This window comes from Cetorhinus maximus, chromosome 4 (genome assembly GCF_964194155.1).
Source record: "Cetorhinus maximus chromosome 4, sCetMax3.hap1.1, whole genome shotgun sequence".
In the NCBI taxonomy this organism is placed as follows: Eukaryota; Metazoa; Chordata; class Chondrichthyes; order Lamniformes; family Cetorhinidae; genus Cetorhinus; species Cetorhinus maximus.
The window spans coordinates 25682325-25826503 of record NC_135882.1 but is presented as its reverse complement, the minus strand read 5'-3'; positions in this window follow the sequence as shown (position 1 = coordinate 25826503).

Genomic DNA, 144179 nt, shown 5'->3' with positions numbered 1-144179 from the left:
AACAACTTTCACCAATACGTATTATTACTTTGAATCATTTTGGAACTGCGGAATTAGGGATTAAAGGGTTAATTGATGCCCTGTGTTCTGAATTCCAACAACGCATATAACAAAAGACATGCCTTCACACAAAATGTGTTCGTGCAGACTATTGGAGTGCTTAAACAATGCATCAGCTTGTAAATATGGACTGAAATAACTGAAATGACAATGTAATTGATCAATTTTTGGCTGCATACCATGACTACAGTTATGCCTGTTATGTTTTGTGAATATACATAAGGCATGATATATTAAGTTGGATTGGCTACTGTTGAGTTTGCTAGCTTCATCTTTGTAGGAACACAAGACTTAAGGGAGTGAAAATTTTGCAAGGAAATCCTGGTCAATTCACCTGCATTCCTAAGACAGGATATAGGTAACAACATGACCAAAAGCCTGTAATTATAATAAGGATTAGGGTCTGTTCTTATTGCAAAAATTCTATTGGTGCAAAAACCTATAATCATCAAAATACTGGCAGGAAGAATCGGATTAAGGGGATCTTGTAACTTTTTTGTAACTCCCGTGGTTATCATTGTGGTCAAGGAAGTGAGGAACCTTGAAGCAGTGTGAAGGATACACATGGGTGATTCCTCAAACATATTGAATGCTAGCTCTCTTTGGGAGTCTTGTAATAGTCAAAAAGGGCATTTTGAAACAGTTCATAGGGGCTCTGTCCATGAGGGGTGACATCACCCTTTGACCACTCACAGAGCTGACCGCGCAGGATGTAACCAATCCCTGACAGTTTCTCAACACATGCACAGAGGGGTACAAGAAAGGTGTACCCTCCTTTGTCCCTTGTTGTTTGACTAAATGTTGGCCAACACCTCAGGAGTTACATATTTTCCCCTGGGCATCTGATCAGTGCTCCTAGTGTGAACAGAGACTAGAAGGGACTAGCTGGGCTGGGTAAGAGAAAAGCTAATGAGTATCGTTCAGGGAATGTGTAATGCTTTAATCTCCTGGTTGAGTTAAAGCAGAGAGCTGGAAGGGAAGCGTCAGTATTTCTGTGGTTAAGTTAAAGACAGAATGCCTAGGTGAAAGATATTGGTTTTTCAGTGGGTTAAAGTAAAGAAATTGAAGGGCAGTTCTGGGGATTATGTGGAAGATTCAGCTTTTTGGATATAATCCAGACAACTGTTTAAACATAGTTTAAAGTAAGACAGCTCAGTTGTCCTATGGATTGGGAAGATTCAGCTTCTTTGGGGTGTTTGTAAAATGAGGACACAACTGAATTGAAAGAGATCAGTTTGTGAGTTTGTTTGCCATTGATAGGTCCTGCATGATGTAATTCATCTGTTCACCATTTATCAGTGCGCTCTTCATAACCTTGTAACTTTGAAACATAGTTCAATAAAATTGGTTTGAGAATTTTTTAACCATGTTCCTTTGCCATCATCATTATTTATTCTATTCAAGTCAGAACCTTCATGACAGTTCACATCTTAAATGCTGTCTGGACCATTCTCAAGGAATCCTGCAGTACAGATTTGTCATGATCTGCTGATGTTGTATAATCTTGCTATCAAGAGGGCATAACCTTTGCTACAGATATATGGCGATCAGCTGAGGAGGAAGAGGAAGAATATGAGGTAAAGGAGGAAGGGGGACATAAGGAGGTGGAGAAAGAGGGTGGAGGCAACTCCTTTCTGGCCAGGCTGTCTGTGATCAACTCATTCAACAGAGGTACCAGTGAGTGCAACCCCAATTCCCCATTGACCAACAGTCCATAGCTTACTGACCCTCACAGCATTCTTTTGGCCACAACATTGAAGCAAACGTCACCACAGAACAAACATTTCAAAGAAATGTTATAAATGAAACTGTTCAATATTCCAATCAAAAATCAATTGATTACCCTAGTTCTTTCCCTTATTGCCTGTCTTCCATATACCTTTGTCTGTACTTGTGCTCCTATGCAGTGCTACCCCAGTGGTTGCAGCATGGCTGGCGGAAGGCTATTGGCTTTCAGTGGGGGAGACTGCAGGTGACTTTGCAGGATGACATGGTGCAGATCTGGCCGTAGAAGGCTGCACCATCCAACATGGCAGCAGGACTCTGGGCAGACAGGCAGCAGCAGGAACCCTGGCAGAGGGTGAGGGAGCAGGAACGCTTTCATCCTAAGAGCGCAGGCTCGTGTTCCACAGTGCCACTGCCACTCCCACAAGGTGATGTATCAATGTGCTGAAGAACAGATTACTTTATTTCTGTGATACCCTGAATACGCCCTTTGAACACTGACATCAACAGCTTTGATGAAAGCAGTCTGTCCTTGCATGGTAGCAGTCTAGGCTTCCGGTGCCACATCCAACATTGGGTGGCTTCTGCTTTTGCTGCAATGGAAGCCGAAACATATCACACACCAATTCATGGATGGGTCCACAAGTTTCCTCCTGGAGCTGGCCACTACTTACGTACTGGAGGGTGGGGGGGGTTCCAAGCTCTGTGCAAAGCCTTGTGCCAATTTGATGATAGAGTTCTCCATGCTCCTTGACATTGACCACAGGCTTTCTAGCATGTCTGACACTGCACCAAGCATTCATGTGTGCCAAATTGCCTCCTTCTGTGCTTAAATTTCCTATGTATCTCTCTCTTGCTCTTCACCACTGCCTAGTCAGGTGGTAGTTCTTGAGTGCCTGAAAGGAAAAAGTTACAAGGGGTAGGGATGTGGTGAAGGAGGGGGAGGGGAAGCACAAGGTGCATGCTTGCACCATGTGCAGCTTGGGAATTAGAAGAGATTGTGGGATGAGGGGGAGGTTGGATGTGAGAAAGAGGATTAGATTTGAGAATACCATCATCCTTAATGTTTCCAGCCTGACTGCTGATCATGGCCTCAGTCAAGGCTGTTCCAAAGATAGAGATCAAGATCCCACAATGGGGCAGGGTAGGGTGGGGGTGTGGAGGAAGGATTTGCAGTTGTACCTATTCCCCGTCAGTGATGTGCTGTTGCCTCCAGCTGTTGACCACCTCACCCTGCTGGAAGTGTGCCAGTAAGTGTGGCGCAATCTGTTTGGATGATATGCCTGTTATAGTTCAATAGCTGACAGTGTGTGCAAGTTGTTAGATGTGGGTGTGCAACTTGTAGAGTGCTAAGTATGTGAGGGTGAGGTGAGCTATGAATTTAAGATATAAGTCATGATTGATAGACTGATGTTCAGTGAAGGAGGGGTGGTGTATTGACCAATATCTGAAGGTAGTGATTCTGTTGGTGGGATATGGTAATCGAATGGGGAATTGACCACTCATGTGAGGTCACTACATCCAGGTCCTTGGGCGTACATTGACTGTGATGATAGCTGCTCCCAATGCCTTCTCAGATCCATGAATGTCCTCCTGAATCCCTGTGGCTGGAGGATATCTCTCCTCCTGTCCACCTCCTGTAGCAAGGCCTTGAGTCCTGCGTCTGAGACCTTGGAGCAGGTGTTTTACCCTGTTGCATCATTAATTAGCCTTCTTGCAGCTCAGACTGCTTTCCACAGCCACTTCCACCGCTTGTTCCAGCCAAATGTACCTGCTCTTTGAGAGGCTTACTTTAAGTAGCGCCGACTAGTTTTAAGGGGTGCTAACTTCGGACAAATTGTGCCTCCACCTGAGGTATGTAGCCTCACATCTTTAACCATGGACTGCATAGCACCATCATTTAAATTACTGGGCAGTACAAAATTGGCATGCTGCCTGCATCAGAAGGAACTTGCACGAGTTATTTGAGCATCATGATCCCCGCACCTTTTCAGGGGTATCAAATTTTTGACCCCCACAACACCCCATTTCCTTTATCCTTAACAGAAAGTGTTGGCCATTAAAAGGCAGTAGAGGAAAAGGAAATCAATACAAGGAAGTGGGAAGAAATGGGAGTGGATAATACCACAATTCAAATCCAACCCAGGTAGATCCCCTTGGCCTGAATTTTAGTCTTGGCAGGCGCACGTGATCGGCAGGCCTGGGAGCGGCCGGGAAACGGACCCCGACCACAATCGGCTCCCGACCGCGATTTCACACTGGCTGGCCAATTAACTGGCAAGCCAGGGTGAAACGCGTGCTGAAAAGCTCAGTGCTGCCAGGGTGGGAGGGATGGGGTGGGGGGGAGGAGGGCGGGTGGTGATGTCACCGAGAGTGAGGGTGGGTGCTGGGAGAGAGCTCTCTGAAGGCAGACAACTGCCTCAGGGAGCTGCAGACCTTCAAATGATTAAATAAAGTTTAAAAAGCTGCAAAAAAATGTCCATGCATCACAATCAAGCACCTGAAAATATACCTCATAAAAATGCTGTCCATAGATATTTATTTTAATTTTATTTCATAACTGAGATTCCATCTAACCCTTGGATGAGGTTTGATGAAAAATGCAAAGGCCGCCTGGCCGATTTGCTCATCCACTAACGGTAAGGTTGGACACGCCACGAAAAATCAGAGTCAATTGTGCCGTTAATGGGCTTAATTGTCCTGTTAATTGTTGTTGGGCGCGCTTCCGACTTTTGCGCACGCTAGCCAAATGAAGTATCGCGTGAAGACATCAGGACGCTCGCCCGATGTCATCTCACGTGATTTTACGTCCAATCGGGTCAGGCGTGCACCCGCCTGTGGGGCGTAAAATTCTGCCCCTTGTCTCTAAGTCAGAAGGTTGTGAGTTTGAGTCCCGCTCTTTGAGCACATAATCTAGGCTGACACTTGAGTGCAGTACTGTTGGGATGCTGCATTGTTGGGTTTGCAGTCTTTCAGGTGTGTCATTAAACCAAGGCCCTGTCAGGCCACTCAAGTGGATGTAAAAGATTCCATGGCACTTGTTGAAGAAGACCCTGGTTGTTTCCCTCCACATCACCCCATGTCACAGCCAATATTCTCCAACCGAGATACAAAAAGAGATTATCTGGTCATTATGACATTGCTGCTACCGGGAGTTTGCTGTGCACAGATTGGCTACCATGCTTTCTAAATTACAGCAGTGACTACACTTCAAAAGTCCTCCATTGTTGTAAAGCTCTTTGGCATGCCCTGAGGTTGTGAAATGTGCTATTTAATACAAGCTCATTCTTCCTTTAAGTAAAATGAACAGCATCCTCCATCCAGTTCCCAGTGGAAATGTCAGGAAGCTGCTTAAATTAGAACTGATACAACAACATCACTCTGAAAAAACTAGGGGGAAAGAGACCAATGAATGAAATATCTATTTTTTCTGAGCAGTGCTATCTGTCATATTTTTAACAGCACTAAAACATACATACATAGTCAAAAACATATTGAGAGAGAAGAACTGAAGATACAGAGAAGCAAGCAGCAAAAAGGCAGATTGATCAAAGACTGAAGAAATATGTAAAGAGATACATAAAGATAGTGTTAAATTGTCAACATGTGCAGTAAATTCCAACTAAATGAAAGCTAAAATTTTGTTTTTTTTTTTCTTTATCTCAACACAAACCATCAAAGTCTGAAGTGGGGAATCCCTATAGATGCTGGTCTTGCAATTCTAATCTTTAGCAGAGCAAATGGTGAGCAGCTTAATCCTGCTCAGCTGTAAATTGTCAAAGTCTGGTTATCGTCGATCATGCTCTTTGAAACTCATAGTTTATGTGATAGCTACTGAGCTCAGTATTACTATGTCATTCAGCACCATTGTGAGGAATGAAAGGTTTCTTTGTATTCCACACTTGTACTTAAAAATTACATTCATACTGACACTTGTTGGGTGGGTTAGTGAACTAATTCAGCACTAGCCCAGCTAGCCCACCAGGCTAAACATCCTCTAAAGCTCCCCCCTTGCCCTAACCCTGAATACTTATCTTTCTCTAGTTTCTCTCCTATCTCGCCTCATGCCCACTTCCAGGTTATCTTGTCTATGAGACCCACCTCCTGCTCTTTTGACCTTATTTCCACTAAACTGATGATGACCCGAATTCCCTTCCTGGCTCCCATATCAACTGAGGCTGTCAACAGTTCTCCCTCTTCAGGTGCTGTTCCCCCACTCCTTCAAACCTGCCATCTTCACCCTCATCAAAAACCAACCCTTAACCCTATTGTTTTATCAAATTACCACCCCATTTTTTAAGTCCTTGGACATGTTATCGCCTCTTAAATCCATGTTCATCTTTCCCTGAACTCCATGTTTGAGTTCCTCCAGATCAGGTTTCCACCCCTGTCACAGCACCAAAATGGCTCTTATCAAAATCACAAATGGCCTCCTGTGTGAATGTGACAAAAGTAAATGATTCTTCCTCGTCCTTCTCAGCCTGTCTGCACCCTTTGATGAAGTTGACTGCACCATCCTTCTCCTATGCTTCTCCACTGTCATCCTGCTGGGTGGGACAACCCAGTTTCATTCTTATCTAATCATAGCCAGGGGATCACTTACAATGGTTTATTTTCCTGTAGCCACTCCGTTATCTCTGGTGTCCCCAATGATTGGTCCTTGATCCTCTCATATTCCTTATCTACATGCTACCCCTCAGTCACATCATCTAAAAACAGAGCATCAGTTTTCCTAAGTACACTGATGGCAACAGATCCTCCTCACAACCAAATCTCTTGACCCCTCCACTTGTGAATTGAATCCAGCCTGCTTGGTAAATTCAAAACCAAAACACAGAGCTTTTCAATATAGGGTTAGTTTATTGACTTTGTTCAGTCTCACAGCTCTCCTCACACATGTACACACACAGTGTCCCAGCTATCCCCTATTTATATTCTTTTAAAACAATAAAATGGGTCCTTAAAGGGACACTGTAACAAAAAGGCAAAACTCAGTGGAAACTTAACAAATTAAATCAAAATATCATTTCCGGTGCTGATGATGCACGCCAGCTTCTGCATTGTCTACTGGTCACAGAAGGTCTCAAGCATACCAGTGAAAACCACATGCTCTGTCTCCAGGGACATCATCTCCTATTTATATACTTTTGAGTATACCTGTAGCTAATTTGGCATATTAACAAGTAAACAGATCAATTTAAGTAAACAGATCAAATTAACTTAAAGTGATACCCTCTTAAAGGGGAAATGTAAGAGAGGAGAGAATTGTTAAAGGAACCTTATTAAGTCAATCTAAAATTTAATTTTGAGGGTTGAGGAAGCACTCCAGCTCCCACGGTGCCCATTGGTCACAAAGGCTTCAAATGTGCCAGTGGACACAGAGTGCTCCCTCTCTAAAGACACCATCATGAATCAATATTAATGTATATAATGTTATTGGAAATTATTTTAAATGGAACTGTAGTGGGGTCTGTGTCTATATGTTTGACTGTGTGCGTCTCAATTGGATTAAAGCCAGCTAGTCTGGGTGCTTTGATGTAAAGTAGTTTTGAGGTGTTAATTTGATAAACAGTAAGGAAGTTAAAAGGTAAAGTGTGCATTTGTTGAATAAAGCATTCAAGAGTAGGAGTAAAATCTTGCACCTAGCTGGGAGATGCCAAGCAATGTGTTTATGTTACTAATAAAATTAGTGGGTTGAAAATGTTATTGTTAGAAGATAGGACTTTAACAGCCGAGTGATACAATAAAAAATTTACATTCAAAGGAAAAGCTAGGTATAAACAGAAAGGAGTTTATGGGCAGGATTTTGCTGTGAGTGAGCGGGGGCAGGGCCCACTCGCCGATGCATAAAATGACATGGGATGACAGTGGACAGAACTCCCGACTTCACCCTGCCCCATTTAAATTTTCGGGAAGGCGGAGGCGCAGCAAAATCAGCTGCATGCCCGCCGACCTGTCAACGGCCAAATGAGGCCATTGACAGATCAATTAAAGTGCTTGGTGGGCCTGCCTGTCCAACCTTAAGGTTGGCAGGTCGGCCAGGAGCCCCAGCGGCAACTAGAAAAAACATGAAACCTCATCCACTGGCGGGTTGAGGTTTCATGTAGGGTTTTTATAATGTTAATAAACTTGTTATGATAATTATGAACATGTCCCAACTCATGTGACATTATCACATGAGGGGACATGTCAGGGCATTTTTTTTTCTATTTTTAATATTGTTGACAGTAGAGGGCGATCTCCCTGAGGCAGCACTTAGCCTCAGGGAGATGAGTGCGCTCTTTCGTGCACATGCGCGAAAGAGTGCACTCTCGATTTTAGTGATTGCCCCCCCAACCGCACAGGGAGTGCATAGCACTTCCTAGCGGACGTCATGCAGGGCGGGCCTCAATTGGCCTGCCCACGTAAAATGGCACCGTGCCTCCGATTGGGGGCGCTGATCGGAAGCGCGCCTGCACGCTTCCGATCTGCAAATTCTACCCTATGTGCGTAAGTCAGAGGCATTTAAGATCTAACCAGCCTGTAAGCCTACATCTGTGTCTCCAAAGGAACCAAATTGCAAGGAACCTCATTTTGAATTTGTAAGGCCAAATGTGCTTTGCCTGGTGCCTCTTTAAAGTCTATGGGTTACTGTTGCATTGGTGGAGATTTACCTGGGAGTGAGTAATTTGGGGATGTGTTTTAAAAGTTATTATGGTAGTAATTTGTAGATATATGTACGGCCAGAATTTTACCTTCGGCATGCAGGTGCACGCACAACATGCCGGAACATAAAATGATGCGCGATGACGTCGGGCGTGCGTCCTGACTTCATTGTGAGCTCACACGATATTTTGTTCAGCGGGCACGTGCCGGAGTCAGCTGTGCACCCACCGATAATTGAAAGGTTTATTAAGGCCATTACCAAGGTAATTAAATTGAATTCTATGCCCCAAATCCAACTACGTTTGTGGGGGGAGGTGGGGGGGGGGGCAGGCAAAAAGGCCAAGTGGCCCTTACATTTTTTAGGAAACCTCATCCACGAGTGGGATGAGGTTTCGAAAAACAAATACAAATTGAATAAAAAACTTCATTTTACCATTAAAAACATGTCCCATCTCATGATGGGACACGTTTCATTAAATGTTTAATGTCATTATTAATTATTTTAAAAAGCTCTTCAATCTCCCTGAGGCAACTCTGTGCCCCAGGGAGATTGAAGCGCGCTTTCATGCGCGAACTGCACACTAGACCCGACTCTCCCTCCTTCCCCCGCCCACACAAGCAGTGCTCAGTGCTGCCGCTCATGATCCACACAGGGCGGGCCTTAACTGGCCCGCCCGTGTGCAATTGCTGTGTGGAGCCAATCAGGCTGCGGTCAGCTTCCCCACCACCCCTGCCCGCTCCCGCCGAGTGTGCCCGACACGGGAAAAATTCAGGCCCATGTGTTTAATTTGTTATTAAATTAATGATGTTTAATTTAGCTTTATGTAAAGAAAACCTCTTGAGGCTCCGTGGTCTTATTCCTGAATTCAGAGCTGCATCTCAAACATACCAATTGAAAATATAAGTTATGACAGTTATTCAAGTTTCACTCTGGGGTTTAAACAACTCAGCCTTTACAAACTGCTGTGTCATAACAACTCATCAACTGTGTATCCTGACAATATAAATAACATACCATTAACACCACTGTCTCAAAATTGTCAAACTGCTTGTCTGACATCCAGTATTCAATGAGCAGAAATTTCCACCAATTAAATATTGGGAAGACTGAAGTCACTGGGCAGAATTTTGCCCTTGGATGGCGTGCGGGCCCCACCGGCTTGGCAGCGGGCAGGCAGCCGACCCCCGCCACTGAAACGGGGCCTGCCGCCATTTTAAGTGGGCGGGCCAATTAAGGCCCACCCAGCGGAAACCCTGACGGGAAGTGCTATGCGCTTCCTGTGTGTGGGGGTAGGGATTCCCCAGCTGTCAAAGTGCGCTCTTTCACACATGCGCGCAAAAGAGCGCACTTCTCCCTGAGGCAAAGTCCTGTCTCAGGGAGATTACCGACAGTGTCAAAAATATTAAAAATAGAAACATTAAAAAATTATTAACATGTCCCCCTCATGTGACAATGTCACACGAGATGGGACATGTTAATAAAGAACACATAAACTTTATTAATTTTTTACAATATGGACATGAAACTTCATCCCTCCAGTGGATGAAGTTTCATCAATAATCTGGAGCCCGCTGGGGCTCCTGGCCTGCCCGCCAGCCTTAAGGTTGGACAGGCAGGTCTTTAATTACTTTAACTAGCCTGTCAATGGCCTCAATTGGCCATTGACAGGTCAGCGGGCAGACAGCTGATCTAGTTGTCCGCCCGCCTTCCTAAAAACTTTAATGGACGGGGATGACGTCGGGGATTCCTCCCGACGTCATCCCGCATCATTTTCCCCTCGACGACCGGACGCTCTAAGTCCCATTCACCCACCACCTCTGTGTTCACTGACCTATACTGGCTCCAGTTAAGCAACGCCTCAATTTTAAAGCTCTCATCCTTATTTTCAGATCCCTTTGTAGTCTCACTCCTCCCTGTTTCTGTAATCTCCTATAGCTGCACAACCCTCTGAGATATTGACACTCCTCTAATTTGGGGACATTGAGCATCCCCAATTTTAATCGTTCCACCATCGGTGGCTGGCATTCAGCTGCCAAGGCCCTAACCTCTGGAATTTCCTCCCTCCAACTCTCTTTCCTCTTTCAGGATGCTCTCTAAAACTACCTCTTTAACCAAGCTTTTGGTCATCTGCCCTAATATCTCCTTCTTGTTTATAATGATCGAGTGAAGCATCCTGGGATGTTTTATTACATTAAAATTGTTGTTGCCGATCTCCAGCATTAAACTGCGACTGTTGTTGAGACTCTCTTAAGTGAGCATTTGTGCAGCTCAAACAATGCAGAAAGCTTAATGTCAGTAAACAAAACAATTATACTTAATCATTTATCAGAGTTTAAAATCATATTTGCAGCTTATAAGAAATAAACCAGCAATATGAATTATTCACTGTTGCAAACAGTTGCAATTGGTCCTTTGTTTAAAGCTTCATGGGGAGATGGTAGCGGAGTGGTAATGCCACTGGATTGATAATCCACAGGCCCAGATTAATGCTCTGGGGATATGGGTTCAAATCCCACCTAGGCAGCTGGTGGAATTGAAATTCAATTAATAAATCTGGAGTATTAAACTAGCCTCAGTAATGGTGACCATGACAACTATCATCAATTGTTGTAAAAACCCATCTGGTTCACTAGTGTCCTTTATGGAAGGAAATCTGCCATCCTTACATGGCCTGGCCTATACGTGTGTCTCCAGGTCCACAGCAATGTTGTTGACTCTTAATTTCCATCAGAAATGGTCGAGCGAGTCACTCAGTTCAAGGGCAATGAGGAAAGAGCAACAAATGCTGACCCTGCCAGTGATGCCCACATCCTATGAAAGAATAAAGAAAAAATAATAGCTGTAAAAGGCTTTATGATATTATCATGGATTAATCATTCTGTAAGTAATTCACCACCAAGGCAAATTTTACTATGTTAGTTGTTTTCACTTATATTTCCCTGATAAATTGTTATTGTAATAATATCTTTCAAAAGAAGTACGAGTTTTTATCTATTATTATTGTGATTTCTATTGGTCGGATTGCCATATCTTCGTTTATGATGGCATATTTTTGATCTCTAGTCAGTAAGCATTCTTACCATTTTCCCACATTATAGCAGTGACTCTAATTTAAAATTACTTCATTGGCTGTAAGTTAAAAGCAAAATACTGCGGATGCTGGAAATCTGAAACAGAAAAGAAAATGAAGAAAATTCATTAGGAATTGAAACGTTAACTCTTGTTTTCTTTTCTTCATTGGCTGTAAAGTGCTTTGGGATGTTTTGAGGTTCTGGAAGCTATGTAAATGCAAGTTCTTCCTTTTCTTTCATATCCAATGATTTTTCTCCTAGGCTTCTTGAGCTCAATATCGTTGGTTAACAAGGAGGACTGGCCTCCCTGGCTCACAATGGAAACTTCCAAAGATTTTGCTTCTGAGAAAAAGCCCCCAGCATCTTTTTTAGCTTTAGGTTTAAGGATAAGCTTAGCCCATGGTTCAGGATGTTGAGAGGTAACTTTATTTCAGTGAAGGAAGAGGGTTTGTTTTGACAAAATGGTGACTGTTAGATGATGGATTAACCACTGGGTGATAGATACATTTTGTGACATTGGTAGCTAGTGAAGCTATGGCAACAACATGTGAAAGAAGGGGGAAGTGGTGCCATGAACGTGGATGATAAGGAGGGAAATGGCAGCACATTAACCAGTGGGTGGGAAATAGCAGCCGCATAGCCAGCAGGGAAGGAAATTGTAATAAGATGGTCAAGGAGAAAGGAAACAACAGCATATTCTAGAGGGAAAGTGAGGGTTTTCTCTTTTTATCAGGGGATTCTCCTGCATAAAAGTAATGTTTATTATAACCAAACATGGCACATTGACAATAAGAACCTTTGAATAAAATTAACAATGGGTTTGTGAAAAATTAAGGAGGGTTTAAGGATGAGTTTAGGAAGTATATGATTAATAAGCTCCAGTAGGTTATGAACCTTGCTTAGCAATAAAATCATGAAAGTCAAGAAACAGTTGAACTGTGTCAGGACTGGTTTTAATACCATCAATACCACACAGAAAGCAGCTCATTGAATTCAGAATATTCAACATGCTGGCGACTAGAAATGGTGCAAACTATGACAGGTCTAAAAAAGACCTTCCTTGTCATTTCACTCCCAAGCAGAACATAACATATGAGCCAATCATTTTTCAATGGGATAAAATGCACAGGAATTAATCTGCAGATCATTTTTTTTTTTTTGCCCAAGCTTAAGTCAACGAGATGTAGCTTCACTGCTACAGGTCATGAAATCAAAGCAAAGGAAGTTTTTTTCTGGAATCTTACACTGCCATGTGGTGAAAAAAAAGTATACCTTAGATGTAGCTATTAGAATTAGCCAGAGCAATTGATGCAGAGAAAGTCATTCAGTCTCTGTGAAAACTGAGCAACAAGTCACTATCAGCTAGCTGAATGTCAAGTGCAAACCACATCACACTAAGGAGAAACTACAGTCAAACCAAATCAACTCCAGTCATCCCTGTTCCTATTGGAGTGGAATTTACTAGCATTGTGATGATTTTGCAAAAAGAAAAGAATATTGAGCAGATGAAAAACAAATTCATATATCCTAGTACTGTCAGTCATCCAACTGTAGGCTTCCACATAAACATCTAATGAAGGTTTTCCTGCTATATAGCCATAGCTATATAGCCTGTCAAAACAGATACAGGTATAGCAAGTTTTTGAAAAAGATCTCAAGGTATTCAGCTCTGGAGATGATGGTGTATGCTTATCAGAATAGCACACCAACAGTTCAGTAATCAGCAACAATGCTGTGTTTTTAAAACATCCAATTCCAGTTATTATTGATTCAGGGTGTCCACTAAATATCATCATTGGACCTAGGTGCCAATCTATTGTTACTGATTCTGAAATTCAAGTGAATCTTCACCACATGCAGACCCAATTACTTCCATTGGGTGCGAAGACACCTTTCAGTCAAGTTAGCAAGCAAACAGTCTCAATGGCCAGAATTTTTCCGTCGGCGAGCTGGGGGTGGGGCCCGCTCACCAACGCGAAAATGACGCGGGATGACATTGGGGGGAACCCCCGACATCATCCCACTCTATTTAAATATTCAGGAAGGTGGGGGAACAGCGAAATCAGCTGCCGCCCGCCAACCTGTCAATGGCCAACTGAGTCCATTGACAGGATAATTAAGCCAATTAAAGGACCTGCCCGTCCTAGCTTAATGCTGGCGGGCAGGCCAGGAGCCCCAGCGGGTTCTAAAAAAACTTTAATAAACTTTATGTGATATTTATTAACATGTCCCATATTGTGTGACATTGTCACATGAGGGGGACATGTTAATAATTTTTAAAAATTTTTCTATTTTTGAAGTTTACAAAACTTTTAGCGCTCTCCCTGAGATAGCACTTAGTCTCAGGGAAATGTGCGCATGCGCGAAAGAGTATGCTTTGACACTTGGAGAATCCCTCCACCCCCCTCCCCCGCACAGGAAGCGCATACTGCTTCCCGTTGGGTGGCCCGCTGGGCCGGCCAACTCAAAATGGCGGCGGGTCCGTTTTGGCAGCGGCAATCGGCTGCCCGCCCGCCACCGAACCAGTGGGGCCCGCCCGCCCATCAAGGGCAAAATTCTGCCCAATGTGTTTGTTGGTTGCTTGGTTATCCACTTGGCCTAAATACAGCTCCAACACTACAAATCATTAAACTACATTTGACAGCATGTAGCATCAATATATCAACATCAGAGGATGCTATTTGCTGTGAATTCTCTCAAGTATTCCATAATCCAGATGAACTGAAGGGCATGTAGGTTAAACTAGATATTGACAAATCAATCATTTCCTCTATGCAACAAAGTTAAAGCAAAGTTAAAAGATTTGGATGTTGATGGTATACTTGAAGAAAGCTATGGTCCTACACTTTGAGTCTTACCTCTGGTAATTTTCATCAAGCACAGAGATCCTAATGAATTACACATTGTGATGTTATTCTGGCACAAATTAAGCAATTAAATGAGGATAATATGATTCTCCAACCTTGGATGAGATTATTGCAGGCAGAATATGTTTTCTCAAAACTATAGGCCTAAAATTTGGATATCACCAAGGCTGCTTTGTCAGAACCTCCCAAACCCACAAGCTCAACCACCTAGAAGGACAAGGGCAACAGATGCATGGGAACACCCACCACCTGCAAGTTCCCCTCCAAGCCTCACACCATCGTGACTTGAAACTATATCGCCGTTCCTTCATTGTCGTTGGGTCAAAATCCTGGAACTCCCCTCAGAACAGCACTGTGCGTGTACCTACAACACATGGACTGCAGCGATTCAAGAAGGCAGCTCGTCATCACCTTCTCAAGGGAAATTATGGATGGGCAATAAATGCTGGCCTAACACCCACATACCATGAAGAATATTTTTTTAAAAATCAGCTAGAATGGAGCAGAGAAAGCTCCTATGACAACTCAGTCCATGCCGGCTGGCATCGGGCATGTTTGGTGGTATGTGCGGACAATACGGCGTGATCGGTTTCACAATGGTGTGAAACCAGTACGTAATCATCCGCACAGCCCCCCAACAGTGGGTCGCATTTCCCGCCATCAGATATCGGGAACCTCAGTGTGATACATCTGTATATCATTGTTAAGCCAGCCTGCTGGAAACGTCCCCGCACCCCAGCTGGACTGTCCGTTTCACAACAGCACATAAAAGGCACGCACTTGGCGGGCTGCACTCTGAGGGGAACACGGGAGGTGAGTACAGAGTGATAACGTGCAGTGCTCGCCAGGGTCGCCTGTTGGTCTTCAAGCTTGAGGAGCATTAGGAGGAGGGGGATTGTGTGAAAGAGCAGCCTTGCTGTTGAATATCACGCACAAGCATTCAGGGTGGGGGGATTAAGGTGGGCGAGGGAAGCGGCCACACATTAGGGAAACCTGTATAAAGTAACTGTTCCTCTTCAGCTGAGACAGTTCAGGCACTGCCACATTGACAAGATTGGAGTTGGTCTTCTAGCTTATCTGCCCACTCAAGCAACACAGAGGCATCAAAGTGCCACCAAGTGCTCCAGAGCTTTTCACCCCTCGGACACAGACTGCAAACTCATGAGCGTCTAAGTGGACTACAGAACAGTTGGGCCACTGCATGCGTTGTATGACCTCCTTGTTAATGCTGGCCATGGAGCAGTCACTGGTGGAGGTGCTCACAGCCCCTTGCCATATCATCATCCCGGTTTGGACTAGTCTCCCTGATGATTCAAGTTAACAGTGCAGCCTTGCAGTGTGGGTTTGGAGAATGCCTGCGCCTGAGCTCAGAGCACAGCATGCAGTCCAATGGGCAAAGCTGCCACCAATTGGTCGGGTGGAGTGGGACGGAGGTGGGTGGGGTTTCGGGCAGCCATGCAGCGCACTAATCTCTGGCCATTTAAGTGGTGGCATTAAGGGGCCTTCACCAGGGGCCTTTAGCCAGAACAGGTTCTTACTACGCCCATGCTAACCACGTGTCTCTCTCTTTCATCCTGCAGGAGGACTACATCAGGATCATGGACCGTAGTGAACTAGCTGGATGCCTCATGACCTATAGAGCTCAAAGACAAGAAAGGAAAGAGTGACTGAGGCTCCTGGCTGTGCAGAGGCTGGAGCAGCAACTTCAGGAAGAAGGGGAAGGGGGGCTTGGGATCCCGCCCAAGCCACCTAAGAGCCACAGCGAAACATCGCTGGTCGGTGCTGAGTGACACCCAGGGTCTATAGACGCCGCCTTTCATTCCTGCAGATGACCCAGAACCAGTGTCACCGAAGACCGTGCATGTCTAGGGAACTGGTCGGTCACATCTGCCAGCTACTGCAGGATTTGGTGCCATGGGAACATGGAGGGCAACCACAGAGACTGGTTGTAAAAGTGACCACGATGCTCAATTTCTATGCCAGTGGCTCCTTTCAGGGCTCCACAGGTGACCTCTGTGGGACCTCACAAACCTGCACCCACAAATGCATCTAGGAGGTCCTGGATGCCATCTTTGCGAGGGCACACAACTTTGTGCATATCATCTGGGACCAGGACAGCCAAGATACAAGAGCGATTGGATCGTTCCAGATCATTGGTTTTCCACAGATGCAGGATGCAATCGACTGCAATCACCTCGTGCTCAGATCTCTGGCGCAACACGTGGTGAACTACAACTGCAAGGGGTTCCACTCGCTGAATGTGCAGCTGGTGTGCGACCACCAGAAATACATCCTGCAGGTGTGCGCACAGTTTCCAGGGAGTGTGCACAACCCCTACATCCTCAGTCGGTATATTCCAAAGCGGGCTCTCGGGGAGTGGATGTTGAAAACCCCCAAGTGAAGGATGGAGTTCAGTGAGACCAATTGTCTGGCGGGAGTCGAGGAGTGATCCATCTGGTTGAGGTGGCATCTATCACTTGGTTTCAGAGTATGGTAGGCATACTGATACACTTTCCCCATCTCTATCCATGCAGGACAAACTGGCTGACAACAGGAGGGAAAGGTCACAGACAGGTGGAGGGATGTCAGAGATCAAAATTCTGACAGAATTCAAAAACAGAGCCATCCTGCTAGCCAGTGATGGTTGGGACCAGCCCTGCACTGACAGTGAGGTTGGCTCTACTCTACCAAGTGAGGATCCAGCAGTGCAACATCCATCAGACAACCAAGCCATGAGTAATTTGTCCTTTTTCACAGGCCATTGCCATGAACTAATTATCTCCCCTTGCTTCCGCAGGCACATCTGGGAAACAGCCGACAGAGTCCATGATCCAGAGCCTCCAATCAAGCCCTGAAGAAACCTTTAAGAGGAATATGAAGGCACCCTCCCTGAAGTCCTGTCACAGCGCTCACCCAAACCCTCCACCAGCGCAGAGACACACACCTCGGTGGGACCTAGCTTCAGAATAGCCCTGGGATCACAATCTGGTGAGTATATTACACTTTCTCATCCACAGCAGGGACTTCCCAGGTCCCCGGCACACAGAGGACTGCTGGAGGCTAGAACGTTGCTGAGTCCGAGTCAGATGATGAGCCTCTGGACACGGTCATGTCACAGTTGCTGGAGCTGCAAAGGCAAGCTCGGGAACATCAGGAAGGAATGTCTGCTGCACTCCTCAGATTGCAAGGCACGATGGAGGAGTCCGTCCGTCTTTAGGCTGACGTGATAGCGCTGGCATTGCAACGCACCGAGGTCAACACTGGCAGGATGGCAGCCGCCATGGAGATCTTGGTCCAAGACCACACTCGTGCACTACTGCACGGACTTAACTCCATCGCCGAAACCATAGTTGGCCTCCAACAGTGTGTATGCGAGAAGGGTGCTGAGCAGCTCGATCTCACTCCAGCTATACCTTCCACTCACGGAGCCAGCCAGGGGCCCTCGGGCACCCATAGGGAGGAGGATCAGCAGGTGAACGTTCTGGGGCCATCCACCCAGGAGACTCTGGGAGTGACCAGCCCATCTAAATCCCCTCTTCCTGTGACCTCCGCAGATCCAGCTTCACAGGTCGAGGAGGGTGCCACTGCCACACAGCAGGACTCCTAAAGCATGCCGGGGCCCTCCAAGTCTCAGCCCTCCAAAGGACGCCTGCCAGTGTCATCACAGACAGGGCGTCACAGTCAGTAGGCTACCTCCACCTCCACGGTGGATGTCTGGGGAGCACCAAGATGTAGCAGCAGGGCTAGGAACATTAAGTAAAAGTAGTTGCATAGCTTGGGAATGGGTGTAAATCACTTGTACACACTGTTCACTATTGTCAATAAACTCCCAAGAATGTCTCCCTGCCTGTGGCTCCTTGTTCTGATGAGCAGTGTTCTTGTCACTCAGATGTGAAACCTTTCTGCACAGGATAAAAGGCAGGTGTCTCAGTCCAGGGCCTCTTCCCTGTGCTCTGTGCGGCCTTCAGGCCACAGTGATGGTCCAGCCTCATGCTCCCTGGAAACATTACTGATGCCTGCACCTCGGCAGTGCTGGTCATTGCTGCCAGAATGTAGTGGGCAGGCGCCACAGAGTCCTCTCATTCTCTCTGTGTGCTCTCAGCACCTTTAAGGTGGGGCTGGCCCCCATCACACCAGCATCTGTGACCAGTGATGCTGTGCACCAGCTCCTGAAGGGCTGAGGTGCTGAAGGCAGACACAGCATCAGATGCGTCTAAAGTTTCATGGCTGTGTCTCTGAGATGGCCCTGCTCATGGAGTGCAAGCGAGCTGCCCTCGGCCAACAGGAGTCAGACATTCCCAGAGGCTATGTGAAGATCTATGGAGTGTCCTGACTGCATGTTGCCATCATTCTTCTGTGCTCAAGCGACTATTAGGGCCTCTACTGCATCTCCATGACAGGAACATTCTCACAGAGCCATAAGCCAGACTGGAGTCAAACGTTCACAGCTGCGATGTGAGGATCTATGGGAACACCTCACCATATGTTGTCACCATCCTCCGCAAATCTAGCAGCTATGAGGGCCTCCTGGGTGTGCCTGCCTCATCTAACCAGTGTGAGAGCCTCATCCCCACTGGTGTCCTCCTCATCGAAGGAGATGTGCAGCTCCTCCATCTCCTCCTCATCCAGCTTGACACCCAGTTGGAGTGCCAGATTGTAAAGGGCGCAGCAAATGGTGATGATGTGTGATACCCACTGCAGACTGTATTTCAGGGCTCAACCAGACCAGCCCAGACACCAGAACCGCACCTTCAACATCCCTACGGTCTGCTCCACCAAGTTGTGAGCTGCTGCATGAGCTTCATTATAGCGTCGCTCTGCTGCAGTCTGAGGCTGCCGCACGGGTGTCATCAGCCAAGGCTTCTGCGGGCAACCCTTCTCCCCAAGGAGCCAACCCTGCAGCCTCTGTGGGCCCTGGAAGACTGCAGGGATCTTTGAGTGACTCAGGATGTAGGCATCACGCACACTCTCTGGAAACTCTGCCCATACCTGCAGGATGCGTTTCTATTGGTCACATACCAGCTGCAAGTTCAGTGAGTGGAAGCCCTTGTGGTTGATGAAATCCGAGTATAGCGACAGAGACCTGAGCACCACATGAGTGCAGTCAATCGCACCCTGCACCTGTGGGAATCCTGAGATCAGGGCAAATCCAATGGCCCTTGCATCCTGGCTGTCCCGGTCCCGGGCGAAATGCACAAAGTTGTGTGCCATGGAGAAGGTGGCATCCGTGACATCATCGATGTATTTGTGGGCGGGGGCTTGTGAAATCCCACAGAGGTCACCTGTGAAGCCCTAAAAGGAGCCACTGGCATAGAAATTGAGCACCACGGTCACTTTCACAGCCACTGGCAGATGCCCTCCATGTCCCCTTAGCGCCAAGTCCTGCAGTAAGTGGCAGATGTAAGCCACCAGTTCTCTAGACATGTGCTGTCATCAGCGACACTGGTCTCAGTCATCTGAAGGAATGATAGGCAGTGTCTATAGACCCTGGCTGTCACTAGGTGCCAACCAGCCACGGCTCGCTGTCGATCCTGGGCAGTGTGTGCAGGAGCCCCTGCTGCCCCTTCTTCATGAGGTTACTGCTCCTGCCTTTGCGCAGCCAGGAGCCTCAGTCGCTCTCTCCTCAGCCTTCTACGGCCTCTGTTGGCCATCAGGCACACAGCTAGGTCACCAGGATCCATGATCCTGGATGTGGTCTTCCTACAGCATGAAAGAGAGACAGACATGGTAAACATGTCTGGACTTTCCTGGCCCTGTGTGACTGCCCTTAACACTTCCCGGAGAGTGCTGGTCACCCCTCGGAAGGCCAGAGAGGAGTATGCTGCATGGCTGTCTTCTCAACCTGCAACAAACAACCAGGATGCTAAGATTACAAGGGGCTGTGAGTGCCTTCAGCAGTGACTGCTACATGGCCAGCATTACGATGAGAATTGTACAACGTTTGCAGTCCAACTGCTCTGCAGTCCAATAATGTGGTGACGGACGTGAAGTCTGTGCTGAATGGGTGGGGGGGGGAGGTAGTGGCGGGGGCTTGAGGAGTGGTGTGGGGGTAAGGTGTGGAGCGCTTGGTGGCCCTTTGATGCCTCCGCATTGCTCGCATGGGCGGGCAGGTCAGGAGCCTGACCCCAATCATATCACTGCAGAGGCACAGTCAGTTTATACAGGTGCTCCTAATATACGGCCACTTCCCTCGCTTACCCTGACCCCCACCTCGATTGCCTGTGCGCAAGATGCAGCACCAGGGCAACACGTGACCCCCAAACGACAATGGCTGCCTCCAAGACTGGCCAGCACTTGCCCCCAGGCATCCCCCTCCCTTAGCAATCACCTCCGAGGATGGTCAGCATGCCCCCGGATACCTCCCCCGCACCAAAGCAGTCATTTCCGCGGCTCGCCAGCACTTGTACCCGCAAACCCACCCGCTCCCCACCCCCCACCCCTCAACAGCAGTCGCCTCCGGGGCCAAGCATCAATTGCCCCTGTCCCCTGGCACCCCTGAGGCCTGTAAACAATGGGTGAGCTGTAGAGAACGCTGCTTACTCGCCTCAGTTCCCACAAAGTGAAGGCTGCCAAGTGCATGTCGCCTGCATGCTGTTGTGAAACACGTCGGCGGGCTTTCTCACCAATGTGGACGGATGATACAGCAGGGTTCCAAGACCCTAGAAGGATGATCTTTTAATTATATGCTAATGTATTACAATTAGTTCCTCACCAACTGATGGCGGGAAACACGGCCCGCCATCGGTGGGCTGAGCGGATGATCGCGACCTTCCTTCACGCTGTCGTGAAGCAGGTCATACTATTTTTTCTGTCCACATCAGCTTTCACACTGGCTGCCAGAGGGCTCAGAAAATTCCGCCCCTTCATTTGTCCCTTTGGATCTTCTTGACTCTTGCAAGCTGTTCTCGCTTTTAAATCTGCTTTCTGCTGCTTTTGTCTGTTTAAATCTGAAGCTTGGAGCCTTCCTCTCTGCCCCTCACTCTTAGCTTCATTAACAGGAACTTTTCCAGTTTCCTGTCCTTTCTTCTTTGACTAGAAGGTCTTCTTGGGACTTTCCCCTGTTCCACTCCCCTGGATTTTGGGGTATTTTCTTTAGCTTGGGACTTGCTATCCATCCCTTTTGCTCCATTCTCTCTTCACAGCTGCTTTCATCCAACTTTAGCTTGGGACTAGCAATCTGTCCCTTCTCGGTGGCTTCCGTTTGACAACTGTCTTCAAACCAACTGAACTCAAAACTGCTGTTTCTTTAGTTTTTCTCTGTGTGTCTGTGGGAGGAAACTGCCTCTCTAGACCCTGTTGCTAGGTAACAGCCCAATTCTTCTACTCTTGTTTGTTTAACCTATCTGCAATAGTCATAAAAACCTCATTAGTAACGCAAGCAGCTTTTTAAGTGAAACTAAAACTCAATTTGACTTTTCTTAACACACAAATACAGATATGCAAATCAAACTTAAACATTAAAGCTAAAACTCATTCCTAACACCTATAAAGACAAATATAGCTTACTTAAAAGATCCCTATTCCCTAACACAATAGTGAACAGTATGTACAAGTGATTCACACCCGTGCCCAGGCTGTGCAACTAATTCTTCTTAACTTTGCTAACCCAGCTGCTACGTCTTGTTGCTCCTTGGACATCCACAGTAGAGGTAGAGGCAGCCTGCTGACCACAATGCCCTGCCTGTGATGATCTTGACAGGCATCCTCGGGAGGGCCGAGACTCGAAGGGCCCCGGCAGGCTTTCGGGGTCCCGCTGTGTGGCAGTGGCACCTTCCTCAGCCTGTGAAGCTGGTGTGGCTGAGGTCAAAGGAGGAGGGGATTCGGATGGGCCGGACACTTCCAGAGTCACCTGGTTGGATGGCCCCGGGTTGTGCACATGCTGATCCTCCTCCTTATGGGTGCCCATGGGCCCCAGGCTGACTCCTTAATGAGAAAGGGTAGCTGGAGTGAGGTTGAGCTGTCTTGCACCCCTTTCGCACACAGACTGTTGGAGCCCAACTATGGCATCAGCAATGGGGTTGAGCTCGCACAGCAGTGCAGTAATGACATCCTGGACCAAAGTCTCCATGACGGCTACCATCCTACTAGTGTGGTCTTCAGTGCGTTGACATACCGGCGCTATCACCTCAGAGTGAAGGTACTTCTCCATCGTGCCTTGCAATCTGAGGAGTGCAGCGGGCATCCCTTCCTGACCTTTGCAGCTCCAGCAACTTTGACATGACCGATTCCAGAGGCTCATCATCTGACTTGGACTCAGCAAATTTCTGGCCTCAAGCAGTCTTCCGAGTGCCAGACATCAGGGCAGTCCCTGCCACCATCTGCTGTGGATCCGACGTGCTCACCAGGTTGTGATCCCAAAGCTACTCGAAAGATAGGTCCCACCGTGGTGTGTGTCTCTGCACTGGTAGAGGGTGTGGGTGAACACTGTGACGGGTCTTCAAGTAGGGTGCCTCCAGATTCCTCTTCAGAGGTTTCTTCGGGGCTTGATTTGAGGCCCTGAGTCATGGACTCTGTCGGCTGTTTCCCAGATGAGCCTGCGGAAGCAACGGGAGATAATTAGTGCATGGCAGTGGCCTGTGAAACAGGACACATCACTCACAGCATGGTTGTCTGATGGATGTTGCACTGCTGGATCCTCACTTGGTAGAGCAGCGCCGACCTCACTGTCAGCACAGGACCAATCCAGATCATCACCAGCCAGCTGGATGGCTCTGTTTTCAATGTCCGTGAGGACCTTGATTTCAAGCATTCCTCCACTAGTCTGCGACCTCTCCCTGTTGTTGTTTGTCAGCTTGTCCTTTATGAATAGAGATGGACAGAGTATAAGCAGGACGCCTGCCTGGCCTGTGTGGGTGGTGAGTGGTCCCATGGATGGGATGAGGACAATGAAGGTCTGTGTGAAAGAGTGATTGGTGATGTCCCTTGAACTGGCAGCGAATGAGATCCCTGTGAATGTGTGATGGGTTTGTGAGTGTGTGAGTTGAGAGTGTGAGAAGAGTGACTTCCCCTGGCAGAACGGAGGAGGTTACTCATCCCCTTGTGACATTGGGTGGCTGTCATCTTTTGAAGGCCATTGGCGCTGACCAACACTGTCACTGCCTCCCAAGCCTGGTTGGTCACACCGCTGCACATCTTGCAGCCAGAGCAGGGGCAGAGGACATCCCAGCAAGACTCCACGGCATCTAAAAGGCATTCCTAACATGTTGCTAAACCTGGGGGCTGCAGTCTTCTTACCTTTCATGGACACCTTCCCTGCCATAGTCATGGTCTGGATGCACTGGGATGTGTAAGCGCAGCTGGACTTTAAATATGGCGACCGGCGTGATGAAACAGCGAGGTGACAGCGGACGAACGAATGAGAACCCGCCCGCCATCGAAATGGCGTGTTTCCTAGGAATGCATAAATAATATCGGGGCAATACGGCACGAAAACCCGTCACCGCAGCCGGTGGGTAAAACTTCGTTTTAGCACCCGCTACCACACTTATTGCAAATCTGGGACGATTCTTCCCTATATCACAAAAATCTGGGACGATTCTGCCTTATATCACAAAGGAGGATACACATGTCAGTTTGAAGCTATACAAACGCTTAATTGTCAGTGAAACAGCAGAAGAAGTATTCAAACATGCAGTTAAATGAGTTATTGAAGGAAAAAGGATAATATATTTGATAATTGTATTCAGTTATGTAGAACACAGAGGGCTGAATGTTCCCCGCTGCCGGGGAGGAAGTTGATGGGTGGGTGCGTATGGGCGCACTTCCGATTGGCGCCCCCGATTGGAGGCACAGCGCCATTTTACGTGGGTGGGCCAATTAAGGCCCGGCCAGCATGACGTCCGCAGGGAAGCACTGTGCGGGTGGAGGGGCGAATCCCAAAATCGAGAGTGCGCTCTTTCGCGCATGCGCATGAAGGAGCGCACTCATCTCCCTGAGGCTAAGTGCTGCCTCAGGGAGATCGGCTCTACATGTGAAAAAGATAAAAATAGAAAAATAAAATTTCCCTTACATGTCCCCTCATGTGACAAAGTCATATGAGTTGGGACATGTCCATAATTTTTACAAAATCTTTATTAAATTTTTTAAAACCTACATGAAACCTCATCCCGCCCGTGGATGAGGTTTCATGTTTTTTCTAGTTCCCGCCGGAGATCTTGCCTGCCCCACCAACCTTAAGGTTGGACAGGCAGGTCCTGTAATTACTTAATTGACCCTGTCAATGGCCCCAATTGCCCATTGACAGGTCGGCGGGTGCACAGCTGATTTTGCTGCGCTTCCGCCTTCCTGAAAATTGAAATCGGGCATGGTGACGTCAGGAGCTCCCCCCGATGTCACCACGCGTCATTTTACGCGCCGGCGAGCATGCCCTGCCCCCGCTCCCCAATGGTAAAATTCTGCCCAGAATGTGCCTCTGCAGAGCTCTTCACTCTTATCTCTCTGAAGGAGGATGAGATGAAGCCTGGTATAGCAGCACCGACGGCTGGAGGACTGAGGGAGAGGAGGGACAGTCAGGTGAGTGGGACTGTCAGCAGGAAGCCCAGCCACCCAGGGACTCCAGATGGCACCGCGCCTACATTCAGATCGTCGAAGACCAGCGCCTAAGGAGGCTGTGCTTTACCATGCACCATGGAGATCTGTGGGCTTGTGAAACAAAGGGCGGAAACCTCAAGTGAGCTGCCCTCGAACAGACAGGTGTCAGACATTCTCAGCAGCTATGTGAAGACCTATGGACCGTACTCACTGCATGTTGCCATCATCCTCCTGCAATTGAGCAACTACTCAGCCCTTCACTGCGTCACAATGACAGGAGCATTTTCACAGAGGATATATGCGCTGCCATAAGTCAGAATGGAGTCAAACGTTCATAGATGCAATGTGAGGATCCATGGTGTCTCCTCACTGCATGTTGTCATCATCCTCCACAAATCTATCAGCTATGAGGGACTCTCAAGCATGCCTAACTTCTCTGGCCAGTGCAAGGGCCTCATCGCCATCATCATCACCTTCGAGGACCTCATCACCCACATCACCATCGACATCCTTCTCATCAGAGGAGACCTCCAGCTCTTGCATCTCCTCCTCAGCCATCTCCTCTCCATGTTGCAGTGGCAGGGTGTAAAGGGCACAGCAGGCAACGACAATGTGTGACACCCTCTGTGGACTGAATTGCAGAGCTCTGGAACCTCCAATCCAGGCACTGGAACCTTATTTTCAGCATCCCAATGGTCTGCTCCATCAAGTTACAAGTTGCAGCACGAGCCTCGTTATGTCTTCACTCTGCTGCAGTCTGAGGGCACCGCATGGGTGTCATCAACCATGTCCTCTGTGGGTAGCTTTATTCCCAAGGAGCCAACCCTGCAGCCTCTGTGGACCCTGGAAGACATCAAGGGTCTGTGACCAACTGAAAATGTTGGAGTCATGGGCACTCCCTGGATACCGTGCGCAGACCTGCAGGATGCATTTGTGGTGGTCGCACACTAGCTGCACATTCAGCGAATGGAAGCACTTGCAGTTCACATAGCTGACCCTTTGTTGCAACAGAGATCTGAGCATCACGTGAGTGCAACCAATCGCACCTTGCACCTGTGGGAAACCCGATATCTGGGTAAATCCAATCGCTCTTGCATCCTGGCTCTCTTGGTCGCGGGTGAAATGCACAAAGTTGTGTGCTTTCACGAAGATGGCATCCGTGATCTCATGGATGCATTTGTGGGTGATATCCCACAGAGGTCACCTTTGGAGCCCTGGTGTAAAAATTGAGCGCTGCAGTCACTTTCATGACCACTGGCAGTGGAAGCCCTCCACGTCCCCATGGCGCCAAATCCTGCAGTAGCTGGCAGATGTGACTGACCAATTCCTGAGACATGCGTAGTCTTCAGTGACACTGGTTCTCAGTCATCTGCAGGAATGAAAGGCAGTGTCTGTAGACCCTGCATTGAGTTAAGCGCAGCAACACTTTGGCTCTTTAGTGGCGTGTGCGGGAGCCCCAATCGCCCCTTCTTCCTGAGGGTGCTGCTCCTCCCTCTGAGTAGCCAGGCACCTCCATTGCTCTTTTCTCCGTTGTCTCAGCTCTCTGTACGCCGCAAGACATACAGCTAGTTCACCAGTCTCCATGATCCAGACGTACTTCTCCAGCAGGATGAAAGAGAGAGACACATGGGTTAGCTTGGGTATACTAAGAACCTCTCTTGGTTAAGTCTGAAGGCCCCTTAACCCATCCCGGAGAGTACTGGCCACCACTTGGATGGCCAGAGTTTAGTGCGTTGCATGGCTGCCCGAAACCCCAACTGCCTTCCTAAAGGTAGAAACCAAAATAAATTATATAAAATATAATTCACTGCTACATTCTTACAGCACCTATGCATTTACTTTTTCAGTATTTGAAATCTTTCCATCAACATTCCCCTCAGGAGGCCTGTTGCTCCTGGTGTCTTAGTTTTAAACTCTCCTGAATGAAGAGACTCAACCAGAGAGCAGACTTCTATTAACATATGTAAGGCTGCCTCCCTTTGGAGTTTACTGAATACCTTTTAAAATAATGAAAGGGAACATAACACAGTAGAACCATTTGTTTTGTATGATTGACAAGCATACAGGACATTCACAGTGCATGCTAGAACTTGCTGTTTGTAAGTTCATTTTCCATCAACTGTGCTCACCCCTTTTTCCCGCCCCTCTCAGAAATGGAAAAGGGCAGTAGAAAATAGTACATTTTCATATAATCTGAAGTCATTTTTTCTATTAAAACAAAAAAAAATGCATTAACTTTTGAATTGCGTCTGAAGTTATTCCATGCCTGGCCCCAATCTAAGGACTATTCTGTTCCGGTCTTACGCCAATGAGCTTTCTTTCCCTGAGATATCTGTGGCCCTTCCCTCCATTCCAGGAATCCCTCCATTTTTGGCCTCAGTTTTAGGAATACCTCTATTAACCTCAGGTCCTATGTTCCCCTGTTCCTAGTTATCTCGATCTTGCTTCATTTTGGACTCCAACCACACCCCATCTTTGCCTGACTGCTTCACTCTCTAATCTATGTTATAAACTATGGTTGATGGATTTGCCCCACCCACCCCCTTCTCTATTGATCCAATCATCATTGAGCTGCTCTTCTTGAAATCCATGTCTCAGGTTACTTACAAGTGATGTCCCAGGAGATGTACTCATAACATAAAAGTACCAAGGACTATGATTGAGCTGAGAAAAGCCAGGGGAGATTATTTAAGTGATAGATTACTTTTGTATATTATTATTTTCATGGAATATTTCCTTTGTTTAAATTTATAATTTATATAGAATTCATAAGGAATGAAATTTGTTCCAAATTTCAGAAAATTGATTTTCTTGTTCAGCAGGGAAATAAAGAAATCTGTGAATATTGGAAATCTGAAACAGAAACAGAAAAGGCTGGAAGTGTAAGACAGGAAGTGTCCAAAATAAGGTGATAATAAAGTTCAAAGCTTTGGGTGTGATTTTACAATGATATCTTCCACAGCCCCTCAAAATATTAACCTTTCTGTCTCTTGGATTGGCTTGACGGGGCTGATATTCCAATCAAGCAACCCCGACCTGTTTTAGGAAATAGTGATTGGAAAATATGGAGGTCAGCGGCCTGCTAGCTGGATGGAAAGCCAGAGGCTGTGATTGCAAGATTACTATAACCAGTGGTCCCTGCCGGCACTACCACTTACTGTGAGCCACCAACTGGGGAGGCATTTTGCGCACTTGCTGTTTTTTGCACACATTAAGCGAATGCCCGCTAGCGACCTTTGCAACCCATTATTATTTGAGCTAGTAAGCTGACTGTAATAGACACCACTCAATGTCTTCTTTATGAAATCTGCTGGTACTTTTTTTCTACAGTGCTGCACTTTTATACCCACGTACTCATCAATCATGCTGAAAGCTGGATGATATTCCAGGCACTTCGCACTAAGTGAATTATCCTGCTCAGAAAACTAACTTCAAGTTCATGGTGTGATAAAAGTAATGCAATTTAGTAACTCATATTCAAATGGGTGATGAATATATAATACTAATTACTACCTCTGATTATGCTACAAATGTCGTTTGCTGCATCTTTATTTATGAAATCCTACCACACATCCCACTGAGGATTTGTAAGCATCCATAATATAGGCATATTTGTGCCTCACTTACTTCTTTTTAATCAGTATTTGTATGCATCATAAGAAGCTCAAGCAGGCTAACTATATTGTCTTTGCTTGTGCACCTCATTACTCTGAGCTTTTATTGCTTCCTATTTTTATTTCAACTCCGGCTTGGTTAAAATCAAATTCTCATAAATGAGACCATTGTCTGTAGTCTATCTGTTCACATGCAATTTAAATATGAGTCATAATGAATCTATTTTCCTTTTTACCTCTCTCTAACTACTTATCATATAAACGAGTGGCTCTTATTGCATACAGGTCTTTCCAGGACAAATTACAGTGCATTTTCTGATGCTAATGTTGCCACGACTAGCACATTAACATGTGATTGAATGCCACTTTACACTGTAACAGTACAAAACTCATTGTCCTCAGATGCAGAGTCCAATCCTACCAGATCCATCATTGGGAATCTAAGCAAAATGTTATGAAACAGCCTACACGATAAAAGAGTGAATGCCATCATCAGTGGATCTTTAAAAATCAGTCACGGGGAGATTCAATATCATTCAGTTTATTTCTCTTTCTGTTATGTTTTTAGAATAACCTTCTCTGAGACAATAAGTGTTGGCATTATCAAAGACAACAGCTATTGAGCTAAGTGAAATCTGAAATGAAATTTTATTTTTAAATAGATTAACAAACACATCCAATTGGTTACTGATGCTTTCCCCACACTTGGATGTATCCACTGATATTAACATATCCCCTTCACAATGTTGAGTTCAGTAACTGACCCAACCAGTTCCCCTTTTGCAGTTGTCAGTACTCAATGTTGAATTGAAATGATTGAGGGAAACCAATACAGGAAGAAAGAAAAAGGTTATTAAAATTCATCACAATTCCTTTCAATAATTAGATTCTTAAAATACGGTAGTGATTCCTTTCCCTGGTCATTGTTTGAGGCCAAACCAGAATGTTCACAGCATTGGTGCCCTGCTTGACTGAGCTGAGTTTCCACCCCTTATCCTTCCCCTCACTAAAACTGTCCACTTCAATCTCTATAATATTGTCCAGCACTGCCCTTTCCTCAATTCATCTGCTGTTGAAACCCACATCCACACCTTTGTACCTCTAGATAAGACCATTCCAATACTCTCCTGGCCAGACGAGGATTTTGGGGATTGTCTATTCTCCTACAGTATGTTGCTCGAGTCTGTAGTTTCTCAAAATCATTACTCTTTATTTACAGCAAGTATTTACACATTTGGACCCCTACACTAGGTTTGAGCTTCTCATCCTTCTAGATCTCTCTTACTTCCCAGTCATGTGACTTGGCATCATTATTACATCAGCATCATGCATGCTTCTGATGTTAACCCTTTATTTCCGAGCACCCATTATAAAGGTGAGTTCATCCAAAACTCTGCTGCCTGTATCCTAACATAGACCATGGTGCTGCTAAATGTTTTTAATTGTGGTAGGGCATGCCAGTCTTTCATTTCACTTTCTACCATCAATGAACCAGATTGAACATGTTCTTGAGGGAAACCTGGCCACTTGACTTGCCAAGACCATCACAGAGGCAGTATGGTCCTATTCACCAAATAACAACTGGGTTGGTCTCCATTTCCTCTGGAACTTTCTGCTCCTTTGAATAACTCACCTTGTTACATCCCTCTCATTCAAAATCCTCACTGTCTACCGCCCACTCAAGTACCATATCAATTTTCTCACCGAGGTATCTTCATCTTCACTTCACATCTTTGGTGATTTCAAATTCATTGCAATTCATCGTGTTCTCTGAGTTCATTGCCCCCCTGTCCACTCTTAATCTCTCCCTCCATATAAGCTCTCCAACCCACATTCATGACCACCTCCTTGGCCATGCCATCTCATGTAGCCTTGCTATTTTCATCATGTTTATCTCAGGTAAAGCCATTTCTGATCACCTCTTTGTATCGTACTCCACCCACAGCCGCCTTCTCTCTCCCAACTTTGCTTCCTTCTGTGTTCGTGATGAGGAATAAAATCTCTCTCCCAGTTCATTTATAACAGTGCTTTTAAATTCCCAACTGCCTAGCCTTCGACAATACTTCAAAATACTTCAACATCTGCCAGTCAGCTCAACTATACCCTCACCTCCACCTCAATGCCCTCGACCCCAATAAAACTATTTCTCTCTCTCACCTTAGTCGTTCTCTATAGTACAGCCCTCATCACTGCCTCCTTAAGTCCCAGGGACACAGACTTTAACAAATACGATGGGCAACTGGTTTAGCCATTCACCACTAGGCCTGGCTAGACTACATAATGCACTATCAGGTCCTGCTGTCATCTGCCAAAGTTGTTTACTATTCCAGGCTCAACCTGAAATGTAAAGATAACCCCAGCTTCTTTTCTCTACTTAAAGTCATCTTATTAAACTCATTTCCCCTGTCTCATCCACTCTCACCTGTAACAACCAAATGCGACAATCTCATGGACTTCTTTGACACTAAGGGCGGGATTTTCCAACTGCTCCCACCGGTGAAGTCAATGGGCATTAGAATGGCTTGCCACGTATGCCATGGGGGAGCCGACCACTCCGGGGCCGGAAAATCCCAGCCTAAGACTCAAATGATCCATCCAGCTGCCTCTGTCATGTTGCTCCATTTTGTAGCCCACGAGGCACACTAACTGTAATGTTCCCCTTGTCCTAGCCCTGAGCTCTCATCATTCTGTAGTTTGTCGCCTATCTTCCCTCATGCCCTCTCTGAGTTTATCTTGTCCATGTGACCCATCTCCTGCTCCCTCCATCATATTCCCACTAAACTGCTCATCACCCAACCTCCTTTTCTGAACTTCAATGCTAGCTGATTTTGTTAATAGTCCTTTCCTCCGGTCGGTCTCTGGTTCAAATCTGCCATTGCCACTCAATTTTTCAAAGAACCAACCCTTGACCCTACCATCTTTGCAAGCTACCATCAAATCTCCAACTTTCCTTTCTTCTCCAAAGCCCTTGCTTCCCAAATCTGTGACGTCTTTCCTGAACTTCATGTCTGAATCCCTCCAATCAGGTTTCTGCCCCTGCCACAGTATCAGACAGGCTCTTATCAAAGTTACAAATGACATCTTATGTGGTTGTGACAAAGATAAACTTTCCCATCTCATTCTTCTCGACCTACCAGCAGCTTTTAACACAATTCGCCGCACCCTGCAACACCTCTCAGCTGGGTGGAACTGCATATGCCTTCAGCTGTCAAGCCTCTGAGCTCCAGAATTCCCTCCCTAAACCTCTCCACCTTTATTCCTCTCTTTCCTTCTTTAACTCACCACTAAAAACCTACAACTTCAACAAAGCTTTAAGCCATCTGCCCTTATCTCCTTATGTAGCTTGGTGTCAAATTTTGTTTTGTAATGCTTCCTTGCAGCATTTTGGGATGATTTACCATGTTATAAGCACTATATAAAGACAAGTTGTGGTTTTTATTAGCAGCGTTTCGCAGGTGACTCTAACTGATTTTCTGTTGGGTTTATTATTAGCACCAGCCCAGCCATTACTTTGCATACTTACTCCACTTAGAATGGGTGCTGGGTTAAGAGCTGCTTATAATCAGTTATGGGTACATTACAAAGGATGTGGGCACATAAAGGTTAATGTCACATAATGTGATGTGGGTGGCTGCACATGTACAATCTGGACCCGGCTCTTTTCCCATCAGTGCACCCACAGCAACTGATGTTCATCCATTGACTCCATCTTGGCCACATATGGCATCAAAATGTTGGCAACTTTTACAAAATCTGCTATCATTTTATATATATTCTGTCTTTGTAAAAGTTGTTTGAAAAGCAAACATGCCTGACAGAACCCTATGGTTGCGTGTAGAGGCGGGAAACTGGAAAGGTGGACTGACAATACTCTTAGCTGCCTATTTGATGTCTCCTAAAGTCAAAGTGGTGCAGGAAGATGAAGCAGTGAGAGGGACCTGGTCACTTCAGGCACCCTGCCATAGGATGCATGATTGATCAAAAAAAGTTGGCTGAGATACATTGCACTAGTTTTTTCTCCGTAGTAGCTCATCCAATTTTCAGTGATAGGAGTATCTGCCAATTTTCAGTAAATTATTTTAAAATTAGGCCTCAGTTGCATTGCTTAGAGGTCCAGGCAATTTCCCAGCGTTTATGCCAGCATATCACTCAGTCTGTTCCCAAATACAATCGGTATGGTTTCATGATGCAACACAGACTAGTAGCAATGCAGTAACCAAACAAATATTGAAACACATTTGTTGTTTGTCCTTACTCATTCATCATTAATTAGCAGGGTAGTTGATGTATGGATACACACTAGGTGCAAAAATGTAACTGAGGAATATGGTTCTTTCAGACTGCTTGTTACGTTAATATTAAATGCGAGAACGAAAAAACAGTAAAAAGTGGGAAATAAGAATACTAGTCCGAAACGGCCTTGTATGCCTTAAAATGGAACACCAGTAAAAAATGGGAAATAAGGGTACTGGTCCGAATCATTTCTTCCTTCTGGGTTATTTTTGCAAGGCTGATTACAACCTGGCTGAATGAAATTTGGCTCAGAATGTCCAATTATAATAGAATGAAATAGACCCTGCAGGGTTGCAGCTTTACATGGGAATACGTGTTATGCTTGTTGGTGCTAAATAAAGATCGTGACACTTAATCCCTGTAACACCACCTGACCTCCCTCTGTATCCAGCCCACTTAACCTATGATGCACATCAACATGACAAAATATCCGGAGTGAAGTTCCAATGTGTCCTGGGTCATGTCTTTCAGCAACTTGAAAGTACTGAGCCACGCATCATAGTGACTAATTAGCATGTAGAATGCGTCCGTTCCCCATATAGCCTTCGGCAGCACTCTCCTGAGCAGGGCTGTCGGACAGCTCTCACTTGCAATGAAGGCTGTGATAAGCTGATTAACTGACTTTATGCAGGCAAGCGATCTTCTGCCCCAGTTCATTTTAGAACGGTTAAAAAAAAGGACAAATTGAAGAACTGTTATTTAATACCTGTCCAATTTAGAGCTTCATCAGCAAATGATTAACAGGAGCTGTGACTCAAGAGGCAAACATGAGCGTGAGCCACGTAGTAAGACACTGATGACATTTTAGAAGTTTCAGTGTATGATTCTGAGTAATTCTCATAAACATTGAAAAGGAGGCTGACACACCTGCAGGCAAATTTTCAGGTTACTGTACTGAATTGTTAAATTTACTTCATTAAAAAGTCTAAAAATTGTTGCCAATCATTAACAAGCAACAACCGATATACTGATAGCAAAGACCGTGGCCAGGATTTTATGCCTCGCAGGCGGGGGCATGGCTGATCCGAACAGACGTGAAATAACGCAAGGTGATGTTGGGCGAGTGCACGCGAGCAATATTCAGGTCGCCGGGCACACGCGGGTGTCCGACCAGCACCCGTCAACAATTAAAGCGCCATTTAAGGCCATTAAAAATGCAATTGATCACGATTTTATGTTGCCAATGCGATTTTGCGTTCGTTGCATAGGAAAAATGGGCAGGCGGGCAGCCCACTTTTAATGAAACCCCATCCAAGGGCAGGATAAAAAGGGTCAGCAGCATTGCCATTGGGAGCAATGAGGAGTTTAGTAGGCAGTTTGCTGCTGGTTGCCTATTTGAACTTGGCAGCTTCATCTCTGTTCTGAGTTTCATTCTTAGCATTTCCAGGCTTCATTTCAGGACCCATTGGTATCTCCAAGGCCCCTGGAGAATTTTGACTGTGTGGACCCTTCCAGGCACCAGACAGCCTTCTGTAACCCTGGTAATGAGGATTCTGGTCTCTGCTGGTGGCACCATCTATGAGGAGGGAGAGAGGGGCAGAAGAGGAAGGGGGCCAGGTGTCCCTTTGCAGCTTCCGGGGGAAATGACCTGTGGAAAGAGAGGTGCAGGTACAAGGGCTGCAGGGCCAGCAGGTGGTCCAAAGTGTAAGGGGCCGTAAAGATGCTACTTTCCTGCTGCCAGTGTTTATAGGCAGCGATGCAGCTACCTCACATGTCCGAGGTGCAATGCTGAAGGAGGCTCCGCCTCTCCAGGGAGACTGTGACCTCCATCTGCCATTTGATTGGGCCTGAGATCAGCTCCAACTGTGTGGGCGGAAGCCAGGTGCCAGGTGCCCTGGTGAGACAATGAAGATCTGCATCATGGTGCTATCAATGATCAATGAGGTCTCCAGGTTTGAAGCTTCCATTAATGATGAGACTACACAAGAATGCCTGCACAGTCTGACACTGTCACCTCTGTGCACTGCACTCTTACCTTTGTCAGAGGCCCCTGGTTCTCCACGGCCGGCTGCCTGAGGTGTATAGAGGCTCTTCAGCTTCAAGGCATCCATCTTGTACCTTGACAGAATGAGGAGGTTTGAGGGCCTCTGCCTGTTTTAGTTCTGTCATTGGTGTTATGGCTTCTCTTCTCCTTAAATGACAGAGGAGCATTGATTAGTCCAATCGCTACCTGCAGCGCCATTGCAGCCTGGCCAACCCCCCCACCCTCTGGGACACCTTGAAGGGCACATCCGAGTCATGGCCCTCAACCCTCAAGGCCCTCAGGCCAAGCAGCCAGGGCTGACCCCCTTGCCTGGCGCCAGTGTCTGTGACAGTTGGCACTCAGACTCTAACACCCCTGAGCTCCACTGGGGGATAGCTAGCCCTTAATGCTTCTCCACAATGAGCCATGCCAGCTTGATACTCACCCTTGCCGAGCCTAGCAGATTGTTGAAATTTTTGCGGCACTGCACCCATGTGCGCCGCACAACATCGTGTCCACTGACCTTCGCTGCCGCCTCCTCCCAGGGTTTTTTGGTCAGGTGCGATGGCCTCCTCCTGCCATCCCTGGGTACTAGAGTGCACCGCCTGACACCGACCTCCTCCACAAGGACCGCGAGGCACACGTCTGAAAAATGGGAAGGGAGGTTGTGGGGGGACTGTACCCACCCGACTTGCTCTCCCGCCTGACGTCTACAGCAGCTGGTGAGGCCATTGTTCGAATGAAATGGTTTCCTGGACAGACTCCAAAGATTCTCCCCTGGCAGCCTTCAGGGAGCTGCCTCTGCCGGTTTTAAAGCACCCGCCGGGTTGCCATTGGACCCGGTGCCCGACAAGCTCCCACCCCCGCCCCCACCCGGCCCTTCACCAGCCATTGGGAAGATGTGTTTCACACTGGGTGAACGTTAACTGGCCATCCAACATGAACTCACGCTTGCAATATGACCACGACCGGGAGCGGATTCCACATCTGCTTCCACTCCCACCGACTTGGCGTGCACGCCAAGCGTTTAATCCAGGCCCATCTTCCTGTAGGTTCCAGTAGATGGACTTGTGTTAGAGTGAGAAATATGTAACAGAAGACTTGTTTCATATAATATCACTATTAGGAAGTTCAAGACATCCTTTATATGTTGTAAGTTGCCAGACGATAACAGAGTTAAAAAGAAGACATAAATTAAATCCTGCTTTCTATATAATTCTTTTTGTTCTGTGTTCTCCCTCCTCAATTCAACCAATTTAAATTCATATGCCATCCATTTTAACTAAAATATGACATTTAGGATCGGAAAGTCTTATTTATCAGTGGACTTTGCAGAATTTTTGAAAATGAAACAGGACACGAAGATCCATTCTATTCAAATGCAGTTTATTTAATATCCTTGTTGATAAGTCTTAGTGTGCAGAGGTAATAACTCAGGTTTTTAATGGTACTTTATGATGAGCAAAGAAAATATCTGAATTCCACCCAAAATTCTACCCCATACCTTGCCTTCATGCTGCTCCCTCCTCCATTCTTAGTGAAAAGTGGCAAGCCAAATTGAGCTGTGCGTTATAATTGGGGCATTTTCACTCTAGGATATCTCTGTGAATATAATTAGTATAACTCCATTGTTGTCCCACTTGTTGGTGTATTTAATCAGTTCAGTCTCCTCACCCAAAAAAACTATCATTATCAACCACCACAATATCCACATCACCATCAATGTCATCACCACCTTCACCATCACCACTGCCATCACCTTCACTAATATCACCACAAAATAAATTGTGACATGAGAACAATTTCAACCCAGAGTCAAATGTCGTTACTGTCAAGCATTGTTACCATCGGGCTGCCTTGAGACTGATCAAAATATCAAGAAAAATTTAATACACTAATAACAGCAAGTATTCTAAGGATAATGATAGCATTGCAGCTAGCACTGTAAACATAGCATCACATAAACAATTGATTACAATAGAGTTAATCCTAATGTTACCTGCTGATGCCCTATCGGAAATGCAGCTTGTTCGATGGCCACTCAGTTTGGTTACCCTCCGTCTCCCACTAAGAAAGGCTAAACCCTCCGCTTCTCCACGAGCAATATTTTGCACCCTCCAGCCCTCCCTTCATCATGAGAAGTCCCACGGGATTGAGGATGACTTGCTCCAACTTTGCTTCGATGGGTTCTAAGATGGTTGATAAGTCCAATGTGTGATCTGCAGACTCAGCGCTGCTGGGCAGGTGATGCTGGAAGGGTTGGGTAAATGAACTGTTTTGAGGTTTTTACGCTCTCTCTGATACCTTGACCTTGCCCCTGCATGTTCCTGACAAAGTCTCTCAATGTTAGTTGCCTTCTTGAATTAACCCTCTCTATTTTGGATGGTCACAGGCCAGGGACTCCCATGAGTCAGTGGGGATGTTTGACTTCTTCAGGGATCCTTTCAGGACATCACTAAAGCATATCTGCTGTCCTCCTGAGAGTCTCCTTCTGTGATTGACTTCCAAGTAAAGCTGTTGCTAAGGGAATATGGTGTCAGCATAAGAACAATATGCCCTGCCTGATGGACAGGGTTTTGAAAAATTATCACCTTGATGTTAGGAATGTTGGCTTATGAGAGGACATTGCTGTTGAGTCATCTTTGTTGCCACCTGATTTAAAGGATCTTGTGAAAGCACCACTGATGGTACTTCTCCAGTGCTTTGAGGTACCTACTGTAGGTGTCCAAGTCTCTGAAGCAGTTGCAACTTGGGGATCACTGCTGCTCGATAAGCCATGACGTTAGTCTTGGTTTTGAGATCCTGGTCCTCAAATACTCTTTCCCTCAGTTGACCAAAGGCTGAGAAGGTACATTGGAGATGATGATGAAATTTATCTCCTATGTCTGCCCTTGTCGAGAGGAGCCTCTCAAGATATGAGAAATGGTTCACGTTTTCCAAGGCCTCACCACTGATCTTAATCAGCTGGAGAAGGTGTTGTGCTGTGTGAGGTGATTTTCCTAGCGTTTAATGAAAGGCCTATTTTCTCTTTGGAGAGTGAGTTGACAATGACCTGGAGCTCAGTTTCTGAGTGAGCGTTCACAGACACATCATCTGGACACTGGAGCTCTACGACTGAGGAGTGATTTTGGTTTTGGATTGAAGGCAGTTGATCAATTTTCCACCTGTTCTGTAGATTGTCTCCATGCCTGTGGGTAATTTTCTTGAGGTACAGCATAGTGAGGAAAATGGAGAAGAGGGTTGGTGCAATGACATCACCTTATTGACCCAAGACATCATTGAGATAGGGTTTGTGATTGTTCTGTTGGTGAGGATCACAGCTTGCATGTCATTGTGGAGTAGGTGGAGGATGGTGACAAACTTCTGAGGGCAGCCAAATTTGAGGAAGATACTCCATAAACCTTCACAGTTGACAAAGTTAGAGGCTTTCTTGAGGTTGGAAAAGGTCACGTACAGCGGTTGGTGCTGTTCTTGCATTTGTCTTGGTGCACAGTTATGATCGTGATTGTAGTGCCTCTCGGTGGCTGAAAAATGCACTACAACTTCGGAAGGAACTCTTCGGCCACTGGGAAAAGGCAATTAAGAAGAATCCTTGCAATGATTCTCCCTGGACAGACAGCAGGGTAAGTCCTTTGCCATTACTGCAATTAGACTTGGCTCCTTTCTTGAGTGTAGTTACGATAAAAATGTTCTTGAGATTCCCCCACCATACACCCCCTTCACCTTTAACATGATTTTGGTTCTCAGCCCATTCTCCAAGTTAGCAAAATTTCAGTTGTTAACCTTAACCTCTCCTTTCTGCTGAGGGAAGATTGTGGCCTCAGCATGCCCATCCAGCTAATGATGGTATTGGCCCTCACGAACCCTTCCTTAAGCAAGTTTTCAGCTTGAAAGCCCCACTTCAAGCCACCAGCATGACATGAGCCCAAAACTATGTTGCACCCACTGAGCAGGTCATTGGTCTCCAGTGCCCCTCTCCCACAGTGAGCAAAACGCTGACTACCGCATCCCTCCCCAACCTGCCCAAGTGAACAAGACTTCAGCACACCTTGAGTAAAATTTCAACCCCTTCCACCCTCTTGCTGGCTGCATTTCTATTCCAACCCATCCACTAGCTGACAATCTTCGTTCCCCACAACATCCTTCTGGCAACAGTTTTCCTTAATTGTTTGGTTTATTTCTATTTTACTTCAATTTCCTTTTTACAGTAAGACCCCTGATTGAATATCTCATCCACAAGACCTTACCACATCCTTATGTTCTCCCCCACACTGTCCTTCTCTTTCCTCAAACACCTGCTCTTCCATTTCTTAGTCCACCTGCCCACACTAAGCTCTACTTTCTCAGCACTCCCTTACTTTCCCCCCCTTAATTCCTCCCTCCCTCCCTCCCCTTGACTCCTCTCCTGCCTCCCATCCTCTTCATTGGTTTGAAACCCACATTGGTTTCACTATCCCTCACCCTCAAAACCAGCTGTGCTAAAAAAAAATCAAAATCGTCCTTGAGTACCCATGTGCACCATAATGGGAGAGTGGCCAGCAAGATATTAATTTGTATGTATCAGTGTTCAAGCTGTACAAACTTGAGTTTGTTTAAAATTCAGCTCACATTATGCTGTTCCAGGCATCTGTTTTTCATTCAGGGATTGACTGATATCTAAACAGAGTTTGACCCTAGGGATGCCATTACAATACAGGTTATTATAGTCTCGATGGAAGATCTAAATACTGTGTGGCAAAGGAAATGTTCATCAAAATATTATCACTCAGTCCCTATGATGTGCAAAAAAAACCTTTGAGACCAATTAAGGTTTTATACAAACTCATGATTTTAGGGCAGAGTTTGCACTGCCAGGCCAGCAGTAGTCTGGCACTTGCACTTGGGATTTGTCCTTTCTTCATTTCAGCGTCCTACTAAATGGATCATTTTCAGCACCTCAAAACTGCTACAGGACAAAATCTATAACTTGTCACCATTTTTCTTATTAGAATGAGAACTGTTGGCTCTGAAGCACATACTTTTTACTCATTCTTTTTGGAGATGCGGGTTGGTCCAAGGAGCTGTAATGGTCCAAATCATGTCTCAGGAACTGTTGAATGAAGGCCACTGTATAGAGTGAAATGCTATTCGACACAAGAATATAACTTTGAAGAATCTTTTCCTCACCTTTTTCCCTTATCCTTCCTCAATGCTGCAACCTTTCTTGTCATTCTCTTTCTTTTATTGGTGCTACCATTGTTATTGATTCTTGGAATTTACCTCCTGAATTTGGCTTATGGAGTTCTGCCCACTTTTTTTTCCACCTCTTTCCTTCCTATATCAATTCAAAATTCATTGCACCACCTGCTGCTCATATTGTTTCCCAGTTCCTTGCATTTGTGAATCTCCTTACCTTCCTCAAGTCTTCCCCCTCCCTCTGAAATCTACAGGGTCTTGGAGACTCTAGTATGCAAACACTTAATGGACTTGGCTGCAAGTTGTCTCTTTAGCAGATGCAGGAACCTACTTAAAATAAATGGGTTAACATCTCCACTAATGTATAGATGTATAAAATATGAGAGAACTTTCAATTGAATGTGTTGAGTATTCACACATTATTATAACATAGTGCCATTGCAAGATGTGGGTTTGTCAAAGCTGTGCTTGAAGTCATCCATCATTACCTTTTGATTGATCCAAGCTTCTCTTTCATTATTTGCAGAATACACTATACGTATACATAAAACACCACATATAACACATAGATAACACTATATATAACACCATCAACATGGCCATGAAGCTGTGACTCTATATGTCCATAGCAGTACCAACTGCAATCTATGCCAGTAAGATGTAGAAGAGAACAGCAAAGGTGTCATATAATAACATGGATGTTAGTCACCAGTGTCACCTATGTAAGATCCTGGGCATCACATGGAGGGACAACATCACCAACAAGGAAATGCTACAGAGAACTGGTCAGAGGAGCCAACAGGACATAGTGACAGAGAGATGATTGAGACTGGCTGGACACATATTTCACCTCTTGGACGTATACCCTGCCAGAATGGCAGTAGAATGGACACCACCAGGTGAAAAAAGATGATGTGGCCAGCCAAAGAAAACCTGATGAAGAACTTTCAAGGAGGACATTGGAGAGCAGGACAACACCTGGTCTGGAACAAAAGAAACTGTGATGGATCAGGGCTGGTGATGGGGTATTGCTGCCCATTGTCCTGCACAGGGCCAGAGGAACAAAGTCCAAGTAAGCCTATAGGCCAAAGCCTTTCCTTTAGCTTTAATTAAAAGCAATTGCACCACACATAATGATACTGTTACACATAATTTATATACTTTCTGGGGAAGAGACATCCACAGACTAATGACCCATTGGGAGGAAAAAATCCTCCTCACCCCTGTCTTAAACAGTAGGCATCTTATCATTAAACTGTGTCCCCTGGTTCTAGTCTCTCCCACAAGTGAAAACATTCTCCTAGAATCTACCCTATCGAATCCCCTCAGGATCTTCAACAAAATCACCTCTTATTCTTCCAAACACCAATGGGTATCGGCCCAACCTGTTCAACATTTCTTCATAATCATCCCAGGACTGAACCAAATGAATCTCCTCTGAACTGATTTGAATGCAATTATATCATTTTTCAAATAAGGAGACCAAAACTGTGCACAGTATTCCAGATGTGCTCTCACCAAAGTCCTGTAAAGAGGCAGTAAAACATCCCCACTTTTATATTCTATTCCCCATGCAATAATTGTCAACATTTTATTTGCCTTCCTAATCACTTGCTGTACCTGCATACTAACATTTTGTGATTCATGTACCAGGACACCCAGATCTCTCTGAGACACCAAGTTCTGAACTCTCTCTGTATTTAAAAAGTATACAGCTTTTCTATTCTGCCTACCAAAATGGACAAGTTCAATTTCCCCACTTTAGACTCCATCTACCAAATCTTTTGCCTACTCACAGAACCTGTCATATCCCTTTACAGGTTCTTTACCTCCTCTTGACAACTTACTTTCCTATCTATCTTGGCGTCATCGGCAAATTTAGCTACCATACATTTGGTCCCTTTATTCAAATCGTTGATGTAGATTTGTAAATTGCTGACCCTCTGGAACTGATCCCTGTGGCACTCCACTAGTTAAAGTTTGCCAACCCAAAAAGACCCATTTATCCCAACATTCTGCCTCCTGTGAGCTAATCAATCCTTTATACATGCTATTATGTTACCCCCTACAGCATGTAATCTTATCTGGTGTAATAACAATTGATGTGTCGCCTTATCAAAAACCTTCTAGAAACCCAAGTACACCATATCTACAGGTTCCCCTTTATCCACCTTGCTTGTTACTTCCTCAAACAATTCTAGTAAATTAGTTGAACACAATTTCCCTTTCACAAACCCACATTGACTCTGCGTGATCAAATTATGCTTTTCTAAATATCATACTATAATACCCTTAATAATGGAGTCCAGCAATTTCCCTATGATAGATGTTAGGCCAAATGAAGTTTTATGCTTTCTGTCTCTCTCCTTTCTTCAATAATGGTCCTGCATTAGCTACTTTCCAAACTACTGGGACCTTTCCAGAATCCAAGGAATTTTGGAAGATTGTAACCAATGCATTTACGATCTCTGCAGCCACTTCTTTTAAGGTCCTAGGTTTAATAGCTTTCTCAATATCTTTTACCTATTGATGGTAATTGTTTTAAGTTCCTCTTTCCTCCTCCTCCTTCCCGTTCACCTCTTGATTTTCAAGTATCTTTGGTAAGTTTTCTAACGGCAGATCTTATCAAAATCACAAATTGCATCCTATGTGACTGTGATAAATGTAAACATTTTCTTCTCATCCTTCTTGACCAGTATGCAGACTTTGACATGATTAACCATGCCATACATCTCCAAAGCCTTTCTGCTATCATCCATCTGGGTGGGCTGCTCTTGCCTGGTTCCATTCTTATCTATTTAACCATAGCCAGAGCATCACATGCAATGGCTTCTCTTGCTGTTCCCACACCATTACGTCTGATGTTCCCCAAGGATCTATCCTTGGCCTCCTCCTATTTCTCATCTACATGCTTACCCTCAGTAACATCACCTGGGGCAGGATTTTCCTGTCGGCGAGCGGAGGTTGGGGCCTGCTCATTGACACGTAAAATGACACGCGGTAATATCGGGCGGAACTCCCAACATCACTGTGCCCCATTTAAATTTTCAGGTAGGCGGGGGCTCAGCAAAATTAGCTGTGCGCCCGCCGACCTGTCAAGAGCCAATTAAGGCCATTGACAGAGTCACTAAAATAATTAATGGACCTGCCTGTCCAACCTTAAGGTTGGCGGGCAGGCCAGGAGCCCTGGTGGGCATTAGAAAAAGCATGAAACCTCATCCACGGGCAGGATGAACTTTCATGTAGGTTTTTAAAAATTTAATTAAAGCTTTTTAAAAAGTTATGGATATGTCCCAACTCATGTGACTGTGTCACATGAGGGGACATGTCAGGGTTTTTTTTTCTATTTTTAATATTTTTGACAGTAGAGCCGATCTCCCTGAGGCAGCACTTAGCCTCAAGGAGATGAGTGCGCTCTTTCGTGTGCATGCGCGAAAGAGCGCACTCTTGATTTAGGGAATTCCCCCCCCGTCGCACAGGGAGCGCACAGTGCTTCCGTGCGGATGTCATGCTGGGCGGGCCTTAATTGGCCCACCCACATAAAATGGTGGCACGCCCCAAATCGGGGGTGCCGTTCAAAGGTGCGCCTCCATGCACCCGCACTTCAACTTCGCCCCCAAAGGGGGAAAATCCTGCCCTGGAAACAAAGTATCAGTTTTCACATTGTTGCGACCGGTCCCCAGGCGAGGACCCTAATTTGTTAACTTCCTGAATGGGACCACAATTTGTTACGCTCCCGGGTGAGGAGGAATGAGCTGGCTCCCCTTCTATATTCAACCCCCTTGGTTCATCACAACAAGGTTAATTTAAAAGGGTTCCCTACCCCTGGATACCTTTTCCCAGTCCAAATGTATTTATATTTTAGAAGGAGCCAATTTAACCCAGGCTTTCTCAAGCCAAAGAAAGAGAGTAAGTTTGAGTTATTAAAAACCTGAGAAAACATAATAAAAATGCAACACACATACACACAAATCAGAAATGAGAAGATAAGTCCAAGTAAAAGTTAAAAGTTTTAAAAAGGTATATGACTCAGTCCTTGGCTTGTCCATGAGGCATAAATGGCTGTTAAGTTGGGTGATTCTGGTAGATTTCAACAGTTGAGCTGTTGGTTTGGAGACACGTCGTTCTGCAGGTTGGCTTAAGAAGCTGTCCTATTTCCTTTTTGATTGTGACTTTGCTGATTTGCCTCCAGAAACAGAGAGAGGGAGAGAAGCTTTGTCTGCAAGTTGCAGAGGTGCCTAGTTGATCTTCTTCTTCCGTCACTCTCACAGCACACTAGTACACCCAGATCAGGTCTGCAGCTAGCTTTCTAATTCATTTCCTTATGTATTCCTGGAAGGGAAAAACAAAACATGTCTTTTGCCCAGAGTGCATTTTCTTTCAGCTCAGACCACTTCCACATTCTGAGATATAACTCAACACTAGATCAGTTTTGGATGTCTGCTGAGATATGGCAATCAGTCTCCATTGTCTCCACAACCACAGGAGATTGAAGTTCAGTCTTTTGCATTTTATCTCTTCCTTTCAAGTGTTTCTGTCTGAAGTAGGCCTTGACACCTATTTAGGTGTGACATTCCTTGTTGTCTCGGGACTAGTCGGTCAAGTATAATCTACATAGGAATTTTCCATAAACCATTTACTTTAACTTTTCAGCCATCTTTTGCTCAGTGTCTTTGCTTGTATATCTTTAAAAGAAAAATATATGTCTTCCTCAAAAAGTTCAATATGCCCGTAGGTAATTCAGGACTGTAATCCACTGTTGTGACAATGTCTTACCTCACCACCACCATTCCTCCACTGTTACTAAATTATCAGATTGCAACAGTAATGGGTGAGCAGAAATTTCCTCCAATTATATATTGGGGAGTCTTAAACCTTTGATTTTGGTCCCTGCTCCAAAATTCATTCCTTAACTATTGATTCCATCCTTCTCATTGCCAACCATCTGAGACTAAATCAAAGTGTTTGCAACCTTGGTGTTATATTTGACCCCATATTTGTGCCATAACTAAGCCCACCTATTTCCACCTTCATAACACCACCAAACCTCACCCTGGTCTAAGCTGATCTGCTTCTGAAAGCCTCATTCATGCCTTTGTTAGCTCTAGGCATTAACAATTCCAATGCACTCCTAGCTGGTTCCCACATTTGACCCTTGAGGCCATTCAAAACTCTGCTGCCTGTGTCCGAACTCACGCAAGGTCCCCATTCCCCTATAATCCTGCTCGCTTACCTAGCTGGTTCTTGGTCAAGCAAAGTTTTGACTTTAAAATTATGGGCGGAATCATCCCAGGTTTGCATTAAGTGCAGTAGCAAGCGGGAAAAAGAACGTTTTAGCGTCAGCTGCAATGGTGGCTTTTCACGCCATATCATCCCAATCCCACTTCATTAATTCCCAGGTAACACGCCATTTCGATGGTGCGTGGGCTCTCATTCACCCACCACGCCACCACCTCGCCGCTTCCACATGCCGGGTGTCATATTTAAAATGCAGCTGCATGCACACCTCTCAGTGCTTCTAGCCCAGGACTGTTGCACAGAAGACATCGGCCCAAAAGGCAACAAGACTGCAGCACCCCGATTCAGTGATGGGTCCTTGGAATGCCTTTGGATGCCGTGGAGGACCTTTGGGATCTCCTATACCCATGCTTTGGGCAAGGGCAGGTAAGCAAGGTCACGAATCTGGCTTGGGAGGCAGTGATAGCGGTGGTCAGTGCCAAAGCCCTGAAAAAGAGGACAGCCACCCAGTGCTGCAAGAGGATGAATGATCTCCTCCATTCTGCCAGGGTAAGTCACTCTTCTCACCACTCTCAACTCAAACACTCACAAACCCATCATGTATTCACAGGGCCCTCACTCATTGCCAGTTCAAGGGATATCACCATTCAGTCTCTCATACACACGTTCAATGTCCTCACCCATCCATGGCACCACTCACCACCAACACATGCCAGGCATCCTTATCATCTGGCCTGGCAGGCACCCTGCTTACACTCTCTATCAGTATTCATGTGAGACAAGCTGGCATACAACAAGAGGGAGAGGCTGCAGACTGGTGGAGGAATACCCAACATCAAGGTTGTAACAGACTTTGAAAATAGAGTCATACAGCTGGCTGGCAAAGGCCAGGACCATTCCTGTGAGGTGAGGTTGGCACTGCTCTACCAAGTGAGGATCTAGCAGTGCAACATCCATCAGACAACCATGCTGTGAGTAATGTGTCCCATTTCACAGGCCACTGCCATGCACTAATTATCTCTTCTTGCTTTTGCAGGCACACCTGGTAAACAGCCAAGGGACTGGACGACCCAGGTCCTCGACTCAAGCCCTGAAGACATATTGGAAGAGAAATCCACTGAAACCCCATTTGAAGATCCATCACAGCGCTCACCCACGCTCTCCACCAGCGCAGAGACACACACCTCGGTGGGACCTAGTTCTAGAGTAGCCTCGGGGTCACAATCTGGTGAGCGCATAGCACTGCCTGATCCACAGCAGGTGACGGCAGGGACTTCCCAGGTTTCTGGTACTCAGAGGACTGCTGGAGGCCAGAAATCTGCTGAGTCCGAGTCAGATAACAAACCATTCGACCCAGTCATACTTTAGTTGCTGGAGCTGCAAAGGCAAGCCGGGCAACATCAGGAGGGGATGCCCTCTGCGATCGTCAGCTTGCAGGCCTTCAGTCTGAGGTGATAGCGTTGGCATGCCAACACACTGAGGTCAACACGGGTAGGATGGCGGCCGCCATGGAGACCTTGGTCCAGGATATTGATCCTGCACTGCTGAGCGGGCAGTGGCTGCATTGCTGACGCCATAGTTGGCCTCTAACAGTGTCAATGTGAGAGGGGTGTGGGGCAGCTGTACCTCACCCCAACTTCCCCTTCTCCTCAAGGAGTCAGCCAGGGGCCCTCAGGCACCCATAGGGAGGAGGATCAGCAGGTGCACACCCCAGGGCCATCCACCCAGATGACTCCAGGAATGTCCAGCTCATCTGAATCTCTCTTCCTTTGAACCCAGCAGCTCCAGCTCCAGGCTGAGGAGACAGCCACTGCCATGCAGCAGAACCCCGAAAGCAGGCTTGGGCCCTCCAAGTCTCGGCTCTCCAGAGGACACCCATCAAGGCCATCACGAACAGAGTGTAGCTATCAGCAGGCTGCCTCCATCTCCGTTGTGGATGTCGGATGAGCACCAAGACGTAGCGGCAGGGTTAGGAAGTTTAAGAAGATGTGGTTGCACAGTATGGGCACGGGTGTTAATCACGTGTACATGATGTTCACTATTGTAAATAAACTCCCAAGAGTGTCTCATTGCCTGTGGCTCCTTGTTACGATGAGCAGTGTTTGTGTCATGCAGATGCGAAACATTGGTCTCTGCACAAGATAAAGGCTGGTGTCTCAGTCCAGGGCCTCTTCCCTGTGCAGTGTGTAACCTTCAGACCACTGGGCACATTACCGATGCTTGCACCTCAATGGTGCTTGCCATTGCTGCCAGAATGTCGTGGGAAGGTGTTACAGAGTTCCATCATTCTCTCTGTGTGCTCTCAGCACCTCTGAGGTTCGGGCTGGCCCCCATCTCTTCAGCATTTGTGACCAATGATGATGTGCTCCTGAAGGGAACAGGTGTTTACGGCTGACAAAGGAATCAGGTGCATTTAAAGTTTCACGGCTGCATATCCATGATAGGAGCATTCTCACAGTGCCCAAGCAAGCTGCCCTCAGCCAAACAGGAGCCAAACGTTCCCAGATGCAATGTGACAATCTATGGTGTCTCTTCACCGCATGTGGTCATCATCCTTCATGTATCCAGTAGCTATGAAGGTCTCCTGACCACGCTGCCTCGTTTGGCCAGTGCAGTGGCCTCATCGCCAGCATCCTTGCCTTGGAGGACTTCATCACTCTCATCCCTGTTGACATTCTCCTCATTGGAGGAGATGTCCAGCTCCTCCGTCTCCTCCTCAGCCAGCTCTTCCCCCCAATGCAGTGCCAGGTTGTAAAGAGCAACGACGATGTGTGACACCCTCTGCGGACTGTATTGCAAGGCTCCACCAGACTGGTCCAGGCATCAGAACCTCATTTTCAGCATCTCGATGGTCTACTCAACTAAGGTGCAAGTTGCAGCATGAGCCTCATCTCTGCTGCAGTCTGAGGCTGCTGCATAGGTGTCATCAGCAAGATCCTCTTCAGGTAGCCCTTGTCTCTGCAGAGCCAACCCTGCAGCCTCTCTGGACTCTGGACGACATCAGGGATCTAAGACCTACTGAGAATGTAAGAGTGATGGACAGTGCATGGGAACCATGCGCAAACCTGCAGAACGTGCTTGTTGTGATCGCACACCAGCTGGACATTCTGCGAGTGGAAGCCCTTGCAGTTGACATAGCTGACTACTTGTTACCACGGAGATCTGAGCGCCATGTGAAGGCAGGCGATGGCACCCTACACCATTGGGAAACATAAGACCCTGGCAAATCCCAGTGCTTCTGCATCCTGGCTTTCCTGATCCCGGGCGAAATGCACAAGTTTGTGTGCCTTCACAAAAATCTCATGGGTGTATTTATTGGTGGATGTTTGCGATATCCCATAGAGGTCACCTGTGGAGCCCTGAAAGTGGCCACTGGTTTAAAAATTGAGTGCTGTGGTCACTTTTAAGGCCACTGTCAGTGGATGCTGTCCATGTCCCCGTGGTGCCAAATCCTGCAGCTGGTGGCAGATGTAACCGACCCGTTACCGTAGAGATGTGCAGGGTGGAATTTTCCCTGCCCACTGGTGTTGTTCGTGTTCGGCGGTGTGAGCGGATAATATGGCAATCGTCCACTCAGCCTGTTGAGGGCAGGCCGCATTTCCCACCATTGGATGTTGGGAACCTCATTGAAATACATCTGCATATCATTATAAGGCCAGCCCACATTGGATCATCCGCCCACCACTCCTATGTGTTTCACGACAGCATGCATTGGCGGGCTGCAATGTGAGGGGAAGTCAGAGGTGAGTGCACATAACGTTGCACAGTGTTCACGGGGGTCGCCTGCTGGACTTCAAGGTTGAGGAGCATTGGGGGGGCAAGAGCTGCCCTGCAGTTGAGGCAACTTGGGGGGGTGGCAAGTGCTACCCTGTAGTTTATGGTAGTGCACAATGACGTACGGTGTGGCAGGGGGAGGGAAGTGGCCACGCATTAGGAAACTTTATGTAAAGTGACCATCCCTCTGCAGCAGAGATAGTTCAGATGTAGACACATTGACATGTGTGGAGTCAGGCCTCTAGCTTATCTGTCCACTCAAGCAACGCAGAGGCACCAAAGTGCCACCAAGTGCTCCAGAGCTTTTCATCCCCCGGACACAGACTGCAAAGTAATGAGCATTTTAGTGGACTGAAGAACAATTGGGCGTGTTGTATGTTGTACAATCTCCTTGCTAAAGTTGGCCATGGAGCAGTCACTGATGGAGCCGCTCACAGCCCCTTACAATGTCATCATCCCAGTTTGGACCAGCCTCCCCCATGGTTCAAGCTAACAATACCACCTTGCAGTGCAGGTTAGGAGAATGCCTGTGCCTGAGCTGAGAGCACAGCATGCCGTCCAGTGGGCAAAGCTGCTGTCAATTGGTCAAGTGGAGTGGGGCAGAGGAAGGTGGGGTTTCGGGCCGCTGTGCTGCGCTCTAAACTCTGGCCATCCAAATGGTGGCCAGCAATCTCCAGGATGCATTCAGGGGCCTTCAGGCTTAACCAAAGCTAACCCATGTGGGGAGGAGTACATCAGGAGCGTCAAGCCTGGTGAACTAGACGTATGCCTCGTGGCGTATAGAGAGGGAAGAAGAAGGATAAGAGATTGACTGAGGCTCCTGGCTGTGCAGAGGGCACAGCAGTACCCTCAGGAAGAATGGGCAGCTGGGGCTGCTGCACACCCCGCTGAAGAACCACAGCAAGCTGTGGCTGGTCGGTGCCCAGCTAGACCTAAGGTCTATAGACGCAATGTTTCATTCCTGCAGATGATCAACAACAAGTGTCGCTGAAGGCTGCGCAGATCTAGGTAACTGGTTGGCCTCATCTGCCAGCAACTGCAGAATTTGGCGCCATTGGAACATGGAGGGCATCCACTGCCAGTGGCTGTGAAAGTGACCGCGGTGCTCATTTTTTATGCCAGTGGCTCCTTTCAGGGCTCCACAGGTGACCTCTGTGGGATATCAAATGCATCCATGAGGTCACAGGTGCCACCTCCCGTGAGGACACACATAGGCATTTTGCTTGGGACCAGGAGAGCCAGGGTGCAGGATCAACTGAATTTGCCCAGGTCTCGGGTGAAGGGTGTCATCGACTGCACTCACATGGCACTCAGATCTCCACCGCAACAAGAGGTCAGCTATGTCAACCGCAAGGGCTTAAATGTGCTGAATGTGAAGCTGGTGTGCGACCACCACAAATGCATCCTGCAGGTGTGCACACGGTATCCAGGGAGCGTGCATGACTCCTACATTCTCAGATCCCTGTCATCTTCCAGGGCCCACAGAGGCTGCAGGGATGGCTCACTGGGGACAAGGGCTACCCGCAGTGTACATTGCTCATGGCACCCATGTGGCGGCCTCAGACTGCAACAGAGCGAAGGCATAATGAGACTCAAGCTGCAACTCGCACCTTGGTGGAGCAAACCATTGGGATGCAGAAAATGAGCTTCCAGTGCCTGGATCGGTCTGGTGGAGTCCTGCAATACAGTCCAAAGAGGGTGTCACGCATGGTCGACGCCTGCCACGCCCTTTGCAACCTGGTGCTGCAATAGGGTGAGGAGTTGGCTGAGAAGCAGATGGAGGAGCTGGAGTTCTCCTCTGATGAGGAGGAAGTTGACAGGGATGAGGGTGACGAGGTCTTCGAAGGTAAAAATGACGGTGCTGAGGCCCTCGCACTGGCCAAGCGAGGCAGGCGCACTTGGGAGGCCCTAAAACCTGCTAGCTATGTAGAGGATGGTGACGACAAGAAGTGAGGAGACACCATAGATCCTCACATTGCACCTATGAACATTTGATTCCAGACTGGCTTATGAAAGCACATACCCTCTGCGATAATGCTCCTGTCATGGAGACACAGTGGAGGCACTAATCGCCATTCAATTGCAGGAGGATGATGACTACATGCAGTGAGGACACCCCATAGATCTTCACATAGCCTCTGAGAATATCTGACTCCTGTCTGGCTGAGGGCAGCTCGCTTGCGCTCTGTGATCAGGGTCATATCACTTCAAGCAAACATGGAATGGGATAAACAGGGATCCAGTTTTGTCAAAAGTCCGAGACCAGGTATTGCAAAGATAGTCAAATACCCCAGTCTCTGAAGAGATACGACCATTCCATGCCCATAAAACTGAGTTAAATTGTCAAGATGCAATCTTGTTTTGGGGATCAAGGGTCGTCATCCCTTCGCAAGGAAGGGAGCCACTCTTGACAGAGTTTCAAAGTGCACATCCAGACATTTCAAAAATGAAGATGCTTTCGCGTAGCTATCATGGTGGCCGGTTATAGACAGTGATAGAGAAACATTGGTGAAACACTGTCTCCAGTGTCAACAACTGCAGAAGTTGCCTGTTTCAGCTCCACTGCATCCGTGGGAGTGGCCTGGTTGACTCTGGGTTAGACTACATATAGGGGATAATTTTTTTCCCCATCAGGGGAGTTGTGCGAGGGCGGGCACAGACGGACGCGCAGCCGATCAGTGCCCCCGATCGGATGGGTGCCGCCATTTTACATGGGCTCTTCGCCTGCCCACCAACCTTAGGGTTGGACAGGCAGCTCAGCTAATTGCTTTATTGGCTTTTTCAATGGCCTTAATAGGCCTTTGACAGTTCAGTGGACATGCAGTCGATTCGGCCACGCGCCCACCGAACTGAAAATCTAAATAACGTGCAGTGATGTTGGGACGCACACGCATCATTTTACGCCTTGGCGAGCATGCCCCACCCCCGCCCCCGCTCACCCAGCTGAAGATTCTACCCATAGACTAGGTCCATTTGTAGGTAGGATGTTTTTATTGATCATTGATGCATATTCTAAGTGGATGGATGTGTATGAAGTGTTATGATCCCCAGCTGAGGTTACCACTGGACAAGCCTGACCCCAGTATGGAGCCCGGCTTGATAGATCTTAACTTTTATTTTTCGTTTGTTTAGATACATGGAGAGTGGCCACTGAACAGAGTCACTGAAGTCAGCTAGTGAACTTTTAACAAAAGAATAGAAGGTTTATTTAACAAGAAAAGATGAACTATATTACAATACTCCTTTGCCCGCATGTATTCCTTTGTAGATATATACAGGTTTGTAAGGATAACACAAGTTACAAAATCTTTCTTATGCTTTAATGTTCACAGTAAGTTCGGTCCATGTAAACCTATGGCAACCTGTGGTCAGAAACACCACATTCTGAAACCAAGTGGCAGATGCCACCCCATACAGATGCTATGGATCTCTCCTCAACTCCCCCCAGACACTTCTCACACCATGAGCCAATCAGCCGACCTGTACTTCGTCTTTCACACAAGGGTTTCCAATCTCCACTCTCAAAGGGCTCGCTTTGGAATCTTCTCCCAAACCGACACTTTCTCTCAGACACCTTCCACAAGGGATCACCTCCAGGGTTTTGAACTCTCCTTCTGAAGTTCCTCTTTCCTGGGTCACCACATGCATTCAAGCTGTCTTCCTTGCATTCTCTCACACCGACTCAGCTGTCAACAGTACACCACTGCTTCACATAACCATAGCAAAGAATTACAGACCTTCAGTGTCTCATTGGACTTTCTTGCCTCTCACAAGCTGTTCTCACTTTCAATCAGTTTTCTGCACCTTTTGTCTCCTTAAATCTAAAACTTGGAGCCTTTCTTTCTGCCACTCACTCTTACCTTCACTTCATAAGGCCTTTTCCAGGTTCCTGTCCTTCCTTTGACTAGAAGTTTTGCTTGGGGCTTTCTCCTGTTCCACTCCCCTGGATTCCTGGGAACTTTTTACTTTAGCTTGGGACTGGCTATCTGTTCCTTTTGCTCCAGTCTTTCTCTCTGGCAGCTACTGTCAACCAACTTTAGCTTGGAACTGGCTATCTGCCCGTTCTAGACTGCTTCTGCCTGACAGCTGTCTTGAAAACTGAACTCAAAACTGTTGTTTCTTTAGTTTTTCTGTGTGTGTCCATGGGAGGGACCTGCCTCTCTTGACCCCCGTTGTTAGGCAACAGCTCAGTTTCTGTAAGATAAAAGCAAAATACTGCAGATGCTGGAAATCTGAAACAAAAACAGAAAATGCTGGAAAAACTCAGCAGGTCTGACAGCATCTGTGGAGAGAGAAAAACAAGGTTAATGTTTCAAGTCCATATGGCCCTTCTTCAGGCCCTTTTGGCTCAGTTCCTCTACTCTTGTTTGCTTAACTTACCTGCCACAGTCGAAAAACTCTCATTAGAAATTCAGGCACCTTTTAAAGTGAAACTAAAGCTGAACTTGACCTTTCTTAACACAGAAATACAAATCAAACTTAAACATTAAAGCTAAAACTCATTCCTAACACCCACAAATACCAATATACTTTACTTAAACACTATTTCCCAATAGAAGTTAGATCACCAACATCATGTGCAAGTGCGCCAATGTTTTAGTATACATGGCCTACCAGAAGTTATTGTTTCGGATGATGGTACTGCCTTCACTAGTATGAAATTCCAGAGATTCATGAGTTTAAATGGAATTAAACATATTAAAACAGCACCATATCATCTCTCATCCAATGGGTTAGCAGAAAGAGCAGCGCAAACTTTCAAATCAGGAATGAAGAAGTTATCCAAAAGAACATTAGAAACTTGAATTTCATGTTTTCTTCTCAATTATCGTACAACTCCTCATGCAACTACGAGTTCAACATTGTCTGAATTACTGATGGAACTCTGCCTTCATACAAGGTGTTTCTAAACTTAGAGGGGAAGGTGGAGAAGAACCAGAGTAGTCAGAAATTGAATCATGATATTCATAGCAAAGCTTGAGGATTTACTGTGGGAGACACACTTTTTATGTGAAATTTTGGAAAAGGACCTAGTTGGGTTCCTGGTATAATTGAATCTGAAACTGGACCTTTGTCATACCAAGTGGAAGTGGAAGACCAGATTGTTTGAAAACATGTGGGTCATCTAAGGAGTAGAGAGACATTCAAACAACCAGTTCTTCTACCTGTAACTGATGTCAAACCTTTAATCCCTGAGGTGACCGATCGACCTAGAATAGGCATACCTGATGTCTCTTTTGAATTACTTAATTCTGAACTGCCACTGTCTAAGGATATCCCTGATGCTGTAGTTCCTAATCCTGTTGATCCAGTTGGAGAATCTCAAACCATAAAACTACGTGGCTCTAACCAAATTAGAAAACCACCTCAGAGACTTAATCTTTAATCACATGACCTGTGTCTATATGTATATGATGTGGATTAAGATATTCTTGTGAATAAGAAATGTAAAAAAAAAAATAAAGGGAGAGGAATGTAGTGAATGTGGGTAAAACCTTTCCTACTGCTTTTAGGAGTCATGTGATTGTACTGACGAATCAGCCCTAAGCACGGGGCTTTCTAGTCATGGACCTGGTCCAAGCATGTAGCTTCTACAAGAGCTCTGTAAATAAAGTTCTGTTTCAAACAAGAAACCTGTCTGGTATATCAAGTTTATTACATCTGCCTCATCTAATTCTGGCCTTTTGAACATCCCTAATTTTAATCATTCTACCATTGGTTGCCTGGGCCCTAAGCTCTGGAATTCCCTTCCTACACCCCTCTCCCTTGCTTTCCTCATTTACAACCATTCTTAAAACCTAATACCAAAGCAAAATATTGTGGATGCTAGAAATCCGAAATAAAAATAGGAAGTGCTGAAATATTCAACAGGTCCAGCAGTATCTGTGAAAAGACTAACAGTGTCACAGGCTGAAACTTTAACTCTGTTTGTCTCTCCACAGATATTGCCAAAACTGCTGAGTGACTCAGCATTTTCTGTTTTTTTTAAAATTTAGTTCTAAAACCTATCTCTTTGACCATGCCTTGGTCATCTGATATATCTCCTTCTGTGCCTCCTTGTCATATTTTTTATAATTCTCTTGTGAGGTGCCTTGGGATGTTTTATAACATTAAAGGCACCATGTAAACCTATGTTTGTTGTTAGTGATAAAGGCCCATGCATCAGAGTTACTACTTCATTAACCAAGCTATTTCCGTGTGGCTATGACACTGACATCTGCTGACAATGAAGAAAATTGTCCAGGCTTGTCTAATGCATAAATAACAAGACAAATTAAATCTGGTCAATTAGCACCCTATCTGTCTCCTCCCAATTCTAAGCAAAGTGATTGAGGGCAACATCAACATTGTCATCAAATTATGACTACCCACCAATAGACTGCTTGCCATTACTCAGTTCGATTGTGGCAGCATCACTCATCACAGCCTAGAATTCAGTCGTGGACCCAAGTGCCAAATGCCAAAGAGGTGAGAATGTCTGGCCTTAATATGAAGGCAACATTGAACTGGGCAAGGCATCATGGGGCCCTGGCAAAAATAATGCAAAGTGGTTGTGAAGCCCCAGAATATCACTGCAGGAATTCCACAGGGAAGCATTAGGGACCTTATTAAGCATGGATTGTAAATAAAATTAACAAAAAAAGCCCGTATTGCCAAATATCATTTAGACATACCCCATAAAGAGACAGGCATAACTGGGGCTTATGCGGGTACCCATAGCCATAACTTTTATTTGGACGAAGTGAGAGGAGTTTAAGGAGAAATCGTTCAGTGTGAGAACAAGTTCAGCCAGACGGAGGAGAGTAATGGTGGATGGGGATTGTTCGGGCCTCTGTTCGAGGAAGAAACGGAGAGCAATCAGACCATCCCGGTGGGGGATGGAGGTGTAGAGGGATTGGACGTCCATGGTGAAGAGGAGGCGGTTGGGGCCAGGGAATCTGTTGTTCCATTGTCTGTTTTTCCCACTTCGAATCAATACATGTACACATCTACAATAAATAGTGTGTACCGCTAACTGGTGGAAATAAGGTTGATGATGCAAATGGCACAACAAGGGCCAGGACTGTTGCTGATGATCTAAAGAGGAGGCAGGGCCAAAGGAAAAAGGCACACACACAAACAATGCCAACAAAACAGCAAGCTGCAGGAATGTCACTTATAGTGATTTAGAACCATTTCTGGGCACTGCTAAAAAGAATGACTAAATAAAATGAAACGTTAAACTTCATCTACATTGTTTGCAGTTTAAAAGTAGAATAGGATGAAGATATTCAAATCTAATGGAACACCAATTCAGACTGGCAAAGAAAAATTGGCATCCATCGAGAATTATACATCCGCAACTGCTTGATTGGAGGTTATATTCTTCTTTATATTGAAAAAGTAGCCGTGAGTGTTCTGGGATTGGAGTAGACAAGTGTAGTTTTTGGCACTTCTACTGAATAAGCTACATCAGGCTAGCTACCACTTCATTACTACAGCTATTGTTCTCCAAGGGGAATTCATCACACAGTCAGTACGCTGGCAACCCATGCTACCAGGTGATGGTAATTCAGCTGCGCATCCACACAAAATGATTAGTTTCTAGTTTCAGTAAATACAAAAAACACACGCTAGTGATAGACCGTTTAAACTGACTTCTTTTTTGTCATGCTATGAGTCCACGTCCTGGAAATTATTCCGTCAAGCGTGGGGCTTTGTGCATGTCGTCAACATATGCATGCAATAGATTTCCTTTGCAGCTGGCCTTACTGCCGTCTGGGAAAGGGATAGATAGCTAGCAGTATAACAGTGGATTGAGCAATGCATTACACAGACATAGATTCAATTCCTGGCAATAACAAATGGACCAGCCAAGCACTCAAACTGATGTGAAATGGGTATCTCATGGGTGTCTCACACCACTTGCTTCAGAGCACTGAGTTGTGAGATCAGAATATGCGAATTTTGTGTTGATGCATGCCAGAACCAATTTTGCATTGATGCGAAGGTGAAAGTCCATTTAAAAACTAATTGTTCAATTTGTGAAAATGCACTTTCCTCACAATAGTTACAAATGAATTGAGATTTTTACATCCAATAAAAAAGCAGCATTGGAAACATATCTTTCCATTCTGCCAGGTCTGTGAAATTCAACCAGCTGAACTGTATAGAATAATAAACATAAGTCTTGATAAAAATTGTAGGCCAAACAGATAGAGTTCCTGGTTCGGAGCCTCCCTCAGCTAGAGCGATGATTGAGGAATCAAGCAAGAAATTCTGCACACGTGCTTTGTGACATTCCTGATTTTCCTTTAGCAAAATTGGATATGACATCCAATTCCCTAATGCGTGCACTGATTGATCTAGATTCCACCCAAAATTATCACTCCAAAACTTTTTTTTAATTCTTTTGTGGGTGCCGCTGGCATATGGCTGGTGTTTGTTGCCCAAACCCCTAATTGCCCTGGAAAAACTCAGCAGGTCTGGCAGCATCTGCGGAGAGGAGCACAGTTAACGTTTCGAGTCCGAATGACCCTTCAACAGAACCTGACCTGACCTGAATTGCTTGCAAGGCCATTACAGTGGGCCATTAAGAGTCAACCATATTGCTGTGGGTCTGGAGTCACATGTCGGCCAGACAGAATAAGGATTACAGATTTCATTCCTTAATGGACACTAGTGAACAAGATGGGGTTTTATGACAATCAATAATTAGCTTTACAATTCCAGATTTATTATTAACTGCATTTTTTTGTACCAGTTGCAGTAAGTGAACCCATAAACCCAGAGCCTGGGCTGTTCTGAGATGGCCCTTTGTTGGACTCTAGACATGGGACTTAGTTAGTAGACAGACTGTAGACATACTCTGGTATCTGCTTAACCCATGCCTATTAGCACTACATTTAAACAGGTTACAGAGTTGGCATGTTGTTCAGAACAAGAGTTATACAGACTCGAAACGTTAACTCTGTTTCTCTCTCCACTAATGCTGTCAGACCCACAAAGTTTTTCCAGAATTTTATGCTTTTTATTTCAGATTACCAGAATCCACAGTGTTTTGCTTTCAACGTGTAGCTTCTAGGCATAATTCCAAGCTCTCTCTCATGAGAGTCTAACACATGACTGGCTGATATCATTGGTACATCATCATTTACGTCATACATTAGCATATCCCATCTGTTAACCTTTTAAACTACATTGGCCTCTGGATTACTAGTCCCCAGACATTACCTCACCACCCCCCTCATCTTGCTGTCGTATAACATGTGCAAGTAATCTATGAAAATGTCTGTATGGACTTTAAATCTTTGATATCACTGGGCCAAACTTACTCTTGTTTTTACTTGTCTTTGGAGTGAGCCTAAGGTTGCTCAAAGTTCTTGTCCCGGACCAATAACGTGGACCTATACCTCAAGGCATAGAGGGATAGAGGTGGATGGGCCCCAGAAATACTGCCGGCAGCCAGCATGCCTGCTTCGGAATCCTGTTCCCGGCACTGACCATTTTAGCGGAAGTGGGCTTGACATCCAGTTAATGAGGTGGGCAGCCACTTAGGTTCATTAAGAACCTTGATATGCAATGTTAAAGGACACCGGCTGGGATATTCCAGAGGGCAGTTCAATTACCTGGAGGCAGCGCGCAGTGGCAGGTTGGGGTAGGGGGGCGGGAAGGGGGCAGCATTTCAGACAGGCCTACACGCCCTGCCTGCCTGCAAAAGTCTGTCCGACAGAGGTATTCCCTGCACCTCCCACTGCCTCCGAAATTACCCTCCCACCCCCTCAGCCGTCCCCTCCCAGAGTTGTTACCTCACTACTTAATCTGTTTTTTGTTAAAGTTTTTAAAAAGTTGGCGAGAAGACGCCTCCATGTCGAAGCACCCCCTCATTTACTTGCCCTTTACTGCACCCTTCCCAGAAGGGAAAAAACAATAAAAACCGGGTAATAAGAATATTGGTCTGAACTGCTCTTGGGCAGAATTTTCTCGTTGGCGTGTGGGGGTGGGACCCGCATGCTGATGCATAAAATGGCGCGCTATGATATCGGGCAAGCATCTCAACTGCGCACCATCGTTTCATTTCATTGGGCGGGTGCACAATGATATCCGATGCACGCCCACCATTAATTAATGGGCCACTTAAGGCCCTTGAGGCGCCAATTGACAGAGATTTTGCGGCGTCCGTGCAATCTTCGGGTTGTTGCATGGGGACAACAGGCAGGCAGGTAGGAGACATTTGTATAAACCTCATCCACGGGTGGGGTAAGAGGGCTCAGTGGGATCGCGAATGTGCCCTGTCAAATATTTAAGTTACAAAGTTACTGATACTTGCCTGGGTGTTCTGCAATACTTCGAAATGCATACCAGCTGCTTGGTCTGGACTCACAACCTTCAGCTCGGCACTCTACAGTGATGAATTGTTTCTGGGCCTGCAGGTTTCAGGAAGCCTTCACTTAGCCAGGGAGTGGGAGTTGAACTCTCCACTGGAGGCACCTTTTCTGAGGGGGAAGGAAGGGTTAGAAGGGGGAAGAGGCCAGGAGTGCACATTCAGCCTCCAGGGGAGCCACCTTTGGGACGCCAGGCGCAGGCACAATGGGTGTGGGGCAAATAGGTAGTCCAAGGCGGAAGGGGCCGCAGAAGACACCACTATCCTGCTGCTAGGGTATACAGGCCGCGAAGCAGCTACCTCAATATGTCTGAGGTGCAGTGCCGAAGGAGGCTCGGTCTCGCAAGGGGGACAGTCGACTATATCTGTCAGATCATTGGGGCTGAGATCTCTGCTAACTGTGTGGGTGGACACCCCATGCCAGTGGCTCTGAAGGTCACAGTTGCCCTCAACTTCTATGTCTCTGGTTCGTTCCAGGGTGAACTTTGAGGTGTCTCCCAATCAGCTGTCCACACTGTGTCAAGCAGGTTACAGTCGCTCTGTTCAGACGTGCATTGACCTTCATCCACTACCGTTGGGACCAGGTAAGCCAGACAGCGAGCCAGAGGCTTCGCAGCCATTGCTGGTTTCCCCCGCGTCCAGGGTGCAATAGACTGTACACATGTGGCCATCAAGGTGCCAGCAGGTGAGCCCGGTGCCTTCGTCAACAGGAAGGGCTTCCACTCCATGAATGTGCAGATAGTGTGTGACCACAGGATGCAGATTCTGCAAGTCTGTGCAAGGTACCCAGGCAGCTCCCATGACGCCTATATCCTCAAACACCCCCAGATGCTGGGGATCTTCAGTGCTCCAGCCCAGTTTGATGTATGGCTGCTGGGTGACAAGGGCTAACCCACCATCTGAGAACAGAAGCTGAGCAGCGGTACAATAGGAGCCACTCCTCCACAAGAGCTGTGGTGGAGAGAGCCATCGGTCTTCTCAAAATGCGCTTTCGATGCCTGGACCGTTCAGGGGGCCCACTCCAGTACCTCCCAGATTGTGTCTTGGTGATAGTGGTTGCGTGCTGAGCTCTCCACAATCTTGTGCTAGAATGCAGGGGGCAATGTGGATGATGAAGATGCAGACGCAGTGGCTGTGGCTGCACATGAGGAGCCCACCAATGAGTCCGAGGATGAGCACGCACAGGGAAATGCTGTGGGGGCAGTTCCCTGACCCGGGCATACTCCAGTGAGGCAGGGACACCCGGGAGGCTTTAACCCAATAAACCTTCAGCTAGCACACCACATATGGATCTCCAGGACAAGCCTGGGCTGCAGGTTACTTGAGTGCAAAATCTGCCTGGTTAGGAACATTTACTAAGGGCCTTGTTAATAAAGCTGAATGTCCCACGAATAACTCATAACATTATTGGTAACCATCCACCGACAGAAGAAAAAAGGCACCCTCAGCCATGGTGACATGTCTGAATTTAATGGTATAACAAAAGGAACCTAAGAGAACACACTGACAAAGGCTTTCAACATCACACCAACTCATAAAGACTTCATTGCAGGCCAACACAAAAGCACCAGTGATAAACCCGTGGTGTGCCTTATGTTTACGTGATCGGATGTTACATCTTGGCACTGCCCCCTCGCTGGGACCGGCATCAGAGACAGCCTGCTGACTCTGCTGTCCTGTTGGCCTCGATGACCTTGGCGGTCGTCCTCTGGCCCATGGAGCCTGTGCTGGCCGCGCCTGGGAGGGAGCTGCCAGCTCCACAGCTGGCATCGCCCCAGTTGCCGCAACCTCACCGGATGCAACAATCGCTGGCAAAGGGGCAGAGGAGCTGGTGCCCTTATCCGAAGTGCCCTGAGAGGAGCCTGCAGAGACGACAGGCGGCTGCTGCACCAATGTGAGGTTGGTTCGGACCTCCCTGCTCACCATGGATGGATGGGCACCGAGCTGGGAAACTTGATGCCCAGACCATCTCCCACACTGGCACTGACAAGCTGAGGTCAATGCCGATGTGAGGGCTTGCTGGTCCGAGCGCATCCCCAGGAAGCCTTGATGGATCTGCTGGAGGAGCCTCTCCACGAGAGTCGCCACTCTCGCCATGGAGGACGAATGGTGCTCGGCCTTGAGGCTTATCGCATCGGAGATGGTCCACGTAGACTCCTCCACCATGGGCACCAAGCTAAGCATAGCCTCATGTGTCTCCACCAAATGCTCCCGCACACCCGGCCGCGTTTCCTGCCTCTGCTGCATCGCGGATGAATCCAGAGGCACATCATCAGCAATCAACTTAGCATGTACCTGATCCCCTGCAGTCCCCAACTGCTGGCACCAGGGGCACTCTCTGTCTCTGCCAGCTCCTCCAGTGACTGTGAAGTGCCCTCACTGCTGTGCCCTGGGACACTAACCGATGATCTAATTCCACCGAGGTGCTAGTATCTGCGCTGGTGCCTGCCTGACAGAGATGGTGTGACGCTGGTGAGACTTCAGGGCCCTCAGGTGTGAGAGGGGGCCTCTGCTGCTCCTCCTCCCGGCCCTGCTCCACTGATGCCGAAAGGAAGAACAAGGACATTGGATCAGTTAACGTGGAGACAATGTCAATGTGCATCCCTGTCCCCCAGATCATTATGCGCTCATCCTTCCATAAGCAATGGTCAAGCCATGTTGCAAACTTCAATCACTGAACATTCAGCACTGCCATGGCTGTTGGGAGAACAATGGTGACCTCATTGCTGGGCAAACATACCTGCCCGTAGCACCCCAGCCTCACCGACACCTGTGGACCTGGGCATATGGCGCCTCTCCAAATCTAGGGTCTCCTGCTTGAACTGGCTAAGCATCGCCACCTGGGCTGACCCTCCACCAGCCCTCACCCGCTCAGCAGCATTATGTGCATTCTTCTCCTGAAAAGGAGAGAAGAGCATTGATTAGTGCTACTTGTACATGGACTCTCTTTGCGGTCGGCCCACCCCAACCAGAATGGGACATTGCAGGGCTCCAGTGCCTCCTCACCCCGCTGCTGCCAAACACTCACACAAAGATGCTAGGCCTCTCCCCACAACCCCACCTCCCCCGCCTTGGCCAAATGCGGCCTGCATCATATCTGGCACCTCACAGTCTAACCTTACATAACAAGGAGGCGCAAGCATGTGGAGCACAAAGTACAGCAGATTGGGGCAGTGGGGGACAACAACAGGGGGACGGCCTACCTGCTGGGTTAAGTGACCAATGGCAACATGGTGCTCACCCTTTCCGAGCACAACAGGTCATTGAAACGCTTGCGTCACTGGATCTAGATGCATTGCACCACATCACGGAAGCTCACCACTTCCGCCACCTCCTCCGAGGCACGTTTGGTCATGTAGGGGGGGCCTCTTCCTCCCATCCTGGGATACGAGGACCCCCTGCCATGCTGCCACCTCCTTCACAGACGACGATCAGGTCCGCACCCACTCCCACTCTGCCCGCCAGCCAGAAAATTCTGCCCCTTGTACACTTTAAAATGGAACACCAGTAAAAACTGGGAAATAAGAATACTGGTCCAAACTGTTTTTTTCCTTCTGGGTGGGGTTCCTCTCAAATTGGAAGACTTCAGATTGGCCCTCCAGAGAGCTCACCTGCCACCTTGAATTGGACATGGAATCTATCTCCAAGCTAATGGAGGTCCCTGATCAAAATTCCAAAGAGTGACAGCTTTCCCCCAGGGGGCATGTGTGGAACCTGGAAACAATCCCAACTCCAGTTCTCCATTTTCAACGTTAAAAAGAAACAGCCCTAGATTTCTTATAGGGTATATGCCAGCACCCTCGGCTCATTGGCAGCAATTTTGCCTCCAAGTCAGAAGGTTGTGACCCAAATCACTCTTCAAGGGCTGTAGCCCAGGTTGAAACTTGAATGCATAATTGAGGGCTCCACCTTTCCGAACAGACGTTAAACTGATGGCCCACCTTCCTCTTCACTTAACTTGAAACAACATTACTAAAACAGATTATCTGGTAAATATCTGATTGCTGTTAGTGGGCCCCTGCTGTGCCCAAACTTGCTACTGTGCTTCCTACATTTACAGCACTGACTACGCTTCAGGAGTACTTAATTGACTGTAGAGTACTTTGGGGCATCCTGAAGTCATGAAGGCGGCAAAAGAAACCATGTTCTTCTTCTTTACGATCCCTGTGTGATTTCAGAGCCAGTGGCTGTGGAATTTCATAAAGAAACATTAAGCATTCACACATTAATAGCACAAACAGTCATATCAGGGGCCATGTTAAAGCTGAAAACACTCCTGTATGTTTTTCTGCAATGCATCAAGCAATGCTTGCTCCACTTTTTACTGGCTTTGCCAGTTGGAGCTTTGTGATTGGTGTTCCAGTAGCCAGTGCGATTTGCTTTGGTTTCACTTCGAGCAAGAAGAAATTGGAATAAATTAATTGCCTCCTCATTTGATGAAAAGAAAACCGTTTATAGCCAAAGCCCTTGTTTAAATAAAAACAGAAACTGTTGGAAAAACTCAACTGGCCTGGCAGCATCTGTAGAATGAGAAACAGAGTTAATGTGTAGAGTCCAATATGACTCTTCTTTGGAACTACGAAACCACAGAAGAGTCATTTTGGACTTGAAACATTAACTCGCTTTCTTTCTCCACAGAGGTTGCCAGACGGGTGAGTTTTTCCAGCACTTTCTGTTTTCATTTCAGATCTCCAACATCTGCAGTATTTTGATTTCATTTCAGTGCCCTTCTTTAAATAACTTCTCTATGGATTATAAATCTTTAATAAAACTACATTTCCTCAGCCGTGCATGATGCTCATTAGCCACTTAAGCAGTTTGACTGAAACAAAACGCCCGGAGGAGTTGACATTGGTCATGTTACTCCTGGTGTATGACGCAAGAATCACAATTCTCAGGTTTTGTAGGGCAAAAAAATGAAATTAGAACAGGTTTAAAATTTATTATGTGCTGAGCTGTGTTGGAGAATTTTTTTTCTTTGTCTGTAATATCTATCTTTATAATTAGAAAGACTGCATCTGCAGGATATTCACAGAGTGGATTGTTGGGCTGCAGAAGGGTGTATAAAGCAATCGTTTGCAAGATGTTGACTCACAAGGATTTCATGAGTAATAAAAAAGCAACCAATTAAAAAGAAAATGCTTGCGATGGCCATCATTATCTCAATAAAAAATCCCAATTCACTACAAAGCATAACGGCCATAAAACCATAAGAGGTAGGAGCAGAAGTAGGCCAGCCAGCCCATCAAGTCTGCTCCGTCATTCAATGAGATCATGGCTGATCTGATAATCCTAAATTCCACTTTTCTGCCTTTTCCCCATAACCCTTGATCCCCTTACTGATTAAAAATCTGTTTATCTCAGCCTCGAATATACTTAACGACCCAACCTCTACCGCCCTCTGCGGTAAAGAATTCCACAGATTGACTACCCTCTGAGAGAAGAAATTCCTCCTCATCTCTGTTTTAAATGGGCGACCCCTTACTCTAAGATTATGCCCTCTTGTCCTGGACTCCCCCACAAGGGGAAATAACCTCTCAGCATCTACCCTGTCAAGCACCCTAAGAATCTTATATGTTTCAATAAGGTCGCCTCTCATTCTTCTAAATTCCAATGTGTCCAGGCCCAACCTACTCAACCTCTCCTCATAAGAAAATCCCTCCATACCTGTGATCAACCTAGTGAACCTTCTCTGGACTGCCTCCAATGCAGTATACCTTTCCTTAGATAAGGGCTCCAAAATTGTTCACAGTATCCTAGGTGTGGTCTAACTGGTGCCTTGTATAGTTTTATCAAAACTTCCCAATTTTTGTACTCCATTCCCTTTGAAATAAAGGCCGATATTCAGTTTGCCTTCCACATTACCTGTTGAACTTGCATGTTAGCTTTTTGGGATTCATGCACAAGGACTCCCAAATCCCTCTGTGCTGCAGCCTTCTGCAGTCTTTCTCCATTTAAATAATATTCAGCTCCTCTATTCTTCCTGCCAAAGAGCATTGCCAATCAAAAACACCAACATGAACTAATGTCATGAACCGTTGCGGCGTTGCCCATATATTTCTTTCAAGCTTACTTAGGTGACCACCCCCACAAAAAAATGTGATTTATTTATTTTAAAAATGGAATGAGCTTTCCCTATTCAGAATTTTGCTAAAGTGTGATAATGCAATGGGCAAAATCTTGTGACCATCCCCATGGCGAGTTTGGTGGCGGGAGGGGCATTTAATCTGGCGGGATGGTGATCGGCATGGACCCTACACCTTCCCACCTCCATCTCCATTAATTCCATGGTGAAAAAGCTCATGGATGGCCTTCTTGCCCTGGCATCAAATGAGGTCCTTAAATGGGCTATTAAAGCCCACTTAAGGGCCTCATCCTGCCACCATTGGTATTAACCCAATGGTGGGTGAGGGACTCGCCATGTGGGGGATACAATAAGCAAATGCTGGTGTGCTTGCTTGGGGGATCCCACGTTGGCTCTCTTGTTTAAAGACACTCAGTGTCTGACTGAGGGACACAGCATCAGAAAGTGGTGGAGGGGGGAACTTAAAGCCTCCCACCTGCCTCTACAGCTGACCCCTTCCCCACAACCCCACCCCACGAATCCTTTCATGCCATCACTCACCTCTGCCTGCGTTCCTCCTTGATCCAAGGTTTCAATTGGGTGTAGTAATGGCAGCAGACACCACCTCCACATTGGCGCTGCTGAGTACAGGAGAGCTGTTGGCCTCTGATTGGGCAGCAGCTCTGGGAAAGCTGGACTTCTGTCCCTTGTGCCCTTAATCCTGGGGGTAGGCCATTGCTAGCTTGTTACATGCCTGAGTGGCATAACATGTGGCGAGCCTTGCTGAAAAGTGGCAATGGAGAGCTCTACAGCTGGCAGACAAGGCCCTTGTCACCGTCAGAAGGTTCCACCCAATATGTGCTGTCAATGTTGGCTCATGGTGGATGAATTGTAACATCAATTTATTTTTGGGTAACTTAGAAAGCTTTTTTCAGTTCACAATCAAAGGAACAGCATTATTCCCTGGCGGTTGTTGGCAGGCTGTGGGGTGGGGTGGGGGGCAGGGGGAGGTGTAAACTCAGGCACCATCCAGTGGCATTGGGCCCATCACCTACCTACCTTCGCTAGGATTTGGCTTGTGGCAGCAGGTGCTAAGGCCAATTGTACCTGGCAATGTGGTTGCCAGCTTGGGCGTGGGTGCCTCCTGTTCGAACGCCCTGTGCCCAATGTAGCTTATCCCCATAAGGTAGTTCTCCTCAACAGCGTTTCTCCCCACTGCCCTGATAAACACTGCTCCCTGTCCCTCTCACCAGAGCTAGGCTGGCAGGCCATGGAGAAACCCTGGATTGAAGTTGAATTTTGGGCCCAAGGTGTCTCTTTGTTGGAAACTCTCTGTTATCCTAGCAGTGGTCACCGCTCCTAGCGATTGTCTGGCAGCTCTCAGAGGAGGGATTTGATGAGGGCAGAAGTCTCACCCTGAGCCAATCAATAGCGCAATGACTATTAAATCCCTTTGGCCAAGAAGAGCCGGGCTTGCCCACAACTTTTCAGCTGGAGCCGGGGCCACTGCCTCAGTGTAAAAGTCGAGCCATATCTGTGATCCTTTTACTACTGCACAATTACTGGAGAGAGACAGCCCATACCAGCCTTAATAGGGTGGCCAGCATCCAGTGGAAAATACCTGAATTTATTTAATGCCTCTCATGGCCTGACTTTGTCTTAGGATAGTCAATAAAGTACAATGAAGTGGATATATAGTGGGTAGATGGTGGTGCAGTGGTAATGCCACTGGATGAGTAATCTAGAGGCCCATGCTAATTGTCATGATAAAGGTTGATTGTGATAGTGGACCCCAGTATTAGATACTGTACGGTACTTGTACTTGATAGGGGGTCACCTGACCTGGGGGTTGCAGGTCAGATAGCACATGTTGGAGCCTGTCTAGATAGAATTCAGTTACTGCAGAGATCTGTGTTTTAGTTAGGAAAATGCGTTGTCAATAAAGCTACAAAGTCGACGGCCTGTGTACATCATTGAAACAAAAAACAAGACAATAATGCTCTGGGTAAATGGGTGCAAATCCCACCATGGCAGCTGGTACAAAATTAAATTCAATTAATGAAAACTGGAATTGAAATCTAGTCTTAGTAATGGTGACTATGAAGCTATCAGCGATTGTTAATAAAAACCCATTTAGTTCAACTAATGTCCTTTATGGAAGAAAATCTGCCTTCTTTACCTCATTTAGTCTACATGTGGTTCCAGATCCACAGTAATGTGGTTGACTCTTTACTGTCCTCTAAAATGACCTACATACGAATTAGGAGCAGGAGTAGGCCATTCGGCCTCTCGAGCCTGCTCTGCCATTCAATAAGATCATGACTGATCTGACTCTAACCTCAGCTTCACATTCCTGCCTACCCCTGATAACCTTTCACCATCTTGCTTATCAATAATCCATCTACCTCTGCCTTAAAGATATTTAAAAACTCTGCCACGACCACCTTTTGAGGAAGAGAATTCCAAACTCTCACAACCCTCTCAGAGAAAAAAAAAATCCTCATATCTGTCCTAAATGGGTGACCCCTTACTTAGAAACAGTCACCCCCGAGTTCTAGATTCTCCCTCAAGAGAAAACATCCAACCTGTCAAGTCTCCTCTTCTAAATCCCGACGGAAACAAGCCTAGCCTTTCTTCATAAGTCAACCTGCCCATTCAAGGTACTAATCCAGTAAACCTTCTTTGAATTGCTTTTAATGCATTTATACCTTTCCTCAAATAAGGAGACCAATCAATAAACAGTACTCCAGATGCGGTCTCACCAAAGCCCTGTATAACTGAAGCATATCCTCCCTACCCTTGTATTTAATTCCCCTCGCAATAAACAATAACATCCTGTTAGCTTTGCTAGTTACTTGCTGCAGCTGCATATTAACCTTTTGCAATTCATGCATTATGACACCCAAATCCCTCTGTATCTCAGAGCTCTGCAATCACTCACTGTTTAGATAATATGCCTCTTTTTTATTAGTCCTGCCAAAATGGACAAACCCACATTTTCCTACATTAAACTCCATTTGTCAGATCCTTACCCACTCTCCCAGCCTATTTATATCCTTTTGTAGCCTCCTTATGTCCTCTTCACAACTTAGTTCCCACCTATCTTTGTGTCATCAGCAAATTTGGCAACCAATCCATTGGCCCCTTCATCCAAATAATTTATATAAATTGTAAAGAGTTGGTGCCCCAGCATTGATCCCTGAGACACACCACTCGTCACATCCTGCCAACCAGAAAATGACCCATTTATGCCTACTCTCTGTTTCATGTTAGCTAGCCAATCTTCTATCCATGCCAATATTTTTATTTTCCATAATAATATTTTATGAGGCACCTCATCAAATGCTTTCTGAAAATCTATGTGCAGTACATCCATCAGTTTCCCTTTATCCACAGCACCTGTTACTTCTTCAAAGAACTCATATAAATTGGATAAGCATAATTTTCCTTTCACAAAACCACATTGACTCTGCCTGATTACCTTGAATTTATCTAAGTGCCATGCTATAATCTCTTTAATAATAGCTTCTAACATTTTCCCTATGACAAATGTTAAGCTAGCTGGCCTATAGTTTCCTGTTTTCTGTCTCCCTTGCTTTTTGGATAAAGGGGTTACATTAGCTATTTTCCAATCTAATGGAACCTGCCTCTAATCTCCTGAATTTTGGAAAATTAAAACCAACACATCAACTATCTCACTAATGACTTATTTTAAGACCCTAGGATGAAATCCATCAGGACCTGGGGACTTGTCAACCCGCAGTTCCAACAATTTGCTAAGTTCCACTTCCCTGGTGATTGTAATTTTCTTGAGTTCCTCCCTCCCTTCCAATTCCTGATTTAGTGCTATTTCTAGGATATTATTTGTGTCCTCTATAGTGAAGACTGATGCAAAATACATACTCAATTCATCTGCCATTTTAATGCTTTTCATTTTCCATTATCAACTTATTTTGCATCATCAACTCCCCAGACTCACTTTCTATAGGACCAACGCACACTTTGTTAACTCTTCCTTCTTAAAATACCTATAGAAATCCTTACTATCTGTCTTTTTATTTCTAGCTAGCTTTCTGACTCTAATTTTCCCCTCCTTATTAATCTTTTAGTCATTCTTTGCTGTTTTTATATTCTGTCCTATTCTCTGACATGCCACCCATCTATGTGCAATTATATGCTTTTTCTTTAAGTTTTGATACTCTCTTTTAATTTCTTAGTTAACCACGGATGGTGGATTCTCCCTTTGGAATTTTTCTTGCTCGTTGAAATGTATCTATTTTGTGTGTTCTGAAATATCCCCTTAAATGTATGTCAATGCATCTTTATTGACCTATCCTTTAACCTAAATTGCCAGTTCACTTTTGCTAGCTTTAATTTCATGCTCTTGTGATTGCCCTTATTTAAGTTTAAAATACTAGTCTTAGGCTCACTCTTCTCTCCCTCAAGCTGAATGGGGTCATTAATTAAACCTATCTCATTGCACAATACCAGGTCTAGTATAACCTGCTCTCTGGTGGCTCCAAAACATGCTAATTTAATAAATTATCCCAAAAACATTTTAGGAATTTGTCATCTATGCTAGCTTTGCCCATCTGGTTGTTCCAGTATGTATGTACATTGAAATTCCCCATGATAATCAGCATGCTTTTCTGACAAGCTCCTACTATTTCTTCTTTTGTACATGTCCTACTGTGTGGGTACTGTTAGGGGGCCTGTGCACCACTCCCATAAGCGACTTCTTGCCTTTATCATTTTTCATCTCTACCCAAACTGCTTCAATATTCCAGTTTCCTGAACTTAGGCCACCCCTCTCTATTGTTTTAATGTCATATTTAATTAGGCCACCTAGGTCAATTAGGGAAGGGTGACAACTGTTGGCTTTCCCAACAATGCCCACATCCCATGCAAGAATAAAATAATGGATCACTATTCAAAGTTTCCTGACTAATATTTATCATCAGCTACAACACTGAAGCAGATTATCATTGTTATATTGCTTTGAGGCTTTGTTGCAATTTTATTATAGAGTGTACACTTCAAAAACATTTCATTGGCTGTAAAGTGCTTTGGAATGCCGAAGGTGAAAGGTGAAAGATTGAAGTTCCCCATGATAATCAGCATGTCTTTCTGACAAGCTCCTACTATTTCTTCTTTGATACCCTGCCTTACCGTTTGGGTACTGTTCAGGGGGCCTGTACACCACTCCCACAAGTGACTTCTTGCCTTTATTATTTCTCATCTCTACACAAATTATAATTGCAAGTCCTTTTTGATAATCAATAGGAAGATTGAAAATTCTGAAATGGAGGCAGTCAGGTCCACTTGAAAACCTAAAGGGCTCAAAATTCATCTGCACCATAATTGCCTGCTGTTTTGACATTTACTTGACTGTAGCATTGGTTTGAGTGGACCGGCACTGCTTTCCAACAGCACGCAGCAACTCACTGAGGAGACAGAAACAGAGTTAACGGGTAGAATCTTACCTATGGTGGGAGGGCCGGGCAGGATCGGCGCGGGGCCTATTGCCGCCCGCGATCAGCTGCGTGCCACCATTATACGCGGGTGGGCCAATTAAGTCCTGCCCACCATAACGCACGGCCGGTGCTGCTCAGTGCTACCAGTGTGGGCGGGGGCAGGAGGGAGGGTCGGGGCCTGCGCGCAAAAGAGCGCAGCAATCTCCCTGAGGCTCGCAGCTGCCTCAGGGAGATTAAGTGGATAATAAAAGTTTTTGAAAAATAAAGCAAAAAAATTATTTAAACATGTCCCGTCATGTGACAGTGTCACATGAGCTGGGGCATGTTTGTGAAGTTGACAAAATTTATTTATTAATTTTATAAAACCTTCAGGAAACCTCATCCCTCCCGGGGGTGAGGTTTCCTGGAAAATGCGTAGGCCGCTTGGGCTCTTCACCTGCCCACCAGCCTCAACTTTAGACAGGCAGCATTGTTAATAGGGTAAATTGCTTTCTTAATGGCCTTAGTGGGCCGTTGACAATTCAGTGGGCACACAGCCGCCTCCGGCGCGTGCCCACCGAACGCAATATTAAAATGACGCGCGAAGATGTTGGGACGCATGCCCGACGTCATCTCGCGTCATTTTACGTGTCGGCGTGTTGGGCCCACCCCCGCATGCCAACGGCAATATTCTGCCCAACACTTCTGGCCCGTATGACTCTTCATCAAAAAGCTCTGAAGAAGAGTCATACGGACTCGAAACATTAACCCTGTTTCTCTCTCTACAGATGCTGTCAGACCTGCTGAGTTTTTCCAGCATTTTCTGTTTTTATTTCAGATTTCCAGCATCGGCGGTATGTTGCTTTTAGCTCACTGAGCAGCGTGTGCTGATAGCATGTGGTGCAGTCAGCCTGCTCTTCTTTAAGGCAGTCTCCTCAGCTTAAAGGGAAGCTGCACTGAAACAGGAGGCTGCTGCTAAATGCTACTGCTGTAATTCTCAAGAAGGAAAATTACAAATTTATTAGAGTTTTTTGAGGTTTTATATAGTAGGGTAGCTAAAGGGGAACTGTAGGTGTAATATACCTGGATTCCCAAAAGACATTCAATGAAGTGTCACACAAAAGGTTAGTAGGAAAGATAAGGGCTCGTGGAGTCAAGGCATGGATAGAGCATTGGTTAATGAATGGGAAGCAAAAAATAGGCATTAATGAAACATTTTCAAGTTAGTAGGCTGTGATTAGTAAAGTGCCACAAGGGTCAGTTCTGAGGCCTCAGCTATTTACAACTTATTTTAATGATTAAGATGAAGAAACAGAGATTAATATATCTAAGTTTACTGACAATAGAAAGCTAGGTGGGAATGCAAGCTGTTAGAATGACTGTGAGAGGCTGCAAAGAGATATAGGCCAAGAATGTCCGATCTCCAGGGGAGGGGTTGTATCCTGGGGATACCCCAGAAGATGCGCTGGAGGACCCTGCGGGAGGTCTCCACGTAAGGACTGCATGGGAATTGCCTGGGAAGGTCAAAATTCCGATGGGCAATTACCCTGCACCAGGAACCATCCAATACTCTGAGTTAAATTGGAGAATTTGAGTGGTTCCAACTCTCTTAGCAGAATAGTTACTCAGGAAAAGTTAAAAGAATTAAAACAACTTTCAACTCCCGGGTAACCATAGTACGAGCCCCATTCACCGATTCCCCCCTCCCCCCCATCACTGGACCCCCTGACTACCCTTCCGATCCCCTGACTCATGCCCCCACCCCCTCACAACTACCCTCCTGAACACCTGAATGCCCCTCCAACCCCGACTACACCCCCAACCCACGACTACCCTCCCATTCCCCGACGACCGTCCCAACCCCCTGACTACTTCTCTTAGTGCCGTAAAATGGCAGCGGGGGAGGGTCCGTGGCTTTACTTCCCCCCAACGCTGCTGCCCTAGACTGAAGCCCTTGGGAACCTACTGCACTGCATATTTATCGCCTGGCCTGAGTCAGAAGGTCGGGCGAGCAGTGTGTAGCTCCATCCCAGCGCAAGTAAAAAGGAGGAGAGAGGTAATCCCACTGTGAGTGTCACTCCTCGGAAGTCCTGGCCCATAGACGGGTTAAGTAAGTGAGTGCAACAAGGTGGCAGATGAAGCATCATGTGGGGAAGTGTGGGGCTATTCACTTTGTTGTAAGAATAGAAAAGCAACATTTTTTTAAAGGCATGAAACTTGCAAATGTCGATATTCATAGAGACTTAGGTATGTTCATGCAAGGAACTCAGAAAGTCAGCATGCAGGTACAGCAAGCAACCACAAAGGAAAATGACATTTTGACTTTTATCACAAGGAGAATGGAATGCAGGAATAAAGAAGTCTTGCTACAATTGTACCGCACTTTGGTGAGACCACATCTGGAATGTTCACTAGGATGGCCCCTGGGATGAAAGGGTTGTTCTATGAGGAGAGTCTGAGTAAACTGGGTCTAGATTCTCTGGAGTTTAGCAAAATGAAAGGTGAATTCATTGAAACAAACAAGATTTTGAAGGGGCTTGACAGAGTAGATACTGGGAGGTTGTTTCCACTAGCTGGGGAATCTAGAACCTGGGGCACAGTCTCAGGGTAGGGGTTCGATCATGTAGGACTGAAATGAGGAGAAATATCTTCATTCAAAATGGTTGTGAATCTGTGGAATTGTCTACCTCAGAGGGTTGTGGATGCACCATCATTGAGTATATTTAAGGCTGGGCTAGGCAGATTTTTTGGTTTCTCAGGGAATTAACAGAGATGGCGAGCCAGCAAGAAACTAGAGTTGAAACCCAGGATCAGCCAAAATCATATTGAATGGCAGAACAGGCTCGATGGGTGGTATGGTCTATTCCTGTTTCTATCTTTTGTGTACTTGTGGAACACCAGAGCTAGAACTTTCCAAAGTTCAGAGAGGTGGTGCTGGAGACCTTATTGCTTCAGGTGGAAAGCAGGAAGGAGTCTGTGTTTCTGTGAGGGGGGTATGCTGCCCTCAAAGACCACCCTCTAAAGGGAATGTAAGCAGGTGGCCAGGGACTTCAAGCAAGTCACCTAGGATTCCCATCGCTCACCCAATAGCACTCCTTGGCTCTCAGATCTCACGCCTAAAATCCACCTCACTCCCAAATACATATCAATGGTATGGATCTCACACCCACCTCTCATTCCTCCATGTTCCTCCAACTGTTCAGCTATGGCAGGCACATCACCAAAACACAATGTCACATAATCATTGAAATTCTGCACTCTCTCTTGCAAGACAAGATCACTGACAATAGAAAGGAGCAGAGGAGAACCGATGAGGGACATGGGCGCCTTGTGAGAAGTGATAATTTTCAGAATATTATCGAATCCTAATGGGGGAGAATTTTTCCCATGTCGGGCGGGCCGTGCGGGAGCAGATGTGGGCACGGCAGCGATCAGGTCTGTGACACCATTTTACACGGGCAGGCCAATTAAGGCCCACCCAGCATGTTTCACGGCTCCCAGGACAGCGGGAGGGAGCGGCGAGTGGCGGAACGGCAACTATCACCGGGTCCAGTGGCGACCCGGCGGCCTGTTTAAAGGCCAGGCTGCAGCCGCTCCAAGGCTGCTGTACATGGCCAGAGGTTGGGGACAATACAGATCCAGTCTGGCCATGCAGGAGGGTAGGGCGGGTGGTCACTGTGCGCCCAGGTTTCCGGACGAGTGTCTTGCTGCCCTCCTCGAGGAGGTGGCAGCACGGCGGGAGGTGCTCGTCCCCGAGGATGGGAGGAGGAGGCCACCCCACTTGACAAAACATGCGTGGGAGGAGGTAGCGGAGGTCGTGAGCTCCCATGATGTGGTGCGGCGCTCATGGACCCAGTGCCACAAGCGCTTCAATGACCTGCTGCACACGGGAAGGTGAGTAGCATGTTGGCATCATTCACTGCACCCATCATGTAAGCTTCTCCCCCCCCAGTGCCCCACCCATGTCTGAGTGGCCTGAATGCAATGAGTCATTGATGGCATGTGTCCTTAGCTGGGCAGGCCAGCAGATATTCCCTATGCGTTGGTCAACCTGAGAGGGTGGTGATGAGATGGGTTCTGCACCCGCAGCATGTGGTGGACTGAGACCCACATGACTGTAGTGGGGGCAACCTGCAGGATCTGCACCCAGGCGCAGTGCTCGAGTTCCAGGACATGTCGAAGTCAGGGTGATGACGTGGTGGGAGGGGATCTTCAAGGTGGCATGGCACAGATGGATCTGCTGCCCTCTGCGCTCCACGTCATTGTGCCTCCTGGCTATGGCAGGTGAAAGTGTGTGCTCCCAATTGTGATGAAGGCAGCATGTGGTCAAGGGAGGGGTGGAGGGGGGAAGGACACACCTGACATATTTGTGTGAGTGTTCGGCAGCAGCGAGGTAAGGATGCACTGGACCCCTGCAATGGCCAACTGGGCTTAGGGTGGGCCGGCCACGAGGAGATTCACGGTACAAGTGTCACTTACCAACACGGCTTGCCCATTGCGTGTGGAACGATGAGCGCATGATGATCCAGGGGACAGGCATGTACATTGGCATTACCCGCAAGCTAACTGATCGAATTTCCTTCCTCTTCCTTTCAGCATCAGTGGTGCATGGCCAGGACCCAGAGCAACAGGGGTCCCCTCTGACACCCATGGACCATAAATTTCCTACATCACAAGCGTCACACCATCTCTGCCAGGCAGGCACCAGCGCCAATACTGGCATCTCAGTGGGCATCAGATCTTTGGCTAGTGTCCCTGGGCATAGCGGTGAGGGCACCTCACAGTCACTGGAGGAGCAGGCAGAGACAGAGAGTGCCCATTGTGCCAGCAGTGGGAGGGCTGCAGGGGCCCTGGCACATGCTCAGTCTGTGGCTGATGATGAGCCTCTGGAGTTGTCCGGGTTGCAGCCAACTCATGAGATGCGGCTGGGTGTGCGGGACCACCTGGTGGAGATACATGGGGCTTGGTGTCAGTGGCGGAGGAGTCTACGCGGGCCATCGCTGATGGCATTGAGCCTCATGGATGAGTGCCAAGCTTCCTCCATGGAGAAAGTGACGACCCTCATGGAGAAGCAGCTCCTGGGACAGGATCAGGGATTCCTGGGGTTGCGCTTGGACCTGCAATCCCTCACAGCGGCATTGGACTCAGGTGATCAGTGCCCGTGTGGGCGGTGGTTTGGGCACCAGGAATCCCACCTCGGTGTTCATCCCTCTACGGTGAGAAGGGAGGGCCGAATGGAACTCATGTCGATGGAGCAGCTGCCTGTTGTCTCTGCTGGCACCTCTCAGGGCACTCCGGATGAGGCCGGCAGCTCCTCCGCCCCTCTGCCAGCAACCGCTGCTCCCACTGAGGCTGCGATGGCTGGGGAGTTGCCAGCTCCCTCCCAGGCGGGGCCAGCACAGGCTCCACGGGCCAGGAGATGTCCGCCAAGGTCATCGAGGCCAACAGGACAACAGACGTCTCAGATGCCAGTGCCAGTGAGGGGGCACCACAAATACGTAGCACCCACAAGCATAAAATGAAGGCACCTTAGGCACACCCCGGGTTCATCACTGGTGGTTTTTTGTTGACGTCCCTATGAGTTCCTTCTGATTGTGTTTGCAGTGCGACACCATTTTATTTGTGTTATGTTAAGAGACTTTTGTGAAAGCATTAAATTAACATCGTCTAACATGGCTGGGTGTCTCTTTTCTTGGGCGGGTGGGTGGATTTCTGAGATGTTAAGAGTGATTTGTGTGTCATTGACATTTATTGACTGGACCCGTTGTCAATGCTCCTAACCTGACAGATTTTGCACTAAGGTCTCCAGGATGGAGGCTACAGCCCAGGCTCGTGTTGGAGATCCATATGTGCTGTGCTAGTTTAAGGTTCCTTGGATTAGAGCATCCCGGGTGTCCCTGCCTCCCTGGAGTATGCCCTGGTCAGCGTGTGCCCCCTCAGCATTTCCCTGTGCGTGCTCATCCTCGGACTCACTGCTGGACTCATCGTACTCAGCTGCAGCCACAGCCACCCCGTCTACATCTTCTTCGTCCACAGCGCCCCCTCTTTACAGCACAAGATTATGGAGAGCGCAGCATGCAACCACTATCAGTGACACTCGATCTGGGGGAGACTGGAGTGCACCCCCTGAGCGGTCCAGGCATTGGAGGCGCATTTTGAGAAGACCGATGGCTCTCTCCACCACAGCCCTTGTGGAGGCGTGGTTCCTATTGTACCGCTGCTCAGCTTCTGTTCTTGGATGGCGGAGAGATGTCATGAGCCACCTTCTGAGGGGATAGCCCTTGTCACCCAGCAGCCATCCATCCAGCCGGGCTGGAGCACTAAAGAGCCTCGGCACCTGGGAGTGTCTGAGGATGTAGGCATCCTGGGAGCTGCCTGGGTACCTTGTACAGACTTTTAGAATCAGCATCCTGTGATCACAGACTATCTGCACGTTCATGGAGTGGAAGCCCTTCCTGTTGATGAAGGCACCGGGCTCACCTGCTGGCGCCTTGATGGCCACATGTGTACAGTCTATTGCACCCTGGACACGGGGGAAGCCAGCAATGGCTGCGAAGCCTCTGGCTCACTCTGTCTGGCTTGCCTCATCCCAGCAGTAATGAATGAAGGTCAATGCACGTCTGAACAGAGCGGCTGTGACCTGCTTGACACAAGTGTGGACAGTTGATTGGGAAACACCGCAAAGATCACCCATCGAGCCCTGGAAAGAGCCAGAGGCATAGAAGTTGAGGGCAGCTGTGACCTTTAGAGCCATGGGCATGGGGTGTCCACCCACACAGTTAGCTGAGATCTCTGGACCAATCATCTGACAGATATAGTTGACTGTATCCCTAGACGGACAGAGCCTCCTTTGGCATTGCACCTCAGACATATTGAGGTAGCTGCTTCGCCACCTGTATACCCTGGCAGCAGGATAGTGGCGTCTTCTGCAGCCCTTTCTTCCTTGGACAACCTCTTGGCCCTGGACCCCTTTGTGCCTGCGCCTCTCCTCCCAAAGGTGGTTCCCCTGGAGGCTGAATGTGCACTCCTGGCCTCCTCCCCCTTCTAGCCCTCCCTTCCTCCTCAGATGAGGTGCCTCCAGTGGAGAGATCACCTCCCATTCCCAGGCTCAGGGAGGCTTCCTGAAAGCTACAGGCCCCAAAACAAATCCTCACTGCAAAGTGCTGACCTGAAGGTTATGAGTCCAGTTGAAGCAGCTGGTATGCGTTTTGAAGTTTTCCAGCTCACACAGGCAGGTTTCAGTAACCTTTGTACAATAACATTTAAACCTGTAAAATTGCGACCCCACTGAGCCCTCTTCTCCCGCTCGTGGCTAAGGTTTATACAAATTTCTGCTACCTGCCTGCCTGTTGTGCCTGTGCGATGAGCTGAAGATTGCATGGGCGCCGCAAAATGCCCGTCAATTGGAGCCTCAAGAGCCCTAAGTGGCCCGTTAATTAATCGCGGGTGCACAACGGAGATCGCCCCGTGCCTGCCCACAAAAATATCGCAATGGCCCCGCACGCCGACGGGAAAATTCTGCCCATGGAATTAGTAGGCAAAGCAGCAGGCCACCAGGCAAAAAAAAAGCTCTTTTCTCTTTCACTCTGGAAAAACACACAAACAATTCATAGCTGTGAAGGGCCAAGGCAAATCAAAGATAATGGATACAAAGATGTTGCTCTCAGGGAGTGTTATGGTGCCTTAAGTACCCTCCTATTTATACAGGTGCCTGGCAGGACTTAACAAATGGCACCCAACATGGGATAAGCTGAAAGGTGACCTCAGCCAAAGTGATGCATGAGGGGAGGTGACATCTTGGGTACCTGCCCTGCAATCATTAACCAGAACCACTTGAGCACATTATTGACATAGGTAAACAACCAGCCCCTAGAAATAAACTACATTAACGTGTGGTCTGGAGTCGAGGCGACAGTCCTCGTCAGGCAGCTGCCTTCTTCAGATGAAGGAAGACCATGAGAAGGGCTTCCTAGCACCTTGGTTAATTCAAGAAGAAAGAGAACGAAACAGGAGAACAGCACAGACATGAGGCTGCCATCTCCGGCTGCAGAAATCTGCTCCATCTGTCTGTTTGCCCTCTGGGTCCAGTAACCTGTCCTCACCTGTCATGCACCATATGTTTTTCCTGTATATTTAGCTCATGCACCATGTTTAAATTGTTGCTTTTTAATAAACTACTCAATACACTTGTTATGTCCATTACCTATTGTCCTATTCTGAACGTCAAACTAATTTTTATATTTTAAAACTGGACCCAAAAGGCTGGAAAATGGCTGCCCAAGATCACCTGGCTTCATTTGTGGATTGAAACCACTCCCCTGTGTCAAGAGGGAACAGAAGGAATGTTCCAGATAGATGTGAATCAATGCCCTTTCCTGACCTGAAATCAACCCAAAAGGGTATTATCAAAATTGAATGGCTCAGACAAAACAAAAATACTGATGGTCCCAAACCTTCAAGGTGTTGAACCACAATACAGCCTGTTGTAATCAACATGAACATCACCCATATTTGGAAAAGGACTTGGACTTGTAGAAAGTCACATGATGACACAGCCATGTTTTCTGTCAGCTTTTGAAATCTGTTCGAAGCTGTTTGCAGACAGTTCCAATTAAAGCCAAACCAGCTGCAAATAATTCAAGCAGCCTGGTAATTAACAGCGATACCTGCTAAGCCAGGCATCCCAACAGAGAGAAGAACTTCCCAACCTTTTGCAAATTCAAGTTTACCAGAGAACCAATCTCTCAGAAATTAGACTGCAAGAAACCTCATAGCCTGCTGAGAATCCTTCATTTTATAAGACCCACATTTCAATATTAAAGCATCTAAACCATCCAAGAAACTATAGGCCTGCAACTGGGGAGTAAGAGATCATAAATCAGAGACTGAAATAATTTTAAAACGTGCTTTACATTCATCTGTATCCAATCTTTGTATGTGATAGAGTGTGAAAGATTCAGGGTAAGTGTGTGAGAATAAATTCACTTCTTTGTTTTAAAACTCACAAAAGCTTGCTGCTGGAATTATTTAATTAGGATATACACTCTGCAGTTAATAAAATACACATCACCTTTCTTCACAAAACATACTGATCATGGGAAATAAGGAATACAAACATTTTGTCCATGACTCACTTCTCTTAAATAGCTTATGAGCACAACCCCCTTTTTTTTAGATAATCTGTGTTCCTGGACCTAAATCTTACAGCCTGCATCTTCTGGCTCCTACAGAGGAGATCATTTGCTGCATCACAGTCCACACACATTGGCAGCTATTCAAATGAGAGCCACATCATTCAATCACGTTGTAAGACACTCACTAACACATTTCCTGCCACTTAATAATAGGCAGCAGCGTAGGGCTGGAGCAGGACAAGTGTCGCTGTATATTTTTACCTCCATGCAGGACACACTTGACAACATAGGAAGGGATAGCGTTGAGGGCGTGGCCACCAAGGGATCTGAAATGACCACGATGAGGGTATTTGCATACCTAATCCTACTTCTCCCTCATCTCTCAATGTCTTCTGATTTAGAAGCTGTCGCTGGTGTAAGCATTTTCCCCTCTCCCTTCAGCACAAACCAAATCTTGTCCCTTTTTCATTTCAGATACCCAAGAGCTGGAATCTTCACTGTCAGTGGAGGAAGAAGAAGACAGTGAAGATGAAGAGACACTGTTGCATGACCTTACACTCGCAGCCACCAGCTAAAAGGCAAACACTACACGTATTGTAATAGCTCGAATAGAGAAAGGATCTGCATGTGGTTACAAGAGTCCAAGAGCGGGGGCGGGGGCTTTAAGGATAGCACATCATTTTATGATTTAATTTATAAATTTGGATTGGAATGTGAATATTCTGATGATTTTTATTTTTGTGTTGTCAGAAAAAGGATGATGTGATGGTCAGTAATACTGGAAAGGTAAGGAGAGTGGGACTTCCGTGAACAGCGACTATTTGATCATATAGAACCCAGGCAGAAAGGGTTGCAGCACAGCCTCTCATTCTCTTTCTAATCCTCCAGTTCCTTTTGCATTACCTTCTCCTTCTCCTTACTCTCCTGCTTCACAGTTTCTTATCTGATAGGTGATGATAAAGGCTGTTTCTTCATGTTAGGTTATGCAGCGTGTATCAAACTGCCATAATTCTTGATACCTGTTCATTTGAGTGCTGCGGTTCTCCTCCAGAGCGGTCCAGGCAGTGGATGCATTGCTTCAGGACTGGCGCATTCTAGAATATTCCTTGTGACAGCATGGCTTTCACTGTAGGGTTGCTGTGGGTCTTGGACAGAGCCGTGAATCATGACATGAGTGGATAATCCTTGTCACCCAACTTTTCACTTGACAGAAAGGGTCAAATATAGTTGGCATAGAACACTGCCACAGAATGAATGCATTGTGACTGCTCCTCAGATAATGGGCATTCACCTATATGATGCACTGCGTGTGGTCCCATTCCAGTTGCACATTGAAGGTGTAGAGTTCCTATTGGTTGATGAAACCGGCAGTGTGTGCATGAGTCGCACGCAAAGCAATGTGAATGCAGTCAATAGCACCTTACACTTTGGGAAGCCTGTAACCTGTGAAAACCCTTGTGCTCCATCTGCCTGCTTCTTTCTGGTCAAACTGAATGAGATGAAACTGTTTCTGTGTTTCAAGAACCTTAGTGATTTCCTTTACGCAGCAGTGTACTTCACGTTGTGAGATCAAGCTGATATCCTCAGCAGCATCCTACCTTGAAAGCCAAGACAATGCAGCCCTTGCTCTACTTTAGGCTGCAGTTGTGGCTGCAGCAATTAGCAGATTTCAGTCATGACTTCTTTTGTGATGTGAATTGCCTGAGGCATTGGTTCACGCTGAAGCTGAGATAAGTGAATTGTTTCCTAAAGACCCTTTCACAAAATGGCGTCCTGTTGAGATCCCCTCTCCCCCCAACAACCGCCCCGCACCCCCCAATTCCTCCCTCTTCTAGCAGCTTGTTCTCTGTTTGGGCTCTCTTCATTCTCCCAGCCATGCTAAATTCCAAGAGGAAAGGCATACCAGGCCATCCATGTCTGGAAGCTACATGATTCAGGACAAGCCTTCAAGTGAACAAAATAGTACACCATTGAAATTTTATGCGAGTACATAAAAGCTCCAAAGCAGCATACACCTGTACCAACAGGCAGAAGAAATAATCCAAATATTAACTTTTACGTAGTTCATGATCTCTTCAGACAGCACTGGGCTTTGAGGGTAGGGGGTGTGGAAGTTCCTTCATGCCTTTTAATGTTGTGTTCAGCTGAGCAAGGTTAAGACAAGAAGTAGGCTGAAGCGTAGCATTCAAAAATGCCAGCGCTGGCATGAAATCAGCATTGCATGGTGATTTACATGATAATCTGCTTTCTCTGCATGCCGCGGATGGTCATTAGATGTGCACATGCAAACCCTTTACCAATGTGGCATTCAGCACACTTCCCATCGTAAGTGTGCTCACACATCTCAGAAACCAATTCTGAGCGTTAGGACGTGATGTAGCACCTACAATTGGGTGTTTCACAGCCCAGTTTCCACTCCCATATTTTTGTGCACTTCAAATATCTTAATGATTGCAGTGTGATGATTTTGATTTGCAGTTCAAGAAAGGCGGAATTACAATAAGCTTGAACATTCTAAAAATGAAGCAACAGATAAAGGCATTGAACTTATGTCGAGGAGCTCCTGATTTCTTATCTCATGAGGTCTACAGTCAAAGGTTTTGGCATTTCAGCAATTTTAAATATGCCCGCCACCTTCTCATTGCTCCTAAAGTTGTTTTTAGTTTCTGTTGTTTGTCATGACGACAGAAAACTGTGACCGAGTGAGACCTACCTATAACTGCACCAGCTAACCACAGACCTAGTAAACTGTTTAAAGAAGACTTGTTTTTAAAAAAAAATGCAAGTAAAGACACTGACCAAAGATGGATACCAGCAGTCACCAGCTGTCTGGTATTGTAAGTGACCACTTTTCTGGAAAGTTCCTACATGAATTGCACGGCAGACCTGCTCTGAGATATTGCATAGAATTTCATGCCTGGGGGGTGTCAAGGTTCACTTCAAGCAGGTACTCTTGAAAGGAAGGTGTTAAAAATGTAAAGTGCTGGACTCCTAATCCACTGTAATTCTGTGAAGACAGTGGGAGCTATTAGGAAATAGAAGCAGTTTAAGTAAGTTATATTGGTATTTGTAAGTGTTAGGAATGAGTTTTAGATTTAAAGTTTAAGTTTGATTTGTACTTCTGTATCTGTGGTTAAGAAAAGTCAAATGGAGTTTTAGTTTCACTTTAAAAGGGTGCTTGCATTTCTAATGAGCTTTTTATACGACTTTAAGTTAAATTAAACAAACAAAGATGGAAGAATTGGACTGTTGCCTAGAAACAGGGGGCCAGAGAGGCAAGTCCCTCCCACAGTCACACACAGAAGAAGAGAAACAGCAGTTTGTTTTGGAAGCTGTTGGAGTTCAGCTGGTTTTGAAGTTGCTCCCAGGAGAAGCTAGAGCAAATGGGACATGTAGCCAGAGTCAAGCTAAGGAAAAACCCCAGCATCCAGGGGAGTGGAACAAGAGAAAATCCAAAGAAGGCCTTCTAGTCAAAGGAAGGACAGGAACCTGGAAAAGGTCTTATTAAATGAAATTATGAGTGAGGGACAGAGATAAAGATTTCAGATTTAAGGGGACAAAAGCTGCAGGGAGCATATATAAAATAAGAACAACTTGTAAGAGGCAAGAAGGTCCAAAAAGACAACTGGAGGTCAGTAACTCTTTGCTATGGGCATGTGAAGCAGTGGTGTACTGTTGAAGGATGAGTCGGTGAGGAAGAGAGTGCATGGAAGGCAGCTTGAGTGCATGTGGTGACCCAGGGGGAGGAACATCAGAAGGAGAGTTCGAAACCTTGGAGGCAAACCCTTGTGGAAGGTGTCTGAAATAAAGTATCGGTTTGGGAGAAGATTCCAAGGCGAGCTCTTGGAGAGTGGAGATTGGAAACCCTCATGTGAAAGATGGAGTTCAGTGAGACTTGTTGGCTCACGGTGTGACAAATATCTGGGAGTTGGGGGTTGAGGAGGGATTCATAGCATGTGGTTGAGTTGGCATTTGTCATTTGGTTTCAGTGTGGTATGTCTGACCACAGGGTACCAAAGATTTATATGGGTTGGTGTACTTACTGTAGACATTAGAGTATAAGATAGCTTTTGTAACCTGTGTTATCCTTACAAGTCTGTATATATCTGTAAAGGTATAGTTACGGGTGAAATTATATTGTAATATAGTTCATCTTTTCTTGTTGAATAAACATTTTCTTTTGTTAAAGGTTCATCAGCTGACTCCTGTGACTCCGTTCAGTAGCTACTCTCCACGTGTCTAAACAAACAAATAAAAGTTAGGACCTATCAAGCTGGGTTCCACCCTGACCTGTCCAAGGGTAATCTCAGCTGGGATCATAACAGAATTGCTACCCAGCCAGCTACACCCCACCAGACATTCAAAACCCCCTGTGGAGTACAAAATAACTCCATCTCCTGTTGGTTTATATCTCAAAAATGTGTCAAAAGATTTCTGAGATGAAAGATCAAAAGCTGGGATTACTGCAACAACGGATGCAAGGCATGCTACTCGAATTCCCTTCCAGGAATATACAGAAATGAGTTTGAAACTGACTCTACCAAGCAGAGAAGGGACAAGCAGGAAGGAGAGAAACCTGAGGGTCATCTAATTGCTCTGCTGGAAAAGATCAGGAGTGATCTCTCTCTGTCTCTGAAGACAGAATGCCTTCAATAGAGTGCAAACCTGAACAAACTCAACCCCAGACTCCTACTGGAAACCACCTAACTTCATACGGCCACAACGTTCCACAATTTATGCCTCACGGACAAGCAAGAGACTTACTGGATATGTGTGTTTGTCACCACATCCTTTATTATTTTTCTTGGGTTTTAGTGACTAATAAACTTACTCTTTCTTTGGCTCAAGAAAACTTGGTTTGATTGGCTCCTTGTTAAAAAGTAAATACATTTGGAGTGGAACAGGTAACTATGGGATAAGAATTTATCAAATCTTTGGTGCGACCAACTGAGAGGGCTGAGTAAAAGAGGAGCCAGGTCACTCCTCCTCACCCATTGTAACATGTTAAGTAACCTCTTCATTTTACTGAGTAACAACCTAGATTTCCGTATAAATTTGGTTGGACCCCAGAGTGGGTGAACTGTCACATGCGGTATCCTGGACTCAAAATAAAGACACAGAGGCATAGCACTATATTTGTAAGAGCTGCAGGCCATTTCACTGCAAACATCAACCTCTTCATTGAAATCTCCTAGCCCCACAGACAAATTCCACATTTTTCCATTAAAAAAATACTCTTGAAACAGTCGACTCCTGGGTCAGGATTTTGCCCTTGGCGGGGGCGCTCGGCAGGGGTGGGTGGGGGCTGTTGGGAAGCCGACTGCCGCTTGTGATCGGCTCTGCTCTATGATTTCACACGGGCTGGCCAATTAAGGCCTATCCTGTGTGGATGGCGAGCGGCAGTGCTGAACGCTGCCTGTGCGGGTGGAGGAGGAGGGAGAACCGGGCCCAGCGCGCAGTTCACGCATGCACGAGAAAGAGCACTTCAATCTCCCTGAGGCATGGATCCGCCTCAGGGAGATTGAAGTGCTGTAAAAAAAATGAAGAGAATAAAAGTTTAATAAAAAGTTCCCTCATGTGACTTTGTCACATGAACTGGGACATATTTTAATTCAAAAATAAAGTGTTTATTTAATGTTTATTTGCTTTAGGAAACCTCATCCAGCCCGTGGAATTAAATTAAATTAAAATTTACGCTCCCTGTCCAATTTAACGGTTGGCGGGCAGGCAAAACGGCCAAGTGGGCTTTGCATTTTTTAGGAAACCTCATCCATGGGCGGGATGAGGCTTCCTAAAGCAAATAAAAATTAAATAAAAATGTTACACTTGAATTAAAAACATGTCCCTGCTCATGTGACAGGTTCACATGAGGGGACATGTTTTGTCACATTTTTATTTTCTTTATTTTTTTTTTAAACGGCGCTTAATCTCCCTGAGGCAGCTCCATGAAGCGCTCACCCACACGCGTGCGCAAAGTTCGCATTCGGCCCGCTCGCCCTCCTCCCCCTGCCCGCACAGGCAGCGCTGAGCGCTGCTGCTCGGGTTCCACACTGGGCAGGCCTTAATCGCCCCGCCAACTTGAAATCACGGTGCAGTGCCGATCACCGGCCCCCGCCGAGCCCACACGCCAAGGGCAAAATTCTGCCCCTGATGTCCACTGATTCTATCTAACTCAAAGCTACCTATCTGAAACACATGGATTACACATTTTACTGGCGTTCAATGACCAGCTAACTTAATATCTTGCTAGATCTAGAAGCAGAGTCTGTGAAAAATCAATTAAAACACACTCAATTGCATTTTAGCTGGTTAAGGTAAAAATTCCCATGGTGCTTCTTGCTGATAATCAAGAGCACAGAAATGTCGATTGTTAATATTACTGACTGAGATTAAAGAGAAAAGGTATTGGTATCTACCACAGGGGAGCTGTGAAGGACACTACGGAATTGGTCTTCTTTATTACTCTCCTGTGATTTCAACCAATATCCTTCGTCTTCAATCTCAGTCAGCAACTTTCGGTACAAATTAACTTGATACCTTTTGCTTGAAAACCCGCTCTTACTCTGAAAGTCTTGTGTTACACTTCTTGCTGCAATATTTGACAAACTCTGAGGTTCCCTGTTCACAAGTTGCTGTATTAATGATCATCGCCTGTGATGTTTCTTTGCCAATTACTAGTATCATTAAGCTTTCAAAATGAAAGAAATGCTTATCGTAAACAAATAACTAGAAACATTAGTTTTCCTGTCTGAATGCCAAGGAGGAATAATGCAGATCCAAACTGTGCTGCACCTGTTCAGCTCTGCAAGTACCTGGATTTCCTGCTCTGGACCGTATCGGGGCAGCCTTGTTGTAAGCCCACCCCAAGCAGAGATTAACACTGGTGAAAGGGGCTGGAAAATCTTAAGCTTGCAGCTGCTTCTGTAGCCCCTGAGATTAGAGTCTTTTGGCTCTCGATGGAGATCACAAGCGAGAAGGTCCTGAATGTATTTTAAAATCCAAACAGGGTGAAAAGATTTGATGCTACATCCACCAGTAATTGTTTTGCTCAGCTCCAAGGGCCCTCACAGCCCCTCCAGACTCGTGCAGGCCTTTTCTCAATGCCCATGTTTTTTCCACTGGGAAATGGGACAGGAGGGCAGGAGCTCATATCCTTTGTTTCATGTAATGCTATTATTTTGCCTCGTCATCAGCTCTCTCTCAGGGAAAGTGAGTGGATTTCCAGCTTTGCGTTAAAGGGGCGGAGGCTTGACTGTCTGAGTCTTCGCCTGGTCCTTGCATATGGAGAGCACTCAGTCCTTGGCTGCAACAGCCATGAAAATGGCCCTTCTATCCTCTTGTTCAGTAGATCACAACATAGTTTCCGGAGACAAGTATTAAGGCTACTTTTTTTTCTTCCCTCGAATCACGAGTAAATCAAGTAGAAAAAGAAGCTACTGAATGAGCTATGAATACGCAATATCATGAAATGGTGACGGAAGTGTTAAAATCTGCTGGTGGAGGCTGAACAGACAATATCAGCCAGTGTCAAAATGGCTGCATAAGAAAATGCTACTGCCTGAGTAATTGAAATTCCTGAATTGAAATTCAGCACAGGACTGAAAAGAAATATAAACATAATTGGGTGAATTTTGAGCAAGCTACAGGTGGCAAATGAAAGAAAAATTAAGACTCTTAAAATTCCTGATCATAATGACATGAAGCTCTTGATCTATATCATGGGCGGAATTTTACGCTGGCGGAATTTTACGGTTCCACCGAAGTCAACAAAGTTTAGAATGGCTCGCCGCGACAGGGCCATAAAATTCTGGCCCTTATGTTTACTTGGGGTACAGCAGATTAAGAGAAATAATGTAGAAAGTTTTACAGACATTTTAAGAATATCTTAAGCCAGAGAACAATATTATACAGCTATGTGTTCAATTCCTTAATTGAAGAAGATGGGGAATTGATTAATCAGCATTATGGCATTAAAAAAACATGCAGGTACTTGTGATTTCGGTTGACTGAAGGAGTCACTGACATGATCAAAATGTGGTTGGAATCAGAAGCAGCGATGTGAGAGAGACAGATGTTAATAGAGCCAGAACTTAACCTTGAGAAATATTTAGATGGATTATCAGCCCCAAATTAATCAGCTCAATAATGGTGTATACAATAAATTTATTGGTATCTAGAAAGCAGAAGCAAGGAGCAGAGAACTAATGAAGGTGAAAAGATTTCCAATGCACACATGAGGCTTGAGATTGGAGAGGGGAATGGAAGTGTCAAAGGTCAAAGGGCAGTGGTGCCCAATTGTTATTTTAATTTTTACTGATGCCTCTCACTGTGTTAATCACAAATAACATATGGGCTAATGCCTCACTTAACTAGGACTCAAGTCTAAGGGATGTAACTCGCAATTTATATGCAGGCTCCCAACTCCCTTTGCATTCACCACCCACATTGGAATTATTACAGGCTTCAGGTTTTTATGCCCATAGGGATTAATGTAATTAGTCCCATGGAATTGAAACAGTGAATGATACAAAGAGCTTTTCAAAAATAAAATGTTTGTAACAAGAGTCAATGTCGATGCAAATGTTAAATTTTAACAAGACAATGGAACTTTTTAATCTACGTCATCTATTTGCAAAGTGACACATTTCCATAATGATTTTTTTTATTATTTGGGATATCGGCCTTGGCTTCTGCACCTCAGACATGTCCCTTAGGCTGCTCGTTTCTACATTGGAATCTCTGGAATTTCAGGAGCTACATGCAAAAAATAACATGTGGCCCTTTAACCAATTGCAGTGCTTGAATTTCTGTAGCAGGACTCAGCAGTGCTAAACCACTTACCAGTTACACACTGCCATCTTATTTGCATACATAAATAGCCCAGATTTTGCTTGCAGAGTCGAACAAATAGCACCAGCCACTCATTGCACTCAAACCTGCCCACATACTTTTGATAGTCATTTGTACTAGAACTTTTGGTGAATAGAAATCCATTTCAGTGCAGTGCTCTCTACAGGAGACTTAAGTCCTGTCCGAACAGGGTAAGCGACTGTGCAAAACCTTTAAACTAGCAGACTGAAGAATTCTTAAATGTGGCATGCAAACTCTAAACCAGGAAGTGTAAGTTATACTAGTTAATTCAATACCAATAGGAAGCAAAACAAAGACAGAAATAGAAAGATGGGATCAAGGCAGAGAGATAAAAGAGACAAAGAGGAAAATATAAGAAATTATTCTTTTCAAATCTGGAACAATAATTAGAAGTGAAGGAATGTGACTCTAAACTTGTAAAAAAAAAATTGCTGTGCCAGAAATAGCTATTTGGCAGTAATTAAGGCACATCACTCCATTACAAAAAATGATTTATGTTGGAATAGACAGGCAGATTTAATGGAGATCTTTAACTTCACAGCATTCTTACATTTCAATGGCAAGGTTCTTAGTGCGATACCTTTGCAGTGCCACTTCTGGAGGAGCAGGGTAACACGGACTGCAAATTTCTGATATCCGTGTTATATACGCATGTCTGGTCACCTGAAGTTGCTAACTGATTTACCTTTTAACTAAAGAGGGTGCTAATAGCCTCACTTGTATTTTAATTGCAAAATTCAGGCCAATTAATGACTTCTTAGTAATTTTTAGGTGGTTACTGGAGGAGTCACAAAGGCAGGCAGTTCCATCCCATTCCTAACCTATCGAAGAGTAATTCAGCCCCAATTATTGAATTTGAATGCAATAAAACTCTTTGCTTAAATAAACCTGTAACTCTGCCAGTTTATTTATTTACTCTGGGACGAATATAAAGAGAACATTGTGACAAAACTCAATTAGCCAGATTCACAGGAGCAAATCCCTCTATTGTTTGATGTGGGAAGGGAGATAAAAGTCTACACGTTGATAGTATAGACACAAGCCTTCCATCTGTGCCTGCATATGTTGTATACTAAGTGGAGGTGGGTTGCCTTCCACATTGAAACTGAGCAGAACTCTTAATTATTTCTCCCATCTCCTCCAGAAAATGTATGCACTTTTAATTGCCAAAATTCCTAGCTAGTAATTGCAAACATTTTTGTTTGATATTCTTATTTGGTTATTCTATGTTACTCCAGCAGTGTATTGAATCCACGGCTGAGCAACAGCTGATGAGGTCCCTAGAGCTGATCTCCAGCACAGCCATATGCTGCTATGTTTCTGGAGACCCTTAGACAATGTAAAAGATTGATAAGGTTGCTAATTTATTGTTTGCTGCCCAGAGAAATGTCTCATCCTTTATGGTGATGCACATCATATTATGATAAATTATGAATCTATTATGCAGGAGATTAGTTAACTTGACTCATTAACCTATCAGCTGGAGAAGAAACAAAAATAGTCTACATGGAAAAGCAAGGCATCTTAATATAATTGATGATATTTATAAATTTCTATTTTTTGTGCAGTTATGTTAAATTCAAAAGCTGGTCGATTTATTCAAATACTACAGGGTTGGAGGATGAGTGTTGTGTTGCAAGTCCAAGAGTAAACAGAGAGATGGAGACACAAGTGGCTGATCACAAGTGAACTATATTTAGCTGGAGGATCCATTAAGTTATATCTAATACCTTGAAGACACTGCTTTCCAAGAATTTTAATACTTATAATTTTATTTTTTAGCATATAAAAAAAAATTGAACAAATGTTCTATTACATTTAACGATTACATATAAGGCTTGATTTCCTGACAATGGGGAAAATGAGGTTTAGCTGACCAGATATGCAGGTTTATCTCCATCGTTAGTGAATGCTCTGGCCAAATTTTCAGATGGGACTGTTTCCCTGTAAATTGGATTGGTTAATGATGGAGGAAAATTAGATCCAGCATATGTGACCTGCTTCTAGGATTCGGAAAACCCAGTGCAGGAACCTCAGGAACCACCCCTGAAAGTGCTGTAGCTCGCCATTAAAGGGCAATTTGTGACAGGGATAGACAATTGGTCTAATTGATTACAATGGCACAGCAGAGACAAGTGGTCAAGACAGTTCCCATTGATATTGACAAACTGGAGATACTCCTGCAGGAGATACATCAAAGAAAGATACCTTATTTGGGGATGAATACCACCTTCCAGTAAAAGCAAACTGCACTGAGGAAAGTTCCCAACCAAGTTGTTGCAGTTAACCAGATCCTTTGTACCTAAATGAGGAAACAATTTGTTGGCATGAGAACGAAAGTGATGTAAATGCAGTTCCTACTATTGCGTGCATTTCTTGTGAGGCACATCAGGGATGATACAAATTTAACATGGAAACTCCGTAAACTCTGAGTGATACCATTTCAAGTGTGGAATTAACTGATATCCTTTAGAGGGCACATTTTTACTGTGTAAAAGCTGGATGGCAGGTTCTCTTCTAGAAGAAGAGAGGGATATAGAACAGCTATTAGGGTCCCCTTAGAGACTGATAACTTTTAAAAAGAAATTTGAATTCCCAGTAATCGATTCAAAGAAATTGCACAACTAGGTTTTAAGTTTTTAGACTTTTACAATAACAAGCTAACTAAAATCAATAATGACTAAACATTACTTAGTGGGCAACCAATATTCTGAACTGCAGAACAGGTATTCTTTATTAGTTCTGCTCACAGCCAATAATGCCATGCCACGTGTATACATTACGCAATACTGTAGTCTTGTTTTTAACTCCCTGAATCCCTCTATGTGTTTTAACAGGCTCTCTTCACCCTGTTACAGCAGGGCACGCCTTCCAGAGTCCTTTCAAAAGTCCCTTCATTGAATCAAATTGGGCATACCCGAATCGACTTATAGTAGCAAGGCACTGTCTGGCGACTTCTTGGTCTTTAAATCTCCATACGGTCCATCTCTCCAAATTGGGAATCTGTTCTCACTAGCCTGGTGACTAACAGAAAACAGTCTTTTTCCCATCTGTTTGCAACATACTGCTGGTCCTGTCTTCTGACCAGGATTTCTGAATAAGTCTACAATATCAAGAACAGCTGCCCCTCCCTTTTTGTACAGGTGCTAAATCTGTCACTTGGGTTTCAATAGGACTTGACCAGGCCCCCTAGCCTCCAAGGCAACCAGATCATATCAGCTTATCATCAGGCACAACTAGTAAGATATCATATGACCATCTCCATTACTCAATTTTGCCTTGAATTAAAGGGACAGTTTAAGACATAGCTCGGAATCCTCTGAGATTTGCACTAAGTGGGGTAGCGGGTGGGAAACAGGATGGTTTACCGGTGACTTTTCACACCGTATCATCCCAACTCTGCCTCATTAATAATGCATTCCTGCGACACACGCCGTTTCTTTGGCGGGCAGCCTCCGATTCACCAGCCACGTCATCACCTTGCCGTTTCCTCATACGAGCCGCCATATTTAAAGTGCAGAACACCTCTCAGTGCTTCCAGCCCAGGAGGGCACCGGTGAAGACATGGCCCCAAAAGCCAAGAAGAGTGCAGCCACCCAATTCAGTGACGCATCCCTGGGACACCTTCTGGGCACCATTGGAGTCTGCCACAATTTACACTACCACCCGCTCTGGCTGCAGGAGACCCATCAGTTTCACCACTCTGGCTTGGGAGGTGGTGGCAGAGGTGATCAGTGCCAATGCTGCACAGAAGAGGTTCGCCATCTAGTGCGGAAAGAGGATTAATGATCTCATCTGTGCCACCACGGTAAGGCTACACAATGCACATCCATTGGCATCTTACTCACTGCCAGCTCAAGGGATGTCATACTCACTCTCTCACACCTACCCTCACATCTCCATCTGGCCTCATCTCCTATGGAGACTGCCTCCTCAGCCCACACCATCATAAGACCATAAGACATAGGAGCAGAATTCGGCCTATCGAGTCTGCTCCGTCATTCAATCATGGCTGATAAGTTTCTCAACCCCATTCTCCCGCCTTCTTCCCGTAACCTTTGATCCCCTTACCAATCAAGAACCTATCTATCTCGGTCTTAAATACACTCAATGACCTGGCCTCCACAGCCTTCTGTGGCAACGAATTCCATAGATTCACCACTCTCTGGCTAAAGAAGTTTCTCCTCATCTCTGTTCTAAAAGGTCTTCCCTTTACTCTGAGGCTGTGCCCTCGGGTCCTAGTCTCTCCTACTAATGGAAACATCTTCCCCACGTCCACTCTACCATGAGGCCACTTGCACAGACCAGCATGTGTCCCCAGACACACCCTGGGACATCCCCCTTCCCCAGTAATGCCCTAGATTTGCAGCCTCTTTTCCCTTGCCTGAGGTCAATTCTCCCCCTTCCCCAAGCAAGCCACAGCCCTGCAGCCATTGAAAAGCCACCCTCACCTTACAGCTGGACTTGTAAGTCGACAGCTGCCTGTGATGTGGTGCTGCCTGCAAAATCTGGCACTGATGACCCCAAGTACTGCCCGAAGCAAAGTAGGTAAACAAGCCTCAAAGTCCTGGATGAAGTATGGCTCATCAAGTGCACGTCACTTATGTTCAGTTGTGAAACACGGCGTCATGAAACCAATTTTTGGCCTTCTCACCATATTGTCTGCTCATGCCGCCAAACACACCCAACACCAGCGGGCACGGAAAATTCTTCCCATAATCACCTTATAAAATCTCACACCCGTAACAGCCAAAAGGTGCCAAGAGCTCTAGTCCTAAGCCCTTTTCTGCTGATCAAGATATCCTTAGCAGGATCATCAGCCATGGATGCAGAAGTCAGTAGTGATCTCCTAAAAATCATTCTTTCATCCTCAGCACAAAAAAAATTCAACTACCACAAACTCCGAATTACTGATGGTATCGCGACAACTTCCTGGTTAATAGCTATTGAAGTGCATAATGGTATTTCCCAAGGCTAGATATTACCTGAATGTTAATTCAATGCAGGTGTTTCTTTGCATGAGGGGTTGAGAAAGGGAATCCTGCTGTCTTGCATGGATTTTAACTGTGACTCCTTGCACTGTATGTTGCCTTGTTCCTTTTTTCCATTTCAGATACCCAGGAACCTCGCCCTGCCCAGGCAGTGGTGCAAGAGCAGGAAGACCATGAAGATAAAGAAACACTGTGACTCGAGTTCATGCTCACAGCCACCAACTCATCCTGACACTGTGCGTAATATAGACAACAGCACAGAGGTAGGATCTGAGACACTTGGCACAAGTGCACTGCAGCCAGGGAGGATGGCAAAAGTAGCACGGGTGCCAGCTTGCCAGATGATGAGAACACAATGCCAGTTTAAAACGAGGAAAGTTGAAAATCTATCCTATACACATGGAAAACACATGGCTATATATTTGTTTACACATGTCCACATGTCAAGGGTGCTGCCACAGAGGTGAAGATCAGTCAGATAATTCAGTGCTTCAGTGCAAATGAATTCTTGGGCTGAACTTTTGATTGTGGGTTCCGATCTGCTGTATTGAGGAAATGGAGTCAGGAACCCCCATTACCTGCGTCAGAACCAAGAGGGTGATTTTTGAGGAGGCAGCCAATTAAGCATCCATCTCTGGGAACATCATCCAATTAAGGAGGGTGGGTGGGCTCCAAGTGCTGCAGGGCCAACAAGAGCCCTCTAGCACTGACATATTGGCGACTAAACAGCAGGACATAGGAGCTGTCAATGCAGGTAGGTGAAAGAGAGGGCATCTCAAGATGGAGGCACCCTCTGAAGAGTTTTTAAAACTTTAAAAACAAAATAAAATAGCCACGGCTACATGACCACCAATATGGAAGGGGGAGGCCTGCGACCACAGCTGCTGCCATCTTGGCACATTGGCTACTGGGGTTGCAGGTAGGAGTGGCTAAAACAATGCTGGAGTGCTGCCCACCACCACCACCCCCCACCCCCAGGTCGAACCAGAATTTACCAAAAATGGGCCGGTGTGAGAACAAGTCAGCAAACCAGCACACTGGTTCCTGACACCAATTTTCTAGCCATCTGGCCTCCGACGCTACTTCTGATGTGATTTGAAAATTATGCCCTGTATTTCTACCACCTCCATTTATGTTTCTTTAACACCTCTTCATGTAAAAAGACTAAAAACATATTTTTGTTGTAATATGCCTTTAGAGGATAGCAGCATGGCATCACTAAAAGGGAAATGCATCACATGATCAAATCTTAGTTTCACTTTTGCTTTGAGCAGAGCACACACACAGCTCTGATGCCTTCAAGCTTTATATCTATACATAACTGTTTTTAAGTGCCTAGTCTTAATAAATGAACCTACAACGTGTTTACCCAATCCCTTACGGGTGATTGGTGCCTTGTGCGTTGTACAGTAAATAAGCCCACAATCTATCATTATAATAACATGGCAGTTTTCAAATCAAATTATACTCATTTGGTAGTATTCACAATGGCATCTCTGAGCAGGTTATATTGCTTTTATGCTCAAAAACATTTCAAATATAGAACATTTCAATTCTTTAAGTTGCCAGTTACATTTTCCTAGAGTTAATAACAAATTAAAATAATGTTCTTCCAATAACATGCAGATTGAGGATTGTGCCCTCTGGCCCACTGCACTCTAAAATGTTGACATTTGCCAGTTAGAGCTGTAAATCTTCCATTCCTATCTGAAGCAAAATAAAATAGAACTAAGGCAAACACGTTTGCATAAGACTGCCTAGCCTTTGTTGAACGTGGATTCAGTTCTACCCAGTCTTCTTAAAGGCACTGATTTATGGTGAGCACTGGGTACCTTTCAGATCCAAATGGACATCTTTCAGATCAGAGCTGGGCCAGTGAGTATAAGAAGTTGTGGAAGGCATCATAGCCAAGCCTGGTCCTGCCATCCAGGTGACATCCATATAGAAATAGCTGCAGTCCTATAGAGAAAAAGTGTCCATATTGTTCCCAACCTCTTCTCAGAGACTCACATAAAGGCCAAAGTGTCCTTTGTGGGTCTAGGCCTCAAAGCATCTGAGTTTAGTATGCCAGGTAATTTACAACCTAGTCACACATCCATCACTTAACACTTATTTCTTCAGAATTCCCTGCAAAGGTCTGTCCTTCCCTTGCACTGAGAAGCAGCTGAAGCAGTAGGCACAGTCCCTGATGAAAGACTTTGCAGTCCTTTGTCTTTGTCACACCTCAAAATCGAGCCTCATCCAAGCACTCCTGAAAGGAATATTGGGCTAAACCACCAATCTCCTTCAGTAGAGTTGAAAAATAAATATATTATATTTTAACTCTTGCTTTTAACTCCCAGTGGGAGTTTCTAGGTGGCAGTGGTGACCTTACTGCTGGGTTTCATGTTGGAAGCCAACATCACAACCACCCCCCACTCCCCTCCACAACAAAGCAATTACTGGAGCTGTTTGGGGAAGGGACCTTGGGAGGTTATTGTGAGAGGGAATGGGAGGGACATGGGAAGTCCAGGGCATGGGAGGCCTGAACTATGCTGGTAAGATTCAGAGGAGATAAGTAAAAAGGTTATCTTTCAGGTAAACCTCTTCTGACTTGCTTCAGCCTGCAGCTTCCCTGTTCTGACTGGAGTTAAAATACCAACAAGATCTGATTAATATCATTGGATAACAATTAGCATATTTAAATAAGAAGCCTGAAGGCTTCAGGCCTGTTCATTTCATGCCTGCTTGGAAGAGCAGGGAAAAATTGAACACAAGGGGATCCAGGTGGCTTTTCAGAATCGAAAGAACAATCTGCATTTGTATAGTGACTTTTACAATGTCAGGATATCCCAATTTTCTTTACAGTCAATCTCCTACTTTTGAAGTGTAGTCCTTGTTATAATGTGAAAAATTTAGCAGAAGAAAGATGAAAGATTTATTAATGCTAGCAAGAAAAAAGTATAAGTACTGACTAAACACTTGACCATTTTGATTGAGGTGTTGAAGTCTCCTGAATGTGCAGTGAGCTGGTTTCTGTGAAATGTAGGTGTCAAGGCTTAAATCAGTCACCCTTTTCTGCAGAGATTCCAAACTCAGCATCACCAGTTCTAAGCATGTGACAGGCACAACTTACCTTTTAACATCTTCTCCTCAACCAGTGTCACTTCACATACTCCCAAGATCCTCCACTAGTCCTGGCCATTTCCCTATTTTTTATTTTGTTCATGAGATGTGGGCGTCACTGACTAAGTCAGCATTTATTCCCCATCCCTAATTGTCCTTGAGAAGGTGCTGGTGAGCTGCCTTCTTGAACCGGTGCAGTCCATTGGTGGTATAGGTACATCCACAGTGCTGTTAGGGAAGAAATTCCAGGATTTTGACCCAGTGACAATGAAGGAATGGTCATATAGTTCCAAGTCAGGATGGTGAGTGACTTGGAGGGAAACTTCCAGGCGATGCTGTTGACGTGTGTCTGCTGCCTTTGTCCTTCTAGATGTTAGTGGTCGTGGGTTTGGAAGGTGCTGTCTAAGGAGGCTTGATGAGTTCCTGCAGTGCACCTTGTAGATGGTATACACAGCTGCCATTGTGTGTTGGTGGAGGAGGGAGTGAATGATTGTGGATGGGGTGCCAATCAAGTGGGCTACTTTGTCCTGGATGGTGTCCAGCTTCTTGAGTGTTGTTGCAGCTGCACTCATCCAGGCAAGTGGAGAATATTCCATCACATTCCTGACTTGTGCCTTGTGGATGGTGGACAGGCTTTGGGGAGTCTGGAGGTGAGTTACTTGCCACAGGATTCCTAGCCTCTGACCAGCTCTTGTCGCCATAGTATTTATATGGTTAGTCCAGTTCAGTTTCTGGTCAATGGTAACCCCCAGCTGTTGAAAGTGGGGGATTCAGTGATGATAATGCCATTGAATGTCAAGAGGCGATGGTTAGATTCTCTCTTTTTTGGAGATGATCATTGCCTGGCACTTGTTTGGCATGAATGTTACTTTCCACTTGTCAGCCCAAGCCTGGATATTGTCCTGGTCTTGATGTATTTGGACATGGTCTACTTCAGTATCTGAGGAGTTGTGAGTGTTGCTGAACATTGTGCAATCATCATTGTATATCCCCACTTTTGACCTTATGATGGAAGGAGGATCATTGATGAAGCAGCTGAAGGTGGCTGGGCCTAGGACTCTAACCTGAGGAACCCTTGCAGTGATGTCCTGGAACTGAGGTGACTGACCTCCAACAGCCACGACCAGCTTCCTTTGTGTTAGGTATGACTCCAACCAGTAGAGAGTTTTCCCCTTGATTCCCATTGACTCCAGTTTTGCTCGGGCTCTTTGATGCCACATTTGGTCAAATGTGGCTTTGATGTCAAGGGCAGTCACTCACACCTCACCTAATATTCTGCACTCTCTTATACTACGAAAGTTGTAAGACATATGGCCAGCAAGGATGTTTGCTTCTTCTGGTTGTAATGCAAAAGGTGAAGGGAATTCACAAATTTGTTAAAGGCGCTGACTTGAGCTCTTTGATGAAATAACAGAGTGGGTTGATGAAGGCAGATGTTACATGTGTAGACTTTCAAAAAACATTTGATAAAGTTCAGCATAACTGATTTATTCAAAAAAGAGAAGCACACAGTATTAAAGGGACGGTGACAACTTGGATACATAACTGACGATGGGACAGGAGGAAGAGTGTAGTCATGAACGGATATTGTATAATTCTGACTTAAGGATCAAGGGGGTGGGGGGGGGGGGTGGGTGCGGTGGTGGGGAGAATGAGGAGGAAAGAATGCATTGGGGTCCTAGCAGTTGATATTGGGACCATTGCTTTTCTTGTTAGATATAAGTGACACGGAGTTGGATATAGGGAGTACAATTTTGAAGTTTGCGAATGATACAAAAATGTATAGGATGGTATAAAATTTCAGGATAAAGACAGATCAGTGAAATGGGCAGAAACATGGCAGGTACAATTTAATGCAAGTAAATGTGAAGTGATGACTTTAGATTAACATGGAAGGACAGCATAATCTAAGTTGTATTACTTTGAGGTGATGTAAGAGCAGAGGGAATAGAATATACATATTCACAAATCTTTGAAGCTGGCACGCCAAGTTGACAAGGCAGTTAAGAAAACATCAGGAGTGTTTGACTTTGTAATTGGTGGCATGAAATACAGAAACAAGGAAGCCTGGCTAGAATGTTATAAATCACTGGTTAGGCATCAGCTCAACTATTGTGAATAATTCTGGAGAGCACTTTAGGAAGGAAGTCAAAGTCCTGGAGAAGATATAGACGAGGTTTACAAGGATGTTACTACAAATGAAAGAGTTTAGTTATGCAGAGAATTTGGAGAAGTTGGAATTGTTCTCCTTAGAACAGAGAAGGTTAAGGAGAGACCTGATAAAAGGTATCTGGTATTATGCAAGATTTTGATAGAGCAAGGAGGGAGGATTTAATTCCTTTGGCAAGTGGATTGATAACTGTTGATAATTGGCAAGAACAATAATTACCAAAAGAACTACAGGGGAAATGAATAGATTTTCCCCTCCACCCCCACAAACAAAGGGTTGTTAACCTCTGGAACACATTATTGAAGGTGCAATAGAATCAGATTCCATAGTAATTGGTAATTAGACTTAACAAGATGACAAGTTACTTTTGTGGTTATTGGAAAAAAGCGGGAGCGTGAGATGAAGGCTGGGATTTTCTGTGCCCGCTGGCATTGGGTGTGTTCAGTGGTGTGAGCGGACAATATGGCGAGAAGGCCAAAAATTGGTTTCACAATGTCATGAAACCAGTTTGCGATCATCCATTCCACTCACCCACTGCGGGCCGCATTGCCCACCATTGGACACCGGAAACCTCATTGTAATACATCAGCATATCATTACAAGGCCAGCCCGCCGGACTCATCCCCTCTCCTCACTGGATCTCCTGCCCACGGTGGGGGGAAAACACGCTGTCGCAGAACACGTGTTGACAACTGTGACGTGCAAATGTCGGGACTTACTGCCAGGGCCTTGCTCACATCACGGACATCTAAGGAGCAGAAGATGCTGGAGTCTGACAGTAATGGGATCCTGGAGGAAAGTATGTGGCATGATGGGTGGATTCTCATGGAGGTGGCTCCACCACAAAGCAGCTCAGGGAAGTTGGAAAGCCACCATTGATGCTCACAATGGATGATGGTCGAGGGGGTGGGAGAGGAAGGTCTAGGATCGACTGAGAGAGGAAGAGATGTTTGGGAGAGAATGAAGGTGTCAGGGTGGTGAGGTTGGGAGGGGGGAATAAAAGTGTCATGGGATGAGATTGGGAATCCCTCCCGGAGGGAGTACGGGGTAGGAGCGAGTAATAAGAGAAGATGGAAATTGGGGAGGTAGGTGTATGGGGTGTGAAAGGTGTAAGGGAAGGAGTTCAGAGGGGAGGAAGGAGTGTGGAAAGGGGAAGGGGTCCATGGGGAGGAAGGAGTGTCGAGAGGGAAGGGAGTCCGGGGGGAGGAAGGAGTGCAGACAGGGTAGGGAGTAAGTGTGGAGAAAGAAGTTAGGGTGGAGGAAGGAATCAAGACCGATGGGCTGACAAAAAAGTGAATCCAGACCATGCTGTCCAAATCGAAAGTGAAACGAGAGTCGTCGGTGCGCGAGATCAGGTGCTGCATGAGAGTGGGATCATTGGGTGGGGAGGATGCAGGTCAGCTCAGATGGACAACTGAAAGCAAACCCCAGCAGGCAGCATTGAAAATGCTCAGGACATTGAGTTGAGTGTGATACATGAAGAATCCGCATGTGGGAGAGTGCTTGCACGAGGCTCCGAAAGGCCCTGCCACACACAAACACACACACACACACATTTCTCTCTCCAGAATCACTCATTGGCCAGCTTCTCCCTCTGTGGTGACAGAGGACGAGGTTGAGGGGCTCAGAGGAAAAGGGGTCTCGGGGGGAGAGGAAAGCCTCTGAGATTCCTGAGTGGATGATCCAGGTGTCCAGCTGCCGCTCCTCCTCCTTTCGGTTGCCCAGGGGCCCTGGCCTGACTCCTTGAGGGGAAGAAGCATCTGGAGGGTCATTGAGGTGCCCTGTTTCCCTCTCGCATTGCCACTGCAGGAACTCACCCATGGCTCTCGCAATGGAGTGCAGGTCTGGACACATCTCCATGTTCTGCTTGGCCAGGGTCTCCATGGCATTCGCCATCCTCCCCATGGTTCCTCCATATACGCACATGTGGGCACCACTTCATCAGAGAGTAGGTGGGCACACTCCTCTGACTCGCATGCCACTCTGCTGAGGGCTTCCAACAGCTCTGTGTGATGTTCCAATGCCTTCTGCTGACTCTCCAGGGTGAGTTAGGAGGCCAAATCTAGATGCTCAACATCTGACTTGGACCTCAAAGATGCTGAATCCCCAACATTCCTCCGAGTGGCAGGGAGCTCACACGAATCTGCCTCCTCCTGCTGCGGACATGTGTCCATGTGGTGACCACCAGATTGTGAACCCGAACCTGCTCCTGATCTAGGTTCCACCGAGGTGTGTGTCACTGTCTTGGTGCAGGGTGTGGATAAACGCTGTGATGGGTCATCCAGGCTGCTTATTTCCATCTCTTCAATGAAGGAGGTGTCCTTTTGGCTGAAGGTGAGGACCCAGATGGAGCTGAGGGACTGGCTGGCTGAGGGTGTTGGTCACTTGGCAGAGCTCCCTGTGAATCAAAGTAGAGATCAGTTGTGCATGACAGCAGAGTCAAAAACAGGAAAGAGAGCACTCACGTTTGCATTGAAGGAGGGATGATGTGCTGTAGGATCCTCAGGTGGGTGTTCGCTGCCAACATCACCGCAGGCAGGGTCCAAGTCCTCACCAGTCAGTGTGATGGCACACTCTTCAAAGTGAGTGAGGGGCCAAATGTGGGCCCTTCCACCCCCCTGGTTTGGGAGCTCTCCCTGCTGCTGTGAGCAGGTTCCTCCTGCATGAAAACAGGTAGAGAGAGTGTGAGCAGAACACACAGCACTGCATGGAATGTTTGCATAGTGAGCGGAGCCATGGACAGGAACAGAATGGGGACGGGAGCTCGAGAGGGCATGAGCCTGATGGAGATGTGAGGGTGTGTATGAGAGTTAGTGGTGTTGTCCCTTGAGATATGAGATCCTTGTGGATGTGCGATGGGTTTGTGAGCGTATGAGTGGAGAGTGGTGAGAAGAGTGAATTACCTTGGCGGAGCACAGGAGATCATTCATCCTCTTGTGGCACTGGGTGGCTGTCCTCTTTTGCAGGGCATTGGCACTGACCACTGCTGCCACCATCTACCAAGCCGAATTAGTGAGGTTGCTGCCCATCCTACGGCCAGAGCAGGGGTACAGGACATCAAGGTGATCCTCCACGGTGTCCAAAAGGCGCTAGAGGGATGCATCATTGAGCGTGGGGCTGCAGTCTTTTTGCCTTTCGGAACCATCCTGTCTTCTTTGCACTTGTCGTGGGCTGGAAGCACTGAGAGGTGTGCACGTGGCTGGACTTTAAATATAGCGCCCGGCGTGATGAAGCAGCGAGGTGATGGCATGGCAGGCGAATGAGAACCCGCCCGCCATGGAAACGACATGTTTCCTGGGAATGCAGAATTAATGCAGTGGGTTTGGGATGATACGGCATGGAAACCTGCCATTGCAGCTGGTGGGTAAAGCGTAGTTTTACCCACCTGCTACCATGCTTAGTGCAAATCTGGGATGATTCCATCCTAAATTGAATAGTCCTTTCAAAGAGCTGGCACAGGCACAAGAGGTCAGGTGGTTTCCTTTTGTGCTATTAGATTCTATGATTCCATGTCCTAAGAGTGGAGGTGTTATTTGATTGCAGTAAGTGGCTCAAAAGTGTGAATTGTGGAAGTTTTAGTGAGAGGAGACACAATCCAGCAACATAGAGGGGATGACGTGAGAATGGTGTTAGATGCAACAGTGATAGGAGACAAACATGGGTTAAGGGTGAAGATGAGAGGGAGAAGAGTGCGCCATTGTGACTGGTGATGAGGAAAGTGAGACAGCGGGGACGATTGGTGCTGTTAATTGTATTTAATTGTATGCAGGTGCTGGACATTACCTGAGAATTCACTTGTCTCCTGATAAAGAGGAACAGGCTGAAATAGTGGATGTTGGATAAGGAGAAGCATGTTTGTAATGTGCATTTCTGTGAATAAATGCTTAGAAAAGTGTGTAAAGATGTTTTATCCTTTACATACTAAAAACAGCCATAATTACTACATATCAAAAGCAAACTAATCTTCAAAATGACTGACATAAATATACAACTCTTAATATTAAGGAGCGTGACATCCCTAATAAAAGAATTTAAATTTTTAAAAATGATTATTTTGTTAAAAGCTCTTCTATCTCAACAAAACATGTAAGAAGCATATAACATTGGGTGGATTAACTCATGCCCTTCCAAAAGCAGAGCTGTAATCAACTTAATTAAAAAGCAACAAGCTTACCTGATGGCATATATTATCCAAGGCCACTCCATCGTGATCAAGAGTTGAATAAATTGGGGGTTGTTCATAATCTATGTCAAATTATACACTTGCTCACATTTACACAGTGATATTTCCCATAATCATCTAATGTATGGAACAGGAATAGGTCATTCAGTTAGACAATGGCTGACCTGACCTCAATTCCAATTACCTTCCTCTGTTCCATATGCCTTTACTCACCAAAAATCCATCAATCTCAGTCTGTAATTAGCCCAACATTCACAGCCTTTTTGACAGATAGTTCGAGAGTTTTACTACCCTGTGAAAAATTGCTTCCTAGAGCGAGATTTTCCGCCCGCTGCCGCTGGGATCGTCCAGTCCTGCCGAAAGTCAATAGATTTCTGGTTGGCTCACTGCATACCCTGTGCTGCTCCCATCAAGGCAGGGCTGGAAAATCCCGGCCCTAGTTTCAATCCTAATTGGCCTAGTTCCAATTTTAAGATTATGACCCCTTGTTCTTGACTCCCTTGCCAGAAGATTATCTCCTTTATTATTTTAAATGGCATGATCAGATTATTACTCAATCTTCCAAACTCAAGGAAGAACATGCTAGGTTGACACTACATATCCTCATAATTTAACCCTATTCGCCCTATTCTGGAGAATCTGTGCTGCCCCCTTTCTAAGGCTAAAATATCTATCATGTGATGGTGGTGGCAGCCTAAACTATGCATTATCGCCATGCCTCGACAGCCCTCCACTAATCTAAGACAACTCAAAAATGCAACATTGAGGTCTAGACCTCATAAATACATTGTACACCCTTCACTTGACAGCAAAGAAATTCAGTGTTCACTTCAACCCACACAAAAAAAATTTTCTTGAAGTATTCCCACCTGGCATATGCCCAGAATTGGACTATTTCTAGCTACATGCATGCCATGTGCAGTCAAGTCTTTCATCTAGGTAGAATAGATCTGCTACTTCCTGATTTCAAGTGCATGGTCTTAGGAGAATCAGATAATGATTCAAAATTCTTTTGTCACCCATGGCCACATAACATATTGGTTCTCCCACAAGAGATATTAGACTGGCCTATTGCTGTCCACTGTTAGATTTTTGTGAGCATAAAGCCCCTACCTACAGGCATAAAAATGAACCCTTCATCCACAGTAAAGACTAAAGGAATCAGTGTTGTGTCAGCCATCCATTTTACACCCTGCCCAATTTACCCTTAGTTGGAAAATAAGACAGCATCGAGGCTAGTTCCATCAGGCTTCCAATTGACATGTTGGGTTACAATTATCCTCTTGCATTTTCTCCATCTCTGTAAAAAAATTCTTAAATGACTCATTTCAGGACATATTCCATAAAATGGTGCATGTATTTAAAAAAAAAATTAAAGATCACATTTCATAGAAAAATGTACGTCTATGGTATCATTTAGATGTAAGGCATGTCTGATTTCATGTCTATTTCTGAACGTAAAGTTGATTTATGTTACATAAACAAAAAATGTTATAGTAAGTTCATTTAATCAAATGTGGCTATTTGCAATTATCAGTCCACCCAGATCGATAAAACATGGTTGAATAATTTAGCTCGAACTTTAATTTAATGAGATCAGTATCAGTATTTGAGCTATATGTAAATGCTGTCAAACACATAGTGAACTGTCTTATTTGCCTGCTAGCCACATCAGTCCAGAATTCAAAGTAGTTGTTAACATTCTCCTATTTGTCTGAAAAAAGTATAATTTTATTTTATTAAAAAATAACCATGCAGCTGATACTTTTCACTGGATAGTTTAATCCCCAAACGTAGTTCTGATAATGAATTTGAAGATGTGCAGTTATGAATTTTCACACACTGATTAACCCTATTTGCCCTGGTAGGGTTTGACTATGAAATGAACCTTGATGAGGTAACATGCTATGTTGATGAAACAGCCATTGCTCTGACTCACTAATGTGAAATATGTACTATGTTATGTTCAGATGAGGTGGTGTGAAATTGCTCCCCTAATTCTCCCACTCCTTGTTTGACCGTAACAGGGTTTGCTTTTTTTTAAAGAATTTAGGGATGACATGCTTTGCCATTTCTGTAAGTGTCCAACTATTTACGTGTCGAGGTTGTAGAGGATTACTCAGACAGGTTTTCTTATTTTTTTAAACTTGGCCCATTCTTTGTTTCACCTAAGAAAAACACAACACCATTCATACAATAGTACAGATTCATCTGAGACACACAATTAAGATAACAGAGCAAGATTGTAGATTTATAAGGATTTTACATCCTTGAAATGGGAGAGAGAGAAAGAGAGAAAAAGGGAGATAGAGAAAATGAAAGAAAGAGGGAGAGAAAGAGAGAGGGAGAAAGAGAGAGAAAGAAACTTGATTAGTTCATGTCTGCTGCAGTTATTGTTTCAGAATGGGTAATTGAATTTTGATGCCTCATCTCAGAAACATTTGCAAAGCCTCAGTGTCGTGGGAATAGTTAGGAGATAGGCTTTTCATGCTCCCCAGGGAGTTGCTTATCTACCTTCATTCAACTTTATGGAATGTGAAATTGTGTTTTGTAGCAGCTCAGTCAGTCTGGGCTGTTTCTTTTAAAATAAAATATCTGTATAGGGTTTCAGTTTAAAATGCAGGACAACTATTATTAGTAAATATGTACTATTTGACTTTTGCAATACAACTTCTCCACCTTAATGCCTTAAAGAATGTTATAAAATAGAAGAAATCAAACAAGTATTGCTCACAGGAAGTTAAATCCCCTTGTTGCCATATATTCCCAGAATTAGCTAGGTTACCGATGGTCATTGGAAAATACTTTGAAAGCAAAAAATACATCCAGTGGCAGTTCTGAGCGTAGGCTGCAGAATTGGGTCACCTGTTTATTACTGTGAAAAATTCCTTTCTGATTTGTGATAGCTGGTATTAGACAGCTATACCATCAGAGATACTGAATGCAGCAGTATGGCAGCAAATGATCAGTGTTGCAGAACGGGTTATAAATGCAATAGGGCTGTTCTCATTTTTTTTATGTTTCACTGTTTATATGGATTGAATTTTTTTCTATTTCTAAATTATGCTTTCTTCAGATATAGTCTGGCTTTGAACAACATTGAATTTAGGCCTTGAAGTTCCATTGTGCGATTATTACAGTGCAAATGCTTATGCATTGTATGCTATTTTAACGGAGGTGTTCACCCACTTAAAATGACTGTTGAAATAGAAGCCAAAGGAATAGAAGCAAAATGGATGCATTTTCTAACAACAATTTGCACCTATATAACACCTTTAATGCAAAAAAGAACCACAGTGATTTGCAAAGTGGAAATGAATACATATGCAGAGTCAGGGAGGAAGAGATCAGAAGGCAGGGCAGGTGTAATTAACACAGTCCCTAATGGTTTCAGTTGATTTTGCAGGACCCACTCCAAGGTGATTCTTAGCTCATGAGGGTTTAAATCTGTTCTTTTCCTTTCTCAGCCTGGAAATATGAAGCTCAGAACTGTATTTCACAGTGAGGATATATCCCTGGAGATTCTTCCTTTAGCACAAATCTTCCAGTTTAATTTGAACTCCTCACGAATTTGGTCCTTTCAGCCTGAGCACGTGTTTCCACCTGCATTCTGAACCACAGAGACTTTGGCCTCTAGCTGCCCTTTCTTTCCTGGCCCCTAGCAGGTGAAACGTGTGAGTTTTCAGGGATATCTTAGAAACCCCTCACCTCTCAGAGCCCATTTCCATGGCAATGTGAATCCCATAGGCCTTATATCCAGGTCGAGATGGTGATTAGCCCAACTTCTTTCATCTTGGAACTAAATGGACAACTGTTTAAAGCACAACTGTTTAAAAGCCGACATTCTCAACACTGTTCTGGGACTTTAAGAGTCTCAGTCCATCCACCTGTTAGCACACAGGCTGCTGCCATTGTCTCCAAGTTTAAACAGCGTGCACCGTGTTCCCAGTAAAACAACCAGGGCCCCCTTTAATCTCTGATGATCTAACCATCCAGGTTTGCTGTCAGGCAGACTGCAGAACAGGTCACAAGACCCCCTTCATTTTACTTCGAAACATAGAGCAGAATTTTGAGGTCATAGGGCAGGTGCGGTCGGCGAGCCCAGGAACAGGTGGGAAACAGGTCGCCTCCTGTGATCGGCCCCCGACCGCGATTTCACACTGGCGGGCCAATTAAGGCCCGCCGAGCATGAACGGCGCCTCTCCAATGGTCAGCAAGTGGCAGGCAGTGGCAGGGCCCCTTCGGCCGCCGGGTACAATGATGATCCGGTGGCCGGTTTAAAACTGCACAGTCAGGCCCTGGAAGGCTGCCGGCAATGAGGACAACTCCAGTGTTGTCAGCAGGTGAGTATAAAATATGGGGAGTAATGGGGCTGCAGACGCCAGGCAGGAGGGCAGGTCAGTTGGGCACTTGACCCACCCCCCACCCTGGTTTTCTGATGAGTGCCCTGTGGTCCTTGTCCCCAGGGATGGAAGGAGGAGGCCACGGCACCTAACAAAAAGGGCTTGGGAGGAGGTGGCAGTGCTGGTCAGCAGCCATGATGTGATGTGGTGCACGTGGATCCAATGCCACAAGCGGTTTAACAACATGCTGCACTCGGGAAGGGTGATTACCATGTTGGCATGGGTCAGTGTGGAGAAGTGTTAAGGTCTGGCCATCCCCCCGGTGGAGCTCAGGGGCGTTAGAGTCTGAGTGCCGACTGTCATTGCCCCTGGAGCTGGCCAAGTGGGTGAGCCCTGGCTGCTTGGACTGAGTGCCTTGCAGCTAGAGGGCTATGACTCAGATGTGCTTTGCAAGGTGCTCCTCAGGTGGGGTTGGTCAGGCTGCAGTGGCGCTGCAGGTAGAGAGTGGACTAATCAATGCTCCTCTGTCCTTTCAGGAGAAGATGGCCCATAACAAAACTGAAATGTTGTGGACCAGCGGAGGCCTAGCTAATCCTTTCCAGATACAAGCAGGACACCTTGGACCTGGAGAGGCGCCACCCACCTCGATCAACCGGCTGCGGAGAGTCTGGGGAGTCAGACGAAGGTAAGAGTGCAGTGCACAGAGGTGAGAGTTTCAGATGTTGCAAACATTCTTGTGTAGTCTCATCATTGGTGGGAGCCTCAAAACTGGAGTCGCCATTGATCATTGAAAGGGGATGGCACCATGATGCAGATGTCCATTTTCTCACCAGGATGCCTGGCATGCACAGTGACAGTGTGATGACTTTAACTAATGACATGTCCTTGTTCTTCATTAGGTTTGCCACCATGGACCCAATTGCAGGACCCTGAAGACCCAACCCTGACGCCAGAGGCCAGCCAGGCTCCAGATGCACCCGTTCTCTGAACCAGGCACTAGCGCAGATACCGGCACCTTGGTGGGCATTAGATCTTCGACAAGAATGTAGCTGCACAGTGGTGAGGGTACTTCACACTCGCTTGAGGTGCAGACTGAGGCAGACAGTGAGTGCCCAGGGAGCCGGCAGTAGAAGGATTACTGGAGACCAGGACAATGTTCAGTCGAATGCACGAATGCAGATGATGAGCCTCTGGAGTCATCCATTAGACGCCAGATGCTGGATGTCCAGCGGAATGTGCGGGAGGATCTGGCAGATATCCATGAGGGTATGTGTGCCAGGTCTCCATTATGGAGGAGTCCATGTGGAGCATGAGCACTGTGTTGATCCTCATGGCTGAGCGCACTGCTTCCTCCATTGAGAGACTGGTGACTCTCATGGAGAGGAAGCTCCAGGAACAGAATCAAGGATTCCTGGGGTTGCGCTCAAACCTGCAAACGCTCACAGCTCAGGTTGTCATTGTTCGTGTGCGAGATGGATGAGGCACCCAGTACCCCAGCTAGGTGCCCATCCATCAATGGTGAGCAGGGAGGTCCAGAGTGACCTCACGATGGTGCACAAGCTGTTTGTCATCTCTGCGGGCTCCTCTCAGGGTGCTCTGGATGATAGCAGCAGCTCCTCCGCCCCTCTGCCAGTGACTGTGGCATCTGATAAGGCTGCGGCAACTAGGGAGATGCCAGCCGTGGCACAGACCACTTCCTCCCAGGCGGGGCCAGCACAGGCTCCACTGGCCAGAGGTTGACTGCCAAGGTCATCAAGGCCAACAGGACAGCGGAGTCAGCAGGCTGTCTCCAATGCCAATGCCAGTGAGGGGGGAGCACCAAGATGTATAACTTGCAAACATAAGTTAAAGTACCATGAGCACAAGTGGGACTGGTCACGGGTGATCTTCTGTTATGTAATGTTTTGTTTATTATAACTGGTCTGGGGTTGAAGACCAGAGAAGGTTCTGTTAATTTGTTATGACTGTCAACATGAGATAAATTTTCTTTTGTCGTAATGGCCTGAGTATGCTTCACCTTTTTTATTTAATGTGGTGCAGGGTACGCTAGTCTGTAATTCTGGACGTAGGTAGTTTAAAACCTTTTGCACAGGCACTGAGTGGACTGTGGTTGCAAACGAAAGGTTTATTTCAGACATCCAGGATGGAGATGGCAGCCCTGGCATTAGGTTGGAGTGGTTATTTGGCAAACTAGCTGAAGGAGCGTTGGATCAAGGCGTCCCTGATGTCCCTGCCTCCCTGGAGGTTACTGAGGTCTACCTCCATGCCTTAAGTGTTCTCCTCATTGGGCTTCTCTTCTGACTCACTACTGGACTCAAATGTGTGGACTGTGGAGCTGCATCAAGGTCCTCTTACTCCAGTAGGTACTCCCTTGCCAGTGCCAGATAGTGGAGAGCGCAGCATGCAGCCACGATCAGTGACATCCGCTCTGGCGGGTATTGTAATGCACACCCAGAACGGTCCAGGCATCAGAAGCGAATCTTGAGAAGACCTATGGTCCTCTCTGCCACTGCCCTTGTGGAGGTATGGCTACAATTATGACGCTGCTCTCTGTCTCTGTTCATGGGTGGTGGAGAGGCATCATGAGCCACCTTTTCAATGGATAGCCCTTGTCACCCAGCAGCCATCCATCCAGTCGGGCTGGAGCACTGAAGAGCCTGAGAACCTGGGAGTGTCTCATGATGTAAGTGTCATGGGAGCAGCCAGGGAACCTTGCACAGACTTGCAGAATCTGCACCTTGTGATCACACACTAGGTGCGTATTCATGGAGTGGAATCCCTTCCTGTTGACAAAGTCACCCGGCTGACCCGCTGGCGCCTTGATGGCCACATGTGTGCAGCCGACTGTGCCCTGGACACGGGGGAACCCAACAATCGCTGCGAAGCCTCTGGCTCACTCAGCCTGGCTGGCCTCCTCCGTATGGTAAAGAATAAAGATCAGTACCTGCCTGAATAGAGCTTCTGTCACCAGCTTGACCCAACTATGGACAGCTGATTGGGACACGCCACAAAGATCCCTCACTGATCCCTGGAAAGTGCCAGAAGCATAGAAGTTGAGGGCCGCTGTGACATTCAGAGCCACTGACATGGAATGACCACCCACATAGTGGAGCTGATCTCAGGCCCAATCATCTGACAAATGGAGGTCACTGTCTCCCTTGAGAAGCGGACCCTCCTTCGGCATTGCAACTTGGACATATTGAGGTAGCTGCATCACTGCCTGTAAACCCTGGCAGCAGGATAGTGTCGTCTTCTGCGGCCCCTTCCACCTTGGACTTCCTGCTGGCCCTGCGCCTCTTGTGCCGGCGCCTCTCCTCCCTCAGGTGCCATCCTATCCTTTCCCTTCTGCTGCTCTCTTCCCCCTCAGAGGAAGTGGCACCAGCGGAGACCACAATTCCCATTCCCAGGGTAACGGAAGGCTGTCTGATACCTGGAAGGGTCCACACAGTCTGAAACCTCCACGGGCCTTTGGAAACACCAATGAATCCTGAAATAAAGTCTGGAAATGCTAGCGATGAAGCCTCGAACAGAGGTGAAGCTGTCAAGTACCAATAAGTCACCAGCAGCAAATTATATACAAAACTCCCCACAACCGACACTGGCAATGCTGCTGACTCCATTTATCCCACCGTGGATGAGGTTTTTGAAATTGTCGGCTGGCTGCCTGCCCGTTTTGCCCATGCGACGAGTGTAAAATTGCACAGGCAATGAAAAATCGCTGTCAGTTGGTTTTTTAATGGCCTTCAGTGGCCTCTTAATTAATGGCAGGCACGACTCTGGCACATGCTCACGCCCGCCGACTAAAATATCGCACGAGTGCGCGATGATGTCGGGGCACTCGCCCAATGTCATCACGCGCTATTTTACACCTGATCAGGTCGGGCACGTGCCCACCCGCGGGACGTAAAATTCTGCCCATAATCTTATAAACCTCAATGATTGTAACACTATTCAAAGTGAGACCTGTACATGTCAGAGTGAATTTTGCATGACTATGTTCTCTGCATGGGAACTTACCTTGTTAGCGTAGGTTTCAGTAAGGTTCTTGAACATTGAACTCAAGTTTAAAAGTTTTTCTAAGCATACAATACGTGCAAGGAGACTTAAGCATAGACTTAAAAGCTAATATTAACAACCAGATTGTTGATTTGGGATTCAAAATGTGTTACAATCCAAGCTCAGTATTTTAGGCCTTTAAGAGTCCATATACTCATTACGAACTACCAGTTTTTATACATTTCCTCTTATTTATTTCAAATGATCATCTGCACAATGCCGAATTTCATAACTTTATCAAAGTTAAAAATTATTACTCATTCCTATCATCACTTTCCTGACTTCCAGTAGATTGTGTAGAAATATTAGATTGATATCTTTTAGCATGTCATGTCCAGGTGATTTATGTCATATGTGAGTGCGCTTACACATCTTTTCCTTGACCCCTTCAATTTGTATTCCTTAAATTAACCCTTGATGACCTAAGACCCATTTGGCTGATGCAATCCTCCTGGTTCTACATTATATCCTGAGTCACTCCTCTTTTCCAAGTTACATGCCCCATTAATCTCTCTCACTATCTTATTCATGAACCCCCTGAATAAATAAGAACATAAGAAATAGGAGCAGGAGTAGGCCATTTGGCCCCTCAAGCCTGCCCCGCCATTCAATAAGATCATGGATCATCTGCCCCAGATATTCACTACCCTCTGATAAAAGAAATTCCTTCGCATCTCAGTTTTAAATGAGTGTCCCCTTATTCTGTAACTATGTACCCTAGTTCAACATTTCCCCACTATTGGAAACATCTTCTCAACATCTACCCTGTCAAGCCACCTCAGAATCTTGTATGTTTCAATAAGATCATCCCTCATTCTTCTAAACTCTAATGAATAAAGGCCTAACCTGTTTAGCTGTTCTTGATAAGTCAACCACTTCATCCCAGGAATCAGCCGAGTGAATCTCTCTTGAACTGCCTCCAATGCCAGTATACCCTTTCTTATATACCAGGACCAAAACTGTACACAGTACTCCAGGTGCAGCCTCACCAATACCCTGTACAGTTGTAACAACACGTCCCTATTTTTAATCTCCAACCCCTAGCAATACAGGCCAAAATCCCACTTGCCTTCTTAATTACTTGCTGCACGTGCATGTTAACTTTTTGTGTTTCATGCACCAGAACACCCAGATCCCTCTATGCTGCACTTTTTTGGAGTCTCTTTCCATTTAAATCTTACCATCCAATCTAATATCTCCCATTAACATACAAATTAGTTATCCTCTGTTGGTTTGGTCTTGTGTATCATGAACATTTTTATTCCTTTACTAAACTATTCTCAGTTCTTTAAATATATCATACACATTGTCAGCACTCAGCATCTGTCAGTCATGAAAGTTCTTCTATTTCTTTGCTATGTCGTTCCTGAGCCCATTTTATCTTCTCAAGTTTTTACTAATTTCAGAGCAGTCCAGCAAATGAGGAAAGTTAGTTACCTTTAACAAAGCAGTTTTTCTTCCCTTCGACACCAGAATTATTTTCAGACTGGACAACCAGGATTTGTCAATGTTTAATAATCTCAGCTCTCTTCACTATTTGGAATTCTGGAGTACTGACGCCTGGATCCTGAAACTGAAACAGTTCCAAGGTGCTCAGGATTTGTAGCTGATGAACCACAGTCGAGAAGTATTCTCGGGTTAGCGAAAAAGCTCCGACTTGGAGGTTGGGGTTCAATGCGGCATGTTCAAGATAGTAGGGAATCAAGCTCAATGAACAGTGGGGTCAGTATCCCAAAAAATACTTGTCAAGGAACCATGTGATTCCTTAACCTCCTCATCATAACCCCTCGTTAAGAAATAACCTGGGGTTTACTGCCCAGCTTAGATATTGTTATAATGGTCTTGGTTACAGAACGTGCCTGTTGCAGAAGACTTCTTCATGTTAACAGCAAGTCTTTATTAACTACTTGTAACTATGTACGTATATACTGTAAAGGGTACAGGCACAGAGCTAGCTCCATCCCTAGGGCCAGAATTTTACATCTCATGGGCAGGCATGTGCCTGACCTGAATGGACATGAAATAGCGCAGAATGGTGTCAGGCAAGCATCCCGACATCATCCCACACGTGATCAATCTTTAAGTCGGCGGGCACCCATGGGTGTCGGAGCCACACCTGCCAACAATTAAAGTGCCACTTAAGGCCATTAAAAAGCCAATTGTACTCGATTCTACATTGCGTGATTTTGCGCTCGTCACACGGGCAAAACAGGCAGGCGGGCAGCCAACCTTTAAAGAAACCTCATCCAATGGCAGGATAAAAGAGGTCTGCAGCATTGCCATTGTGAGTAATGAAGAGTTTAGGAGATAGATCACTGCTGGTTGCTTATTTTAAATTGACAGCTACATCTCTGTTCTGACCTTCAGTCTTAGCATTTCTAGGTTTCATTTCAGGATTCATTGGTGTCTCAAAGTCCCCAGAGTATTTAGTCTGTGTGAACCCTTCCAGGTATCAGGCAACCTTCTGTTACCTTGTAACGGGGACTGTGGTCTCCACTGGTGGCACCTCCTCTGAGGAAAAGGGGAGCAGAAGGAAGAGGAGGCCAGGTGTCCCAATGTAGCTTCCAGGGGAGGGAACTTCGAGAGGAGAGCCGCAGGCTCAAGGGGTGCAGTGCCAGAAGGAAGATCAAGGTGGAAGGGGTCACAAAAGATGCCACTATCCTGCTGCCAGTGTTTACAGGAAGTGGTGCAGCCACCTCAACTTGTCCGAGGTACAATGCCGAAGGAGGCTCTGCCTCTGCAGGGACACTGTGACTTCCATTTGTCAGATGATTGGGCCTGAGATCATCTCCAACTGTGAGGGTGGACACCCCATGCCAGTGGCTCTGAAGGTCCAAGTGGCCTTCAACTTCTGTGCCTCCGGCTCTTTCCAGGGGTCAGTGGGCGATCATTGTGGAATATACAAGGCCCTGGTGAGACCACACCTGGAGTATTGTATGCAGTTTTGGACTCTCCACCTAAGAAAGGACATACTTGCCATAGAGGGAGTGCAGTGAAGGTTCACTAGGCTGATACCGGGGATGGCAGAACTGTTGTATCAGAAGAGATTGGTTCGACCGGGCCTGTATTCAGTAGAGTTTAGAAGAATTAGAGGGGACCTGATTGAAACGTATAAAATTCTAACAGGGCTAGACAGACTAGATGCAAGGAGGATGTTTCCCCTGGTTGGGGAGTCTAGAACCAGAGGCCACAGTTTCAGGATATGGGGCAAGCCGTTTAGGACTGAGATGAGGAAAAATTTCTTCACCCAGAGGGTGGTCAACCTGTGGAATTCTCTACCACAGAAGGCTGTGGAGGCTGGGACACTGAGTATATTCAAGAAAGAAATTGATAATTTTTTTGATATTAAGGGCATCAAGGGGTATGGAGAGAAAGCAGGAATATGGCATTGAGAAAGAAGATCAGCCATGATCATATTGAATGGTGGAGCAGGCTCGAAGGGCCAAATGGCCTACTCCTGCTCCTAGCTTCTATGTCCCAATCAATTGTCCACAGTTGCGTCAAGCTGGTGACTGATGCTCTGTTTAGACGGGGAATGACATTTGTTCATTTCCGTACGGACGAGGCCAGCCAGGCTCAGCGAGCCAGAGGGTTTGTAGTGATTGCTGGGTTCCCCCACATCCAAGGTGCAATCGAATGCACACATGTGGCCATCAAGGTGCCAACGGTTCAGCCGGGTGCCTTCGTCAACAGGAAGGGCTTCCACTTGATGAACGTCCAGATAGTTGTGACAACAAGACGCAGATTCTGCAAGTCTATGCAAGGTACCCTGGCAGCTCCCATGACACTTACATCCTCAGACAATTGCAGGTGCCGAGGCTCTTAAGTGCTCCAGCCCGGCTGGATGGATGGCTGCTGGGTGACAAGGGCTATCCCTTGAAATGGTGGCTTCTGACATCTCTCTGCCACCCAAGAACAGAGGCAGAGTAGTGTTATAATAGGAGTCATGCCTCCACAAGGGAGAGGACCGTAGGTCTTCTGAAGATGTGTTTCTGATGCCTGGACCACTCAGAAGGAGCAATACAATACCACCCAGAGCAGGTGTAACTGATAGTGGTCGCGTGCTGTGCTCTCCACAATCTGACAATGGCTAGGGGGCACCGACTGGAAGAAGAGGATCTTGAGGCAACTTCACAGGCCACAGAGGATGAATCCAGGGGTGATTGAGAAGAGCATGGTGAGGAGCATGGTGAGGATGTAGAGGCAGACCTCTGCATCCTTCACTGAGGCAGGGACACCAGGGATTCCTTGATCCAATGCTTCTCCAGCTAGTCTGCCAAAGATCTGCTTCTGCCTAATGCCAGGGGTGCCATGTCTATCCTGGATGTTTGAAATGACCCTTTCCTTTGAACCCAAAGTCTACTCAGTGCCTGTGCGATGAGGTTTAGAGTCAGTCATAACCAGCATGATATACTAGCGTGGCCTGCATCTACAAACAAGTGAAGCATATTCAGGCCATTAAGACAAAAGCAAAATTTATATCATGTTAACTTGGCTTCATTAACCAATGGCTGAATGAGTAGACCAAAGATTTAATTTCACCAGAGTTTAACTTGCTACGATAAATTAACAGAGAAATTAACCAAATTTTCCATTCTAACAAATAGAAGCAAGCCTGTACAAAGTGATTTGTAATATTTTAGTGGTAAAATGGAGAATATGGCAACTAAAGAAAAGATATGAAGGAGGAATTATTCAAAGAGAAAAATAGACTTCCAGCAAGAAGCATAGAAGCAGTATGAGAGCTGCACTGAGAAAATTCTTGATCTATGGGATTCATCGAGGGTACAGTAGCATTTTGGTATGTTACTGGGGTAGTTATCCAGAGAAGACCAGCTGACGTTTCCAGCTGCGGGTGAGGCCATTGTTCTAGTCTCCTGAACAGACTCCAAAGATTCCCCCCTGGTAGCCTTCAGGGAGCTGCCTTTGCCAGTTTTAGAGCACCCCCCGGGTCGCCATTGGACCGGGCGCCCAACAGCGTCCCACCCCAGCCTGGCACTTTCCGACCATTGAGAGGGCGCATTTCATACTGGACAGACCTTAATTGGCCATCCAGCGTGAAATCGCGCTTGCAACGTGACCGCGGCCAGGAGCGGATTTCACATCAGCTTCTGCTCCCGCCTACTTGGCGAGCACAACAAGCGTGAAATTCAGGCCTAGGTTTTAACACACTTCTGGCCAACACCACACCGACCCCTAGGTCTGGACCATGAGCCTTCTTACATCACTGTGTGGGCAGCACCGCACTCAGTCCCATATTAACCCTGTACAGACCCCTATACACCTCCCCCCAACTCTTTATCCCATCCATATAGAGTTAAATAAGTTTACTTCAAGTCTTACATTGTTATAACCTTAATGCTATTCCAACATCATTATTAATGTTAATACTGTAATAGCAACATTCTCTCAACTCCATCTCCCCCTTCAAGTCCTTGAAGTTAGAGGTTCAGGCAGTCAGGAGGCCTTATAACCCTCCCATAACTCATTCATCATTCTGTTGGAGGAGTGGTAGGCTCTACTGATTCTGGCTCAGATGTTAGACTGGCATTTGGGTGTCCTTTCATCCATTTCTTCCATCGTTTCATGTGAAACCACGTCTGGTCAGTTCGGCTGTTATGTCGGTCCTTGGTAGCTGTTACACTTGGTCTTTTCTTGTGGGGTGGATGAAGATGGCACTTTGTTTCCTTGGCGTTGCTTTTTGTTCTTCTTTCTCTGTGTGGGCCACCTGATTGTCCCCTGAGGAAGAGTATTCGTTTGGTGGGAAGAAGTTTTAGTGGGATGCTCACCTCTGCATTTTGTTGGCGATGGTGCGAGACTGCTACCATGTTCCAGCATCTCTTTTGGTTGTGGCACGTTGGCAGTGGGTTGCATTGTGTGCACAGTGCTGCCACGTTGACCAGCTGTAATTGGAGGTCAAGGCTTCTCAGACTGCTGATCATTCTCTGGTACCGCTTCCATTGGAGGTGCCATGGGGCGGAATTTCAGGGCCCCATTGTGGTGGGGGCAGGGCCGTAAAATGCAGCGAACCATTCAAAAATCCATTGACTTTTGCGGGACTGTAAAATCCTGCTGTTGTAAAAGTCCACCCATGGCAATCTCATGAGCCGTAGGTTAGTCTGATTGCTGGGGACTTTCTGGGATGTGGAATGATAACGGACAAACCTAAAACACAAAGAGAAGGGCGATCGAAGGTGAAATCCGAGTCTGAATACTCTTTAGTGTTTCAGCACTCAGGACCGTCCTATTCTGAATGTTAATGACACTGGGAGTCTGTATATCCTCCATTGTTTGGAGGAGATCCAAGAACGATATAGATATCCCTGTTCAAGAGAGAGAAAGGCTGGTTATGGATGATGTACATCAGCTCAAAGACCTGTTTGCTGCCATATCTCAGTGGTTCCAGGATCATGCCAGTGACCAGATGTTGGTCTCTCCCTGCCCTGTAAAGTGGAGCATCCGTTGTTTGAAGCCGGAGGCCTTTGAGAGACTAACAACTGGTCACTGGCCCGATCCTGGAACCACTGAGATATGGCAGCAAACAGGTCTTTGAGCTGACGTACGTCATCCGTAACTAGCCTTTATCTCTCTTGAGTAGGGATATCTATATCGTTCTTGGATCTCCTCCAAACAACAGAGGATATACAGACTCCCACTGTCATTAACATTCAGAATAGGACAGTCCTGAGTGCTGAAACACTAAAGAGTATTCAGACTCGGATTTCACCTTCGATCGCCCTTCTCTTTGTGTTTTAGGTTTGTCCGTTATCATTCCACATCCCAGAAAGTCCCCAGTGATTAGTCCCCGTGGTTCCCTGTCTGACAGGACTGTCACACTGGCACCTGAAGCTAATTTAAAATTTGTTAGCTGACCATTTACCAGGATGTCAGTGTTCCAAAATGAAGAACAATCTTTGACCTCACGCAAGAAGCATGATTGCGTGTGTCTCCTGGGTTTTCAGTCTCAACCTCGTGGATAACCTTTAGGCTTTCTGTGTTTTGAATTGCACGGTTTGCCGAAGTGTCCCTGTCTGTTGCAGTGGAAGCCTTGGCCTGTGCTCACGGGACACTGATCTCTCCTGGGAGGGGGCTTTGCACCACAACACTGGCAATGCTACTCTGCTTTTCTTGACTTGGATTGACCCTGCCTCTTTTTGACCGGACAAGCTGGGCTGGGGGTTGGCTTCTACCCCATGTTGTATTCTCTCCCCTTAGGATTGTCCTGTGTTGCTCAGACTAACTAGCTGGGTTGCCTTGTCTAGGATAAGATCATCTTTAGCTTGTACAAGATCAGAGAGTGAATAGACTGAAACACCCACCACAATTCCCTCCGTTGATCTCAGGCTTTAAATCTCCAGATTCATGCCCGTCTGCCATCCTGTGGAGATCATTTATGAAGGAATATCCATGCAGTTGGACTCTCTCATTGAATTTGACTCTTTCCAATATTTTGTTGGATTTCAAGCTGAAATAAACACCAAAGGTTTTTGAAACCTCCTCAAATTTAGTGGATGACTCATTAATATCCTGTCATGCAACGATGTTGTCAGAAATTGTCCCTGTTGAGTAAAGAAGTGTGTTTAATTGTTCCTCTTCTGATTATTTATTTAAACCTGAAGCAACACTGTGTCTTAAAAGTCTTTTTCCTCCAAAGAGTCCTACATTGTGACAGGCCTGAGCCTTGGGCGAGTCCCAGTAAAGTTGGAAATGCAGAATTGTGATTCATGTTCAAGATTTTTAAAGTGTGGTTCCAGCTTTAAGCGGTTACAGGCTTCCAATATTGTGTTACCGTTGGTTGCAGGACAGTAGATTTCCCACGTTTGTCGGTTTTGGCAGGCTTCACAAAATAGCAGCAGCATGCTTCTGGAAGAAGGATGTTTAACAATGGCTGCATGGGTTGGCTGTCTGCTGACTTGTTTTATTCAGTGATGTAACATTGTAAGTAGTGAGGTGTTTTAATTAACCGCAGGCATGCTGTTCAAAGATTTGACAGTTGTGAGGTTCTCGGGAGTTGAATAAGTTTAATTATTATTTTTCATTTTTCTTTTCATCTGGGAGACCACGTGTTAAGGCTCGGAGTCAGGGATCAGGATTAGCGCTGGGTTTTGTTCAAATGGCACTTCTGACCGAATTAGTAAAATTCTCAGGATTGGCTGCAGCCTAGAAGTTAAAAAGATTTAGTTCACCCTTGCAGGCTATGAACTCTGCATGGTGAAGCTGGACTTCCGAGGAAGATTCTACAGAGCCTTATGCTGCAATAAAACCTCTGCCTTTAGCTTCCAGGCTCTTCTGTCTAGAGCTTTTTCTGGTGAATTTTCTCAGTGTCTATTGCTTCAGTGAGAGCTTCTTTCAGTTCAGGATCCATTAAAGATTTTCTTTCTCTTAGTTTTTCAGCATTCTTGTGGGGTTGAGGGTTTTTGATCGCCAGCTGCCACCATGTTGTAATGATGTTGGTTACAGAACGTATCTGTTAAAGAAGTCTTCACATTCTTCTGGATGTTAACGGCAAGTCTTTATTAACTACTTGTAACTATGTACATATACAGTAATGGGTGCAGGCATAGAGCTATCTCTATCTCTAGGTCTTAACATGCCAATACCCTGCTGACCCTTGGTCTGTGTTATGTGCCTTCTTACACCACTGTGTGGGTGGTATTGTACTCAGCCCCACATTATCCCTGTATGTACCAGACCCTTGTACTACAGATATAGGATTGAATGATGCCCTAGTTTTGCATACCCAGTTTGGATTGAATATTAAATTTATCTTACCAAACTTAAATCAGGGTACCCACAAGCTACTCAGTGAATTAATTATCCCATCTTGCCAAATCATCAAACAAGTTAGTTATAGGTATGGTCAGCTAGCAATTTAAATGACAGGGAATTAATATGTAGAATTTTTTAATGAGATGAAAATGCAGGCTATAAAGGCTGTGCAATGAATAAACTCAATTCAGTATTCCAACTATTCGCTTACAATGGTGAGCAGTGTCTGAGACTATCACAGATTGCTGAGATGAATAGAGGAATAAACTTTTGATAAGTGCATTAAATAGCAAGTGTATTAGATAGATTTAAATCTATGTGCTGTTTGTAAACAATGCTTCCAGAGCTCACATGACCTTGTCGTTATGAGTGGTGTGGTTGAACTGATCTTCTTCCCCTGGAATGATGCTGTTGGCTTCTGGAACATTGAGGTGATGAGCTCCTTTGGCAGGGTTATCTATTCCACTCAAATCTTCTGCAATGATTGAAAGCATCTTATGCACTAGAAACTGTATCTGAACTTGCTGGTTAAACTCCAAGGAGCTATTTTGGTGAAAGGGTGAGAGCAGGGGCTAAGTGGGTGCTGTGATAATAAGGCACAACTGTTTAGCATCAATTTTGGACCAAATTGCTGATTCTAGAAGCATTTTTTGTGGAGTGGTATATGTGGGCTCCATGAGTTAACTTCCACTGAAGGTATGGAGTGTGCTGTCTGAAGAACACCAGCACATTTCACGATGGCTCAGGGACCAAGAAAGAGGGCAGACAAGTTCTTGGTTTCAACAATGGCCTTCCTCCTGCAGGAAGCCAAGAAGAATGTCCTGGACCTGCAGGGGGAAGGAGCCCCCTCACCTTCCTATCCCTTCTATCCCTCTTTGCTGCAGCTGCTGATACTGATCTGCTTAGCCTCAAGTCCTGTTCCCATACCCACTGCAGACCAAGGAGGCAAAATCCCATGACCAAGCATTCCCTATCTCCTGGCGATTACTGTGAGGTGTAGAATAAGAAGCAGAGCCTTTACTCATTTAGGTGAAGTCTTCAGAGAACTTCTGGAATAAATGATGGTAAGAACATTGGTGAATTCTTGACAAAATGTCCTAGAAAGTCTCTCAATGTGTATCAAAAGCCCTCTTCACAAATCCAGCAGCAAGTAAAGAGTGAGTGCTGAAAATGCCTTTAAGCAGCTCTCAAAATCCTTAGCGTTTATTTGTCTGCTCACACTCACTGGTTGCTTCTGGGAGAGGGTTCCTGATCAAACATCAGCTATCAAAATGCTGTATACATCTGTTAATGAGCACAAGCAGGCAATTTAATTGGTCATCAACCCCTTAACCATCCTTTTGGGCAGCTAATTGTACTGGCTTCAACTCCTTTAACAAGATGGCACCTTGCGCTAAATGCAAACTAAACAGGTTTTGCTGCTCAAGTTCTCATCTTGGCCACCTCAGCAGTCATTTAGCACCTAAAGGATTTGGAAAACATCTGTCCCTAATCTTTCTTGACACCAGACAACTTTTATAAATTAGTGACTTATCAAATTGAAATTGGCTGGTATAGCTACACAATCTGGCATATATAACCTCTTACTCTATTTCTGCAGGAGTTTCTCAGGGTATTGTCCTAGGCCTAACCATCTTCAGTTGCTTCATTGATGACTTTCCCTGCATCAGAAGGTCAGAAGCGGGGATGTTCACTGATGTTTGCACAATGTCCAGCACCATTCACAACCCCTCAGATACTGAAGCAATCCATGCCCATATGCAGCAAAACCTGGGGCAGGATTTTTAACTCAGTGGGTGGGCATGCACCCGACCCGACCGAGCGTGAAATGACACGCACTGACGTCGGCTGAGCGTGCCAACGTCATCACGCAGTTGCTCAATGGTTCAGTCAGCGGGCACGGGCTGGAAATGGCAGTGTGCCCGCTGACAATTAAAACGCCTATTAAGGCCATCAAGTTATCAATTGTGCTGAATTTTTCACTGCCCGTTCAACCTAATGGTTGATGGGCAGGCAAAATGGCCAAGCATTTTTTTGGAAACCTCATCCATGGGCGGGATGAGGTTTCCAAAATCAAATACAAATGAAATAAAAACTTTAATGTATAATTAAAATTTGTCCCTTCTCATGTGACAGAGTGACATGAGGCTACATGTTTCATTAATTTGTTGTGCTGCTTAATAATTTTTCCAATATATTCTTCATCTCCCTGAGGCAGCTCTGTGCCTCAGGGAGATTATTCAGCGCTCTTTTGCATGCATACACAAATTACACGCTAGGCCTTCTCGCCCTCCCCCCCCACACCCGCACAGGCAGCACTCAGCACTGCCACTCACATATCACACTGGGCAGGCCTTAATTGGCCCACCCACATAAAATCATGGAGCACTGCCGATCCCCAGCGACAGCTGACTTCCCGACTGCCTCCGCCAATCCCGCACGCCAAGGGCAAAATTCTGCCCCTGGACAATATTCAGGATTGGCCTGATAAGTGTCAAGTAATATTCACACCACACTAGTGCCAGGCAATGACAATCTCTAACAAGAGAAAATCTAACTATCTCTCCTTCACATTCAATGGCATTACCATTGTTAAATCCACCACTATCAACATCCTGGAGGTTACCATTGGCCAGAAACTGAACTGGACAAGCATAAAAATACTGTGACTACAAGTTATTTGTAAGACACAGAGGCTGCGAATTCTGCAGAGAGTAACTCACCTCCTGACATCCCAAAGAACATCCACCATTTACAAGGCACAAGTCAGGAGTGTGATGGAATACTCTCCACTTGCCTGGATAAATGCAGCTGCAACAACACTCAAGAAGCTTGACACCATCCAGGGACAAGCAGCCAGTTTGTAACCATACAAGTAGCCACACATGTGAACACTACTACCTGTAAGTTCCCTCCAAGACACACACCATCCTGACTTGGAAATATATCACCGCTCTTTCACTGTTGGGGGATCAACATCCTGGAATTCCCTTCCCAACAACACTGTGTGGGTACCTGCACCAGACGGACTCCAGCTAGGCCAGCATTTAATGCCCATCCCTAATTGCCCTTACTCAGAGGGCATTTTTAAGAGTCAACCACATTGCCATGGGTCTGGAGCCACATGTAGGCCAGACCAGGTAAGGACAGCAGATTTCCTTCCCTAAAGGACATTAGTGAACCAGATGGGTTTTTACAACAATTGACAATGGTTTCATGGTCATCATTAGACTTTTAATTCCAGATATTCACAAAATTGGGAACAGAGTAATGTGAATCCTTATTCTGCATCCAAGCATACCACACTTGACCTGGTGGTGCTTGGCATATCTTGCATACTCATTGTTTGTAGAAGGCCACTCAACCATGTAGTTGAGCGTGTGAAGTCTAAAGGAAGGAAGGCATTGGGTCCACCAGTAAGCATCGCTCCCTTGTGCCTAACTGCCCCTTATAAAAGGTCCCAGTTTGCCTTTGAGGGCCCCAGGCTTAATTCCAAACCTGGATTTCCAAGGTGAGTCCCACATCCACTGTTGGATGTGCAGCTACTCCTAATCCCACTTGGACCATTAGTTTACTAATGCCCTTTCATCTGGCTAGGGCTGCAGGAACACTGGACTAAAAGCATAAGCTAAACTGTAAGGATGTAAGCTTTAAATAGGTAGCTAAATTAAACAGGGCTATATAAAGATGGCAGTCAGGTGGTGTGTGCCTCAGTTGCAGCATGTGGCAGTTTGTGGAGAGCATGGTGATCCTGGACAACCATGTCTGCAGTAAGTGATTGCTTTGAGAGGGACTTCAGTCCAAAGTTGTTGAGCTGGAGCCCAAAGTGCAGACATTGTGGGGCATCAGGGAGGGAGAGTGTTACCTGGATGCTTTGTTCCAGGAAGCAGTCATATTCCTTAGGTTAGATAATGATACAAGTTTGATTAGTGGTCAGGATAGGAGCATGTGACTGCATGTTAGGCGAGTAAGGGGACTTCAGAAGCAGTGCTGGAGGAACCTTGACCTTTGCCCTTATCCAACAGGTACAAAATTCTTGCTGCCCATGTGGGTGAGGGGAAAGGCCGCATGGTGGATGCGCTAACTGAACATGGCACCATGGAACAGGAAGTCATTCAGGTGTGGGAGAGTAAAAAGGGATGTGATACTTTTAAGAGACAATATAATCAGCAGGATAGATGTTATTCTCTGCCGCCGTGATTGGGAGTTTCAAAGGTCTTGTTGCTTGCCTGGTGCCAGGATTCAGGAAATCTTTTCGGAGCTGGAGAAGAACTTGGAACAGAAGGAGCCAACAACAATGTAGAAGTAGGAATGAGGTTCTGCTGAGAGAGTTTGAGGAGCCAGGGTAAAAATTAAAAAGCAAAAGCTCACAGGTAATAATTTTTGTATTGTTACCTGAATCACATAAATTGGAACAGGGCCAAACAGGTTAGAAGGTTAAATGTGTGATTGAAAGAGTGGCATATGGAAGACAGGGATTTCAATTCATGGGGCGCTGTGGAAAGAGGTAACTATTTTGCTGGAATGGGCTACACTTAAAGCAGGCTGGGGCCAATGTGATGGTGAACTAAACTAATAGAGCTAGCGTGGAAAGATTCAGGAAAGGTTAAGTTTAAAAGCAGTAAGAGAAATGCAGAGAAGAGTAATAATTTGGGTAAAAAAAAGCAAAATTCATCAGCAAAGGAGAAAGAGCTTAAAAAAAAGGGCATTAGAGACCCATGTGACAACAGGGAAAAATAGAAAAAAGTTAGAGCCAAAAGCATTAAATCTGATCGTGTAAAGCATTTCCAACAAATAGGTAGTCATTATAATAGTCATTGTGGTCATTTAGTCACCCAATAGTTATTATAGAGGCGTTGTTGCAGAGTGACCAAGGTTGTGAACTAATTATTCCTTCATATTTGGCCTTTAGAGGAGAAAGGCAAAATGAAAATGGAGGCAGCATAGCCCTGATAAAAAAGATATTGGATAAAGCCAGTAGAGAAAAAGGATCCTAGCTCAGCAAATCAAGATAAAGTTTGGGGTGAACTAAGGAACAGTCAGAAAACGCTGATGAGAGTAGTTCAGAGCTCCTAAGGAGTTGTAATATACAGCAGAGTATAAATTAGGAAATTAGAGGTGCAAGTAACATGAACAATATAGTATAATGGGGGATTTAATCTTCACATAAACTGTACAAAACAAATTTGCAGTAATACTGCACAGGCCAAGTTCAAGGGATATATTCAAGGTAGTTTACTGGATCAATATAATGAGGAACCAACTAGGGAACAAGCTATTTTAAATCTCGTATTAAGCAATGAGAAAGGTTTAATTAATAATCTTGCACTAAAGAAGCCTTTGGGAATGATTGATCATAATATTATAGAAATTTCTATTGAGTTTGTGTTAGTTAAAAAGAAAACTAGGATGTTAAAAATGGACAAAACAAATTAAATAAGTATGAGGGGTGAGTTGGCTAAAGTAGATTTGGAAAGTAGATTAAAAGATATTATGTAGAATAGTAGATAATCCATGGCCAACATTTAAAGAATTAATTCATAATTGGCAATACATTCCCTGAAAGAGTAAAACACTGAAATGAGAATACTGTTTGAGGCTAACAAGAAAAGTTAAAGATAATGTCAAATGAAAGGAGGAGGCTTATAATGTTATCAAAAAGAACACTAAGCCTGAGAATTGGGACGATTTTAAAATTCTGCAAAGGATGTTCAAGAAATTGATAAAAAAAAACAGAATATGATAGTAAATCAGCAAGAGACATAAAAACATATTGTAAAAACTTTCTATAGCTATGTAAATAAAGAGAGATTAGTGACAGTAAATTGTGTCCCTTGGAGGGATAGACTGGATTATAATGGGGAATACGGAAATGACAGAGAAATTAAAGAAATACTTTGCATCTGCCTTAATAATAGGAGGCAAAATAAATCCAGAAATAGTGCATAACTAAGGGCCTAGTGAGAATGAGGAATATGAAGAAATAGCTATTAGTTTTAAAATATTCTAGAGTAATTATAGAGGCTAAAAGTGAAGAAATCGTCCTTGGACTTGATGTTCAACATCCTAAGGTTTTAAAAGAAGTGATTGCAGGGAATTGTGGATGCAATGCTTTTCATCTTCCAGGATTCTCTCGATTCTAGAATGGGCCCAGTGAATTAGAAGCTAGCTGATGTAACTCTTCTCTTCAGGAAAGGAGGGAGAGTTAATTCATCTGGATATCAGGAACTATAGGCCAGTGAGCCTGACATCAGTAGTAGGAAAATGCTACAGCCTGATCTTAGTGACATTGTACCTACCAGGGCACTGAGAAAATCATCACTTGTTTGGGCAAAGTCAATATGATTTATGAGAGGGAAATCTTGTTTGGCAAAGCTCTTTGAGCTTTTGAGGATGTAACTAGCAGGATAGGTAAGCCGGGGTGGGGGGGTGGGGTGGGGGGTGGGGGGTGGTGAGGGTGGGGGTCGGGGGGTTGGGGGTGGGTGGGATGCGGTGGTGCAGTGCATGCAGTGTATTAGGGTTTTCAAAAAAAAATCCAAGAGGTTATATTTAAAAATTAGGCCTCATGGGATTGAGGGTAATATAGCAGGGAGCAATTTTTTCGATAGCACCTTCCCAACACACAACCTCTACTGTGTCAAAGGACAAGGGCAACAGGCACATGGAAACACTACCATTCACAAGCTCCTCTCCAAGTTTCACATCACTGTAACTTGGAAATATACCACCATTTTTCCATTGTCGCTGGGTCAAAATTCTAGAACTCGCTGCCTGACAACATTGTGGGAGTAACTACACCACACAGGCTGCAATGGTTTCAGAAGGGGGTTCACCACCATCTTCTCAGAGCAATTAGGAATGGGCAATAATTTCAGGTGTTGCCAGTGATGCCCACATCCCGTGAACAAATGTTTTAAAATTGAGGAATAGTTAACGTACGGGAAACAGAGAGGAGGAATAAACGGGTCTTCTTTAAGATGCAGGTTGTAAGTAGCTGGGTATTACAAGGAGGAATACTTGGGCCTCAGGTGTTTACAATCTTTATTAATGGCTTACATGAGGGGATCAAGTGTGATGTATCCAAGTATGCTGATAATTCAGAGTTAGGTGGAAAATTAAGCTGTGAAGAGAAGAATGCAAAGGGATATAGCTGGGTTAAGTGAGTGGCAAGAGCATGGCAGATGGAATATAGTGTGCAAAGTTACCCATTTTGGTAGGGAAAATAGAACAGCACAATATTTTTAAAATGGTGAGCAACTGGGAAATGCTGGTACTCAGAGGGAGGTCACAGAACTACATAAGTCACAGGACATTAACATGCAGATACACCAAGCTATTAGGGAAGCAAATGGTACAGTCAAGAAATTAGAGTATAAGAGTAAAGAAGTGTTACTAAAACTATACTTGATGAGGCCATGTGGAGTACTGTGAACAGTTTTAGTCTCCTTACTGAAGGGAGGTTACACTAGCCTTGGAGGAAGTGCAATGAGTTTAGAACAATGAGAGGCCATCTCATTGAAACATATAAAATTCTTAAGATGAGTGATAGGGCTGATGCTGGAAGATGCTTCCCCTGTCTAGAGAGCCTAGAACTGGAAGGTCACAGTCTTATGGACTAACCATTTAGGACACGGAAAATTTTCTTTCACTCAAGAGGGCTGTGAAACCTTGAAACTCTCTGCCCAGAGAGCTGTGGATACTCAGTTATTGAGTATATTTAAAACAGAGATTGATGGATATTTTGGAAAGCAAAGGAATGAAGGGGTAGGGGATAGTGTAGGAAGGTGGAACTGAGGTAGAAGATCAGCTAAAACATTATTGAATGGAGGAGCAGGCTCAAAGGGCCAAATGTCCAACTCCTGTTCCTGTTTCTTACGTTCTCAAAAAATAGGCCAACTTAAAGCCTAGTCAGTAGAGGCCAAGCATTCCATACTATTTTTAAAATTATAATAATTGAACAAGACACATAAAGTACGAATGATTTTCAGGATGAATGGCATGCTTCGAATCTAGTCGTCATATTCAATTGTCATTAAGTAAATCAAAATGATATGTTTATATCCCTGTGATGTTATCCGCCATGGAATAGAATACAAATGCATTCCCTAGCATCTGTTTCAGCTAATTGAACATGTTTTCAAATACAGATTAATTATTTACTGGGGTCACAACAGGTCAAATTTTCGTTATCATCTGGGTGTTTGGCAACAATAACAAAACAGTAAAGAAGAAACAAAAAAAATGGAGGAAAGCAAAACACAGGTTACTTGACCTGACAACCTGAATTAATTATATGATTTATCCTCATAATCAACACAGTGAAGCACTAAGGTATATCTCAAGATGATTTATTTTTCTTGTTATTAAAAAGTTTGGCAAAGCTATAATGAAAAAAATAGATGTGCATGCACCTTTCTGGACTGTAATTAACTACTGTTGGAAGAAAACCTACATCTGCTCAGTATCCTGAAAGCATTCTCATTTCTTTAAAAGCATACAGCGTGTGCCTTTTATGTGCATGCTAAAGATTTGGATAGATTACAGGACACATTTCCATTGTACTGCAACTGAAGCAGTTTATTTAAACATATAGGAAGGCAGGCCATTCACTGCATTTTCAGAACAGAACACAATGCCAACAGTTGACAGGGTTACAATCCATGTCACAGTTTCACTTCAAATCTCTACATGTTCATGTTCTGTCCCTAGATGGAGGAATTAACCCTCACAATATACATGTGGCTTTAAATGTTCCAATCAGGTAAAATATTTGCTCATTAAACTGAAAAATAATTCATTGTGCTGTGATATAATTCACAAATTGAACATTCATAAAACTTTGCACTTCCAAGAATTGAATGTTTATAACTTTTTTATTTATTATTATTTTATTTTTATTGTAAGCAAGTGGATTAAAATGGGTATAATGAAGAAAAGGACCATTGAAAACTAACCAGCCTGTTCCTTCTGCATAATTTTCACCAACAAGAGCTCTGTCTACATTATTTAAGGGGAACTTACCCTTAATCTGAAAGATAACCAAACAGAAGTTTGGGATATTATTCTAACTTTCCAGCTACAATATTCACTCTGACTAGTTGAATTTCACAAAAGACATTACATGGTTCCATAACAACGATGGATCTAGAAATTTGATCAGATCTAAAAGGCATTATTCATGTGACCACATGAACTTAATTCTGCCAGTTCATGAACATGAGTTGGGAGTACATCCTGTGCTACCAGTGTCATTCATTGGCCAGGTTTGTGTTTGGAGGGGTGGGAAATAGGGCTTTACTGAACCTATAGTCAGTAAAAACTTCTTAAGGAGGAGTCCCACTTTGGCTGCAGATAAAAGTGACGGACCTTGGAAATAAATAGCTGTAAGACATGAATGTCAGGCCTCCAATTTCCCCATTTCTGCACTGGGGGCTTTGACCCAGGAAGTGGGCAGGTGGAAGGTGGTCCTGGTCACCAAGGGAGCAGAAAATCGTCTAGGTAAACTCCATCGTCACTGGGAAGAGATTTATTTGGAGGCCAGCGCCAGGGCTTGAGCTCACAGGACATGGCGGCAATGTAGAAAAAAGTTTAATGACTTAAGATTGTCAAGGCTAAGGTGTTGTTCACACCTCCAGCCTCACTACTCACAATAGTCCACGCAACTTTCCTTCACTTTTACATTCACTGCAATACACTTCACTCCAGCTTCTTCTCCAACTCACATACTCTGAACCTTCTATTTTCATTGCTATTGCAACCCTTAGTCCCTTAAATTTCACATCTTACGTATTACATTTCCATGACCATGACAGACATACATTTTAAACGCCTCATAAAGATGTCACTAACATACTTCCTGTTTCATAAGGTCACTCACAATTTGGGGCAGAAGACTGAACCCATCTGTATATCCTGTGGCCAGTGGAAGAAAACATGTCGACCATCATTAGACAGGCAAGAGTTATGACCATGGCAAGTGACAACATAGGAAGAGTTGGCACTCAGGGTTTTTTCCACACCTTAACCTCTTTTTCCCCTCTTACTTGCAGCTACTTTCACCAGTCACTCCTTCCTCTACTTTACCTTCACACTAAAAGCTGACACTTGTCCATTTCTTTCATTTCAGATACTATCCAGGCACCAGCCTTCCTGACAATGCAATGCTACTTGATCTGACCCTAGAAAGCACCAGCTCAGAGATTGGTACCAGTGTACCTTAGAGGATAGGTTAGAGGAGGGATCTTAGTGTGTGAATCACTTGCCACAAGAGCTGAGGGGACAGGATGTCACAGGTGCCAGTTCACCAGAGGATGAGATCACTTACAAGCTCTTGTGTCAGGCCTCAGATGCAGACACCCAGGTTACTGAGAAAAGCTGATGGGCATACCTCAGGAAATGCAAGGTGCATTGGGCAGCCTGCAGCTAGCCTGCACGCAATGGTTCACAGCATGGAGGAGGTTAAGTCCAATCTGTATTGGGGTGTAGAGGCCATTCTGGTCAACATGGACTGAGAGATCACCTCTAAGATCACAACAGTGGTGTCCACTGTAATGGAACCACTGCTGACTGCCTTTCTCTTCCTAAGAAGTAGTCACTGGGGAAGTGCCTTAAGAGCACCAGGATAGGAGAGCGAGCATACAAGACTGGTACTTGCTGTTAAATGTTAGGCACAGATTGAATTAAGTTGTTGTTTTTTTATAATTTGCTGATGGTGTTAATATTTATAGTGAAGTGACAGCAAGACACAAATGGTTGAAGTGAGGAAATTGGATGGAAATTGGTGAGGATTCTCTGGCTGTCAGTGTTTGAAGGATGGGAAAGATTGCACATGTCAGTCAATCTTGTATCTCTCGATAAGCACTCTGACAGCAATGGGCATTGGTGGTCAGTGTTGCTCCAATTCATTCTCCTCTTCATGCTGCCCTTACTCCCCCTTTTGATTCTTCCCCTCCTGCATTTATTCCTGCTGGTGGTTAAAGACTCATCCAGCATTAATGGAAAGTTGTGCAAAATTCAATAGCGAACTACAGTCAAAGCTGAACTGCAAAGCTTCTCCTAAAAAGATTAGCAAATATTGCTTGAACATGCCAAGCTATTGCTCAATGACATTTCTGGTGATGGCGTGGCTCTGGTTTATACCAGCTTTGCTGTTGTGCCTGGTTTCCTGACAAGAGCCATGAGCCACGTCTGAAGGGGATATCTCGAGTCTCCCAGCAGCCAGCCTGTAACATGACAGGCTGGTTAGAATAAAGGCAGTACAAAGGACTGGTGCAGAATGAATGAACCATGAATGCAGCCAAAAAAAATGAACACAGACCTGCATGGTGCTCTGCCTGTGGTTGCAAACAAGCTGGATGTTGAGGGAATAAATTGCTTTTTATGCAGAACAAAGCCGCTGTGGTGATGGGAGGTGTACAAGATTTTGTTCTTGTGGTCTATGACAGCTTGCACCTTGGGCAAAACCTGCCACCTGGGTGAAGTCCGCTTCTTTCAACCATGGAACATGTAACAAGGCTCATAGATTCTCAAGCCAGAGGGTCAAAACTCAGAAGATTAAGTGAACAAAGGTTTTATCCAAAAGATATTCAAAAAAAAACCTCAGAGAATAAATTCAGAGAGTTGAATCCTGTGACCTACCAACATAACTTTAAAGCAAAGCAAGAAAAAAGATATATGCCCCACCCCAGTTATCTGCCTAAGTAGAGCGACCTAAAAACATTGTAAGGTGGGGGGAATAGCGTAGATGATGCCCTGATACAGACAAAAAATATTCCCTTAAAACTGGACTACTCTTAGAGCAATGCCAGTATGCTGCAAATCCAATCCATAACTTAAAAACGGAATCAGGAAGAAGAGAGTTTGAAACATCTCTAAGAGTGACATAATTATGATCTTGACTGAAATTAGGTGGGGATTGAGATGGAAGATAGGCAGCCTGAGTGGGTAGTAAGAAACCTGACAATACAGCAGCAGGCCGGTCACAAAGGAAGCGGCACACATGGAGAGCAGCAGCTCCGTCATCTCCAGGACCCCTTCTGCTATGCAAGATGACCTCTCATATAGTCAGCAAAGGTAAGGAGAATGACTGCAAGCTACTATTAATGTAGCCTTTGTACATTTTAGCCAATGAAGCTTCATTTACCCTGAAAGTGCATTCACAAATCTAAAGCTATCAGCCTGTACAGTAAGTAATCTGTAGTGACATCAGAACATTGAGGAATTCAATTAGATGAATACAACATCCTGAAATGTATATGTTCATTGAAGCCTGAATATCTCAGTGTGAGTTCCATACGAGAAATGCTGAGAATTCTCAAATACTTGTCAAATTCAACTGTCTGTGACTGAGAATAACAGGTGTTCTGTAGTCATGCAGGAGAAGTTTGCCCACAATTACCAGGGAAGGAAATCGCAAAGGCTAACAGACATCTGGAACTTTTCCCTTTGAAATACTTGGAGCATTCAAGACTGAGATTGATAGATATTTATGATGGTTCGAGGGATGATGCAAGGGATGTGGAGCTCAGACGGGTAAATGGTGTTTGAATACAAATCAGTCATGATCTAATTGAATGGCGGAGCAGGTTCAAGAGGTTGAAAACTCTTTCTATGGGCTGAATCTTAACGCTGAAAACAGTTGGTCAGTTTAGAAGTTAAAATTTTTTAAAGTACGAAACAGGAACCCAACCCCCCTCGAACGCACTCACTTCTGGTTTTAACAGAGTCAAGATGAGAGGCAGGCATCCAATCCACGTGGAGAAGGAGGGGTGCTCATTTGAATATTAGAATGAGAGTGCTTGCCTACAGCCATTCTAATATGAATTCATTTAGACCATGTTGTCTGAGGCCTGGAGAAACCAGACAACTAAGAGGAGGCGAGAACAACCAAACCCATGTGGTTAATGCCTTTGCAGCACTGCTCATGGATCATGATTAGCAGTAATCTTTCATCTTGGTCCAAGATGCCAGCCAGTAACCCTTTACCCACACCTCTACAATCTGTCTGTTACCCCAACCAATGTCTGCTTTTCCTAGCCAGCATATGCTGCCCATGACCAGGATCAAATCTATCCCTCACTCCGATCAGTATCTGCCCCCATCCTGACCACCATCTACTCTCCAGTCCACCATCAAATTACCCCTCTCCCATGATTGGGCACACCCTGACCATCATTTGCGTTCATGCCAAACACCATCAGATGCCCCAGCCACCAGTGGAACTCCCCCGTGAGCAGGCAACTGCCTGCAGTAAGGTCCCCCTCGGCAGTAATAACCATCCCTTCACACTACACCCTCCCTGGAATTTTGGATCCCTCCCCTCCACAGTTGTGACCACTCCTCCATGCAGCGCCCCCAATCCCATCACCCACGATTGGGAGCACTCCTCACAATCGCTCCTGCCCCATCCCCCCACTAGACCTTCCTACTCTATCTGTGCCCTTTCCAAGCAGGTTTTCCAATCCGATACACCTCTATCCTGCCAATCAGGTTATCTGTGGGCAGGAAACCAACAGAAAAAAAAATTAAAGAAGCCCTGTAGTTAAAAACTAGGTTTCTCAACCTCAAAACAACAGTAAGTTATGGAACGTGTTTCCGGGCTAAACTCCAGACCAATGTTTCTATGTTTCTAAGTAGAACAAAATGTAAGTGGACTGGCAGCAGGAGGAGGAGGCACTCACTCAGTGAGTGCCGTTGGGTATGGAGATATGGGAGGGCCAGCATCCACAATAGATGTTGTTGAGCGAGGGCCAATGGCCAAAGATTAGAATTGGTTTCAGTGTGCCCATCTCCGGCTGAACCCTGACATTGTTTGGGGAGGGGAAAGGCTCTATCCCTTACAAGGCTCTGCAAAAAGTTGAGCCAAACACTGGGACCATTTTACAGAAAATCAGCAGTACGCCTGATGGATCTCCATCGATTTTCAGTGCCAGTGCTGGTAGTTCTATAAGACTGTGTTCTGCATAATCGAATGGGTAATCCTGCTAGTCTCACCGCTAATGCCTTATTTGCCACTTCCTTTCATTTCACATTCGTGCAGTAATGAAATTCTTCATGTATCTTGCGCTGTGATGCTACACTAATATTCATTCTTTTTCCTTCTCTTCTCTACACTTTTACTGCTTCTTCAAGGACTGACACAGGTCTCAATTTTGCCCTCCCTTTCCCAACAATAATGATGCAAGGGAGGGGTAAAGATTAGGACAATGTCACTGAGACAGCTCCATTCCCGCCAGGTCCCATTTAATCTCTCATACATTTCAAGCTATCAAGAGATAGGCAATAAATGCTGGTCTATCTAGAGACACCCGCATCCCCATGAACTAATAAATGAAGAAAAACAAGGCTCCAGCTAGATAGATGGGGCTGTTATACTGTTATAATATTCCAATGTGATTTCGGAACTATATTGTCATGCATATGTATGCATGTCTATCCTGAGTGCCATATCACTCACTACAGCATTGCAGTAAGTTAACCAAAGCAACAAGGTATCATTTCACAACACATGGTGAGACCTGGAAAAACAGATTTGATGAGAGCTCCAGTATTTGTGTCTGAAAGTGTGGTTATATCGAACTTAGAGACTTAACAGGAGCCTATTTAATGTCAAATGTCACGGCTTGATGGTGTCATCAGTGCTGTGATGTGATCTTAATATTGTTCTAGGGGCAGTCCCACACTGTGAGCAACCAGACGACCAAACTACAGCAAGTGGTGCTGACTGGCTAGAAGAGGCAAAGATACGTAACTCTCCGTGGCCCAAGTAAAGCAGAAGCACGCCCCTCAAGCCCCACGTGGGCTTCCCAACCCTGGTCTCCCCCACCATTCCAACCAACGAGAGGGGAATTCCACCTCCCCACCGCCCCCGATCCCTGATTGCCTCTGCAACATCCCAGGTCCCTCCCCTCCCCCCAACTAACTGCCAGGACCGTTCCCATGTGACCCCAGCCGTGGCCTCTTGCTGCCAAAATCCCTCTGTGGCTGCCAGCAGGTAATGGGTCTGGCTGGAGGTCCCGTGGCATTCTGGGAGCATTTATGTAAATGAAGCTGAGCCATTAAGATCGGTCAGGCCTTCACGTCCCAGGACTCTCTGGGTGTGCCACTTGCTTTAAGGCTCAAGTGCCCCATGCCCACAATAGGGCCTGAGTTCAGCCTCTTTGACATGCTTTGCCATTTGTGGCTCCTCCTTTATACAGGGTAAACTGAATGCTTGTCTTCACCAGCCTATATCTCCAAAGCATACTGGGAAGTGTGCTAGTGTGGGTATGTCGTGCGTATACCAGAAACATTTCAGCCGACTAGATGATGACATCAACCAGCTATACCAGTTGGCCTGCTTCATGTTTCTGAAAACTGGTTCCATGAATGCACCCCAATATCCATCACAGCTGACTACACAATCAGTTCCAAGGCACCCCCACCCACTCCCCCACCTCCCAACCAACTCACTAGTGGACACCATTCCTGCTTGCAGGTGAGGTGATTTTGACTAAATTCTGGATACTGCAAACCTTTTGAAGTACTCTGGAGTGTTCTTGGAGGTGTAATGTTGAGTTCCTGGATTTGGCAGGGTTTTGCGGCATCCTCACAGGCATGGCAGAGGATTTGGTGACCTGTCCATACAAAGGTTGCATCAGGTATGGGGACAGCAGTTGTTTTGTCTCTGAGGCTACGGGACAACAGGGATATGGAGCAGAGACTGCGGAGATGGGAAAATCTGGGGGAAGGAGGAAGAAGGAGAGGACGCAGGGAGGAGGCATCCAGGACACCTTTGCTCTAGACAGGCTGCTGTGAGCACCTACTCAGATTCCAGTTCCCTGTGAACAATATCCCTTCACCACCATTTCTCCACTATACCTCACCTCCCCATTCATCTATGAAGTGCCATAGCATCTCTATCAAACAATACATCTAGTTATACAAGAAAAACTGAACCCTTGTGCATTCCTTTAGTGTGGGTGCCTTTGCCTAGTCAAGTGCTCCTCTGCAGTGTAACCTCAGTAGCTGCAGCATTGTGGAAGACTGCTGATTTTCAATGGAGGAGACTGCAGGTGCCCTTGCAGGATGCCCTGGAGCTACAGTGGACCTTGAGGGCTCGGCTTTGGCCTGCTCCTCCGTGGCATGGATGGTGGCAGACCGGGCTGTCTGTGGGCTGAAAACAACAACAAGGCCACTGGATAGAATCATAGTGGCGAGAGCATGAATGCTGTCATCCTGAGTTAAGACAACAGGTTCCTGATCTACAGTATCACTGGTACTCTGGCAGGACAGTGCCTCAGCTATCTTACTAATTTGTTGGTGGGTAGATTGCTGGACTGCTCTCAGCCTGCATACCTCTTGGAGCACTGAAATCTGCAGCCATGATGGCAGCAGTCTGATAGCACTTGTGGATCTCATGGTCACGCTCCTGATTTGCGCCTTATAGATGGTGGAGTCAGGAGGTGAGTTACTCATGGCATGATTCCTAGCCTCTGGCCTGCTCTTGTCGACAAAGTATTTATATGGCTAGTCCAGTTCAGTTTCCGGTCAATGGTAACCCCCAGGATGTTGATAGTGGGGGATTCAGTGATGATAATGCCATTGAACATCAAGGGGCGATGGTTGGGCTCTCTCTTGTTGGAGATGGTCACTTGTGTGGTGCCAATGTCACTTGCCACTTGTCAGTCCAGGCCTGGATATTGTCCAGGTTTTGCTGCATTTGGACATGGACTGCTTCAGTATCTGAGGAGCCACAGGTGGTGCTGAACATTGTGCAATCATTAGCCAACATCCCCAGTTCTGACCTTATGATGGAAGGAAGGTCACTGGTGAAGCAACTGGATATGGTTGGGGCCGAGGACACTACTCTGAGGAACTCCTGCAGTGATGTCCTGGAGCTGAGATGACTGACCTCCAACAACCACAACCATCTTCCTTTGTGCTAGGTATGACTCCAAACAGCGGAGAGTTTTCCCCCTGATTCCCATTGACTCCAGTTTTGCTAGGGCTCCTTGATGCCACACTCAGTCAAATGTGACCTTAATGTCAAGGGCAGTCACTCTCACTTCACCTCAGGAGTTCAGCTCTTTTGTCCATGTTTGAACCAAGGCTGTAATGAGGTCAGGAGCTAAGTGACCCTGGCGGAACCCAAACTGGACATCAGTGAGCAGGTTATTGCTAAGCAATAGCTGCTTGATAGCACTGTTGATGACCCCTTACGTTACTTTACTGATGATGGAGAGTAGACTGATGGGGCGGTAATTGGTTGGGTTGGATTTGTCCTGATTGCCCAGGACATACCTGGGCAATTTTCCACATAACCGGGTAGATGCCAGTGTTGTAGTTGTACTCGAACAGCTTGGCTAGGGGCACAGCAAGTTCCGGAGCACATGTCTTTAGTACTATTGCCAGAATATTGTCAGGGCCCACAGTCTTTGCAGTATCCAGTGCTTTCAGCCATTTCTTAGTATCACGTGGAGTGAATCAAATTGGCTGAAGACTGGCATCCACCACGAAAAGTTGCCTGGAAAATCAACTCTTTAACATTTGTTGACTCTGCCTGATGTTCTTCCGCCTGTCGTTGTATCTCCAGCATGTTTGCAACGGCCACTTCAAGAGTCTCATCATCTGATTCAGACTCAATGGGTGCCTAATCTCCAGCAGTCCTCCAAGTGCCAGAGGCCTGGAATGTCACTGCCTCGACTGCTGTGGAGACGTGTCAGCGAGGTGCTCTCCAGAGAGTGACCCCCTAGATCTAGACGCACTGGGGTGTGTGTCTCTGCGCTGGTGGACGATGCAGGTGAATGCTGTGACGGGTCTTCTTCAGCTCCTCAATATCGTCCTCTGAAGTGGCCTGGGGGCTGAGGCTTATGTTGCTTGTGCTGACCTGTCTGGACCTGCTGCTGCTGTAAGAGAGAGCAGATAGATTTAGTTGATGAAGAGGCTGTATAGAATGTTGCATGTCACTCACTGAGAATGCTAGGATGTGATCAACTCATGGAGGGCTCACCCGTAATGACTTGCTGGGAGATGTCGATCTCGTCTTCACCACAGGAGGGATCTTTGTCCTCCCCTGTCAACTTGGTAGCATTTGGAGAGTTCCTAAATGTTGGACGTCCCTCAATGGATATTTTTCGGGCTGGAGGAAGGCTTGCAATGGAGTTCCCCAGGGGTCGGCATTGGGACCCTTGCTTTTGCTGATATATATTAATGATTTGGATCTTGGTGTGCAGGGGCAATTTCAAAGTATGTGGATATTACAAAACTTGAAAGCATTGTAAATTATGAGGAGGACAGTGTAGAACTTCAAAAGGACATAGAATTTTCTGGTCAGTGAGCGGGGGCGGGGCCCGCTCGCCGATACGTAAAGTGACGCGCGGTAACATTGGGCGTGCGTCCCAATGTCACCACGTGTCATTTAGATTGTCAGTTCGGCGGGCGCGCAGCCAACATGGCTACACGCCCGCCAAACTGTCAAAGGCCTATTGAGGCCATTGAGAAAGTAATTCAAGGTGTTAAGAATGCTGCCTGTCCAACCTTAAGGTTGGTGGGCAGGCGAAGAGCCCAGGCAGCCTTCACATTCTTCATGAAACCTCATCCACAGGTGGGATGAGGTTTCAGGGAAGGGCTTATTTATTAAATAAAAAATTTTGAAAAAATTACTGGACATGTCCCAGCTCAGGGGACAGTTTCACATGAGGGGACATGTCCTTAAAATATTTTTATTCTCTTTATTAAATTTTTCTGAACTTAAACTAATCTCCCTGAGGCACAGAGGTGCCTCAGGGAGATTTCTGAGCTCTTTCGCGCGCCTGCACAGGGAGCGCATAGCGCTTCCGGGTGTGCGTCACGCTGAGCGGGCCTTAATTGGCCTGCCCACATAAAATGGCGGTGCGGCCCCAATCGGGGGCGCCAATGGGGTCCGCACCCACCCGCGCCCCCCACCATCCAGAAAATTCTGGCCATAGGCAGATTGGTGGTGTGGGCAGATAGGTGGCAGATGGAGTTCAATACGGAGAAATCTGAGGTGCTGCATTTTGGTAGGAAGAACATGGAGAGACAATACAAAATAACGGGTACAATACTTAAGGAGGTGCAGGAGCAGAGGGATCTGGGAGTATATGTGCATAGATCATTGAAGGTGGCAGCTCAGATGGAGAGAGCAATTAATAAAGCATAGAGTATCCTGGGCTTTATTAATTGGGGCATAGAGTACAAGAGCAAGGAGTTTATGCTAATATAAGATGCTAGTTTGACCTCAGCTGGAGTATTGTGTGCAGTCTTGGGCACCACACTGTAGGAAAGACATGAATGCATTGAGAGACGCAGAAGAGGTTTATAAGAATGGTTCCAGGGATGAGAAACTTCAGTTTTGAAGATAGATTGGAGAGGTTGGGACTGTTCTCCTTGGAGTGGAGAAGGCTAAGAGGAGATTTGATAGAGACATTCAAAATCATGAGGGAGCTGGATAGAGTAGATAAGGCAAAACTGTTTGCGCTTATAAATGGATCGAGAATGACTGGGCACAGATTTAAAGTGATTTGCAAAAGAAGCAAATGTGATGCGAGAAAAAAACTTTCTCACACAGCGAGTGATTTGACTCTGGAATGCACTGCCTGGAAGTGCGGTGGAGGCAGGTTCAAACGAGGCATTCAAGAGAGTGTTAGATGATTATTTGAATAGAAGCAATGCGCAAGGGTATGAGTAAATGGCAGGAGAATGGCACTAAGTCATAATGCCCATCTAGAGAGCCGGTGCATACATGATGGGTCAAATGGCATCCTTCTGCGCCGTGAGAATTCTGTGATTCTGTGATTGTTTCGTAAAGAGTCATGGGACCATTTTATGCCCATATTCGCTAAGTTAACTTAATAAATATTAATTACATACCACATTACTTATTTTGAATGACTTTGATGGATTATTATATTCATTTCCTGTATGGCTCAGTTCCATTCTACATCATTTATGGAACAGGTACTAAAGCTGGTTTTGAGTTTGGACTATGTAAATATGTAATGATAATAGATGTCATTGCTAATTATGTCTTTTGACCAAGTAGTAATTTCAGAACGAGTAATAATCAAATATGCCACTGTTAACATGCACCAACATAACATTGTACATCATTTGGCACTAATTATAGCAGTTTACAGATGGCTTTGAATACATTTTGCGAGTTTTTATTAGTTTATTATTATCCATGGTAAACCTCCTTAACCCAACAGTGCTCACAAAATTATGGTAATTAAACAGAAAATAAATAAGGTACAGATTTTGGATGATATTGGGTGATATTGCAAAATGGACAATCTCAATTTAGCCGCCCATTATACAGCCCCCTGGATTTCCATTTCTGTTGTCTTCATGTCACCGAATCATATCACATAATTTACACAATCACCCAAAGTCAAAGTGACCCCATTCTGTTCTAAGGTATGTAATAAATAACATTTTAGTGTTGGGAAATTAGGAATTGATTCTGTGAGTTTGGTTTTGCCCAACAAACCTATTATATAGTCATGGAAGTAGATGCTAGGTTTTACACTTTTACATTTGAAGAAAATGTTTACACTTACTTGGCATCTTTTACAACTTCACATATCACAAAGTGCTTCCCAGTTGATGAAGTTGCTATGAAGGGTAGCCATTGTTGTATTGCAGTAGCTAGTTTGTACATAGCAAGATCCCACAAGCCGCAATTAGATAACTGAACAGATTATGTTTTTTATTGAATGTTAATGAGTATTTCCTACATTACAACAGTGAGTACGGTTCAAAAGTACTCCACTGGCTGTAAACCGATTTGGGATGTCCTAAGGTTGTGAAAGGCACCATATAAATGCATGCATTTCTTTACTTACAAATGTTTGTTCTGCTGTTCTTCCTTGAACAGTACTATAGCAACTTTTACATCCACCGAAGAAGGCAGAACAGATTTTGGTTCAACATCGCATCTGAAAGGCAGCACAGCACTGAAGTGGCATCCAACATTATATGCTCAAGGCGTGGAGTCAGTTTTGAACCTACAATTTTCTGACTCAAAATGAGAGATCTGCCAGTGAGTCAAGGCAAACAGCTTAAATATGGAAGTGCAATGAACAAATACTTAAGCCTCACAGTGAAAAGCCCAAACACCAAATAAGTGGCAGAAAAGAAACCCATTACATGGGAGGGAGATGGCGGGGGCATGGGGGAGATATTGTGCGGCGCTGATCCCAGCACTGAGCCTCACTCAGTGTGAGCTTGGGTTGCAGGATTGGCTGTGAAGTGATTCAGTCCACTTGACAGCTCACTGAAGCTTTATGACAGGAATGGAGACTCAGAAGATTTTCCCAACATACTTAACTTTATCCCCATTGCCTTCTGAATGGTTCAGTGTTACAATTGTCCTCCATTTGCTCAGTATATCAAGATCACATGGCGAGTAGAAAGGATGCACTTCTGACTGCTACTAATAGGGATTAGAGTAAATTGCTCCTAATGTAGAAAAAAATCGCAAAGATGGCTTGTTGTTTTCTTTTAAACTAACAATGGGCTAGTTCTCAAAGAGTAACAGTAGATCCAATTTCAAAAAAGTAATAGAACAAGATAGATTGCCATAATATAATTGATAACTTGGCTTCCAGGCCACATATAAAGAGGTGCTGAGAATCTTTGCTAACAAACATTAAATCTCTCACTGTAACTTCAAAGCAGAGTTTATCATAATTGTATGTTCTTTCAAGTGTCCTATTTTTGAGAAATATTTTGCAAAGAAATTGAGTGTGGAGTACTCACCTGTCATTTTTATTTTTTGTGCCACTCCCATTCTGAACTCCGTGGCTTCCTACACTTCCAAAAAAACTCAATGTAAGCTTGAGGAACAGTACCTTATCTTTTGATTAGGTCCTTTACATCCTTCCAGCTCAACATTGGGTTCAATAATTTTAGATCGTAACCAGTGCCCTGTTTTTTCAGACATTAACTGTTGGTAATGAATTTATTATTCCCATTTACACCTCCTCAAGACTCATTTTATTATTTCACTTGTCCTACTAGCAACCCCTTTTGCCTTGCATTATTCCTTTTGTCATTTAATCTCTCCTGCCTTCCACCCTATCACAGACCTTTCCTTTCGTTCTTCCTCCTTTTTCTTGCCTCTGTATTTGATTTAATCCTGTTACACCTTGAACCTTTTAAACTTTGATGAAAGGTCCTTGACCTGAAATGCTAACAAAGTTATCTCTACAGATACTTAAGAATTTTCTATTTTATTTCAGATTCCCAGCATCTGCAGTATTTTACTTCCATAGACATTCTGTCCCACCTCGACACTGCAGAGATATGAGTTTCAATTTAATAGCTAAATGAACCTTTGCCAGACAAAAGGTAAGGGCCATAGAGAGATATTAACTTCTGATTGTAACTTCTAAATAACAGCACTTATAAATGCACAGATATTTTCATACTCCTGTGAGTGCTTGGAATCTACATGATGAAAGGCAAATTCCTTAGAAATCTCAGCACTAGGTGTCCCAACGTTTTACAGAATGGTTCCATGGAGATGTCCTTCTTAATATAAATTTGATTTTGTAACATGAGTTTATTATTGACTGTTAACATTTGATTTATTTATGTATGGTTGAAGATTTGAACATTAGCTGTGCCACCCAAGACACCAGCATGTCTAATCTGCTTTACCAATTCTTAACCAGGCTCCTGAGTGCCTCTCATTGGTGTCCAAAATACATGGGTGAGGGGAATTTCCTCACTATTTTCAACAAAGCTGCAGTTTCTAAGAATATAAAGAATTTTTAAAAAACTGTACCCTATAAAATTCCGAAGCCATGAAAAATGGAGGCAGTCTGCCTGGAAGAACCCAAAAGAGACAATCATCTAAAATGAGTGTGAATGACCATCTCCTGACTCATTCACAAAACATCCAGTCAACACTTGTGTATTCAACTAGTGTGGAACAATCCATTAGACTCAATCACTTTGGACAATAGACCCTGGCTGGATAGGGAACTCTTCCATCCATAATCAAATCATGTCTAAACTATGGACCTACAATCAACTTGCTATGACCCTGTCTGGGTAACTGGTTAGTTGGTGAGGGGAGACCATGTAATGAGCTAACTAACCCTCTTTTGTGTTTTAAGGAACTGCGGAAGATGTAATCTTATGGGCAGGAGGGGGTCAGTTCAAACAGCACGGCTTTCCTCTTACCAGTTGTCTATAAAAAGGTGTTTTAAATTCGTTTTTTTTAATGAATAAGCAGTGGCATATTTTCCCAACCCTTTGGTTTTTGTGTGATCCAATTTTACTAATAATCCCACAGGAAACTTGAGTTAGGGTTAAATCAGCGGGTTATTTTATTTTTACACATTCTGAACCCACAAAAATGAGTGTTCATTTGAGTCCATGTGAGTTCCAGAGTCCCAATGTCAGAGTCCAATGAGGACGTCTTTCATGTAGGTATTCAATGGTTGTCTGGCTGAAGATTCACTTATAAGATGTTCTAGTAGAGTCAGGTTAGATAGACTGGTGGTCCAACCTGGACAGAGTTTGCTTCTGTGTGACCTGCCAGTCAGATGTTAATCAGCAGACTGGCTTCACCGCTCAAAAAGGTAATATTAAACTGGTCAAAAGGCCAGCATCTTGAGTCATGATACCTTCCTAACTTCCAGAAATAATGTTTATCCAGGGCCTGGAGTTTGACTTTGTTTTCGGGACTAATAATATCTCAGCCATTGTGGG